Source organism: Symphalangus syndactylus, chromosome 13 (assembly GCF_028878055.3).
Source record: "Symphalangus syndactylus isolate Jambi chromosome 13, NHGRI_mSymSyn1-v2.1_pri, whole genome shotgun sequence".
NCBI lineage: Eukaryota > Metazoa > Chordata > Mammalia > Primates > Hylobatidae > Symphalangus > Symphalangus syndactylus.
This window is the reverse complement of record NC_072435.2, coordinates 105,666,159-105,810,337: the sequence shown is the minus strand read 5'-3', so window position 1 is coordinate 105,810,337 and position 144,179 is coordinate 105,666,159. Positions and strand designations below refer to the sequence as shown.

General features: G+C 41.6%; 1 protein-coding gene across 4 annotated transcripts; it reads right to left on the bottom strand.

The window, feature by feature from the left end:
* Positions 1-37,318: 37,318 nt before the first annotated feature.
* IFT81 (intraflagellar transport 81) lies at positions 37,319-143,131 on the bottom strand. Of its 4 annotated transcripts, XM_055236365.2 has the most exons (19): positions 142,579-143,131; positions 139,580-139,744; positions 138,955-139,058; positions 137,985-138,165; positions 134,096-134,185; positions 131,771-131,836; positions 131,347-131,457; positions 129,597-129,681; positions 123,420-123,583; positions 119,916-120,011; positions 103,789-103,935; positions 83,944-84,093; positions 73,871-73,999; positions 72,215-72,304; positions 54,763-54,849; positions 53,191-53,262; positions 49,613-49,698; positions 46,531-46,576; positions 37,319-38,066 (listed from the first exon to the last, which is right to left on the bottom strand). In XM_055236365.2, exons 2-19 carry the CDS (start codon positions 139,721-139,723, stop codon positions 37,884-37,886), a joined length of 2,031 nt encoding a protein of 676 aa, XP_055092340.1. In that variant the 5' UTR covers positions 139,724-139,744; positions 142,579-143,131; the 3' UTR covers positions 37,319-37,883. The 4 variants fall into 4 exon arrangements, with proteins under 4 accessions (XP_055092340.1, XP_063470522.1, XP_055092343.1 ...); XM_063614452.1 differs by lacking the exon at positions 72,215-72,304 and having other exon boundaries at positions 142,579-143,061; XM_055236368.2 differs by lacking the exons at positions 123,420-123,583; positions 131,771-131,836; positions 134,096-134,185; ... (2 more) ...; positions 139,580-139,744; positions 142,579-143,131.
* Positions 143,132-144,179: the final 1,048 nt, after the last annotated feature.

Genomic DNA, 144,179 nt, shown 5'->3' with positions numbered 1-144,179 from the left:
CCTGTAATCCCAGCACTTTGGGAGGCCGAGGCAGGCAGATCACGAGGTCAGAAGATCTAGACCATCCTGGCTAACACGGTGAAAACCCGTCTCCACTAAAAATACAAAAAATTAGCCGGGCGTGGTGGCAGACGCCTGTAGTCCCAGCTACTCGGGATGCTGAGGCAGGAGAATGGCGTGAACCCGGGAGGCAGAGCTTGCAGTGAGCCGAGATCCCGCCACTGCACTCCAACCTGGGCGACAGAGCAAGACTCTGTCTCAAAAAAAAAAAAAATCCCAGGAGGCTGTATGTGCTGAGCTCTTGCTATGTGTTTGGTACTTTCACATACTAGATCAGCGAATGTATTCTTTCTTTTCTTTTTTTTTTTTTTTTTTTTTTTTTTTTTTTTGAGACGGAGTCTCGCTCTGTCGCCCAGGCTGGAGTACAGTGGCGCAATCTCGGCTCACTGCAAGCTCCGCCTCCCGGGTTCACGCCATTCTCCTGCCTCAGCCTCTCCAAGTAGCTGGGACTACAGGCGCCCGCCACTACGCCCGGCTAATTTTTTTTTTTTTGTATTCTTAGTAGAGACAAGGTTTCACTGTAGTCTCGATCTCCTGACCTCGTGATCCGCCCGCCTCGGCCTCCCAAAGTGCTGGGATTACAAGCGTGAGCCACCGCGCCCGGCCTCTTTTTTTTTTTTTTGAGACAGGGTCTCGCTCTGTTGCTGAGGCTAGAGTGCAGAGGCACAATCTCGGCTCACTGCAACCCTCTGCCTCCTGGGTTCAAGCGATCCTCCTGCCTCAGCCTCCCGAGTAGCTGGAACTACAGGCACTCACCACTATGCCCAGCTAATTTTTGTACTTTTTTAGAGATGGGGTTTCACCATGTTGCCTAGGCTGCTCTCTAACTCCTGGGGTCAAGCGATCCCCCGCCTCAGCTTCTCAAAGTACTGGGACTACAGGTATGAGCCAACGCGCTCGGCCTGAATTTCTTCTTTTTCGTTTGTTTGTTTTGTTTTGTTTTGAGACAGAGTCTCGCTCTGTCACCCAGGCTGGAGTGCTGTGGCACAATCTCGGCTCACTGAAGCTCCCGCCTGCTGGGTTCAAGCAATTCTTCCACCTCAGTCTCCCAAGTAGCTAGGATTACAGACATGTGCCACCACACCTGGCTAATTTTTGTATTTTTAGTAGAGACGGGGTTTCTCCATATTGGCCAGGCTTGTTTCAAACTCCTGACCTCAAGTGATCCAATAGCCTTAGCCTCCCAAAGTGCTGGGATTACAGGTGTGAGCCACCGTGATTGGCTGGCCTGAGTTTATTCTTATGAAGTAATTTTTCTTTACCCATGAAGCTGATGCTGAGAGATTGTTTTGCCCAAAAGAATACAGTTGTTAATGTGTGGGGAAAACAGGATTGCAGTCCAGTTCTGCCTGATTCCACTGCTCTCCCTGGCAAATATTATCCTCCAGAGAAAATAACAGCAGCAAACACTGACTTAGCCCTACTCGCCAGGCACTGCTATGTGCCTTAAAATACAGTATCTCATTAAATCCTCACAGCACCCCTATGAGGTAGATACTATTATTTTTATTTTTTTCAGACGGAGTCTCACTCTGTTGCCCAGACTGGAGTGTAATGGCATGATCTTGGCTCACTGCAACCTCTGCCTCCCGGGTTCAAGTGATTCTCCTGCCTCAGCCTTCAGAGTAGCTGGGATTACAGGTGCGTGCCACCATGCCCAGCTAATTTTTGTATTTTTAGTAGAGACGGGGTTTCACCATGTTGATCAGCCTGGTCTTGAACTCCTGACCTCATGATCCGCCCACCTCGGCCTCCCAAAGTGCTGGGATTACAGGCATAAGCCACCGCCCCCAGGCGAGGTAGATACTATTAATAACCCCATTTTACAGATGAGGAGCCTGAGGCATACAGTAAGCCATTTACATTACAGAGCTGGGAAATGGCAAGAAATAGGGAGTTGGAGAGCCTGTGAGAGTGGAGAAATGTTGGGTACAAGGCATACAAAATGAGCAGGCCCCTCTGTTTTATGTGTGTCTCTTCTGATGGTCTGGTTGCTCCGCAAGGACAGGGACCTTGTCTTGTTTATCCTGTATTGTCAACCCGAGCACAACGCCTGGAACAGAAGGAATGTTTGCTGCAAGAACTAGTGGTACCTGATAAACTTGGCTAAGCAATTGTCTCCACTGGGGGCCAACTTGGTGAGGATTAAGTGAGATTTATTTGTCTAGGGATTTCCAAGTCTAAAATGTCATGCTACTGGGCTTTGGAAAAGGCTCCATTGGCACTGGGGATCCCTGCAGGAGGCTTCAAAGGTGACCAGGACCTTGACAATGGGCAGGCCCAGGGAGATGCAGGGAGACGGCTCCAGTTCCCCTTGTGGGGTTGGATTCAGACCAAGGTGACAATGGGTGGGGGGGGGGGTCTGGCACACACTCCCCACTGTCCCCTTTCACAGGGACATCTCCAAACTCCAGGGGATAAAACAGTATAGGAGATGGAGGGAGTGAGTGGGTGGGTAGGAAGTGTGCCACCCAAGCAGCTCATAGAGACAGGAGAGAGGGAAGGTGGGAGATTGGTGTTTGAATTAACAGGAACCCAAAGACTTTTCTAGAAGTAGATTTGAAAGAATAAAGGGCAGGAATTTGTTTTCTTTTAGAAAAGAGGACTCCTCCAGGAAGGGTCCTCCGGCTTCAGCAAGAGTCTCTCGTTGACTAATAAGCCCCTCATTACCTTGTAGTCTCCTACGCCTCAGGGTGAGGATTCAAGCTTCTCTCCCTTTTATATCCGGTGAGGAAGGCTACCAAGGGGCAGAGAACAGAAACAGCCACCAAGTTCCTGGGCCAAGTCCAGGGCTTCCTGGACTGTATTCAGAGAGCTGCGGCTTTTCTCTACCACTTGCAACAGCTCTTGGTGTCTTTATGTGAGCTGCGTATTAACCAGAGGATATCAGGACACTGGGAGGGCAGAGCTGGTGCTGGTTGCCAGTGAGAGTAATTCAGAAACACAGAGTGGGGCAGAGCTGCTGTGTGCAGCCGATGTGACGGACAGAGGTGCCTGGCGGGGTGGAACCAGGCTCTGGGCACCATGCAGGAGCAGCAGACTGGAGGGGCCTGTGGCCTATGGGGATAGCCAGGAAAGGCAGGGTCCCCTACCAACACTGCAGGCCACCCCCAGGACGAAGGCATGGCGAAGGGCACTGACGGCAACTGGAGGCTACCTGTCGGGATGGGACATGGCACTGGACTGACACTCCCCTCTCACAGTCACACATGGAGGGAGCTGTTTCCACCTTATGGAAACTCCTCTATCATCCTCCTTTTCCAAAGAGACTGCTTTTCCAGAAAAGGCCCTGAGTAAAAGATTCAAATCCCAGACATCCTCTTCCCTCTCTTCCGTAAGCTGCTGATGACAGTCCCCGTCTACAGAGTCAGTGTTGATGGGCTTCACCTGCCAGCTGACCCCTCAGGGTCAAACCAAGGAAGCAGAACACCCATGGGCCCTGAGATGGTTCCTGACACCAGGCCACAGAGCGGCTTCCTGCTGTGTCTAAAGAAACACGGATTAGCCACGCTTCGGCCGGGCTGCAGTGCTACATGTCTTAGGTTTCAAGCTGGTACCAGCTGCACTGAGGGGAAATGGTTGGGGAAGTTCTCCCACTTGGCTTCTTTCCACTTGGAGGACGGCAAAAGGAAGAGGGAGCTTAGAGCTGCTATGCTGGTACTGATGCCTTAAAAATGATGATATAAACACAGCCACAGGAGTCAGCCTGTGAGTCCCTGATGGGGACCAGAGGAGAAATGTCCTGACTTACCCTTCAGCCCACACTCTGCAAACAGAAGTGACCCAGCCCTCATCTATCACCTCAAAAGCTAAACAACTTCCTCAGACGGCCCCATGGAATATAAATCAGGAGGGCCCTAGCTTCTAAGAAACCAGTACACAACTACAGCCCTCAGAAATATTTATCCTCATCTTCTTTCTTCCTCTCCTTTCAGAATAGGGTGCTAGCGAGTCATATCTGCAGATGAGGCCAGGCAAGGTGGCTCATGTTTGTAGTCCCAGCACTTTGGGAGGCTGAGGTGGGTGGATCCCTTGAGGCCAGGAGTTTGAGACCAGCCTGGTCAACATGGTGAAACCCTGTCTCCACTAAAACTACAAAAATTAGCCAGGCGTGGTGGTGCACGCCTGTAATCCCAGCTACTCAGGAGGCTGAGCAAGGAGAATCACTTGAACCAGGGAGGCGGAGTTTGTAGCAAGCCGAGATTGCGCCAGGCTCCAGCCTGGGCAACAGAGTGAGACTCCATCTCAAATGAATAAACAAACAAACAAAATAACTGCAGATGAATTAGGAGGTCACCTTAAGCATGTTACTCAAATTCTCTGAGCATGGGTCCTCATCTGTATCTATCTCATGGGTTTGAGGTGGGAGGTAAATGAGATAATTCATTCAGTTCTTAGTATAGTACTACCTTGATAAATATCATCATTTCAGCAGCTGAAGGCCATTCTCAGGTATAAAGAAGGAAAAACAACACTTCTATACTAATCCCAAACAAGAAGGCTATGGACCACGGCTTCAGTGATTCATGATGTCCAAGCCTTCTTGCTCCTGCTCTCTCTCATGCCAAGTCTATGCCAGACCTGGTTGCACTTGGCAACCTCAGCAGCCTCCAACTTGTTTGAATTCTCACAGAGAATCCCAATGGGTACTCCGACCTGCTGGCGCAGAGACAAATTCAAACACACTGGGGTGGCAGTGAAATGTAGTATAAGAAATAGTCACAAGGACTGTTCAAGCTCTCAGAATGCCTGCAGAGCTGGGGTTTACACAGAGGGCCCCAGTTTTCCAGACAGGCAGGGTAGCGAGCTTACAAATTATTTCCTTTCATGCATACTTTCATGATAGCATCGTAACACACGCAATAAACACGTTTGGCTCCCCACTGAACAGGTACAGACACGACAGCTTTTCTGTTTTAAAGCTCCTGAATGCCAAAGCCTTTTCCGCTGCTCTGATACCCCAAACTTCCCTGCCTGGGAATTGGATCCGGGGTAATGAGTGACCCAGCAGGCAGAGAAGACAGATTCCTGCCTAATGTAGCAACGCCGGGACAACCTGGAGTATCTGGCGTGGCGGGCAGGCACAGGCAGGATGGGAGAGTCAGCTGTGAGTACACCAACCTTTGTCCCTGTTTGCTCTGGGAGAGGGCAGCCCCTGCCAATGCTGCTCTCCTCTCCTGGTGCCTCTGCCTGGGGCTCTTGGCTAGTCAAACTCCCTGGGGACCTGAGACGACCTGACCCTGGTGGGTGGCAAGCCGAGACCTCTTCAGGCAGTCAAAGGGTGCTCTGGCACCTCTGACATGACACAGCAGGTGTGGGGCTTGGAGGCCTGTGTGCTCCTGTCCCCTGAGGAAGCCTCTTTCCTTCTGGCTCCTTCCCAGTGGAAAGCTTATCATTAACTAGCCGCCCAGAAAATGATGACCTACCCCAGGGCACTCCTTGGTTCAATCCACTACAGGGTCCGAGGGAAACACAGAATGACAGTGCAGAGCCTGAGCTGGGCGGTGTTGCGTGCCTTCCTCTTGCCAGCCTTTGTCCTCTGGGGCAGGGGAGCACTCCTTTTTTAGCCTTGCTCACTGCCTATAAGTGGGTGTCTTGAGGAACCTGTGTGTTCTTTCTTCTGGCAAGGCTGCCCAGTTCTCTGGTTCCCCAGGTTAGGTACAAACAGGGTGACAGAGATACACGTCTGGTGGGGAGGTGGGGACACTCTGGCTCTTGCCTGAGAAATCCTCCTGCTTGCTCTCTCTCTTGCTCTCTTTTTTTCCTGGATGACACTGCTGGGGCTTGAAGCAGGTTGATCCTGAAAAGCAACTTTTCTTGAGAAAAGTCTGAGGGTTTTCTCTTTTCCTAGGAAGCTAGGCCCTGGCCCCCTGGCCCCTTCACCTTATGGAGGGTACTCCCTCTGCCAGGTCCCTCCCAGCTGACAAGCGCTTACAAAGGTCAGAGAAAAGCATCCTTCCCTTTCACAAATAAACAAACCCAATCCATGTGCTGGAGGACTTAGAGTATATTAATAGCCAGATATTTTGTTTTCGTATTCTGGTGCTTATCCCCGTCCACTAGGATGAAAGATAAGAGAACACAAAATGTTCTCCATCAGCCACCCTTCTCCCCTCCCCCAGGGAGAGGCAAGCCGGGGGCGTGTGCTCTTCTGTTTAAACCCATTCCTGATGGAGGAACCCTGAGAAAAGAGACTTAAAAGTTTATATTCAGTCTCTCTTGGCTACTGTTGCTGCTTAGCAAAGAAACTCTATATTGTTTAAACCCTCCAGGCAAACGGGTTGCAAGGCAACCTTCAAACAATAGAAAATACCCCAAACTAAAAATAAAGGCATTAAGAGATGGAAAGCATGGTGGCGCTTTGGTGAAGTGATCCCAGAATTGGGGCAAGGGAGAAGGTCGTCGATCAAGCTGCTAGTGTGTGACATCAGCCCGTTTGCCTGCTCTCATCCTTATCAATTGAGTTTCTTATAATCCAGACATATGGGGTCCTGCTTCTTTTTATTTCTGGACTCTCAGTCCTCTCACTGGTCATCAACTGCTTTGCGGGGGAGGGTGTCAAGGGCCTGTAAGGTTGGAAACTTCCTAATCAATGCACTTATCCCACTGGCTCCCAGCTGACAAAGAACAGCACTCCCATTCCTGAGAAATCCTTAGAAACCCAAGGACAGACAGGGCTGGGGCCCAACTTAATCATAAGGTTCTTACAGGAAGAAGGCAGGAGGGTCAGAGTTGGGGAGGACACGTGAGAACAGAAACAGGCTGGAGCAAGGGCTTTGAAGATGAGGAAGAGGCCACAAGCTAAGGAATATGGGCAGCCCCTAGAAGCTGGGAAAGAAAAGGAAATGGCTTCTCCTCTAGAGCCTCCAGAAGGAACACAGCCAAGCCAGCACCTTCATTTTAGCCTTGTGAGACCCACTTTGCACTTCTGGCCTCCAGAAATGGAAGATCATGCATTCATGTTGTTTTAAGCTACTGGATTGGTGGTGATTTGTTACAACAGGATATTAATACAATCATGAAAAGGAGAATCCGAGGAACTTTCATAAGGACAAGGAGTTGACAGTGAGTTCCTGGGCACTGCAGGCAGGTTACTGGGAAGCCTGGTGCTGCCCTGGCCCTGGCCCTCAGTGACTGCTGCTCTCTGGCTGTGTGCTCTTTGCCACAGAGGGAGGCCAGCAGGGGGCACTGAGCCAGCGGGGCTGCCTTTAAACAATCAAACACACATCAATACAAAGGCTGGGGCTTTGCCCATGGAGAGGGCAGGCTGATGGATGTATTATCCAACAGGCAGACCTGAGCAGTGGGGACGTTTTCACTCATGACCCTTGGCCCACCCCAATCAGTGTCACTCAAAGAGAGATCAGACTGGAAAGGGAAACCGGAAGAAAGAAAAATACATCACCTCCACCCCCTACTCCAGGTTGCTGTCCAGAAATTACTGAAGATTCCCTTGGACTTCTCTGGAAGGAGACATATAAGAGACTTCAAGGCAGGTTGTGAGCAAGTTTGCCTTCTCTCTGTCTATTCTCTGATTAAATGTCTTCTAAGGACATTTTCTTCTCTGGTATAACAGAGCCTAGGAAATCCTACCTCAAAAAAAAAAAAAAGTTGAAGACCAATAATTTACTCTGTTCTCATGACATTTCTAGGAGACAAGAACCATCAGTCCCATTATATAATTTGGGACCCTGAATTACAGAGAGGGCAAGCAACATGGACATGGCCACACAGCTAACCAGAGCGATTCACTCAAAGCAAAATGCAGCTTTCCCGGCGCCTGCACTGGTACTGCCCTCTGTGTGCTCATGCTTAGTCTCAGGCTCTGGCTAACCCGGTCAGTAGGGCGTGGCCTCTGGGTAGGTGGTCCTAGTGGAATGCAGAGATAGAAAACCATTAAACCTGTCATCACAGGGCAAGCTACTGACGACTCAGTGGGAAGATTTTCCAGACCAGAGCTCTAAATTGCTCTGGGGTGTGTGTGTCAGTTTGGAAGGTAATCAGGGGAGGAGGGAAGGTCCTAAATAACAGCCAAGTCAAGGTATTTGCACTCTATTTTGCATAAATAAACCCACAAAGAGCTTTCATTTTTTTCTAGCATCAATACAAATCTTCTTCTAGCTTTTTTCTCATTCATCTGCCCTGTTTCTCCCTCCCTTTATCATTCTTCTGAGAGCGCCTGGAATCTACCTTTAGGAGCAAAGCTAAAAGATTCTCCAAACTCACTGCCAGGGGATTGAAGTGGCTTATGCCAAACAGCTGCTGAACCTTCAGGACCAGTTCTATGAGGGCCCACGGCTCGGCATGAATGCCAGCAGTTCCACACAGTGTGGGTGATCTCCACTGCCGTTTCACGCAGAGGGGCTTCTGCAGCGCCACCCTCATTTCTTTCTTTCTCTTTTTTTTTGAGACAGAGTTTCTCTCTGTTGACCAGGCCAGAGTGCAGAGGCATGATCGCGGCTCACTGCAACCTCTGCCTCCTGGGTTCCAGCGATTCTCATGCCTCAGCCTCCCAAGTAGCTGGGACTACAGGCATGTGCCACCATGCCTGGTTGATTTTGTATTTTTAGTAGAGATGGGGTTTCTTTTTTTTTTTTTTTTGAAACAGAGGAGTCTCACTCTGTTGCCCAGGCTGGAGTGCAGTGGTGCAATCTTGACTCACCACAACCTCTGCCTCCCGGTTTCAAGTGATTCTCCTGCCTCAGCCTCCCGAGTAGCTGGGATTACAGGTGTGCACCACCGCACCTGGCTAACTTTTGTATTTTTAGTAGAGACAGAGTTTCGCCACGTTGGCCAGGCTGGCTTCACACTCTTGATCTCAGGTGATCCACCCGCCTCGGCCTCCCAAAGTGCTGAGATTATAGGTGTGAGCCACTGCGCCTGGCCAGATGGGGTTTCACCATGTTGGCCAGGCTGGTCTTTAACTCCTGACCTCAAGTGATCCACCCTCCTCGGCCTCCCAAAGTGCTGGGATTAGAGGTGTGAGCCACCATGTCCAGCCAACCTTCATTTCTTGCCACCCAAATTTTGTGACTCTCAAAGACTATGAAAGGATGCCTCTGTTTTCCTTAAGATATAAAGAGAGGGAAATGGAGTGATTTGGTTTCAAATGATATTGTCAGGTCTTAAGTATTTTAAAAGTGTAACAAGCCTGGGTAACATAGTGGGGCCCTATGTCTACAAAAAATTTAAAAAATGAGCTGGGCATGGTGGCATGTGCCTGTAGTCCCGGCTACTCAGGAGGCTGTGGTGGAAGGATCACTTGAACACAGGAGTTTGAGGCTGCAGAGAGCCATGATAACGCCACTGAACTCCAGCCTGGATGACAGAGCGAGACCCTGTTTCAAAAAAGAAAAGTGTGTAGCTGAGGCAACTGTGAGCTTTCAACCACTGGGGACCTTTTGCCCATCCTACATGATAACTGCTGCTCTTGCATCACCACAGCCAGTGCACCTCCTCCACCGTGGGCAATCTGAGAAAACTGCACAACACTCAACTGTCCTCTAATTAGACTAAAGAATGAGTATCAACAAATGGAGAAATGGTCTGCAAGATACTGACACAAGGAGAAACCCCCCCGCCCAAGAATTTGGCAGTACTTATGTAGCACTACACAGACAAGAACAGAGACACAGTCTCCTGGCCAGTTAGCTGGCCACACAGAACTGTACTTACACAGGTAGAAGTCAAGATACCCTTAGAGTCTGCAGCTGCTTTCCAGGCTCCCATAAGAGCTCCTGACTAGCATCTGGGTCTCCTGGATCCCTTGATAACAGAAAAACAGGTAGTTTGGGGGCCAGAGAAATATTCTAAGTCCTAGGATCCAGTTTCCAGATCTTCAAATATTTTTTATTGTAAAAATATGCATAATAGGCCAGCCGTGGTGTCTCATGCCTGTAATCCCAGCACTTTGGGAGGCCAAGGCAGGCAGATCACATGAGGTCGGGAGTTCGAGACCAGTCTGACCAACATGGAGACACCCCGTCTCTACTAAAAATACAAAACTAGCCAGGAGTGGTGGTGCATGCCTGTAATCCCAGCTACTCGGGAGGCTGAGGCAGGAGAATCGCTTGAACCTAGGAGGTGGAGGTTGCGGTGAGCCAAGATCGCACCACTGCACTCCAGCCTGGGCAACAAGAGCGAAACTCTGTCTCAAAAAAAAAAAAAAAAGCATAATATAAAATTACCATTTAAAATGTAAGTTCAGTGGCATTAAGTACATTCACACTGTTGTGCTACCATAACCACCATCCTAGATAGTACAAAACTTTTTTTTTTTTTTGAGATGGAGTCTCACTGTGTTGCCCAAGTTGGACTGCAGTGGCATGATCTCGGCTCACTGCAACCTCCACCTCCTGGGTTCAAGTGATTCTCCTGCCTCAGCCTCCTGAGCAGTTGGGATTATAGACACCTGCCACCACTCCTGGCTAACTTTTTGTATTTTTAGTAGAGACAGGGTTTCAGCATGTTGGCCAGGCTGGCCTCGAATTCCTGGCCTCAAGTAATCCACCCACCTTGGCCTCCCAAAGTGCTGGGATTACAGGCGAGAGCCAGTGTGCCCGGCCCTAGAGAGTATAAAACTTTTTTAGTGTGTGTGTGAGACATGGCCTCTTTCTGTCACCCAGGCTGGAGTGCAGTGGCACCATCATGGCTCACTGACCTCCCAGGCTCAAGCGATCCTCCCACCATAGCTTCCCAAGTAGCTGGGACTACAGGGGTGTGCCACCATGCTTATTTATTTCTTTAAATTGTTGTTTTCTATAGAGACAAGAACTCACCATATTGCCAGGGCTGGTCTCAAACTCCTGGGCTCAAGTGATCCTCCCGCCTCAGCCTCCCAAAGTGCTGGGATTACAGGAGTGAGCCACCACACCCAGCCAGCGCAAAACTTCTATTAACTAGACTCTGTGAAGACCACAGCAAGGTGATTTCCTTGAAAAGGCTCTGCCTGAACATCTTTCATGGTATCTCAAACTATGATATCCCTAAGAAAGGTACCAAAAAATCCTTTTGGCCTCAAAGAGCGTAGTAACAAACCCACTTGTGTGCTAACTCTCCATTCCATTTTCTTTTCAGGCTCCACCGTCCCCACCACTTAGCAGTGACTTCAGAGCCAATCCAAATCTGAAGAGGAGCTTCATCAGCTCCTCTTAGTATCCAAATCTGCCCCCACCCCTGCTCATTCCTTTTAGTTTATCTGGTTAATTGCATGTTTGCATACATAAATGAAAGGCAACAATTGCAAGGCTGAGGAGTAAAGGTGGTATGGGCAGGTTCCATAACAGAGAGGTTTCCAGAGAATGACAAAATGGGGGAAGACTCCCTGGTCTGGAAGAAATGTGAAGCTGTAAGGAAATAGCTTGAGAGGCCGGGCGCGGTGGCTCACGCTTGTAATCCCAGCACTTTGGGAGGCCAAGGCGGGCGGATCACGAGGTCAGGAGATCGAGACCACGGTGAAACCCCGTCTCTACTAAAAATACAAAAAAATTAGCCGGGCGTGGTGGCGGGCACCTGTAGTCCCAGCTACTCGGAGAGGCTGAGGCAGGAGAATGGCGTGAACCCGGGAGGCGGAGCTTGCAGTGAGCCGAGATTGCGCCACTGCACTCCAGCCTGGGCGACAGAGCGAGACTCCGTCTCAAAAAAAAAAAAAAAAAAAAAAAAGCTTGAGAAAGGACTGTTGGGGGAAACGCAAGAGAGCACAGAGGGAGGGAGGTGTGAGTGGAGAGGGGTGGTGAGACCTATACGTTATTGATTCCAAAATCTTTATCTTTATCTCTAGCCCTGACCTCTCTCTGGAATGCCAGACTCATAAATGTAGCTCCTACCTGACAATTCCTCTTGGATGTCCAATGGGTAATTAACATGGACAAAGCAGAACTCTTCATTTGACCTGCCCTACCTAAGTCTGCTTCTCCCTTAATCTTTTCTTTTTTTTTTTTTTTTTTTTTTTTTTTTTTTGAGACAGAGTCTCGCTCTGTCGCCCGGGCTGGAGTGCAGTGGCGCAATCTCGGCTCACTGCAAGCTTCGGCTCACTGCAAGCTCCGCCTCCCGGGTTCACGCCATTCTCCTGCCTCAGCCTCTCCGAGTAGCTGGGACTACAGGCACCCGCCACCATGCCCGGCTAATTTTTTGTATTTTTAGTAGAGACGGGGTTTCACCGTGGTCTCGATCTCCTGACCTCGTGATCCGCCCGCCTCGGCCTCCCAAAGTGCTGGGATTACAAGCGTGAGCCACTGCGCCCGGCCCCCTTAATCTTTTCTAATTCAATTCATGAAAAAATCTGAAAGTCATTGCTGATAGCCCTTTCTGTGACTCCCCCCAACCCTGCAGAAAGTCTTACTGACTCTGTTTCCACAAAAAACACCATGTAGCTGTCCACTTTTCTCTATTTCTATTTCAATTGTCCTAGTCTAAGCCATCATCATCTAACATCTCTCTACAATGACCTCCTCAACTGACCTGCCTACTTCCATTCTACGACCCCTACACCATCCATTTTCTACTTGAAGTTAGTGATCTTTTAAAATTCAGATCAGCTCATGTCACCTTCCTTGCTTAATAGCTTTCAAGGTCTTCTCAGTACTTTAAGAATAAAATACAGGCCAGGCACGGTGGCTCATGCCTGTAATTCCAGCACTTTGGGAGGCCCAGGCAGGTGGATCATGTGAGGTCAGGAGTTCAAGATCAGCCTGGCCAACATGGTGAAACTCTGTCTCTACTAAAAATACAAAAATTAGCTGGCATGGTGGGGCATGCCTGTAATCCCAGCTATGCGGGAGGCTGAGGCAGGAGAATCACTTGAACCTGGGAGGCGGAGGTTGCAATGAGCTGAGATCATGCCACTGCACTCCAGCCTGGGCGACAGAGTGAGACTTCGTCTCAAAAAAAATAAATAAATAAAAATAAAAATAAAATCCAATTTCCTTATCCTAGCTACAAAGCCCTCCATAAGCTGGACTCTGCACATTTTTCCTGCCTCACTTTTTTTTTTTTTTTTTTGAGACAGAGTTTTGCTCTTGTTCTCTAGGCTGGAGTGCAATGGCACGATCCCAGCTCACTGCAACTTCTACCTCTTGGGTTCAAGCGATTCTCCTGCTCCAGCCTCCCAAGTAGCTGCGATTACAGGTGCCCGCCAGCACGTCCAGCTAGTTTTTTGTGTTTTTAGTAGAGACAGGGTTTTACCATGTTGGCCAGGCTGGTCTCAACTTCTGACATCAGGTGATCCACCTGCCTTGGCCTCCCAAAGTGCTAGGATTACAGGCGTGAGCCACTGAGCCTGGCTTCCTACCTCACTTTATATCATTTTTCCCTGACTCTGCCATGGCCACACTGGCCATCCTGCTGGTTCTCAAACACAAAGAACTTCTTCCTACCTTGTGGACTCTGTATGAGTTAATAGCATGTTATGTCTGGAATGCTTCTCTCACATATCTGTCTATGGATGGCTCCTTCTTATCATACCTCAGCTTAAAGGACACATCTTCAGAGAAACTTGCCCGGTGCATCTCATCTAAAGTGGGCAAGATGTTAATTTACTACTATGTGATATTTTCTGGCTCATTTCATTTTTTATGTCTTACCCCATAGAATATAGACTCCATAAGAGAAGGACTTTGTCTTTTCTATAAGGGATCCCCAGTGCCTAAAATAGTGTTTGGCATAGAACAGGTGTTCCATAAAGAAAGTTGGATGAATAAGTAAAAAAAATACGATCATTCTATGCAATAAATGATCAAAAGGAACAAAACAAAGATCAAAAGTAAGGTAGGAAACCAGACAAAGACATAAGAAAACTACAGACCAATGTATCTTATACATATTGAAGTAAAACACCCTCAAGAAAATATTAGCAAACTGAGGCCTGGTGTGGTGGCTCACACCTGTAGTCTCAGCACTTTGGGAGGCCAAGGTGGATGAATCACTTGAGGTCAGGAGTTAGAGACCAGTCTGGGCAACATGGCAAAACCCCATCTTGTCCTAAAAATACAAAAATTAGCAGGGTGTGGTGGTGTGCGTCTGTAATCCCAGCTACTCAAGAGGCTGAGGAAGGAGATCGCTTCAATCTGGGAGGCGGAGGTTGCAGTAAGCTGAGATTGCGCCACTGTACTCCAGCCTGGGTGACAGAGTGAGACTCTATCTCAAACAAAACAAAACAAAATAAAAATAAAACAAAAAAACAAAAAAAAAACCTAGCAAACTGAACCCAGCACATCTAAAAGCGATAATACACCATAACCAAGTGGGATTTATCCTAGGATGAAAGGTTGACTTAACACTTGAAAGCTAATTAATATATACAACATACTAATAGAAGACAAGACCCATCTATGATCTTCTCAATAGATGCAGAAAAAACGCCAAACAAAACCCAACACCCTTTTATGATAAAGACACTCAACAAACTAGGAATAGAAGGGAACTTCCTCAATCTGATAAAAGGCATCCACTTAAAACCCACAGCTGGCCGGGTGTGGTGGCTCACGCTTGTAATCCTAGCACTTTGGGAGGCCGAGGCGGGCAGATCACGAGGTCAGGAGATCGAGACCATGGTGAAACCCCGTCTCTACTAAAAATACAAAAAAATTAGCCGGGCATAGTGGCGGGCGCCTGTAGTCCCAGCTACGCAGAGAGGCTGAGGCAGGAGAATGGCGTGAACCCGGGAGGCGGAGCTTGCAGTGAGCCGGGATTGAGCCACTGCACTCCAGCCTGGGCGACAGAGCGAGACTCCGTCTCAAAAAAAAAAAAAAAAAAAAAAAACCCACAGCTAAAATAATACTTAATGGTGAAAGACTGAATACTGTCTCCTGAAGATCAGGAACAAGACAAAGATGTCCACTGTCATCACTTCTATTCAACATTGTAGTGGAAGTTCTAGCTAACGCAATTAGGCAAGAAAAAGAAATGGCATCTAGATTGGAAAGGAAAAAGTAAAACTCTATTTGCAGATGGTGTAATCTTGTATATAGAAATAGTATTGTATATAGAAATAGTATTGTATATAGAAATAGTATTTTCTATATTAAAAAACTGTTAGAATGAATAAATGAGTTCAGCAAGATTGCAAGATACAAGATCAATATACAAAATCCATTTTTTGTTCATTAGCAATGGTAATCTGAAAATGAAATTAAGAGAAAAATTATATTTACAGTAGCATCAAAGGGAATAAAATACTTAGAAATAAATATAACAAAATAAATATAAGACTTGAAAACTGAAAACTATAAAAATTGTCAAAAATAAATGAAAGGGCTGGGCGCGGTGGCTCACGCCTGTAATCCCAGCACTTTGGGGGGCCGAGGTTGTCGGATCACAAGGTCAGGAGATTGAGACCATCCTTGCTAACACAGTGAAACCCCGTCTCTACTAAAAATACAAAAAATTAGCCGGGCGTGGTGGTTGGCACCTGTAATCCCAGCTACTTGGGAGGCTGAGGCAGGAGAATGGCATGAACCTGGGAGGCAGAGTTTGCAGTGAGCCAAGATCGTGCCGCTGCACTCCAGCCTGGGCAACAGAGTGAGACTTCGTCTCAAAAAAAAAAAAAAAAAATAAATAAATAAATGAAAGAAGACCTAAAGTTGGGCGTGCTGGCTCACGCCTGTAATCCCAGCACTTTGGGAGGCTGAGGTGGGTGGATCACCTGAGGTCAGGAGTTCGAGACCAGCCTGACCAACATGGAGAAACTCTGTCTCTACTTTAAATACAAAATTAGCCAGGCGTGGTGGTGAATGCCTGTAATCCCAGCTACTTGGGAGGCTGAGGCAGGAGAATTGCTTGAACCTGGGAGGTGGAGGTTGTGGTGAGCCGAGATTGCGCCATTGCACTCTAGCCTGGGCAACAAGAGTAGAACTCCATATCAAAAAAAAAAAAAAAAAAGATCTAAATAAATGGAAAGACATCCTATGTTAATGGATTGGAAGACTTAGTACTGTTAAGATGACAACATTCCCCAAACTGACCTATAGATTCAATTAATCCCTAACATTTTGCAGAAACTGACCAACTGCTCTTAAAATTCATGTGGAAATTCACAGGACCCAGAATAGAAAAAAAAAAAAAATCCTGAGAAAGAAGAACAAAGTTGGAAGACTGAAACTTTCCCAATTTCAAAACTTACTCCAAAGCAAAGGTAATCAAGACAGTGTGGTACTGCCATAAGGATAGAGATATATACATCAATGGAAAAGAATGGGAAGTTCAGAAATAAACTCTCACAATTTTTCCTTTTTTTTGAGACGAAGTCTCCTGCCTCAGCCTCCCAAGTAGCTGGGATTACAGGTGCGTGCCACTGTGCCTGGCTAATTTTTGTATTTTTAGTAGAGACAGGGTTTTGCCATGTTGGCTAGGCTGGTCTCAAACTCCTGACCTCGGGTGATCCGCCTGCCTCAGCCTCCCGAAGTGTTGGGATTACAGGCATGAGCCACTGCACCCGGCCAAAAATTTATTTTTTTAAATAAAATTAAATATATATTTGTAAAAGTAGGCAAAGGAGACCAGGCATGGTGGCTTACACCTGTAATCCTAGCACTTTGGGAGCCTGAGGCGGGTGAATCACCTGAGGCCAGAAGTTCGAGACCAGCCTGGCCAACATGGTGAACTCCATCTCTACTAAAAATATAAAATTAGCCACATGTGGTGGTGCGCACCTGTAGTCCCAGCTGCTTGGGAGGCTGAAGCACGAGAATTGCTTGAACCCAGGGGGCAGAGTTTGCAGTGAGCCGAGACTGTGCCAGTGCACTCCAGCCTGGGTGACAGAGCAAGACTCTGTCTCCAAAAAAAAAAAAAGTATGCAAAGGACTTGAATAGACATTTTGCCAAAGAAGATATTTAAATGACCAATAAACACATGAAAATCAGCCATTAGGGAAATGCAAATCAAAACCACAGTGAAATACTACTTCACATCTATTAGGTTAGCTGTAATAGAAAAAATGGAGGCGGGTGTGATGGCTTATGCCTGTAATCCCAGCACTTTGGGAGGCTGATGCAGAAGGACTGCTTGAGCCCAGGAGTTCAAGACCAGCCTGGGCAACATAGCAAAACTCTGTCTCTACAAAAGATTAAAAAATTAGCTGAGCAGGGTGGCACGTACCTGTGGTCTCAGCTACATGGGATGCTAAGGCAGGAGGACTGCTTGAGCCCAGGAGGTCGAGGCTGCCATAAGCCCTGTTTGTGCCATTACACTCAAGCCTGGGTGACAGAGCGAGACTTTGTCTCAAAAACAAACAGTCCAGGCACGGTGGCTCATGCCTGTAATCCCAGCACTTTGGGAGGCCAAGGCAGGCAGATCACCTGGGGTCAGGAGTTAGAGACCAGCCTGGCCAACATGGTAAAACCCTATCTCTACTAAAAATACAAAAATTAGCCAGGCGTGGTGGCGTGTGCCTGTAGTCCCAGCTACTAAGGAGGCTGAGACAGGAGAATTGCTTGAACCTGGGAGGCAGAGGTTGCAGTGACCCAAGATCATGCTACTGCACTCTAGCCTGAGGAGTAAGAGTGAAACTCCGTCTCAAAAATAAATAAATAAATAAAATAAAATAAAAACAAAAAACAAAACAAACAAAAAAAAAACCCCCCAGCTACTCAGGAGGCTGAGGCAGGAGAATCGCTTAAACCCAGGAGGCTGGCTGGGTGTGGTGGCTCATGCCTTAATCCCAGCACTTTGGGAGGCCGAGGCGGGTGGATCATCTGAGGTCAGGCGTTCAAGACCAGCCTGACCAACATGGAGAAACTCCGTCTCTACTAAAAATACAAAATTAGCCAGGCGTAGTGGTGCATGCCTGTAATCCCAGCTATTCGAGAGGCTGAGGCAGGAGAATTGCTTGAACCCGGGAGGCAGAGGTTGCGGTGAGCCGAGATCATGCCACTGCACTCCATCCTGGGCAACAAGAGTGAAACTCCGTCTCAAAAAAAAAAAAAAAAAAAAAAAAAACCAGAAAGCAAACAAACAAAAACCCAGGAAGCGGAGGTTGCAGTGAGACAAGATGGCACCATTACACTTCAGCCTGGGCGACAGAGTGAGACTATTTCAAAAACAAACAAAAAAAACCAAATAAACAAATAAATAGACAGATAGATGGACAATAACAAGTATTGGTGATGGATGTGGAGAAATTGGAAACTTCATAATTTGCTGTTGGGAATGTAAAATTATATAATCGCTTTGAAAAAGTTTTTACAGTTCCTTAAAAAGTTGCTATATGGAGTTACCATATGACCCATTAAGTCCACTCTGTCATGTGGAATTAATCCAAGAACTGGAAACATGTCCACACAAAAACTTGTACATGAATGCTCACAGCAGCATTATACATAAGAGCCAAAAAGTGGAAACCACCCAAATGACAACAGATGAATGAATAAACAAAATGCAGTATATCTCTACAATGGAATATTATCCAATCATAAAAAGGAATAAAGTAAGAAGGAAATTCTGACACATCCTACACATGGATGACACAGATAGCAATGTTCTTGAGGACATCATGCCAAGTGAAATAAGCCAGTCACAAAAAGACAAATACTGCATAATTCCACTTATAGGAAATACCTAGAGTAGTCAAATTCATAGAGATAGAAAGTAGAATGGCAGATGCCAGAGGGTGGAAGGAAAGAAAAATGGGGAGTTGTTATTTCATGGGTATAGAGTTTCAGTTTTGCAAGATGAAAAGTGTTCTGGAGATCTGTTGTACAGTAATGTGCATAGTTTACTGTATATCACACATAAAAATGGTTAAATGGTAAATTTTATGTTCTGTTTTTTTAACCACAATTTAAAATTTAAAATTTTTTTATAAGCACAGTGTTGAGTAAAAAACCTTAATAAAAATTCATTTTTATCATGCTATTAAAGTATAACTGACATGGAAATAATTTTCAAATTTGATAAAGAAACTTGCTGGCTGTGTTTGCCTTTATTTTTTACTCTTATTAGAGTAATGAAAACAGACCACTTGGTTTGACTTTGATTATTTTTACTTCCTGGTTCCCGCCTGATTATGCAATTCTTTTGGTTACAAATAGAGGGGGAAAGTTTATGTGCCAGTCTATTATATTTATGTCATTACATGAAAGAAGACTGATAAATGTTTCTATTTATATCAAGTTTTAATAAAAACTTAAATCTTCTCTAAGGTCTATGAGCCGATGCTATTTTATATTCTAAATTCATTCTTTTTTTTTTTTCTTTTTTTTTTTTCTTTTTTTTTTTTGAGATGGAGTCTCACTCTGTCACCCAGGCTGGAGTGCAGTGGCCTGATAACAGCTCACAGCAACCTCCGTCTCTCGGGTTCAAGTGATTCTCCTGCCTCAGCCTCCCGAGTAGCTGGGATTACAGGCATGTGCTACCATGTCCAGCTAATTTTTGTATTTTTAGTAGAGACAGGGTTTCACCATGTTGGCCAGGCTGGTCTCGAACGCCTGACCTCAAGTGATCCATCTGCCTCAGCCTCCCAAAGTGCTGGGATTACAGGCGTGAGCCACCGCGCCTGGCCATTCTAAATTCATTCTTATTTTAACTGATTTTATAATACACTTGCTTCCTCTTTCAACAAACTTAAAAGGTTATAGAATCTATCTTGAGTAATACAGAAAATGTTGCATAGCTTTTGAAAATTTCATCACAACTTCAAAATGTAACTACTGCTTGTCTTTGACAATTTGATGGAAGATACGCTAAAAAGGACAGATGTTCATCACAATCACATGCAAAAGGCCAGCTCCCAGAATAGCTACTATTCCATACGTGCATCATGTGATTTCCCAAGTTAGCATCTCCGCCTTTAAACAATAATCACACAGATGCATTTCTAAGTGTCTTAAAGTTACAATAGCATCCGTTTGCTATGAACTTTATCCTAAGCCTTGTGGGTGCTCTATTATTAAATTTATGTACCTAGAACTACTGAGAAAGCAGCTGTGACTAAGATGTCAAAGTCCCCAGGACATACTGTATCAAGTTTTCTCATTATAATCAGGATCCCTTAAATTGTTCTGTAGTAAATTTTGTGACAATATCACTGGCTGCTTCTTTCTGTATAAGAGGATACAAGTGTGTTTCCATGTAGGGTATACTGGAGACACTGGGGATGGTTATTTGTAATTATAAAGTGATATTACATTTACTTTATTCTCTATTTGTTTAGTCAAAACAATTGAATGCTTGGGCAGTTGCTATATACTAGGACCTGCTTGACTGGGGCCTGAATGGGAACAATATTGAGCTCTGTGAAAAGAATGAGGAGACAATCTCCTTGGAGAGGGTTCCCAGTCTCATCTACCATTTTCATACATTACCTGATTTGATCCTTTCAATAATTCTTGGAAGTTGTAGGGAAAGAAATCAAGGTTCAGAGCAATTAAGTGATTTGCTCCAGGCACACTCTTTCCCTTTCATTCATTCTTCATTTAACTAATATTTATTCATCAACCCTGCCTATCTGCCTAAGGAAGAGCAGGGAATACAACTGTCAACAGAAACCAATCCTGCATTCCATGCTCTTACAGTCCAAAAGGAGAAACAGACACGGAAGCATCCAGGGCGTGTGTCTTTGAATGGCTGACCTTATATGCTAATCATTTACTGTCCCCCAGGGTTCACCACACCTTCTTTATGTTCTTGTCCTGGCTCACTGACCTCGTCTCCTGTTTACATATTATGTATGTGTAATTATAATATATATACACACAACCATAAACATATATGTGTTATGTAAACGCACACACACATATATTTAAGGAAATGTGTATGCTCCTTTTTAAAGGTATAGATTTTAAAGGTAAAGATTCCTCTATCTTCCCTGCCATTAAGGGATCATAGAGCTGCATCTCCGCCACTAACAGACCTATTGGCTCCGAGGAAATCTCATTCAGTTTGAGACCTGGTAGTGACAGGACAGTGTCAAGGAAAGAATGTTAATGATTTTTCCACTAGCTGATCCCAAAAGCTTGGCAGAGGGGAGCTCAGTCCACTGAATATTTATATAGCACCTTGATTAAAAGAGCTCAAAGTAGTACTCTAAGTAGCTAAATTATAACTTCATTTGATAAATTGCATATTTTTTAAAAAGCTCCTTTACCAACCTTCATTTTTTATTAAAAATAATCACAAGATGAATTTCATAGAAAGAAGCCTAAAGGAAAATTGTAAATGGTAATAATCTCTGGGTGATCTTAATTATCTCCTGTATCATTCAAAATTTCTACAATAATTATATGGACTTCTTTTTCAATTACAGAAAAATGTTACATAAGAAATTAAAACTGGGCCATAAAAAACTCAACCACACTCATAATTTTAAAAATATAAATCAAAATGATTCTTTATACCTATCATATTGGCAAGACTATTATAAAGCCAGTATACCTAGTATAGGCAAGGGGACAGCAAACTAGGCATGCTCATATCCAGCTGATGGGTGTGCAAATTGGCACCAGATTTTTGGAGGGCAATTTGGCAGTATTTATTAAAATTTTAAATGCACATACTTCTGAACCCAACAATTCTAATATTTTTCTTAGAGATATACTTGTATAAGGGTGCAAAGATATATGTAGAAGGACATTCAATAAGGAACTTATTAATTGTGCTATATCCATATAGAAGAATATTTGCAACTATTAAGACAACTCTATACCTATGATTAGAATTTATGGTTTAATTCAAAAATCCATTTGTAGAACAGGGAATATAACATTTTTTTTTTTTTTGAGACAGTCTCACTTTGTGGCCCAGACTGGAGTGCAGTGGCGCAATCTCGGCTCACTGCAACCTCTGCCTCCTGGGTTCAAGGGAACCCTCAGCCTCCCGAGTAAAATAGCTGGGATTACAGGCACACACCACCACACCCAGGTAATTTTTGTATTTTTAGTAGAGATGGGGTTTCATCATTTTGGCCAGGCTGGTCTTGAACTCTTGACCTCAAGTGCTCTGCCTGCCTCGGCCTCCCAAAGTGCTGGGATTACAAGCATGAGCTACCATGCCCCGGCCCTGGTATAAAATTTTAAAAGGATGTAAATGCATTTATGTGCTTGTGCATATAATTACAGCATCTGGAAGGGTATTTAAAAACCGAATTGTGGAAATCTCTCTGAGGAGTGAGAAGACTGGGGCAGGTGAGGGCTTTTTATTTTTTAATCTAATATTCTTTTTTTTTTTTTTTTTGAGACGGAGTCTCGCTCTGTCGCCCAGGCTGGAGTGTAGTGGCGCAGTCTCGGCTCACTGCAAGCTCCGCCTCCCGGGTTCACGCCATTCTCCTGCCTCAGCCTCTCTGAGTAGCTGGGACTACAGGCGCCCGCCACCACGCCCGGCTAATTTTTTGTATTTTTAGTAGAGACGGGGTTTCACTGTGGTCTCGATCTCCTGACCTCGTGATCCGCCCGCCTTGGCCTCCCAAAGTGCTGGGATTACAAGCGTGAGCCACCACGCCCGGCCTAATCTAATATTCTTTGATATTATTTGAATTTTGTTACATTGAGCATGCATTTTAATTTTTTTTTTTTTTTTTGAGACGGAGTCTCGCTCTGTCGCCCAGGCTGGAGTGCAGTGGCGCGATCTTGGCTCACTGCAAGCTCCGCCTCCCAGGTTCACGCCATTCTCCTGCCTCAGCCTCTCCAAGCAGCTGGGACTACAGGCGCCCGCCACCACGCCCGGCTAATTTTTTTTTTTGTATTTTTTTTAGTAGAGACGGGGTTTCACCGTGGTCTGGATCTCCTGACCTCGTGATCCGCCCGCCTCGGCCTCCCAAAGTGCTGGGATTACAAGCGTGAGCCACCGCGCCCGGCGCATTTTAATTTTTAACAGTTTTATTGGGACATAATTCATACATCATACAATTCACCAATTTAAAGAAGACTTTTGTGTATTTACACATTCAGTGGTTTTTAGTATCTTCAGAGTTATGCAATCATACCTACGGCATATATTTTTTAAAATGAAAATATATTTTTGAAAGATGCTTCAAAAGTGAACCTACTACTGACAAGAAAATTTGTGTGAGAGAGAATCAGAAAAAATTTGAATAGTATAACACTCATAAACAGGGAGGAAAAATATATACGAACAAAAAAAGATGGAGAAGATCAGAGACAGAAAACAAAGAAAGATTTTTTTTTCTTCTTTTAGAGTCAGGGTCTCGCTCTGTTGCCCAGGCTGGAGGGCAGTGGCGCAATCATAGCTCACTGCAGCCTTGAACAACTCCCCGGCTCAAGAGATCCTGCTGCTTTCACCCTCCTGGGTAGCTAGGACAACAGGCATGCGCCACCATGCCTGGCTAAAGAAAGATTTTTAAATGAGTTTTACCTAAAAGCATGTTAGATCTGCATCCTTAAATAAACACATCTGGATTTTGTAACTAAAAGATCAAGGTAAGATATCTGGGCACGATAAGAAAAAGAAACCTTTGATTTGATGGGACTGCGAATACAGTATTTGGATAAATCAGATTCCATATAAATGTGCAGACAGCTGGATATGAATTCCATCTATGGAAGACACATAAAAAGAGTTTAAAAAACCATGTTATTCTGTAATTTCCAGAAATCTCTCCTGTCTTAGGAAGGCTGACAGAGAGGTTCTTACTCTCAAGCAATGAATACTCACTGAACATCAATAATGCTGATTTGGTTAAGTGTATCTGAAAATATAAGGAGAGATGGATAGAGAGAAAAAGACTCCTGAAACATACTGACAAACTTAATAACCACAAACCATGCAGGAATATTCTGACCTTTTGGTTCAAACTTTTGTCTATGTTTTTAGAAGAAGGATGAGAAAACTTACTCTTGAAAACATTCAGCTAAACTCAGATTTAATCTATTACTTAAAATTACCATTTTCTCTGAGACATTTTCCTCATTAAAATTGTCCTTGAGCACTGCAGAGCTTAGGAACATTCTGTAGATCATCTTATCTTGTTTTTTCAAGCCTTTAAAAAGCACAGTTCACAAGTTGTGTAGCTGGAGGCATCTCTGACACCAGGAAAAGCAAACTTTACTTTTCCTGTGTATTCCGTAAAATCAATTAGCTTGAGTAGTACATGATCTTATTTACTTAATTAGGGCAGTGTGGTGACTTTAGCAGTTGCTGTAGTTCAACTTCACTACAATAATGGAAATGTACATAGGATAGCCACTCCCATGCAAAGCCTGTTTTTATAAAGGAGTAAATGTTAGATTAAAACTAAAAGTCAGCCGGGCGCGGTGGCTCAAGCCTGTAATCCCAGCACTTTGGGAGGCTGAGGCGGGCGGATCACGAGGTCAGGAGATCGAGACCATCCTATCCTGGCTAACACGGTGAAACCCCGTCTCTACTAAAAATACAAAAAATTAGCCGGGCGTGTTGGCGGGCGCCTGTAGTCCCAGCTACTCGGGAGGCTGAGGCAGGAGAATGGCGTGAACCCGGGAGGCAGAGCTTGCAGTGAGCCAAGATCGCGCCACTGCACTCCAGCCTGGGGGACAGAGAAAGACTCCGTCTCAAAAAAAAAAAAAAAAAAAACTAAAAGTCACTAGTTTTTGGGTTAGGAGACTGCAAAGTAATGCTGGTGCAGTAATGTATAACAAAAATTTAAGATCAGTCTGTCATCTGATGAGATGCGTCATCTTTAATAGTATCTTAAGTGGTAATAGTTTTTTTTTAAATTTATTTATTTATTTATTTTTTGAGACAGAGTCTTCCTCTGTCACCAGGCTGGAGTGCAGTGGCATGATCTTGGCTTACTGTAAACTCCACCTCCTAGGTTCAAGCCATTTTCCTGGCTCAGCCTTCCGAGTAGCTGGGATTACAGGCACCCACCATCACACCCATCTAATTTTTGTATTTTTAATAGAGATGGGGTTATCACCATGTTGGTCAGGATGGTCTCGATCTCCTGACCTCGTGATCTGCCCATCTCGGCCTCCCAAAGTGCTGGGATTACAGGCGTGAGCCACCACGCCCGGCGGTAATAGTTTATTTTTTATTTTTTATTTACTTTGTGGTAATAGTTTAAAAATCTCTCAACTATCTTTTCAAAATCACTCACCTTGTGGCTAACACGATTAATACTTGATTCCAAATCAAGCAAGAAGGAATCCTTGAGAACAAGCTCTCCTTTAATAAAGTGTTATAATATGGTGTATCTATTTCCACATGTGCGTGTTTGCATGTGCCTATGTGTAATGCAGGATTTTTTTTTTTTTTTTTTTTTTTGAGACGGAGTATCGCTCTGTAGCCCAGGGCAGTGGTGCGATCTCGGCTCACTGCAAGCTCCTCCTCCCAGGTTCATGCCATACTTCTGCCTCAGCCTCCCAAGCAGCTGGGACTACAGGTGCCTGCCACCATGGCTGGCTAATTTTTGTATTTTTATTTTTAGTAGAGATGGGGTTTCACCGTGTTAGCCAGGATGGTCTCGATCTCCTGACCTCATGATCCGCCCGCCTCAGCCTCCTAAAGTGCTGGGATTACAGGCGTGAGCCACCGCACCCGGCCTGTAATGCAGCATTTTATTGGGAATTAATGTATTGCACATGCTGGAGACTGTAGCTAACAACATATTAATCTCTATAAATGCTCTAATTGCCTATAACGTATTAGGAAACCATATGAAAATAGAAAATGTGGCTATCCCTGGTAATACGCCATGTAGGACAATGATCAGACTAAAATTATTTAATTGCTTAAAACTAAAACCACCTTATCAGAAAGGTTACCTACGTCTTATCCTGTGACCATGACAACAAATTAAAAGTGGAACTGCTAAAACCTCCAAAATATGCAAAATGGTAACTGAAAGGATGTCACTTTAATGATAGTTAAAACATCCATCTCCATGGGCTAAATGTAGACACAATTGGAAGCTAACCTTGGCATTCAGGCTTGAAGTTAGACCAGCAGGACTTCTATTGTCATCTGGACAGGTGGCCATAGCCTTAGAAGGGGATGTCAGGGCCTCCAAAGTCTTCTTTTAGATCTTACATCAAGCTACAATGAACCCTGGCTTCAAATGAAAATATGAATGCCAGAAAGCAAAGGCGAAGAGTTAACTGCGGGTTGTTTTTTTATTTCTTAGATGCTAAAATATTTTAAAAAGCAAGGATAGCTCAATTTAGATTACAAAAAGGCACTCTGATGAAAAGCAAATGTGTTCCTAAATGTATGTTGAAGTAGATGGTTAGAAAGCTAATATAGAGTTTGTGGGCTAAATATATCATTTCTTTTAGAAGCAGAACATATTGCTGGGAGAAAAAGTCCTCTATCATAGGACTTATGGCATATAGTAACTAAAATGTTTTTCCATTTGTTGAATTTTCAATGTTGGGGAATATTATTATTCAGTAGACCTAGAGAGAAGTCCTAAATTGGAAAAGCAGCTGAGTCCAAGGTCATCTCTTTGTTTCCAAATATATCTTGAAACAAATGCAAGAAGGGCACTTTGCTGAGTGTTATCTGGACATATATAGTTTCAATCAAATTCTTCAAGAAGTGTCAGAATAAAAGTTGAACATTTGTTTGACACTGCCAAGTCACTAGCAAGTGGGTCTCTTCAAGGGCTGAGGCTCTCCTTGCCGACTTGGCAATTATTCTGTAAAAAGTTCTTTTTCCTCCTCTTAAGAAAAAAAAAATCAAGCACAGTGAAAAACCAGCTTTGAATTTTTCTCACATTTTTTAAAATATGGGAAATCACATAAACTTATAAAAATGTCTCCCAATAAAAATATAACTTCTAAATATTCTGTTTCTCAGCTTAATTCCTTGGAATTACCAAATCTTTTTCACAAATCTGAAAATGTTAAATGTAACAAAGAAGTGATGGCATAGATGATATGGAGTTGTAAGCTGAATCAAATAATAAAATGAGCCCGGGTGTGGTGGCTCATGCCTATAATCCCAGCACTTTGTTGGGAGGCTGAAGTGAAAGGATCACTTGAGGCCAGGAGTTCAAGACCAACCTGGCCAACATAGTGACACCCCATCTCTCTCTCTAAAAAAAAAAAAAAAAAAAAAGAATAAAATGCCGAATCTTTCAATTAGTGTAAAAAATAACCCCCAAAACACAATGAAACAAATTAACTGGCTTACCACCTGTATTGCTCTTCTCTGTCACAAAAAATAAACCAAACTTAGTCCATGATGGCAGTCTTCCGTGGAAGATGATAATTTGTCATTCCCTACAATGCAGTGAATCTCATTTCATCAACAGTCCAAGAGGATATTAAGAAGAACTCCTATTGTTATTACCAACAGACCATGGCTGATAATCCCACCAACTAGAAACCTTCAGCTTCAATCTCTCACTCCCTTTCCAGCTTCATCTTCTCTGTTCCCTCCAGCCGGGTCTGGCTCACACCTCAGGGCATTCCCTTTTGGGGCTTCCTCTTCTCCACGGAGCTCTAGCTCCCTCTCAGAGCCAATTTCTACTCAAGCTTCCATAAGAGGTTTAACTTGAATGTTTTCTCCTCTAGCCTGACCAGATTGCTCCAGCCTGTATTTTCTCCCACTTTGAGTTCTGTGAGGATTATTAACTCTACTATCTATGTGGTTTTTATCCCATTCCAGGAAGCTGAACTAAAATTTTTAGAGACTCTAACTTCCAAAAAATTATAGTTCCCTTCCCCACTACATGCAGTGAGAAGAAACAAAGACTAAACCATAATACGAACATAAGGAAATCTAACAGAGTTCTGCTCTCTTTCTCTCTTTCCCTCTCTTCCTTCCTTCCTTCCTTCCCTCCTTCCTTTTTCTCTCTCTCTCTCTTTCTTTTTTCCTTTTTTTTGAGACAGAGTCTCACTCCATCACCCAAGCTGGAGTGTAGTGGTGCGATCTCGGCTCACTGCAACCTCTGCCTTCTGGGTTCAAGCAATTCTCGTGTCTCAGCCTCCCGGGTAGCTAGAATTACAGGTGCATGTCACTACTCTGGGTAATTTTTGTATTTTTAGTAGAGACAGGGGTTTTGCCAGGTTGGCCGGTTTGGTCTCAAACCCCTGACCTCAAGTGATCTGCCCGGCCTTGGCCTCCCAAAGTGCTGAGATTGCAGGCGTGAGCCACCGTGCCTGGCCGAGTTTTGCTTTTTCTAATGGAAACTTCTTTGATTTTTGAAATATCAAATACTTTCAGAAAATCTGTAGTGCATGTTTGCCTACTGGCTAATCCAGCACTGATTTGTTGGTTACATCGCTTATCTTGATAACTGGACTTTAAGCTGCTTAAAAGTGACAGCCATTCTTTTCTTGCTCAATATACTTGCTATAGAGCTGGATAAGGGAGTGGTGGGTGATGAATACTTGCTGGTTCCACTCCTGCTGTTCTGCCATGCTCTCCCATTCATCTGTCCACATCTTACCCATCCTTCCAGGCCCAGATCAGTTCCTACCTCTTTGATAAAGACTCCTTGACTCTACTCTTCTTTGACCTTCTGGTCTTCCCTGTAGCTCCAATTTGATTGAATTTCCATTGCTGTACAAAATTTAGTACTTGGTTATTACTTCTTGATGTGTTTACTGTTGTTTAAGTATAGTCGTGTTAACAACAGGGACCACATTTATATTTTTACTGCACCTTTTCATTCAGTCTAGCTGTGTGTCTAGCACATTACAGAGCTCAAGAGCTTGATACATAATATGAATTCTTTCCCCATCCCCCATGCACTTGTGTAACTTGCTGAGCCATACTAGACTTCTTGTCCTTTCCTTCACATGCTGTATCCTTAAATGCCTTTATGTCTTCACTTTTCCCATGCCTATCAACATCTTAACTCATCCTTACAAATCAGCTCAAGTCCCATCTCCTCTGTTAATCTTTCTACAATCCCCCATCAGTACTAATTACTGCTTCCTCTGAGCTCCCTGTTCTTTGTACACACAGCACTTATTTTGCTGCATAATATTTGAGTCTTCTAAACTGTGAGGTGTTTGAGAGCAAAAACTAGGTCATGTTCAATTTCTATTTTAGCACTTAGCACAGTGTCAGGCACACAAGATAACAAATATTTGCATCAAAATAAATGAGTGGACATTTAATTTCATTCTCCTATTAATCAAGTATTATGTTGTTAATTTCTTTGGTTAAGAAAGAAATTACCTGTTGGTATTTTCACAGAAAAAGACAAGAAATATCTATAAAACTGTGCAACAGATTCTGGATTTAACCAAATTTGATAAATTTTGTGGTTTTGCTTAATTATCTTATTGTATTTCAATCTTCTTTTTAAATATTTTTTATTTTTATTTTTTGAGACAGAATCTCGCTCTGTCGCCCAGACTGGAGTGCAGTGGCACAATCTTGGTTCACTGTAACCTCTGCCTCCTGGGTTCAAGCGGTTCTCCTGCCTCAGCCTCCCAAGTGGCTGGGACTACAGGCATGCATCACCACACTTGGCTAATTTTTTGTATATTTAGTACAGACAGGGTTTCACCATGTTGGCCAGGCTGGCCTCAAACTCCTGGGCTCAAGCGATCTTCTTGCCGTAGCCTCCCGAAGTGCTAGGATGAGGCGTGAGCAATGCACCCAGCTGTCTGTCTGTCTTTCTTTCTCTCTCTCTCTCTCTCTCTCTTTCTTTCTCTTTCTTTCTTTCTTTCTTTCTTTCTTTCTTTCTTTCTTTCTTTCTTTCTTTCTTTCTTTCTTTCTTTCTTTCTCTCTCTCTTTCTTTTCTCCTTCTTCCTTCCTTCCTTCCTTCCTTCCTTCTTCTTTCTTTTTTTCTCTCATTTTTCTCTAGATAGAGTCTAGTCTGTCGCCCAGGCTGGAGTGCAGTGGTGCGACCTCGACTCACTGCAACCTCCGCCTCCTGGGTTCAAGATTCTCCTGCCTCAGCCTCCCAAGTAGCTGGGATTATAGGCACCTGCCACCACGCCCAGATAATTTTTGTGTTTTTAATAGAGACGGGGTTTCACTGGGTTGGCCAGGCTGGTCTGGAACTTCTGACCTCATGATCTGCCCACCTTGGCCTCCCAAAGTTCTGGGATTACAAGCGTGAGCCACCGTGCCCGGCCACCCAGCTGTATTTCAATCTTTAAGTTTCATTCCAGCATTGTTCATAAAGTGAAAAACTGGAGTTGATCTAAATGTCCAGCAATTGGAGACATGCATGATTTTAACACACTCACAGATAGATTTAAATGATAACCCTATAAAGTTTCAGTTTGCTCTGTATTTAAAACTACTACTCATTTCTTTCATTCATTTACTGGACATTTATTTTCAGTATAATTCCCTCATCTGGTTGGTGAGGTTACTTTTAACCATTTAGTAAAGTTTGTTCTTTAGGTATAGTAAGCAAACACATCTTTTAAAAAAAGGTACTATAAGGCCGGGCGCGGTGGCTCACGCTTGTAATCCCAGCACTCTGGGAGGCCGAGGCGGGCGGATCACGAGGTCAGGAGATCGAGACCACGGTGAAACCCTGTCTCTACTAAAAATACAAAAAAAATTAGCCGGGCGTGGTGGCGGGCGCCTGTAGTCCCAGCTACTTGGAGAGGCTGAGGCAGGAGAATGGCGTGAACCCGGGAGGTGGAGCTTGCAGTGAGCCGAGATCGCGCCACTGCACTCCAGCCTGGGCGACAGAGCGAGACTCCATCTCAAAAAAAAAAATAAAAATAAAAAAATAAAAATAAAAAAATAAAAAAATAAAAAAAATAAAAATAAAAAAAGGTACTATAATTTTATAATAAGTACTAAAAATTATTTCATACCATAACTCATAAATAGACATCAATCTGTTTGCTTATATACAATAGGTATATACATGGGTCACACTGCAATATAAGTACTTAAGAGCACAGGTTTTGGATCCTGGCTCTGCCACAATCATTAGCTGTATAATATTGTGAAAGTCTCTCTGTGCTTCAGTTTCCTTATCTATAAAATGGGGATAATTGCAGCTGCCTCATAAGGTTATTGTGAGAGTTATGTTAGTTCTACACATGTAAAGCACTTAGGACAGTGCCTGGTACAAATGGAGTGCTCAGTACCAGGTTATTTGCTTGAATCACTCATGATCATGGTCGTGATTAGAGCTTCAGAGAATAAAATTTATTAAATCTTGCTTTGCATAACTGATGTTCATAAAAAGTCCTTTGTAAGTCTGCTTCAGTTTCAGAACCAATAACTTAATTAGGCTGTGCTCTAACAATGAAACAGGCTCCCTCATGAGGAGTGAGCCGCATTGCAGGTACACTACTATGGCTGGAAAGTAATTCGCTACATGCGCTACAGAACTGATTTCCACACTGGAGAGAGGTTGGAAGAGATCCCTCAAAGCTCCTGATCTAATAAATGATTATATGAATCATTCTGAGGTTCCTTTCAAGCTCCAAAATTCTATGACTGTTTACCAGGATATCGCGTGCAGCATTAAGAAGCCAAGCCAGGAACCTGCTGTTACACTCTGAACTGAGGTGGAAACACATACTTTCACTGAAAAACAAAAATCTTTAATTTCTTCCTGTGCTTGGAATAGTGAATTTCCATAGCAGTAAACCAAGTTTGGTGACTCAAGCCTCTCAGCAATTCTAGAAAGGAAATTGTGAAAATATCGATGTTTGCCAAGAAAGTACTTCCAGTTTGCCAAAAGAGGGAGCATAGGAGCAGAAAGCATATGTTTGTCCAAGTCTCTTAAAAATACTTATTTGGGATCTGTGTTTAATTTTTTGATCTCTTTTGCAAGGATGGGGTGGGGCTAAACAATATTTACAGTCAACTCTCTCTTTTTAAGATTATCTTGAGACAGTAGGGTCAAAGATAAAAAATACATAGATAACTTTTAATGATCCCTCTCCATCCCCCGAGACAAAATACTCATTCCAGGCCTGGCTGCCATACGCCAAGCAGCTCTAATTTAAACTGCTCTCATTAAAAGGAAGAGGAAGAGGAGCTAAGCCAGTATGAGTGGAGGAATAATTTACATATTTAATAAAGATACAGCTTTATTTCTCTCCTGGCTGCCATGAATTGTCTAAAAAAGAAAGATCTGTTGCATATGTAATCTACTCCTCACCTGTAGGTGAGTAACGTCAGTAACAATGACGTTATTGATAAAACCAAGTTCAAAGAAAGTTAATCATCAGGATGCTATCTTACCCGTTCCCTGGGGCTAAAGACTCCTTCATGCCAGACAAGACGAATGATATAAGCACCTAGAATCCTTTGTAGAAACAAGTCATTTACTCACACTCATTAGTCACTAATATAGGGTAGAATGCCTGCATAAGACAAGGCTTCTATAAGACACACACTTGCATACAAAGTCATTTTTCTTTTTCTTTTCTTTTCTTTTTTTTTTTTTGAGATGGAGTTTCGCTCTTGTTGCCCAGGCTGGAGTGCAATGGAGCAATCTCGGCTCGCTGCAACCTCCACCTCCCAGGTTCAAGCGATTCTCCTGCCTCAGCCTCCCGAGTAGCTGGGATTACAGGCATACACCACCACGCCTGGCTAATTTTGTATTTTTAGTAGAGACGGGATTTCTCCTTGTTGGTCAGGCTGGTCACGAACTCTTGACCTCAGGTGATCTGCCCGCCTTGGCCTCCCAAAGTGCTGGGATTACAAGCGTGAGCCACTGTGCCCGACTACAAAGTCATTTTTCAATGCAAACTTTGACTTTGCCTTTGTAGAGACAGCTTTGACAATTTGCCACTTTTCATATTCAATTCAGAAGAATTCTGCAAATTTGTATATTTTTAGTTTCAGCAATATATTTAGTCTTTTATTTCACTCAGATTACTAAAAAGTGCTCTGTATTGTGTTACCTTAAAAAGTTAAGAAACATACTTGGGGCCAGGCGCGGTGGCTCATGCCTGTAATCTCAGCACTTTGGGAGGCCGAGGTGGGTGAATCACCTGAGGTCTGGAGTTCAAGACCAGCTGACCAATATGGTGAAACCCCATCTCTACTAAAAATACAAAAAGTTAGCTGGCAGTGGTGGCGCATGCCTGTAATCCCAGCTACTTGGGAGGCTGAGGTAGGAGAATTGCTTGAATATGGCAGGCGGAGGTTGCAGTGAGCCAAGATCCTGCCATTGCACTCCAGCCTGGGCAAAAAGAGCAAAACTCCGTCTCAAAAAAAAAAAAAAAGAAACGGACTTGGAAAGTGCATAGACCTTAAAAATTTATAAATGTTAATTAGGCAGAATAACATATTTACATTTATTTGATAGTTTAAATGAAATTCCTTCTTTTATTATTGTCTCCTGAATTAGAGAAAATAAGGGCAAGTATTAATCTAAAGAAAAAGGTAGGTGTTCTGCAATTTCTGGTTTGATTTCCATATGGATTTGGACAGTGTTCTAAGACCCTTCTGGTACATTCTCTAGACCTAGAAAATACATGGCTTTGGAATTCAGTTGTTAATAGATTTATAACAGAAAGCACATTATCCTATTATAAGATTCTTCTTAAAGGACACCATTTAAAGTTGGATTGTTTCCTGAATTAATACAGAAAGCAAGATAAGCAGTGGCCTTTTGAAATTTACAATCATACAGTCAGTCCCATGCAACGGTTGGCAACTAGAAAAAGGAAATCTGTGAACACAGAGGCAGATTTCACAGGCTGCATTCTTCTCCTTTATTTGGGCCATCACATGAAAGACAATTAGTTTCTGAAATGATTAAGTACTCTGATCAATTAGCTAGCCAGAGTATCAATCCTGAAGGAAAAATGTAATAAGCTCTTTAGTAAGTGCCAGCTGTCAAAGACTGTCAAGGTTAAAGTTTTTTAATGTTCCAATCAAATCATGAAATGAGTGGAAAGTCACTGCACTAAACCCATTAAGCTGCATTACTAAATGTCCAGTGTTACATACAATCTATAAATAACTGTACTTTTAGAGTTTTTTTTTTTTCAGTTTGCTTTTCTTGAAGTAATAATGATGTTCTGCTTCAGTGAATAAAGTAATTTTGGAGCTGCCTTTGTGTTTAATCCACATATTCTTTCTGTATGGAGTAAAGATGGCAAGTAATAATCAAATCAGTAGAATTCTAAGGATTCTGTGGAGTATCTGTCATTAACCATTTTAAAAATCAAGAGGAGTACCAAAGACAGTGAAGGGCTAAAAAATAATTAATCACTAGGCTTAATAATTTTGTGAACTGACTTTCCTCTGGAGGAATAAAATGCTGTTTCTATAAAGGGCATCTAGTCTTTTTCAAATACTTGCAAAGGAATTCATATTCTGTCTAAAGGAGCATCACTTACTATTGGCTTAAAAACAACATGCCAGTAGCCAACACCACACAAGTATATCTATGTCACTATCCAAATAATGATGATTGAATTAAGGATGTGTTTCTACACACTAAGACACAGCTTTTCCTCTTTTGGGGGATTGCTGATCTACTAGTTGATCTAAAGGCACAAATGACAATGCTGGCAGCTGATACTTGCCCAAATAAGAGGATAAAACAAGCAGAGGACCAATTCAAATCACTTATTAACACTGAAATGCTTCTGTTTTCCTTATAAAAATTTAAAAGATATTTCTCTCCATACTTTCCTGGTAAGTCCAGTTCTTCCTTATTCTGATGGACCCCATCTCTTCTTGCTACAGCTCCTAGAATTACCAATTATCTCTAGCTAGTGAGGCTCTTTGATTACCAATAAAAAACCTTTCAAACAAAAATTAAGAGTAGGACACACATGGGAACAAAGAGATCCATATTTTTTACAGGGTAGAAACAATTTTCTTCTTTAAAAAATATTTTTGGTGGTGGTACATGCCTGTAATCCCAGCTACTTGGGAGGCTGAGGCAGGAGAATGGCTTGAACCTGGGAGGTGGAGGTTGCAGTGAGCCGAGATTGCGCCATTGCACTCCAGCTTGGGCAACAAGAGCGAAACTCCATCTCAAAAAAAAAAAAAAAAAGTTTTGGGCCAAGTATGGTAGCTTATGCCTAATTCTAGCACTTTGGGAGGCCAAGGTGGGAGGATCACTTGAAGCCACAAGTTCAAGACTAGCCTGGGCAACAAAAGGAGACCCCATCTAATATGGTTTGGATGTTTGTTCCCTCCAAATCTCATGTTGAAATGTAATCTCCAGTGTTGGAGGTGAGGCCTGGTGGGAGGTGTCTAGATCATGGAGGTGGATCCTCGTGAATAACTTAGTGTCATCTCCGTGGTGATTAGTGATTTCTAGCTCTGAGTTCACACAAGATCTGGTTCTTTAAAAGTGAGTGACACCTGCTCCTGACCTCTTGTTCCTGCTCTTTCCATATGATGTGCTGGTTCCCCTTTCACCATGAAGCTTTCACCATGGCTGGAAGCTTCCTGAGGCCCTGGCCAAGAGGAGATGCCATCACCATGCTTCCTGTACAGCCTGCAGAACCATGAACCAATTAAACCTCTTTTCTTTATAAATTAGCCAGCCTCAGGTATTTGTTTACACTGACACAAAAACAGCTTACATGGCATCTCTACCAAAAAAAAAAAAAAAATTAGCCAGGCATGGTGGCATGTGCCTATAGTCCCAGCTACTCAGGAGGCTGACGCAGGAAGATCACTTGACCCCAGAAGTTTGAGGCTGCATTGAGCTATGATCATACTACTGCCTTCCAGCCTGGACAACAGAGCAAGATCCTGTCTCCAAAAAAAAAATTTTTTTTTAAAGACAGCTGAAAAGAACTAACCTAAGATGGACGTGCTAACAATTTGAAATTTGAGTTTTCAAATCTAAAGGCAAGATATTTTGAAAAAGTACTGAAATTGAAATGAAGTAAAGCATGGCACATGAATTTGGTATCTTTCTAAGGGAAACCAAAGAAATCTTCAAGTACCTTGTCCAAATGAAGCAGAGATTGGAAGCACTTTGAACTCTTGAATTTCACTTTGAGTCTTGTGCTACATTTAATATGTGATATCTATATTCTATGACAATTTTTTTATATTTAAAATATCAGGCTGGGCGTGGTGGCTCATGCCTGTAACTGTAATCCCAGCACTTTAGGAGGCTGAGGTGGGTGGATCACTTGACCTTAGGAGTTCGAGACCAGCCTGGCCAACATGGTGAAACCCCGTCTCTACTAAAAATATAAAAACTAGCCAGGTGTGGTGGTGCATGCCTGTAATCCCAGCTACTCGCAAGGCTGAGGCAGGAGAATTGCTTGAATCTGGGAGGCAGAGGTTGCAGTGAGCTGAGATTGCGCCACTGTACTCCAACCTGGGCAACAGAGCAAGGGACTATCTCAAAGAAAAAATAAAATAAAATAAACAGTTCCCACAACTATCAGATTATTATTATTATATTATTATTATTATTTTTTGAGACAGAGTCTTGCTCTGTTGCCCAGGCTAGAGCACAGTGGCGTGATCTTGGCTCACTGCAAACTCCACGTCCCAGGTTCAAGTGATTCTCTAGCCTCAGCCTTCCAAGTAGCTGGGACCACAGGTGTGCCACCACACCTGGCTAATTTTTGTATTTTTTGTAGAGACAGGGTTTTGTCATGTTGCCCAGGCTGGTCTCGAACCCCTGATCTCAAATGATCTGCTTGCCTCAGCCTCCCAAAGTAGTGGAATTACAGGCATGAGCCACTGTGCCCAGCCTCGTTATTATATTATTAAATCTGTAATAGGCCAGGAATGAGTGGCTCATGCTTGTAATCCCAACACTTTGGGAGGCTGAGGTGGGCAGATCACCTGAGGTTGGTTGGGAGTTCAAGACCAGCCTGGTCAACATGGTGAAACCCTGTTTCTACTAAAAATACAAAAATTGGCCAGGTGTGGTGGCGGGCACCTGTAATCTCAGCTATTTGGGAGGTGGAGGCAGGAGGATTGCTTGAATCCCGGAAGTGGAGGTTGCAGTGAGCTGAGATCACACCACTGCACTCCAGCCTGGGCAACAGAGTGAGACTCCATCTCAAAAAAAAGAAAAAAAAATCTGTAATAGATTTTTGGTGAAAATAAGTAATAATGTGGCCAGGCGCAGAGGCTCATGCCTGTAATCCCAGCACTTTGGGAGGCCGAGGTGGGCGGATCATGAGGTCAGGAGATCGAGACCATCCTGGTTAACATGGTGAAACCCTGTCTCTACTAAAAATACAAAAAGTTAGCCAGGCATGGTGGTAGGCACCTGTAGTCCCAGCTACTTGGGAGGCTGAGGCAGGAGTATGGCGTGAACCCGGGAGGTGGAGATTGTAGTGAGCCAAGATCGCGACACTGCACTCCAGCCTGGGCAAAAGAGCGAGACTCTGTCTCAAAAAAAAAAAAAAAAAGAAAAAAAAGAAAAGAAGTAATAATCCTTCAATTTAATATTAGATGTTAATACTTACTTTAAAAAGAATAAATTTTTGACACAAGACAACTATACATTTTTTAAATAGACATGAAATACGTACCAAGTTTATTTGCCTTTAAATTATACAAACAGAATAAACATGTTAGTCAAAATATTAAATTTTCTTGCATTTTACAGAAGAAAAATAAATTGAAATGAAACTGCAGGAACTGCTAAACTTCAGATAAATGTTTCTTCAAAACAAGAGATATTCGTTCCTAAAAGATTCTTCTAAAGTTTTTTTAAAAGAGATTAAGAAAAACAGTAAGCCATTGGGTTATTACATTCTAAAAAAACTACATGTTTCTTAATGGACATACGTTTACATTTACAGATAGTAAACTTAGTTTCCTGTCTCATAAAACTCAGAAGACGCCAGTGATGTCTAAACTATGGAAAATAATAAAAGCCTCTTTTTCATGTGAAAAAACATTAAAACTAAACCTACCTCAACATTATTTTCTATGAAAACTTAATAAAGAATGGCTCATCTGAAAACAAAATGCTATACAAATCAGTTTCAAAAAAGAAATATGTTATGAGATTAGGCTTATAGCTAGTGGTATCAAGTAAAACCCCAAATGATGACACAAGAATTCACAGTATTAGCCGGTCCTCTCCTCCCTCCTGAATTACCTGACCAATGGAAGTTTGGCTTTGTTGTTTCAGAAAGCACTGTTTCTTACATTCCATTAATTGTTCCAAATCACGCCACATTTTTGCTTGTTTCATATTTGGACCATGACTTTCTCGTACAAATTTTTGTTTTTCCCGAAGTTTCTATCATTAAAAAAAAAACAAGAATAATTAAATCTCAGTTACAGGGGTTTATTTCTATTGCTATAGTCAGATGAATATGGTATGTTTTCTACAGTAGATAAATAATAGTTAGCTAAACCACATACTCTATAATGTATCAAAACTAAGATTATAAAAGTTAACTAAGGCCAGACACGGTGGCTCATGTCTGTAATCCTAGCACTTTGGGAGGCTGAGGCGGGCAGATCATGAGGTCAGGAGATCAAGATCTCTACTAACCCCGACACTAAGTCAAACTGTTTGCCTTTCTAGTTCTCCAAAAAAATACAAAAAAAAATTAGCCAGGCATAGGGGCGCACGCCTGTAGTCCCAGCTACTCAGGAGGCTGAGGCAGGAGAATAGCTTGAACCCGGGAGGCGGAGTTTGCAGTGAGCCGAGATCATGCCACTACACTCCAGCTTGGCAACAGAGCAAGACTCTGTCTCAAAGAAAATACAAAAAACAAAAACAAACTAACAAAAAAACCCACACAAAACTATAAAAGGAAGTGAGAGAAAAAGATAGTTAGGAAAGTGGAACAGTATCATGGTGTGAAAAGAAGAATGTAGAGTTTGGAAGTCAGAAGACTGCAGTTTTAATCTGGTTTTGTCTCCTCTAGTGGTAAGCAAGGCACTTAATTTTTTGGGACTTCAGTTTTCTCAATTATCAATTAAGGTTAATAGACCAGGCATGGTGTCTCATGACTGTAATCCCAGCACTTCGGGAGGCTGAGGCGGATAGATCACTTGAGGTTAGGAGTTCGAGACTGGCCTGATCAACATGGTGAAACCCTATCTCTACTAAAAATACAAAAATTAGCAGGGCATGGTGGCGTGTGCCTGTAGTCCCTGCTACTCAGGAGGCTGAGACAGGAGAATGGCTTGAATCTGGGAGGTGGAGGTTGCAGTGAGCTGCAATCGTGCCACTATGAGACTCTAAGTCAAACTGCTTGCCTTTCTAGTTCTCCAACGAAAACCAGCTAGGAGGATATACATGACATATTACTCAAGAATGTGTAGTTATAGCTCAGATAGCTTTAAAATAATTCATTTATTAGCCTAAGCCTGAGAAATGTCCACATTTTGTTTTAGAATTTCCATTTACATAAAAATTTCTCAAGAAACCAACAGGCTCAGTATATTCTATATACTAAAACCTAATACTTACTTATTCAGGATATAATTATGGAGCACCTGTTATATGTCAGGTATGCTTGGAGTTTCAAGTGGAAAACAGGATTCATGCTATATAGGTGGGCAGATCACCTGAAGTCAGGAGTTCGAGACCAGCCTGGCCAACATGGTGAAATCCCATCTCTACTAAAAATACAAAAATACAAAATACAAAAATTAGCCGGACATGGTGGCATGTGCCTGTAATTCCAGCTACTCAGAAGGCTGAGGCAGGAGAATTGCTTGAATCTGGAAGGTGGAGTGAGCCAACATCGTGCCACTGCACTCCAGCCTGGGCAACAGAGTGAGATTCTTTCTCTAGAAAATAAAAAATTAAGGTGAATAATAGGAGGCTGGGGGCTGGGCACGGTGGCTCACGCCTGTAATCCCAGCACTTTGGGAGGCCAAGGCAGGAGGATTGCTTGAGCCGGGGAGTTCAAGGCCTGCCTGGGTAACATGATACTCTGTCTCTACAAAAATAAAAATTAAAAAATTAGCTGGGCATGGTGGTGGCACGTGCCTGTAGTCCTAGCTAGTTGGGAGGCTGAGGTGGAAGGATCACTTGAGCCAGGAATTTGAGGCTGCAGTGAGCTATGCTCTCACCACTGCACTCCAGCCTGGGCAACAGAGCGAGACCCTGTCTCTTAAAAACAAAACAAAACAAAAAACCAAATCAAGGCTAATAATAGGGGAAAATAAAAGTATTTACTTGGTAAGATTATGTTTTCAAGTGACATAATAGATATTGAAATACTTGATAAGTTATCATGTATTATATATGTTCTTGTTATTAAATGTTGTATTCTATTCTATCCTGAAACAGTGTATACTCTATTTATGTCCAAATAAATCAAATTGTATGCACATATACTTCAGGGAGCAGGCCCAGTGATTACAAAAATAGTATACTATTAAATAAGCCAAAATCCTTCTCAGAATTGTTTTTGCTACTAACATCTTAGACGGTCCACCTGCCAAAACTGTTTTACTCATTGACTCTAAAATTTTAAACAGGAATAAAAGAATCTTCCATAAATTACAAAAATATACTTTGGTTCTATATTATGGCAAATTGAGGAAGGGTGACTGAAAGCAAGAGCAGACACAAAGTCAGAGACAATAAGTGACAGGGTAGGAAAAAAGAGAGAGAGAATCCAGCCTGGGCAACAAAGTGAGACCCCCTGTCTCAAAAAAAATTTTTTTTTAAATTAGTTGTGTATGGTGGCACATGCCTGTGGTCCCAGCTACTCAGGAGGCTGAGGCAAGAAGATCACTTGAGCCTGGGAACTCAAGGCTGCAGTGAGCTGTGACTGTGCCATTGCGCTCCAGCCCAGGTGACAGAGTGAGACTCTGTCTCAAAAAAAAAAAAAAAAAAGAAGAAGAAGAAGAAGAGAAGAAAAAGAAAAGAAGGGAATTCATTCATAATCCCATGTGCTAGAGACAACTACAGTTGACATTTTGGTAGAGAAGGTGATAGTGCACATAGAAGGAAACGCAGTGTGTCAGAAATACCTGTACTGACACCGAGGGTGAGAAAATCACCAAGAGGGACAGAAAAGCAAGCAGAGACACAGAGGCAGAGTGCAAAGGAACATCCTCATCCTTTCCTCTTTTAACATATGGTCAATATACTAGTTGATCTGAGACACAAATGAGAATGCTGGTAGTTGGTACTTGCCCAAATAAGAGGATTAACTAAGCTAAGGACCAGATTTAAACCACCCATTAAATACTGCCCACCCAGCTATGGACAATGAAAGCAAAGTTAACAGCAAACAGGAATAGAAAACAACACAAAATTTTAAAAATATAAATATAACCAGTAAATTTTTTGATGCAATATCTGGCATATTAATACATCTATTTAAGTTTATGTAACAAATAATGTATCTTACAACAAATATTTTATCCTTATAAACTAAAAAGTATTTAGAAAGGCCATTAAGGCAGACCAAGAATTTTAAGACTTCTGCACACGATTTTAAATTAAGGCACTACTTAACCTGTAACTTTTCTTATATCACTGGAATAATTTCCTTGTCAAAAAATCTTAACAACCTATAAAAGTTATTTAAAGAACCAAAGACAGGATGTAGGCACTGTCTGTGTCAGAAATATTAAATTTAATTTGCTTCATAACCATGTGTGTTTGAAACCTTTAACTTTATGAATACAACTGATGTTAGTATGTATATATTTTAAATCTTATTATCATTTACATTTGTTTACAGTTGCAATGTACAAAAATTACTAATCACGGATTTCATTGTTCTTTAAAGGAGGAGGTGGTGGTATAGAAGGGGGGAAACTCAGTTGGCCTGAGGAGGTCTATGGATGTCCAGTTTATATTGGCTTAGAGGGCTTAGACTATCATCACTTTGAAAGGCTAGGTTTGTTCTGTTTGCCTTGAAAATTTAGATCTACTCTAGAAGTTTGAGGATTAAGAAGCTTTGCTTCTTAAATGATACAGTCTGACATTTGGGGAATGAGCTAGTCATTGGTTCACTTGATTAAATATACTTGATATATTTTGAGACTCTCAAAAAAAAAACAAAAAAAGTCAATTTTGACAATCATATAAAATCCTACAAATCCAAAAATCTCTAGTTAAAATATTATACAAATGAATGTTTAAAATTTGATTCAAATATGTGCTTTCAAATATGAAAATTATTTCTTTTTTTCCTTTTAAGTATGGTGTGTCATCCCATAAGTGAAGTAAGGTACACAGAATTCACTATTCTCCCAGTAAATGGAGGAATCAGCTTCAAGAAGGCTTCCTTTTATTTTTTATTTATTTTCATTGATATAATGGTCATTCATTCACAAATCACAGGTGAACACTTTTTAGAGAAATGGCTAATTTCAGGTTTGAGACAGAAAATGTACAGTATGAAATTAGAACATTTTGCCACACCAGAAAACAAAGAAGCCATCAAAGTCTACTAGGATTTTTTCAAAAGGATTCAAAAACTGACTTAAAGAGGCTTCCACTGGCCAAATTTGAGTACGAATGGGACTAATAATCACAATAGATTGAAACATATCAAATGTGTTCAATCTAAAAGTCATAAGATTACTTTTGAAGGATGATAAAGAACCAACTCATCATTTTGAAAACCAGTAAATAGTGAATCAAGCAGTTATTCTACCTTTCTTATACGAATATAACTCGGTAAGTAAACAGAAGATAAGGAGAAGTTGCTCTTTACAAAATTATTCCAGCCAATCAATGAAGAACAAGTGACATAATCAGAATGTTACCACTGTGCAACTTCTAATGAATTAAGGATCTAGGAAATGATTATCAATGGCTGTCTACATCATAAGAAGAAAGCCTCCTGATAGAAGCACATACCACCATCTATGAAGTATTCTTGCCAAATATCAAAACATATTTAATCAAGCTTCTAGATCTAACTACCAATTCACAGGATATACTGGGGACAGAAGAAAGTGCTAATTGACACCAAAGGGTTACCAACAGCAAAGTTCAAAATGTTGAAAACCCACTAGGACAAATAACCAGTTTTTTTTTTCTTTTCAACAAATAAATTGTAAGGAAAAAATGATGGGGGAGTAACCTAGAGAAAGAGAGACTTAAGAGATATATAAGCTAATAACAATGTATGGACTCTTATTAGGATCCTGATTCAAACAAATAAATCATGGTGAAGTTTGAACATTGGGTATTGGATGTTATGTAATTATTTTAAATTCTTTTTGGTAGGATAATGGTATTGTGGTTATGTTCAAAAAGAGTGCTTATGATACATACTGAAATGCGATGAGATAAAATAAGAAGTCTGAGATGTGCTTAAAAATAATTTAGAAAAAAAATTTGGGGCAGGTACTGGACGAGATTATAGACAAAACAAGGCTGGCCACGAATTTAATGATTAGAGTTGGATGATGGATATATATGGATTGATTAAAATATAGTTTTGAAAATGTCCATAATAAAGGCTATCATTTTTTTTCTTTGAGATGGAGTTTTGCTCTTGTTTCCCAGGCTGGAGTGCAATGGTGATCTCTGCTCACTGCAACCTCCACCTCCTGGGTTCAAGCAATTCTCCTGCCTCAGCCTCCTGAGTAGCTGGGATTACAGGTGCCTGCCACCATGCCAGTTAGTTTTTTGTATTTTTAGTAGAGACGGGGTTTCACTATGTTGACCAGGCTGGTCTTGAACTCCTGACTTCAGGTGACCCACCCACCTTGGCCTCCCAAAGTGCTAGGATTACAGGCATGAGCCACTGCACCTGGGCTGTTTTTCTGTTTTTGTTTTTGTTTTTAAGATACAGTTTCACTCTGTCGCACAGGCTGGAGTGCAATGGCGTGATCTTGGCTCACTACAACCTCTGGGTTCAAGTGATTCTCATGCCTCAGTCTCCCGAGTAGCTAGGATCACAGGCACATGCCACCACGCCTGGCTAATTTTTGTATTATTACTAGAGATGAGGTTTCGCCATGTTGGCCAGACTGGTCTCAAACTCCTGACCTCAAGTGATCTGCCTGCCTTGGCCTCCCAAAGTGCTGGGTTATAGTCATGAGACACTGCGCCCAGCCAAGTTTTTTTTTTTTTTTTTAAATAAGGAACATATCACCTTTATTTACCAATTACTCCATTGTGTTCTATACCATTTGTTTTCTTAAGTTTACTTATAGGTTTCTAGGAGCTAATTCATCTTTCAAGTACAAGCATAGATAGACACACATATGTTTTTAATAATGATTCAAACCAGGAAAACGTAAATAAGAGTGAATAACTTTGCCATCACCAATTTATTGAGTCATACCAGTAGCTAAACTGTACAAATATATATTAAGATGGAAATGAAGCCATATTTTTTATTTGTATTTTAAGAATGGACAAACTTCAATAAATATATAATCATTTACAGGTTTCAGAATATTTGAACAATGAAATTAGACATCTATATATAGTTAGTATTTTAAAAGAAAAATTGCAGCTAAACAATCCCTACCTATGATGCTACAAACTTAGAAAACCTAGTAAGTAGGCTGGGCGCAGTGGCTTGTGCCTGTAATCCCAGCACTTTGGGAGGCCAAGGTGGATGGACTGCTTGGGCTCAGGAGTTTGAGACCAGCCTGGGCAACATGGCGAAACCCCATCTCTACAAAAAATACAAAAAAATTAGCCAGGCGTGGTAGTGCACTCCTGCAGTCCCAGCTACTGGGGATGCTGAGGCGGGAGAATCGTTTGAGCCTGGGAGGCAGAGGATGCAGTGAGCCGAGATTGCACCACTGCACTCCAGCCTGGGTAACAGCGTGAGACCCTTCCCTAATATATTGCCAAAAAAAAAAAAAAAGAAAACCTAATACGAAGTCCAGGTGTCGTGGCTCGTGCCTGTAATCCCAGCACTTTCGGAGGCCAAGGTGGGAGGATCACTTGAGCCCAGGAGTTTCAAGAGCCTGGGCAATATGATGAAACCCCATCTCTACAAAAAAATACAAAAATTAGCTGGGCATGGTGGCATGCTCCTGTAGTCCCAGCTATTCAGGAGGCTGAGGTGGGAGGATCGCTTGAGTATGGGGAGGCCAAGGCTGCAGTGAGCTGAGATTGTGCCACTGCAATCCAGCCAGCCTAGGTGACAGAGTGAGACTCTGTCTCGAAAAAAAAAGAAAAAGATTTTGAACACTAGGTATCGGATGTTAACATCCAATTGTTATTGTTTAACAATATAATTATTATTAAATTATTTTTGGTATGATATTTTGGTATGATAATGGTAGGAAACATTTTTTTTTCACTCTGTCACCCAGGCTGGCTGGAGTGCAGTGGCATGATCTCGGCTCACTGCAGCATTGCCTCCCCAGGCTGAAGCAATCTTACCACCTTAGCCTCCCGAGTAGCTGCAACTACAGGTGCTGGCCACCTTGCCTGGCTAATTTTTGTATTTTTTGTAGAGATTGGGTCTTGCCATGTTGCCCAGGCTGATCTCAAACTGCTGGGTTCAAACAACCCTCCCACCTCAGCCTCCCAAAATTCTGGGATTACAAACAGGTATGGGCCACTTTGCCTGGCCAGAAAACATTTTCAATAGCGAAACTAAAGAAACAGAAAAAATGTTGTATAGTGAAACACAGTTAGTCTTCATTATGCAATATAGACTTAAAATCAATGAAGATGATCTCATAACTCATCTAAATCAATCTAGGTAATTTAATTTTTAAATTTCTCATCTACGTATTTCAGTTTAAATACGAGGAAATGAACTCTAAAGTGATTAGAGGGCTTGTTTAGAATCACAAGCCTAAGAGTGAAGCCAAGTCACTTGATGACTGGTCATCTTTCCTCTGAATTATTAGTTAGTATACTTTTTTCTTTTTTTCTCCTAAGAATGCAAAGCTGGTGTCTTTGTTAAATTGGTGGCTTTATGAAGTCAGCTAGAATAACTAATCAGTTGATCATTTAAGTCCTGATGGTCAAGGCCATAACTTACTCTCTACCACTTCTAGGAGTGGCTCAGAGAACTAAGAACAATAATTATACAGTCCTATTTCAGTTGCCATCAGATAACTCTGGCAGGAGGGAGCTGAGTATCTCAAGCAAGGTTTTTCAGTTGTTTGTATTAAATAAATCAATGTTTGTAAAGGGCTTAGACTAGGGCCTAGAACTTTGTGTTTATTAAATAAAGTAAATGAATAAATTTACACCTATCTCATAAAGAGATATCTGAGAATAATTTTTTTTTTTTTTTTGAGATGGAGTATCGCTCTGTCACCCAGGCTAGAGTGCAATGGCGCAATCTCGGCTCACTGCAACCTTTGCCTCCCTGGTTCAAGGGATTCCCCTGCCTCAGGCTCCAGAGTAGCTGGGATTATAGGCGCCTGCCATCACACCTGGCTGATTTTTGTATTTTTCATAGAGACGGGGTTTCACCATGTTGGCCAGGCTGGTCTTAAGCTCCTGATCTCAACTGATCCACCGGCCTTGGCCTTCCAAAGTGCTGGGATTACAGGCATGAGCCACCGTGCCCAGCCTGAGGATAATCTGAAAACTATAATGCAGAACATTATCATGAACTGTCTGTGATTTAAAAATAGATAATTTTTTCTTTCAAAAATCCATTGTGTCTTTATTTCTGTAAAACTAATTCTTAAGGAAGTCTTCCATCTTTAAAAAGAATGAACAATTTCCCCTCAAAAACTGTACTATGACCTTTTGAAAAGAATGACAGTCATAAACCATGTACAGTAGTGAAAGCCTGAATCAGTTAGACACATTTAAAAAAATAAATAATAATTCTTACCTTTCCAAGGTTTTCTTGTTCAGCAATATTTTTGGTATACTGTTCCCTAGGGAGTCAACACAATGATTTACTTTCAGTTTACTTCAAATGATTTGATCATACAAGTGAATTATAAATTGATATATCTATCTAAAATACACTAGGCAATATAGTTTAGGGTACTGGAGTCAGAATGAAACACATTATCAAATTCTTTGTCTTTCCCCATCTTTAGTTAGTTCTTCAAGTAAATAGTAATTTAAGGAAAAAAAAGAAAGCAAAACATTCCATAGGAAATTAAGATAATTAAATTTTAAATACTATTTCTGGTTAATCTACCCTCAAAACAATGGCAACCCATTTGCTTAAATTACACATTGTTTTTGAAGAGGTTTGTAGAAAGGAGAAAGGATATACATTTTAAATAAACATTAAGTAGCACATAATCTTGCAATTCTACTTCTAGGAAGTCATCCTACAAAAATATCCCATAACTTAAATAAACATAAAAGCAGACTATTTATTTCATCAATGCTTATAATAGTGAAAATATGCAAACAAACTAAATGTTTATAGATGGGAAAATGTTTAAGCAAATTACGGCATATCTATTCAAACAAATAACAAGGAGTTATACAAAAGAATGAGGTAAATCTATAAATACTGAAGTGGAAAATATTCTAGATCAAGAGAAAAACAGTATATGTAGTTTAATCTTTTTTTTTCCTTTGAGACAAGGTCTCACTCTGTTGCCCAGGTTGGAGTGCAGTGGCATGATCACACCTCATTGTAGCCTCCATCTCCCTGGCCCAAGCGAATCTCCCACTTCAGCCTCCCAGGTACTGGGATTACAGACATGTGTTGCCATATTGGGCTAATTTTTTTGTATTTTTTTGGTAGACATAGGGTTTTGCCATGTTGCCCAGGCTGGTCTTGAACTCTGGGGCTCAAGCAATTGGCTCATCTCAGCCTCCCAAATGCTGGGATTACAGATGTGAGCCACCACACCCAGGTGCAGTTTAATCTTATTTTTATATACATATGTGTGTATACACACATACATATAACATTTCCCATGCATTAACTAACACACATATATACAGATGTATCAGCAAACACATGGGAAAAGAATATGGCTCAATGTACACCAAAGTATTAACAGTAGACATTTCTGAGGCATAGCAATATGGACAACATTCAACTTCCGTGCACACTACTTCATAATGGTTACTGTTGTTTTTACAAGTATTTCTTTTGCAAGCTAAAAAAATAATTTTAATGTAAAAATTAAAAACATAATAACATTGTATTTTATTTGTAAACAAAATTATATTTCAATACTATTTAAGACAAAATGTGAGATTTAAAGCAGGTGACATGTTAAGGATAAAGACTGAAGGCTGGGGCTGGGTGCAGTGGCTCACGCCTGTAATCCCAGCACTCTGGGAGGCTGAGGAGGGCGGTTCACTTGAGGTCAGGAGTTTGAGACCAACCTGGCTAACATGGTGAAACCCCATTTCTACAAAAATACAAATATATAAACTACAAAAATACAAATAACAAAAATTAGCCAAACGTGGTGGCGTGTGCCTGTAATCCCAGCTACTTGGGAGGCTGAGGCAGGAGAATATGCTTGAACCTAGGAGGCGGAGGTTGCAGTGAGCTGAGATCGTGCCACTGCACTCCAGCCTGGGTGACAGAGCAAGACTCCGTCTCAAAAAAAAAAAGAAATCTGGCTAGAAGACAGATCAAAAAATGAATAGTTCAAGAGCAATTATTTCCTTCTTTACTATTTATATCGATAACTTTGGAAGAAATAGAACTTAATTTATAAAAATTTTTATTTTTTAAGAACAAATTTAACTTTTCTCATTTCTTATCATTGGCCATACAGATTTATATGAACGAAGTTTACATACAATGAAAGAATATGAATAAGAACATTTTTAGTTTAATATGTTAGAGTATTAGAAAAAACACTGCTCTATTTATACAGTATTTTCAGTCTGGCTTGCATTCTAGTGCTGCATTACATTGAAAAAAAATTCAGATTCTGAAAGACACTCTATTTCTTAGATTCCTTTTTTTTTTTTTTTTTTTTAAAAGACAGAGTCTCCCTCTGTCGCTCAGGCTGGAATGCAGTGGCGTGATTTCAGCTTACTGCAGCCCCTGCTCCCTGGGGTTCAAGCGATTCCCATGCCTCAGCCTCCTGAGTAGCTGGGACTACGGGCACCCACCACCATGCCCAGCCTCTTTTTATAACATTAATGTACATGCCACTCAAAATCTCAATGCAATCTAGAATAAACGTGAGTCCTATATTTTATCTGAATTTTTACTGAATAGTAATAGCAAAACATTTAACATTTGAATTGTGATGAGGAGCAAATAAGGCTTATGTTGTTCAATGACAGCATTTTATCACAGCTAGCAATTCAACCATAAATGTGTTTTTTTTAGGCAGGATTTGATTTATTACAGTACGCCACAAGCTGGGATTGCAAAAAAAGCACCATATAAGGACTAAGTAGTATTTATATATCCTTCTTGAAGACTGGTACACTGCAATCACACAGTTTCCAGCTAAAATGCAGTCATCACACTGCACAATTAGCAGGCAGATGACTAGAGTCTAGGCCATGTGGGACTTTAAAAAGAGATCAACTTTACTGCTTATGACAAAGCAATTATGAAATTATATATATTCCTAGGTGGGGGGGAATGAAGAGTTATTGCTTAATGGTTACAAGAGTTTTTGTTTGGGATAATGAAAAATTTTGTAAATATACAGTGGTGATGGCTGTACAATATTGTGAATGTAATCAATGCCAATGAACTGTACACTTAAAAATGGGTAAAGTGGCAAATTTTATGTTTTATATATTTTACCACAGTCAAAAAGTAAGCAAGCAAGAAATAAAATCATATGTATTCCTACTTAGCAGGGCTAAAATATCTAGATGTTTAGTAAGATTTAGTATTAAATAATATCTTAGTGTCTACTTACTTAAATATGCTAAATTTGTATAATTCTATCTTATTTATAAAACTTTTATTGGTGAAAATATTAAGTATCTCAATATAAAACAACAAAATTACTTGCCTAATTGCCTTTCTTTTTTCTTGTTGATCAGACGAGATATATGCCTTCATCTCATCAGTAGCACGGCGAAGTTGAACTTCTAGGTTCTAAATAGAAAGACTCAAGTTTTTTTTTTATTTTTTTTTATTTTTTTTTTATTTTTTATTAATTTTTTTTGCATACAAAAACAATAAACATTTTCTAAAAATACATACAAACAAAAAGATGCGTATCAAACATATTAGGAAGGTTGCACATGGGAAGTCGGGGAATAGAAATGGGGGTGGGAGTTAAAATAAATGAGAGAGGGACTTTATATGGATCAGTGATAATAACTCAATCCTCTATTTGACAAAGAAGAGGGAGAAGGAAGAGGAAGAAAAAGAAAGTGGGATAAAGGATCAGAAAGGGAGGAAAATAGAAAAAATTAGAGTATGACTCCAGGGTAGACCTGTTTTGTTGTCATTGAGTTGGTTGGTTGGTTTGTCTGTTGTATTCTTCATGTTTCGCCAAGTTGGCCAGACTGGTCTCGAACTCCTAGCCCGAAGTGATCAACCCGCCTCGCCCCCCAGAGTGCCGGGACCACAGGCGTGAGCCACCACGTCCAGCCCCCACATTGCTTCTGGCCTCCGTGGTAGACCTCCCAGACGGAGCGGCCAGGCAGAGGAGCTCCTCACTTCTACCCAGACACGGGGCGGCCGGGCAGAGGGGCTCCTCACTTCCCAGACGGGGCGGCCAGGCAGAGACGCTCCTCACTTCTTCCCAGACGATAGGTGGCCGGGCAGAGGCGCTCCTCACTTCCCAGACGATGGGTGGTCGGGCAGAGGTGCTCCCCACCTCCCAGACGATGGGTGGCCGGGCAGAGGCGCTCCTCACTTCCCAGACGATGGGCGGCCGGGCAGAGGCGCTCCTCACCTCCCAGACGATGGGTGGCCGGGCAGAGGCACTCCTCACTTCCCAGATGGGGCAGCCGGGCAGAGGCGCTCCTCACTTTCCAGACGATGGGTGGCCGGGCAGAGGCGCTCCTCACCTCCCAGACGATGGGTGGCCGGGCAGAGACGCTCCTCACCTCCCAGACGATGGGTGGCCGGGCAGAGGCGCTCCTCACCTCCCAGACGGGGCGGCCGGGCAGAGGCGCTCCTCACTTCTTCCCGGACAGGGCGGCCGGGCAGAGGCACTCCTCACTTCTTCCCGACGGTGCGGCCGGGCAGAGGCGCTCCTCACTTCCTCCCGGACGGGGCAGCCGGGCAGAGGCGCTCCTCACTTCTTCCCGGACGGGGCGGCCGGGCAGAGGCGCTCCTCACTTCTACCTGGACGGGGCGGCCGGGCAGAGGCGCTCCTCACTTCCCAGACGGTGGGTGGCCGGGCAGAGGCGCTCCTCACTTCCCAGACGATGGGTGGCTGTGCAGAGGCGCTCCTCACTTCTTCCGGGATGGGGCGACTGGGCAGAGGCGCTCCTCATTTCTTCCCGGACGGGGCGGCCGGGCAGAGGCGCTCCTCACTTCCCAGACGGGGCGGCCGGGCAGAGGCGCTCCTCACTTCTTCCCGGACGGGGCGGCCGGGCAGAGGCGCTCCTCACTTCTTCCCGGACGGGGCGGCCGGGCAGAGGCGCTCCTCACTTCTTCCCGGACGGGGCGGCCGGGCAGAGGCGCTCCTCACTTCTTCCCGGACGGGGCGGCCGGGCAGAGGCGCTCCTCACTTCTTCCCGGACGGGGCGGCCGGGCAGAGGCGCTCCTCACTTCTTCCCGGACAGGGCGGCCGGGCACAGGCGCTCCTCACTTCCTCCCGGACGGGGCGGCCGGGCAGAGGCGCTCCTCACCTCCCAGACGATGGGAGGCCGGGCAGAGGCGCTCCTCACTTCCCAGATGATAGGTGGCCGGGCAGAGGCGCTCCTCATTTCCCAGACGGGGCGGCCGGGCAGAGGCGCTCCTCACTTCCCAGACGGGGCGGCCGGGCAGAGGCGCTCCTCACTTCCCAGACGATGGGTGGCCGGGCAGAGGCGCTCCTCACTTCCCAGACGATGGGTAGCCGGGCAGAGGCGCTCCTCACTTCCCAGACGGTGGGTGGCCGGGCAGAGGCGCTCCTCACTTCCCAGACGGTGGGTGGCCGGGCAGAGGCGCTCCTCACTTCCCAGACGGTGGGTGGCCGGGCAGAGGCGCTCCTCACTTCCCAGACGGTGGGTGGCCGGGCAGAGGCGCTCCTCACTTCCCAGACGGTGGGTGGCCGGGCAGAGGCGCTCCTCACTTCCCAGACGGGGCGGCCGGGCAGAGGCGCTCCTCACTTCCCAGACGGTGGGTGGCCGGGCAGAGGCGCTCCTCACTTCCCAGACGGTGGGTGGCCGGGCAGAGGGGCTCCTCACTTCCCAGACGGTGGGTGGCCGGGCAGAGGCGCTCCTCACTTCCCAGACGGTGGGTGGCCGGGCAGAGGCGCTCCTCACTTCCCAGACGGTGGGTGGCCGGGCGGAGGCGCTCCTCACTTCCCAGACGGTGGGTGGCCGGGCGGAGGCGCTCCTCACTTCCCAGACGGTGGGTGGCCGGGCGGAGGCGCTCCTCACTTCCCAGACGGTGGGTGGCCGGGCAGAGGCGCTCCTCACTTCCCAGACGGTGGGTGGCCGGGCAGAGGCGCTCCTCACTTCCCAGACGGTGGGTGGCCGGGCAGAGGCGCTCCTCACTTCCCAGACGGTGGGTGGCCGGGCAGAGGCGCTCCTCACTTCCCAGCCGGTGGGTGGCCGGGCAGAGGCGCTCCTCACTTCCCAGACGGGGCGGCCGGGCAGAGGCGCTCCTCACTTCCCAGACGGTGGGTGGCCGGGCAGAGGCGCTCCTCACTTCCCAGACGGTGAGTGGCCGGGCAGAGGCGTTCCTCACTTCCCAGACGGTGGGTGGCCGGGCAGAGGCGCTCCTCACTTCCCAGACAGGGCGGCCGGGCAGAGGCGCTCCTCACTTCCCAGATGGGGCGGCCAGGCAGAGGTGCTCCTTACCTCCCAGACGGGGCGGCCGGGCAGAGGCGCTCCCCACCTTCCAGATGGGGCGGCGGCCCGGCAGGGGCTGCAATCCCAGCACCCTGGCAGGCCAAGGCAGGCGGTCGGGGGGTAGAGGCTGCCGCGAGGCCAGACCACGCCACCGCCCTCCAGCCCGGGCAACACCGAGCACTGGGTGAGTGAGACTCCGTCTGTAGTCCCAGTACCTCGGAAGGCTGAGGCGGGCAGAGCACTCGGCGTCAGGAGCTGGCGACCAGCGTGGCCAAGATGGCGAACGCGTGCCTGCATCCAAAGGAGAAAAGGCAGGCAGCAGTGGCGCGCGCCGGCAGTCCCAGGCAGTCTGCGGCGCGGGCAGTAGCAAGCCGAGTAGATTGTAGCCGGGGCCAGAGAGGGGAAAGAAAGAAAGAAAGAAAGAAAGAAAGAAAGAAAGAAAGAAAGAAAGAGAGAGAGAGAGAGAGAGAGAGAGAAAGGAAGGAAGGAAGGAAGGAAGGAAGGAAGGAAAGAAGGAAGGAAAGAAGGAAGGAAGGAAGGAAGGAAGGAAGGAAGGCAGAAAGACTCAAGTTTTAGGGAAGACTTTGATATAGAAAAAACTCAGAAATGTTTTTGATCTACTTTTTCTTACCTTAATCATACAATTTGTATAATGGTATCTACTTTCTTCTTGAACACATTCTTCACGGAGTCTTCTAACTTCCTATAATATATAATTTTAGATAGGTGACATTATTGAAAGAATGAGACACATATGGCGACGATGACTTTAGATGTACAACAAAGGACTACCATCAGAGTCATTTCCTCTTCTGCAATTTTAACTTTGTTTATTCTAGCACGATAAGAGATAATCTTTTTCTAGAGAATACTCATATCACTCTATAACCTGCAAGTTCAATTGTATTTTTTGAGACAGAGTCTTGCTCTGTCACTCAGGATGGAGTGCAGTGGTGCAGTCTTGGCTCACTGCAACCTCCTCCTCACAGGTTCAAGCGATTCTCGTGCCTCAGCCTCCTGAGGAGCTGAGACTACAGGCACGTGCCACCATGCCTGGCTAATTTTTGTATTTTTAGTAGAGACGGGGTTTCACCATGTTGGCCAGGCTGATCTCGAACTCCTGGCCTCAAGTGATCCTCCCGCCCTGGACTCCCAAAGTGCTGGGATTACAGGCGTGAGCGACTGCACCTGGCCCAATCATACATTTATTAAGTACCTACTGTGTGTCCAGCACTGTTCTAAGTGCTGAGGACACAGAAGTGAACAGGCAGTTTCCCTGCTTTCACTGAAGTAGAAGAAACCAACATAAACAAGGAGACATAATGAAGGATATTTGAGATGGGGATAAGTACTATGAAGGAAATCCATCAGCAGAATGTGATAGAGGGACTGGGTGGGCCAGGCTGGGAAGGAGAGTGGGTAACATCAGGTGATCAGAGATCTCTGAGAGGCAGTGACACTGAGCCTGAGACCTAGCGATGAAAAGGAGAAGGGAGGGCAAAGAGTTAGGAGCAGAGTATATCATGCAGAAGGGAAGAGTACATGCAAAATCCCAAAGTGAAAACAAGCTTGGCCTGTTTGAAGTTCAGGAAGAAGGTCAGAGTGGCTGAAGCTCCATGGATGAGGAGTAGAGCACATGGACATGAAGTTCGTAAGGCAGGTGGGGCCTTGTAGACCATAGTTGGTGGTTAGATTTTATTTTAAGTGCAACAGGAAGCCAATGAAGGGTGGCAAAAATTTTAAACAGGTTTCTTAGGCTGCCCTATGAAGAATAAACCTTAGGAGAGCAAGAGTAGAAACAAGAGAATAGGTAAAAGTTGACTGTGGGAGGCCAGGCAGCAGATAATGAGCCTTGTACTTTGCTGGGAGTGGTACAGATGGGAAATTGTGTACAAATTAAAGAAATAGAGATCTCTGGAGCTTAGGAGACAGGCTTGGGAGATGATGATAAAGATTTGGGAATCTTTTGACATTGATGTAGTGAAAATGTGCATACACGGGCAGTATTTAAAACATTTTTTTTAGAGAGAGAGTCTTGCTCTGTGGCCCAGGCTAGAATGCAGTGGTGTGATCATAGCTCACTGTAGCCTCAAACTCCTGGGCTCAAGCAATCCTCCTGCTTCAGCCTCCAGAGTAGCTGGGACTACAGGTGTACACACAGGTAGTTTTTGCTAAATTGTTAAAATAAAAACTCTCTTCTTACCTGTTCTAATTTGGACCGATTGCTTTCGAGGCCTGCTGCACAGCTATCATACTGCGATTTCTTTTCATCACACTCCTGGGTCAGTTCCTAGTATAAAAAGGGAAAATGATTGAATAAGTGAAAAACAAAGGTCCCAAACATGGCTCTGAAACAATGCATGCCCTTGTCAGTCTTGTAACTTAACTCTAAGCTTCTTGGCGTACTTAAGAGTTATTTATGCAACAACCAGACATTTGAGAATTATGATAGATGAAGGTGCTGATAATAATAATAGCTACCATGTATTGAGCTGTGTGCCAGGTTCTTTGTTAGGAGCTGGGGAGACAATAGTGAATAAAGCAGCCAAAAATTCTTCCTCTCAAGTAACGTTCAAACAAGTAAACAGGCTGCTGAGAGCTATGATAGGAAAACATAAGGTGTTACAGAAGGCACACAGGACTCCTGGGAACCTAACCCAGGCTTGCGGATCAGTGGGGACAACTTCCTGGAGAAACTGATATCTAAGCTAATCACCAAGGATTAGTAAGAACAGTTAGGTGGAAGACGAACAAGGGGAAGGGAGTATTTAAAAAAAGGAACACTAAGTATAAAGGATTGAAAGCTACAGAGAACAAGAACAATTAAGAAACTTATAAGTAGTTTACTATGCTGGTTTATTTATTTCTTTTTTTGTTGTTGTTGTTGTTTTTTGAGACAGAGTCTCACTCTTTTGCCTAGGCTGAAGTGCAATGGTGCGATCTTGGCTCACTACAACCTCCGCCTCCTGGGTTGAAGCAATTCTCCTGCCTCAGACTCCAAAGTAGCTGGGATTACAGGCATGTGCCACCATGCCTGGCTAATTTTTATATTTTTAGTAGAGATGGGGTTTCATTATGTTGGTCAGGCCGGTCTTGAACTCCTGATCTCAGGTGATCCACCCGCCTCGGCCTCCCAAAGTGCTGGGATTACAAGCGTGAGCCACCGCACCCAGCCTATGCTGGCTTATTTCTGGGAAATGGTGAGGGGAAGCTGAAGACCTAGGCAGGGACTTAATTAGAAGAACTTCGTAAAACATTCTAGGGTGTTTGAAATTTACTACTGACAATAACTAAATCTCAAAACGGGACCTCAAAAGAGATATTGATACCACCATATAATGCTTGGAGAAAGTTCAGGGAGGCCAAGTACCTTGCCAAAGATTATACTGCTAAGAAAATGTGGAGTCTGCCCAGCGTGGTGGCTCATGCCTGTAATCCCAGCACTTCGGGAGGCCCAGGCGGGCGGATCATGAGGTCAAGAGATTGAGACCATCCTGGCCAACATGGTAAAACCCCATCTCTACTAAAAATACAAAAAAAATTAGCTGGGCATGGTGGCATGTGACTGTAGTTCCAGCTACTCAGGAGGCTGAGGCAGGAGAATCACTTGAACCTGGGAGGCGGAGGTTGCAGTGAGCCGAGATCACACCACTGCACTCCAACCTGGCGACAGAGTGAGACTTGGTCTCAAAAAAAAAAAAGGTGGAATCACAATTTGAATTCAGGTTAAGTAGTTTCTTTATTGCGAGGGGGCAGGGAGGAAATTTAAATTTTGTTTTCTTTAAGTCGTTTCAAAGTTTCTTCTAATGTAGTATTTTGAATGGGATAGTTTGAAAATCTCCTGCTACAAACACCTAGAAATGCTAAAAGTACAGCCATGCATGGGATGATGTTTCAGTCACAACGGACCACGTATATGATGGCAGTCCCATATGATTATAATGGAGCTGAAAAATTCCTTTCACCTTAGTGATATCATAGGCATCATAATGCCATAGTGCAACAAATTACTCATGTGTTTGTGGTGATGCTGGTGTAAACCAATCTATGTCAGTTGTATAGAAGTATAGCAATACAATTATGTACTGTATATAATACTTGATGATAATAAACCACTATGTTACTGGTTTATGTATTTACTATGCTTTTTTTATTGTTATTTTAGAGTGTACTGCTTTTACTTATAAAAAGTAAACTGTAAAACAGCCTCAGGCAGTCCTTCAGGAGGCATCCAGAAGAAGGCATTGTTATAGGAGATGACAGCTCCATGTGTGTTATTACTCCTGAAGACCTTTCAGTGGGACAAGATGTTTCAAGGTGGAAGACAGTGATATTGATTATCCTGACGTTGTGTAGGCCTAGGTGTGTGTGTCTTAGTTTTTAACAAAAAAGTTTAAGAAGTGAAAAAAGGCTGGGTGTGGTGGCACATTCTTGTAATTCCAGCACTGTGGGAGGCCAAGGGGGGTGGATTGCTTGAGCCCAAGAGTTTGAGACAAGCACAGGCAACATAGCAAGACCCCACCTCTGCTAAATAAATAAATAAATAAAAATTAGCCAGACTTGGTGGTATGTGCCTGTGGTCCCAGCTACTCCTTAGGCTGAAGTGACAGAGCTGCTTGAGGCCAAGAGGTTGAGGCTGCAGTGAGCCGTGATGGTGCCACTGCACTCAGCCTGGGCGACAAGAGCAAGAGCCTGTCTCAAAAAAAACCAAAAAACAAAAATTTTTTCACCTTTTTTTTTTTTGGAGACAGAGTTTTCTCTTGTCGCCCAGGCTGAAATGCAATGGTACGATCTTGGCTCACTGCAACCTCTGCCTCCCAGGTTCAAGCGATTCTCCTGCCTCAGCTTCCCGAATAGCTGGGACTACAGACATGTGCCACCACGCCCAGATAATTTTATATTTTTAGTAGAGACAAGGTTTCACCATGTTGGCCAGGATGGTCTTGAACTCCTGACTTCAGGTGATCTGCCCGCTTTGGCCTCCCAAAGTGCTGGGATAACAGGCATGAGCCACCGCACCTGGCCAAAAAAATTTTTTAAATAGAAAAAAGCATATAAAAGAAGGATATAAGGAAATAAAATATTTTCATACCACTATACGATGTGCTTGTGTTTTAAGCTGTTATTACAAAAAAGTAAAAAAAAAAATTTTTTTTTAATTAGAAGTTTATAAAGTAAGAAAGGTTTTCTTTAAATTTTTTTCAAGACAGAGTCTTGCTCTGTCGCCCAGGCTGGAGTGCAGTGGCGCGATCTTGGCTCACCGCAACCTCCGCCTCCCAAGTTCAAGCAATTCTCCTGCCTCAACCTCCCAAGTAGCTGGGATTACAGGCATGTGCCACCACACCCAGCTAATTTTTTTGTGTTTTTAGTAGAGATGGGGTTTCACTATGTTGGCCAGGCTGGTCTGGAACTCCTGACCACGTCATCCGCCTGCCTCAGCTTCCCAAAGTGTTGGGATTACAAGCGTGAGCCACTGTGCCCGGCCAAGAAAGCTACAGTAAGCTAAGGTTACTTTATTTTTTTAAAAAAGTATTTTACATAAATTTAGAGTAGTCTAAGTGTACATTGTTTCTGAAGTCTATCATAGTGTACGGTAATGTCCTAGACCTTCACATTCACTTATCACTCACTCATTGACTCAACCAGAGAAACTTCTAGTCCTGCAAGCTCCATTCATGGTAAGTTCCTTATAAAGGTATATCATTTTAAATATTTTATACCATAATTTTACTGTACCTTTTCTATGTTTAGATGGGTGTAGATACACAAATACTTACCATTGTGTAATAATTGACTACAGTATTCAGTATGGTCACATGCTGTACAGGATTGTAGCCTAGGAGCAATAGGCTATCTACCATATAGCCTAGATATGAGTAGGCTATACCATCTAGGTTTGTGTAAGTACACTCTATGGTGTTTGCACAATGATGAAATCACTCAATTATGCATTTCTTAGAATGTATCCTCATAATTAAGTGATGCATGGCTGCATCTACAAATGCTTGGTAAGATAGAGCAACAACCTTTCAAATCCCAAGCTGAACTGAACTCTCAAAGAAATAAAAGAAATTAACAGGACCAAAAAGAAAGGGTAACATTATGGCTACCCTTGGTGAAAGGAATTGGGAATGGCCAGTCTTGGTAACACAGTGATTTTAATGTTCAGGCAGAGCAGATGCAAAGCCTTAGGTCTGTGCAGAGTGGGAAGTTAGAACCGAGGACCCCACTGTAAATCTTAAGCTGTTTTTAACCTGTGAACCTGTGAGTAAAGGGTTAACACCATCCTGAAAATGACCTTGCGTGGTTTCCTGCTGCACGGTTTCCTTAGAAACAGGATAGTTAGCACAGATGAGTAATGTGTATGCTGCCTTTGTTGTGTGGGACTGCCTCTGGGCTGGGGTCACTAGTACAGAATAAAAGATTGCTGGAAGAAAGGGGATGTAGCTTCTATGTATCAAAGTGACCTACAGACACCCAAGGCTCTCAAAGGTGAAAGTCACATCCAAAGTGGGAAAAGGGGCTGCAGAGCCTACGTACTTAGGTAGCTGCTGGTCTCTCAATGAGATGAAGGTGCTATAGTTGATAAAATCCTTTTTTGGTCACAAGTCTTATGGTCAAATGGATCACTATGCAGCTGTGACAGTGATCACAGCTGTCCTCAGGCAGCTTTGGAGTTTGAATTTACCCTATCTACATGGTCTAGGAACTTCCAAGCTGAGAAATTAACTCAATATTAGCTCCAAGTTTGTGATATTTCTAAAACAGAAAAACTGCAAAACCACCGTAGAGGTATACACCCTCCATCCTGGCTGCCAGGATTCAAGAGACAAAGCTCTGTTAATGAAAGCTCACAGTCCCAAAGTATAAAACATGTAAGGGAAAAATCAATTCATTAGGAGTGAGAATCAGAAGATATAAATAACAGGACTATACCTAAAGGAACTTGGATACTAGAAGTAAGCCAACTAAATAAGTATATTTAAAATAATAAAAACTATAAAGGAGGAACTGAAAACAAAAGATTACAAAAAGTGAGGTCAGGTGCGGTGGCTCATGCCTATAATCCCAGCACTTTGGGAGGCGGAGGTGGCCAGATCACTTGAGGTCAGGAGTTTGACACCATCCTGGCCAACATGGTGAAACCCTGTCCCTACAAAAAATACAATAATTAGCCAGGCGTGGTGCACATGCCTGTAGTCCCAGCTACTCAGGAAGCTGAGGCAGAAGAATGGCTTGAACCTGGGACATGGAGGTTGCAGTGAGCTGAGACTGCAACACTGCACTCCAGCCTGGGCGAAGAGCGAGACTCAGTCTCAAAAAAAAAAAAAAAAAAGAAAGAAAAAGTGAGAAAAAATAAAAATGAAAAAGACAGTCATTGAAATTAAAAATTAAGTGGATGAAATAAACATGACACCTCTGAGGAAATAAAAGAATGAACTAAAACACAGAGCTGAAGAAATTATCTAGAATTCAACACAGAGAGACAAAAATATGAAAGTGAGATTAAGTAACAGGGAACAGAATAAATATCTCTAATATGAGTAGTTGGAAAACAGAGCGCAAAAAATGGGAGAGAAAATATCTGAAAGTATTATGTAGACTTTTTTCAGAATTCATGGAAGACACAAAACATAAATTTGGAAAAGTAAATAAAACTAAATATACACTCAAAACATGGTAGTGAAATTTGGACAATACCAAAGAAAAAGATAAAAATATGAAAACCAGTTATAGGGAAAATATTACCTAAAAATAAATGATAAACTGATAGCCGACCCTTCAACAAAATAAAAGAAAGCATGAAAATATTTTTTTTCTGACCAAGCCATTATTTAAAAGAAGAAAAAAAAAGATGGTTTACTTATTGTAATGATTCTTTACTGAGAACACTAAACACACACATATGCACACACACAAAACAAGGAAATTGTATTTCAGGAAAAAGAAAACTGAATCCAGAAATAAGGAGTAAAATACAAGCAGTGATGGTGAAAACTGCTAAATATATAGGTAAATCTAAACAGGAAATGATTATATAAAGTTGTAATTATAATGCTAACAACCACCATAACAACTACTTTTAGAGATGTACAAATAAAGAAATAAGGGCTGGGCATGGTGGCTCATGCCTGTAATCCCAGTACTTTGGGAGGCCGAGGTGGGCAGATCACCTGCGGTCAGGAGTTCGAGACCAGCCTGACCAACATGGAGAAATCCCATCTCTACTAAAAATACAAAATTAGCCGGGTGTGGTGGTGCATGCCTGTAATCCCAGGTACTCAGGGGGCTGAAGCAGGAGAATCGCTTGAACCCGGGAGGCAGAAGTTGCGGTGAGCCAAGGTTGCGCGCCATTGCACTCCAGCCTGGGCAACAAGAGCAAAACTCCATCTCAATAAATAAATAAATAAACAAAACAAACAAATAAATAAATAAAATGCCGGAGGATAACAACACACACGTAAGGTAGAAGAGGGTGTCAAATTATTCTAAGGTTCCTGTATTGTGGGGATGTTAACAACTTTAGACTTTGTTAAGTGAGGAATATATATATATATTTATTTATATTATATATATATTTATAATATATATATTTATTTATATTATATTATATATATATATAATATAATGATAAAAACCTAAGAGTAAATAATATCAGAATAGAAGATAAAAAAACAGAAAAAAGGGAAAAAAGAGAAAACAAAACAGGATTGGTACAATGGATGGTAAAAAAAAAAAAAAGCAAAGAGAAAACACAGTAAATAATAGGATGTACAGAATAGAAAAAAAAATTCAAATGCTTCAAAAATTAGAGTAAACATAAATGAGATTAAACTTACCAGTTAAAAGACAGATTCTCAAACTGGATGTAAGAAACTACACCCACACAAAATACATCAATCTATCTATCTATCAGTCTACCTACCTACCTACCTACCTATCTACCTACTTATCTACCCACCCACCTACCTACCTATCTACCTAGAGTGCAGGTCTTACTCTGTCATCCAGGTTGGATGCAGTGGTGCTATCACGTCTCACTGCAACCTCGAACTCCTGGGCTCAAGCTATCCTTCTGCCTCAGCCTCCCAAGTAGCTAAGACTATAGGTGTGTGCTCCCATGCTCAGCTAATTTTTTTACTTTTTGTAGAGATGGAGTCTTGCTATGTTGCCCAGGCTGGTATTGAAATCCTGGGCTCAAGAGTCTCCTAACTCAGCCTCCCAAAGTGCTAGGATTATAGTCATGAGCAACTGCTGCCTGGCCCTACATGCTATTTATGAGACATATATAAGACAAAAATAAGGACATAGGAAGCTGAAAGCAAACAGAAATAAGAAGCAATACTAATCATAAGAAAGCCGGCATATACGCTTTAATAGTAGACAAAAATAATACTCTGAGGCAAAAACCATTATGTACCATAATAAGGAATAAAGTTTAAAAATAAAGACAGAACATAAAATTCAACAGGAAGTTTTTTTTCCTTCTTTCTTTTTTTTAAAGACAAGGCTTCACTGTGTTGTCCAGGCTGGTATTGAACTCCTAGGCTCAAGTCATCTTCCTGCCTTGGCCCCCTGAGTAGCTAGGACTATAAGCATGTGCCATTACCCTGGGCTGGTTTTTGTTTTTTAACCAGGAAGATTTTGTTTGTTTTCTCTTTTTTTGAGACGGAGTCTCGCTCTGTCACCCAGGATGGAGCACAGTGGCATAATCTTAGCTCACTGCAACCTCTGCCTCCCAGGTTCAAGCGATTCTGCCACCTCAGCCTCCCAAGTAGCTGGGACTACAGGTGTGTGCCACCACAGCTGGCTAATTTTTGTATTTTTTGGTAGAGACGGAGTTTTGCCATGTTGGCCAGGCTGGTCTCGAACTCCTGACCTCAAGTGATCCACCCGCCTTCACCTCCCAAAGTGCTAGGATTACAGGCATGAACCACCACACCTCGTCTGTTTTGTTTTTTTGGTGTAATAAAATACACATAACAAAATTTGCCATTTTAACCATTTTTTAAGTGTACAATTCAGTTGGCATTAAGCACATTCACAGTGTTGGGCAACCATTACCACCATCCATCCATCTACACAACTCTTTTCATCTGAAAAAGTTTCAGTGAAATATTTTACCCATTCACTAGGAAGTTTAGAACACCACTTTTATAAGCCTGATCTGATGAACACATGGAGAACCCTGTACTCAACAACTGGAAAATAGACATTCTTTTCAAGATCGAGTTACCAAAAAAATTAAGTTGGCCTCAGATCTCTCCATAGCTACATTTAACCCTAGAAGATTGTGGAGCTACACTTAAAAAAAAATCCTCAAGGAAAGAAAGCATGATCTAATAGTCAAACGGCTGTTGAAATGTTTAGGCAATAAACTAGAACATGCAAGAACTCATCAGGGAATACTGTTCTTATGAGTCTTTTTGGAGGACTCAACTAGAGAACAAGTTCCAGGCAATCAAAAGAGAAGTGAGACAAAGGGCAGTCAGTGGATTGGTAATGAGCACTGGATCTAATAATTACAGGTCTAGAGCTGAAAACCAAAGTGAGAAGTAGAGTAATAGAGGAGAATGTAAATGTTACATGCAGTGACAAGATAGAAATGATACAACAAAGCCTTCAGAAGGAGAAAGGGAAAAGAAGGTGGAAGGTAGAACAAGTAAGCTGGTTTCCTCATTTTTTTAATTGCTAGGGGTGGGTGGGGGAATGTCAAAGAATATTGTTTAAAGCTAACAAGTCATAGTATAAGCATATTCAAGGTATAACGGCAAACACTAAGACAATACAATGTACTAAAATCAGGTGCTAGAGGAGAGGGAAGGAAGGGAGTAGGAACAAGAAATATACCAATTTCATGACTTCTCACAGTGGGGATTAATAGATGCCATCTAAAGAAATAAGTAATGAATAGTAGAGTTAAAAGGCTAAAACTAAACCATAAGCCAGAACACACACACATGAGGGGGAGCAGTCGGGGGATGAGTGAGGAGGGGAAAAAGGAGGAGAAGGAGATTTTTTATAGGCTTTAAAATTGAAAGCCAAACATAAAGTAATACCACCCAAACCAAATGTATCTGCATATTAATATATACATTTACCTATTAAAATAAACCTTTCAGATGATATGACACAGCAAAACCTAATTCAAGATCTATTCAAGAAACACACCAGAAACAAAATACTTTTTTTAAAAGTGGAAAGTATAAGGTGGGCAAAAAAAGTACAGCAACCAAATGTTAAAAAAAAAAGAAAGCGGATAATTTGATCTTGGTATCAGTCACGGTTGATTTCAGTCCTCCCACCTCCTGAAAAAAGCTTTTGTTTTTAGAAAGTAGAACAAAAGTGTGGAGAACAAATTTAAGATAGTTACTAAATAATTATCTGTTCATTAATTCTCAGAAAATTTCTGGAAAATACATATGGAGCTGTTAAGTCATGTGCTGGGGATGCTGAAAGAAATAATTTTTATTCTTTTCCTTAAATAACTCTGTATAGCTTTAATTATTGCTAAGAACATAATTTTACTTTTATATGAAAAAGTAATCAATAAATAATAGATATTTCATTGAAAATAAAAATTATCAGATTGCATACTCTAAAATATAAACAGGCTGGGTGTGGTGGCTCGCACCTATAATCCCAGCATTTTGGAAGCCTGAGGTGGGAGGACTGCTTGAGCCCAGGAGTTCGAGACTAGCCTGGCAACAGTAGATCCCATCTCTACTTAAAAAAATTAAATGAGAAGATGGCCGAATAGGAACAGCTCCGGTCTCCAGCTCCCAGCCCCAGCGACACAGAAGACGGGTGATTTCTGCATTTCTGCTTGAGGTACCAGTTTCATCTCACTAGGGAGTGCCTAACAGTGGGTTCAGGACAGTCGGTGAAGCGCACTGTGCGCGAGCCGAAGCAGGGCGAGGCATTGCCTCACTCGGGATGCGCAAGGGGTCAGGGAGTTCCCTTTCCTAGTCAAAGAAAGGGAAAACAGACGGCACCTGGAATATCGGGTCAGTCCCGTCCTAATACTGCGCTTTTCCAACGGGCCTGGAAAACGGCACACTAGGAGATTGTGTCCCGCACCTGGCTCGGAGGGTCCTATGCCCACAGAGTCTTGCTGATTGCTAGCACAGCAGTCTGAGATCACGCTGCAAGGCGGCAACGAGGCTGGGGGAGGGGCGCCCGCCATTGCCCAGGCTTGCTTAGATAAACAAAGCAGCCAGGAAGCTCGAACTGGGTGGAGCCCACCACAGCTCAAGGAGGCCCGCCTGCCTCTGTAGGCTCCACCTCTGGGGGCAGGGCACAGACAACCAAAAACTCAGCGAGAACCTCCACAGCCTTAAATGTCCCTGTCTGACTGACAGCTTTGAAGAGAGTAGTGGTTCTCCCAGCACGCAGCTGGAGATCTGAGAACGGACAGACTGCCTCCTAAAGTGGGTCCCTCACCCCTGAGCAGCCTAACTGGGAGGCACCCCCCCAGTGGGACAGACTGACACCTCATTCAACCGGGTACTCCTCTGAGACAAAACGTTCAGAGGAACTATCAGACAGTTGAATTTGTGGTCTCACGAAAATCCGCTGTTCTGCAGCCACCGGTGCTGACACCCAGCCAAACACGGTCTGGAGTGGACCTCTAGTAAACTCCAACAGACCTGCAGCTGAGGGTCTTGTCTGGTAGAAGGAAAATTAACAAACAGAAAGGACATCCACACCAAAAACCCATCTGTACATCACCATCATCGAAGACAAAAATTAGACAAAACCACAAAGATGGGGAAAAAACAGACCAAAAAAACTGGAAACTCTAAAAAACAGAGCACCTCTCCTCCTCCAAAGGAACGCAGTTCCTCACCAGCAACGGAACAAAGCTGGATGGAGGATGACTTTGATGAGTTGAGAGAAGAAGGCTTCAGACGATCAAACTACTCTGAGCTACGAGAGGAAATTCAAAACAATAGCAAAGAAGTTAAAAACTTTGAAAAAAAATTAGAAGAATGGATAACTAGAATAACCAATGGAGAGAAGGGCTTAAAGGAGATGATGGAGCTGAAAGCCAAGTTTCGAGAACTACGCGAAGAATGCAGAAGCCTCAGTAGCAGATGCGATCAACTGGAAGAAAGGGTATCGCTGATAGAAGATGAAATGAATGAAATGAAGAGAGAAGGGAAGTTTAGAGAAAAAAGAATAAAAAGAAATGAACAAAGCCTCCAAGAAATTTGGGACTATGTGAAAAGACCAAACCTACGTCTGATTGGTGTACCTGAAAATGATGGGGAGAATGGAACCAAGTTGGAAAACACTCTGCAAGATATTATCCAGGAGAACTTCCCCAATCTAGCAAGGCAGGCCAGCATTCAGATTCAGGAAATACAGAGAACGCCACAAAGATACTCCTCGAGAAGGGCAACTCCAAGACACATAATTGTCAGATTCACCAAAGTTGAAATGAAGGAAAAAATGTTAAGGGCAGCCAGAGAGAAAGGTCGGGTTACCCACAAAGGGAAGCCCATCAGACTAACAGCTGATCTCTCAGCAGAAACTCTACAAGCCAGAAGAGAGTGGGGGCCGATATTCAACATTCTTAAAGAAAAGAATTTTCAACCCAGAATTTCCTATCCCGCCAAACTAAGCTTCATAAGTGAAGGAGAAATAAAATACTTTACAGACAAGCAAACGCTGAGTGATTTTGTCACCACCAGGCCTGCCCTAAAAGGGCTCCTGAAGGAAGCACTAAACATGGAAAGGAACAACCGGTACCAGCCCCTGCAAAAACATGCCAAATTGTAAAGACCATCGAGGCTAGGAAGAAACTATAGCAACTAACGAGCAAAATAACCAACTAACATCATAATGACAGGATCAGATTCACACATAACAATATTAACATTAAATGTAAATGGGCTAAATGCTCCAATCAAAAGACACAGACTGGCAAACTGGATAAGGAGTCAGGACCCATCAGTGTGCTGTATTCAGGAAACCCATCTCACGTGCAGAGACACACATAGACTCAAAATAAAGGGATGGAGGAAGATCTATCAAGCAACTGGAAAACAAAAAAAGGCAGGGGTTGCAATCCTAGTCTCCGATAAAATAGACTTTAAACCAACAAAGATCAAAAGAGACAAAGAAGGCCATTACATAATGGTAAAGGGATCAATTCAACAAGAAGAGCTAACTATCCTAAATATATATGCACCCAACACAGGAGCACCCAGATTCATAAAGCAAGTCCTCAGTGACCTACAAAGGGACTTAAACTCCCACACAATAATAATGGGAGATTTTAACACCCCACTGTCAGCATTAGACAGATCAACGAGACAGAAAGTTAACAAGGATATCCAGGAATTGAACTCAGCTCTACATAAAGTGGACCTAATAGACATCTACAGAACTCTCCACCCCAAATCAACAGAATATACATTTTTTTCAGCACCACACCACACCTATTCCAAAATTGACCACATAGTTGGAAGTAAAGCTCTTCTCAGCAAATGTAAAAGAACAGAGATTATAACAAACTGTCTCTCAGACCACAGTGCAATCAAACTAGAACTCAGGATTAAGAAACTCAGTCAAAACCGCTCAACTACATGGAAACTGAACAACCTGCTCCTGAATGACTATTGGGTACATAATGAAATGAAGGCAGAAATAAAGATGTTCTTTGAAACCAACGAGAACAAAGACACAACATACCAGAATCTCTGGGACACGTTCAAAGCAGTGTGTAGAGGGAAATTTATAGCACTAAATGCCCACAAGAGAAAGCAGGAAAGATCCAAAATTGACACCCTAACATCACAATTAAAAGAACTAGAAAAGCAAGAGCAAACACATTCAAAAGCTAGCAGAAGGCTAGAAATAACTAAAATCAGAGCAGAACTGAAGGAAATAGAGACACAAAAAACCCTTCAAAAAATTAATGAATCTAGGAGCTGGTTTTTTGAAAAGATCAACAAAATTGATGGACCGCTAGCAAGACTAATAAAGAAGAAAAGAGAGAAGAATCAAATAGATGCAATAAAAAACGAAAAAGGGGATATCACCACCGATCCCACAGAAATACAATCTACCATCAGAGAATACTACAAACACCTCTATGCAAATAAACTAGAAAATCTGGAAGAAATGGATAAATTCCTCGACAAATACACCCTCCCAAGACTAAACCAGGAAGAAGTTGAATCTCTGAATAGACCAATAACAGGTTCTGAAATTGTGGCAATAATCAATAGCTTACCAACCAAAAAGAGTCCAGGACCTGATGGATTCACAGCTGAATTCTACCAGAGGTACAAGGAGGAACTGGTACCATTCCTTCTGAAACTATTCCAATCGATAGAAAAAGAGGGAATCCTCCCTAACACATTTTACGAAGCCAGCATCGTCCTGTTACCAAAACCTGGCAGAGACATAACCAAAAAAGAGAATTTCAGACCAATATCCTTGATGAACATTGATGCAAAAATCCTCAATAAAATACTGGCAAACCGAATCCAGCAGCACATCAAAAAGCTTATCCACCATGATCAAGTGGGCTTCATCCCTGGGATGCAAGGCTGGTTCAACATACGCAAATCAATAAATGTAATCCAGCATATAAACAGAACCAAAGACAAAAACCACATGATTATCTCAATAGATGCAGAAAAGGCCTTTGACAAAATTCAACAACCCTTCATGCTAAAAACTCTCAATAAATTAGGTATTGATGGGACGTATCTCAAAATAATAAGAGCTATCTACAACAAACCCACAGCCAATATCATACTGAATGGGCAAAAACTGGAAGCATTCCCTCTGAAAACTGGCACAAGACAGGGATGCCCTCTCTCACCGCTCCTATTCAACATAGTGCTGGAAGTTCTGGCCAGAGCAATCAGGCAGGAGAAGGAAATAAAGGGTATTCAATTAGGAAAAGAGGAAGTCAAATTGTCCCTGTTTGCAGATGACATGATTGTATATCTAGAAAACCCCATTGTCTCAGCCCAAAATCTCCTTAAGCTGATTAGCAACTTCAGCAAAGTCTCAGGATACAAAATTAATGTACAAAAATCACAAGCATTCTTGTACACCAATAACAGACAAACAGAGAGCCAAATCATGAGTGAACTCCCATTCACAATTGCTTCAAAGAGAATAAAATACCTAGGAATCCAACTTACCAGGGATGTGAAGGACCTCTTCAAGGAGAACTACAAACCACTGCTCAATGAAATAAAAGAGGATACAAACAAATGGAAGAACATTCCATGCTCATGGGTTGGAAGAATCAATATCGTGAAAATGGCCATACTGCCCAAGGTAATTTATAGATTCAATGCCATCCCCATCAAGCTACCAATGACTTTCTTCACAGAATTGGAAAAAACTACTTTAAAGTTCATATGGAACCAAAAAAGAGCCCGCATCGCCAAGTCAATCCTAAGCCAAAAGAACAAAGCTGGAGGCATCACGCTACCTGACTTTAAACTATACTACAAGGCTACAGTAACCAAAACAGCATGGTACTGGTACCACAACAGAGACATAGATCAATGGAACAGAACAGAGCCCTCAGAAATGATGCCGCATAGCTACAACTATCTGATCTTTGACAAACCTGACAAAAACAAGAAATGGGGAAAGGATTCCCTATTTAATAAATGGTGCTGGGAAAACTGGCTAGCCATATGTAGAAAGCTGAAACTGGATCCCTTCCTTACACCTTATACAAAAATTAATTCAAGATGGATTAAAGACTTATATGTTAGACCTAAAACCATTAAAATCCTACAAGAAAACCTAGGCAATACCATTCAGGACATAGGCGTGGGCAAGGACTTCATGTCTAAAACACCAAAAGCAATGGCAACAAAAGCCAAAATCGACAAATGGGATCTCATTAAACTAAAGAGCTTCTGCACAGCAAAAGAAACTATCATCAGAGTGAACAGGCAACCTACACAATGGGAGAAAATTTTTGCAACCTACTCATCTGACAAAGGGCTAATATCCAGAATCTACATTGAACTCAAACAAATTTACAAGAAAAAAACAAACAACCCCATCAAAAAGTGGGCAGAGGACATGAACAGACACTTCTCAAAAGAAGACATTTATGCAGCCAAAAAACACATGAAGAAATGCTCCTCATCACTGGCCATCAGAGAAATGCAAATCAAAACCACAGTGAGATACCATCTCACACCAGTTAGAATGGCCATCATTAAAAAATCAGGAAACAACAGGTGCTGGAGAGGATGTGGAGAAATAGGAACACTTTTACACTGTTGGTGGGACTGTAAACTAGTTCAACCATTGTGGAAGTCAGTGTGGCGATTCCTCAGGGATCTCGAACTAGAAATACCATTTGACCCAGCCATCCCATTACTGGGTATATACCCAAAGGACTATAAATCATGCTGCTATAAAGACACATGCACACGTATGTTTATTGCGGCACTATTCACAATAGCAAAGACTTGGAGCCAACCCAAATGTCCAACAACGATAGACTGGATTAAGAAAATGTGGCACATATACACCATGGAATACTATGCAGCCATAAAAAATGATGAGTTCGTGTCCTTTGTAGGGACATGGATGAAACTGGAAAACATCATTCTCAGTAAACTATCGCAAGGACAAAAAACCAAACACCGCATGTTCTCACTCATAGGTGGGAATTGAACAATGAGAACTCATGGACACAGGAAGGGGAACATCACGCTCCGGGGACTGTTGTGGGGTGTGGGGAGGGGGGAGGGACAGCATTAGGAGATACACCTAATGCTAAATGACGAATTAATGGGTGCAGGAAATCAACATGGCACATGGATACATATGTAACAAACCTGCACATTGTGCACATGTACCCTAAAACCCTAAAGTATAATAAAAAAATAAAATAAAAAAAAAAAAAAAAAATTAAATGAATAAAAAAAATGAATATTTCAGTTTTTTCCTACATATTAGGAATTATATATAATTATTCCATTTAATTACATATAATTTGTAGAACTGCTCCTAAGAAAATAAACATAAAACTTTTCAAAATGCTATTCTAATTCTAGATGACTATAATAGATCTAGATAAATATAAGTTAGACATCTTTCATTGTTGATATGGTTTGGATCTCTGTCCCTGCCCAAATCTCATGTCAAACTGTTACCTCCAATGTTGGAGGTGGGGCCTGGTGGGAGGTGATTGGATTGTGGGGGTGAAATTCTCATGAATGGTTTAGCACCATTCTCTTGGTGCTGTTTTCATGATAGTGAGTGAGTTCTCATAAGATCTCGTTGTTTAAAAGTGTGAGGCCCCTCCCCCCACCCCCTTGCTGCTCTAGCCATGTGATATGCCTGCTCTTTCTTTGCCTTCTGCCATGATTGTAAGCTTCCTGAGGCCTCCCTAGAGGGTGAGTAGATGCCTGCATCATGCTTCCTGTATAGCCTGTAGAACCATGAGCCAATTAAGCCTTTTATCTTTAGAAATTACTTAGTCTCAGGTATTTATTTACAGCAATGAGAGAACAGACTAATCCAGTTGTGATGCTCTAATATTCAAACAGCTGTTAACATTCAAATTTAGAAAAAAAATGCAAGTATCACACAAAGGAAATATATTAACACTTCCCTATAAAATTTCCGAATAGTTGAGGGTTGTCCATTAAAGTAAGTTACATATTTTTAAGTATTCCTGCTCTTCAAAAGTGTCATAATGTATTTTTGTAGTTTCAAGTATTAAATATAGTTAAACAAGTTAAAAAATAGTATTAAAAACAGAGAACAGTGAATGTCAAATGGTGGAGGCAGTCTGATCTGGATTTGTAGAGGGCATTTACCTTCTGACAATTTATCTTTAAAGCAGTGGTTAGAACTAGTTTCCAAGTAATGGTATTTTATCACTTCTCATAATCTATCATAGTTTGCTGTGCACCGTGCCTCCTAGCAGTGCAAGTTCATTAATCTAAAGTTAACCTGTCACCACTTGTGGGCAGACTCTGAGCTTTTACCTGGACACAGAAGAATGTGACTTCATATTTATAGCTTTAACGCCCATATGATTTAAAGAAAAATATCTCCTCTGGCTGAATTTGTGGATTTTAGCTTAAACTACTTTTTCTCTGTCTCCTCTGCCTCCAATAATTTATGGCTAAATAAGCAGCATAAATTAAACAAAAACCTTTGGAGGTCATTTTTTGGGGCAGGGGTGGGAGACAGGGTCTCACTCTGTCACCCCAGCTGGAGTACAGTGGTATGATCATGGCTCACTGCAATCCTGACCTTCTGGGTTCAAGCAATCCTCCCACCTCAGCCTTCTGAGAATCTGAGGCTACAGGTGCATGCCACCAAGCTCAGCTAATTTTTTTATTTTTTGTAGAGACAAGGTCTTGTTGTTAGCCAGGCTGGTCTCGAATTCCTGGGCTCAAGTGATCATCCTCCTGTCTCAGCCTCCCAAAGTGCTGGGATTACAGGCATAAGCCACCACACCTGGCCTGTATGTCATGTTTTAATTCTCTTCTGAAGAATCATATCAATAAGATAATAATGATAATTTGTTTTCTATATTACCCAAGTAAAATATTCGGGGTTCTAACTAGCACATGTGAATAAGATAGAACACTAAAAGTACCATAAAATCAAATTACTCGATAATATCAAAAACTTACTTCACATTTTTGACGCAACCATCGCAGCTCTTTTATAACTGAGGCAAGAGCTGACTTCTTTTCAGATACCAATGAATTCAGCTTTTTCACCTGTTATTTAAACAAAAAATATAACACCTAAAAAAGAATTCAAAAGAAGAAAAATACTACATGCATAAAGATATTAATTTCAGTGTTAAATATAAGAGCAAAAAACTGCAAATTACTTCAGTCCCAAACAACAGAGAAGTGCTTTAGAAAATCCTGATTCCTCAGCAAGGTGGAAAACTATACTATTTAATCATTCAAAATGTCAGTTCTCAAGACCGTAAACCATTATGGGAAAATCTTTATGATTTAACATTGAATAAATGTATTACAAAATTGCCTTATACAACTATAATCATGATGTATTATTTATGTAGGCATATAAAATATACATAAATATTGATGGAGTGATATTCAAAATACTACAGTATAGTCCAAATAGCATAAGTAATGATCCATCAGAATGGACACGAGTCAGAGAGATGAATGGGGTCTTTTTTTTTTTTTGAGACAGAATCTTGCTTGGTTGCCCAGGCTGAAGTGCAATGGCGTGATCGCAGCTCACTGCAACCTCTGCTTCCCAGGTTAAAGTGATTCTCATGCCTCAGCCTCCTGAGAAGCTGGAACTACAGGCGTGCGACACCATGCCCGGCTAATTTTTGTATTTTTAGTAGAGATGGGGTTTCACCATGTTGGCCAGGCTGGTCTCGAACTCCTGACCTCAAGTGATCCACCCGGCTCGGCCTCCCAAAGTGCTGGGATTACAGGTGTGAGCCACCACGCCCGGCCTGAACAGGGTCTTATATGCTAACCGTTTTAGGAGTTAGATTGTGATGAGATCCAGAGGGTTCTGGGGGAATGGCCAATGTGGACAAGGCTTCTGGAGGGGGGTACTCTGAGGGTTTGGGGCAGCTATTTACCAACAAGTAATATAAGATTTCAACATTTTAATGCCTGGTGAAAGTGTACTAGTGCAATCTGATTGAATACCAGTCCTGAAAATGGAAAGATTCTAAGAACATATACAACAATGAAATAATTCTATTAGGGTGGTATGATCTGGGAAAACTTATTTTTCTTCTTAAATATTTCTTTAATGTTATGTAACTTTTGCACATTAAAAAAACAGAAAATGCATAAACTATTAGAATTTGAACAAACTTACTAGAATGAAAAAAATTCAAGAGATTGATAAAGACAGATGAGACTGGGTGCAGTGGCTCACGCCTGTAATCCCAGCGCTTTGGGAGGCCAAGGCAGGTGGATCACCTGAGGTTGGGAGGTGGAGACCAGCCTGCCCAACATGGTGAAACCCTGTCTCTACTAAAAATACAAAAATTAGCCGGGCATGGTGGCACACACCTGTAGTCCCAGCTACTTGGGAGGCTGAGGCATGAGAATCACTTGAACCCCAGAGGTGGATGTTACAGTGAGCCAAATTCACGCCACTACACTCTAGCCTGGGCAATAGAGTGAGACTCTGCCTCAAAAAAAAAAAAAAAAAAAAAAGATGAAAGAATATAATGTGCAGAAATTAACAGGTGAATGTTTCACTGAAAATAAAACTAACACAAAACACCTGCCTTCTAGCTACACAATAAAAGAAAATTTAAATAAAAGTATCATCACCATTTCAGACATATCATCCAATGTTCGTCCTTTCATTTCATCAACTTCACTCTTCAGTGCAGATATTCTTTCTAGCTCTTCTTGGGTGTAACTATATCCAGATATACTCTTTTTCTCCTCCATAGTTTGCTATAAGTAAAAAATAAAAAGGCCACGAAACGTGTCAAAATCTTGCTGGCTCCCATAAGAAATGTACAAATTTCATACATTAACAAAAAATTGTAAATAGAATTAATTAGTTTAGAATCCTAAAGGACAATCTTCATTGACTTCAATTATTATTTCATTCAATTACATGCCTTTATATATTATAAACCTATGGTATCTTCAGGTACATAGGAAGTATTTCTAATCGTAGACTTTATAATAATGTTATGTACTTAGCACAGAACCTAAAACATACGATACATTCAATAAACATTTGATGAAAGAATGAATTCTCAAATGATATGTTCACTCATCCAATATTTATTATATATGTAAATGTGCCAATCACAGTTCTAGGCACCAGGTATACGGCAGTGAATAGAACAGGAAAAAAAAATCCCTTCCCTCACAGAGCTTACTACTAGTGGGAATAAATAAGCAATATGTAAATAAGTAAATAAATAAATATAGTATAACCAGAAGGTGGTTAGAGAAGATGATCCTGAGAAGATGACATCTGATCAAAGCCCTGTAGGAAGTGAGGGAATCAGCAAGTGCAAAAGCTGGGAGCAAACTTGACCAGTTCAAGAAACAGTAAGGAGGTGCAGTGAGAATAAGGTGGGGGTGAAGGAGGGGTTACATGGGGCTCAGCTGGTTTGCTGGGTCTCAGTGTACATCTATTGTCCCTTGCACTCTCAAAAAGTATCCTACTTTAGATAATAAGTTATATTGTTATCTTATTTTTAAGCTGATGAAAGAGCTTTGTTTTATTTAAAATGAGATGGGCAGCTGTTGAAAGGTTCAGAGTTAGGGCAATTTTAAAATGATCACTTTAACACCTGTGTTGAGATCGGGCTAGGTAGGAGCAGGGAGGCCAATTAGAAGACTGTCTCAATAGTTAAAGAAAATGGTAGCATGAATCAGGGTGGTGGTGACAGAAGTAATGAGAAATGGTTCTGTGTATATTTTGAAGGCAGATCCAACAAGATAATGTGACAAATTTGATGTAGGGATGTGAACGCAAGTAAGGGATAAAGAATGAGTTCAAGGTTTCTGACTTGAGAGACTAACAGGATGAAGTTTCCATTTGTTGAGATGAAGAAGAACGGGGAAGACTAGTTTGAGTAGGTGGTGCAGATCAGAAGTTTATTTTTGGACATGTTAAAAATTTGAAATATATATTAGATATCCAAATGGAGAGGTCAAGATGTTATATGTGTAAGACTGGAATTAGGCCAGGCGCGGTGGCTCACGCCTGTAATCCCACCACTTTGGGAGGCTGAGGCAGGTGGATCCCCTAAGGTCAGGAGTTTGAGACCAGACTGGCCAACATGGCGAAACCTTGTCTCTACTAAAAATACAAAAATTAGCTGGATGTGGTGGTGGGCACCTGTAATCCCAGCTACTTGGGAGGCTGAGGCAGGAGAATCACTTGAACCCGGGAGATGGAGGTTGCAGTGAGCTGAGATTGCACCACTGTACTCCAGCCTGGGCAACAGAGTGAGACTCTGTCTCAAAAATAAATAAATAAATAAATAAAAAGGACTAGAATTAGAGGAGAAATCTAGGCTGGAGATATAAATTGGTGAGTTGTCACAATATAAGAGGGGGCCTTTGCAACCATGAGACAGGATAAGATCACCAAGGAAGTAAAGATAGAAAGGAGATCCAAGGTCTAAGCCTAGGGAACCCCAATATTTAAACTTTAAAGAAATGATAAGAAATCAGCAATAGAATAGGAATAGGAGTGTTAGTTTGGAAGAAAAACCAGGAAAGTGTAGTGTCTTAGAAGACAGAAGAAGAAGTTTTACAGGAATATGGAGTGATCAACTATGCTAAATGCTGCTACTAGGTCAAGTAAGAAAAGGACTAATAATTAATCATTGGATTTGGTAATGTGAAGGTATTGGTGACCTGACAAAAGACTTTTTTTTTTTTTGAGACGGAGTCTTGCTCTGTCACCCAGGGTGGAGTGTAGTGGTGCAATCTTGGCTCACTGCAACCTCTGACTCCCGGGTTCAAGTGATTCTCCTGCCTCAGCCTCCCAAGTAGCTGGGATTACAGGTGCGTGCCACCATGCCCAATTTTTTTTTTTTGTATTTTTAGTAGAGACAGGGTTTCACTATGTCAGCCAAGATGGTCTTGATCTCCTGACCTCATGATCCACCCACCTTGGCTTCTCAAAGTGCTGGGATTACAGGCGTGAGCCAGCGTGCCCAGCCTGACAAAAGACATTTTAGTGGAATGGTAAGTGCAAAAACTGTATTGAAGAGAGTTCAAAAAAGAATGAAAGAACCAAAAGGAAAGAAAGACAAGGAAAGACAGAATGGAAGAAGAGTTAAGATTCTGGCCTGTCAATAGGACTGGGACCTAAAGGGGTAGAGGGAACTACAGAGAATTAGCCCCAAATTCTGTATGCAGTTTCCTCTTTAGGCATTACCAAATCTTAGGATATGCACAAGCAGAGTAAGACTCTCAAAAACCAAGTGGAAATAGCAGATGGGTTATTAAAGAGCTGAGCAAAGATTGTAGCAGTCTCACAGTACTAGGGAGATAAAGGTAGGAATTCAAGACTTTCCAGGGTGCACAGGCTTTGGTAAATGACTCACATTATCAGCTGAAAACCTAGAAGGTCTACTCCTTAGAAGGTCTATAACCTAGGAGTAAGACCTACATCCTTGGAGTAAGGACCACTTCCTAAAGTCTCTACCACAGGTATAAGAACTGTATCTTTGGATTAAGAGAAAACTGGAGAAATACCAGTTTAAGAAAAACAAAAAACAAAACAAAACAAAAAAACCTACCCTCAACTTGATCAAGGTAACTTTCCAGAAAAAAATTAAATCCTCCTTATAGAAAAACAAATATAGTCAGAGCTTCTAAAATTTAATGACACTTTACACCCAACATTCAATAAAAAATTACTAAGTAAGCAAAGTAATAGACCCAAATGAATGAAAATCAAAAGAAAAAAATACATGGCCAGGAACAGTGACTTATGCATGTAATCCCATCACTTTGGGAGGCCGAGAAGGGCAGATCACTTGAAGTCAGGAGTTCAAGACCAGCCTGGCCAACATGGTGAAATTCCGTCTTTACTAAAAATACAAAAAATTAGCCGGGTGTGGTGGTGGGTGCCTGTAGTCCCAGCTACTCAGGAGCCTGAGGTGGGAGAATCACTTGAACCCAGGAGGTGGAGGTTGCAGTGAGCCACGATCACACCACTGCACTCTAGCCTGGGTGATAGAGTGAGACTCTGTCTCAAAAAACAAACAAACAAAAACAGACAACAGGAATAGTTGCTCAAATAAATTTCAGACATGAACTTTAAAATAGCTGAGATTAATATATTCAAGAAAATAAACAAAAAGTTGAAGAATGTTACAAATAACTGCAATCTATAAAATTGAATCATATGGAAATTCTAAAACTGAGAAATATAATAATTGATATTAAGAATTCAACAAATGAATTAAATAACAGACTAGACACACAAAAAAGAAGACGATTAATCAACTGGAAAAATAGCACCATAGAAAAAAATACAGATTGAATCACAGAGAGGAAAAAAATAATAGAAAATGAAAAAAAGAAAAAGAAAAACATAAAGCCCATAAGAAATACATGGAAAATGGTGAAAATGTCCAACATGCATGTAGTTGGAGTTAAAGTAAAAGAGGACAGAATGAGATTGTAGTAATAATTGAAGAAATACTGGGCTGGGCATGGTGGTTCATGCCTGTAACCCCAGCCTTGGGAGGCAAGGCAGGTGGATCGTTTGGACCCAGGAGTTCAAGACCAGCCTTGGCATCATGGCAAAACCCTGTCTCTAAAAAAACTACCAACAATACACACACACACACAAAAAGGCTGAGCATGGTGGCTCGGGCCTGTGGTCCCAGCTGCTTAGGAGGCTGAGGTGGGAGAATCGCCTGAGCCCAGGAAGTAGAGGCTGCAATGAAACGAGATCACAGCACTGCACTCCAGCCTGGGCAACAGAGTGAGACCCTGTCTCAAAAAAAACAAAACAAAAACAGAAAAGAAAAGAAAGAAAGAGAGAAAGAAAGAAAGAAAGAAAGAAAGAAAGAAAGAAAGAAAGGAAAGACATAAATAAATAAATAAACATTGGCTGAGAACTTTTCAAAAATGAACAAAGACATCAAGCCACATATTCAGGAAGCTTTACAGACCTTAAGCCAGGTGAATAAAAAAGAAAATCACACCTAGAAAAGTTATAGTAAAACCACTGAACAACCAAACACAGAGAGAAGATCTTAAAAACAACCAGAGAATAACAGAGTACCTTAAAACAAACAAATAAGATGTATAGTTGATGTTATGAAATAAATAATGCAAGTCAGAAGACAATGGAATTAAATCTTTAAAGTGCTGAAAGAAAATAGCTGCCAACCAAAAATTCTACATTCAGTAAAAATGTGCTTCAAAACGAAGGTAGAATACAGGTGTCTTAAGAAAAACAAAAACTGAGAAGATTTCAGCAGACCTGAACTAAATAAAATACTTAAGGTGAGCTCATTAGACAGATACCAATAGAAGAACAATGATGAAGGAAGAAAAGAAGAACCATGAAAAGAGTAAACAGGTAGATAATCCAGAATAATACTGAACATAATATCATGTATGATTTAAATTCTATCTAGGCCCAGGCACAGTGGCTAACACCTGTAATCCTAGCACCTTGGGAGGCTGAGGTAGGAGGATTGCCTGAGCCCATAAGTTTGAGGCCAGCCTGGACAACATAGTGAGACCCCATTTCTGGAAAAAAAAATACACATAAAAATTAGCTGGGTGTGGTAGTGCACGCCTGTAGTCCCAGGTACTTGGGAGGATCACTTGAGCCCACGAGGTTGAGGCTGCAGTGAGCTCTGACTGTACCACTACATTCCAGCCTGGTCAACAGAACAAGACCCCTTCTCAAGAAAATTATATTTAGAATTAAAAAAAATTATCAACAATAGCACTAAATATGGGAAGGAGGTAAACAAAGTTAAAGTGTTTTAGGTTCTTGCATTGCCTAGGACACGGCAAAAGTAAAAATTTAGTGAAGACTGGCTGGGTGCAGTGGCTCACACCTGTAATCCCAGCACTTTGGGAGGCCGAGGTGGGCGGATCATGAGGTCAGGAGATTGAGACCATCCTGGCTAACACGGCGAAACCCCGTCTCTACTAAAAAAAAATACAAAAAAATAGTTGTGCGTGGTGGCACACTCCTGTAGTCCCAGCTACTTGGGAGGCTGAGGCAGGAGAATCACTTGAACCTGGGGGGCGGAGGTTGCAGTGAGCCGAGATCGTGCCACTGCACTTCAGCTTGGGCAACAGAGAGAGACTCTGTCTCAAAAAAAAGAGCAAAAAATTTAGTGAAGACTGTAATCAGTCAAGGGTGTATATCATGATCTCTGGCATAAGCACTAGAGTGCAATCACTCACTGGCTAAATGGAACTAAGGACTCCATCACTGTGGCAGGTAGACTACTGACAGTCCCAGGCATGTTGCAGCAGTGCAATTAATAAGATTTTCACTTGTGGTGAATTGGGGAAGAAGAATACAGATGGATGGGGATTGTGGTGGCCAACAAAATTTATGGCTCAGATTGCTTTCAAGAGAGTTGGCTGAGAGGAACAGAGCTGACTGACATCCATAGCTGCTGCCCCTCTGGGTCCATCATCATGTTTGCACCAACGCTATGCTTCCCTGGAGCTGCTCTTAGCCAATGACTGAGCACGGCAGTAGTACTAGTGTTGGCCCAGTCCTGCCTGACAAAGGACTCCTCTCATAGGTGACTGGCTCAGGAACTCTCCATCAACCTGACCAAAACTTTCTCAGAGTTGTGTTGAAGTTTGAGGCTATTTCTACCCAATCTTCCTTTGCCCTCTCCTTTCACAGGTGTCAGACCTGTATCAGAGCCTGAAGGCTTTCCCTGCCTCCTCCTGCTCCCTTCCCTTTATCCTTCATAAGTGTGTCCTTCAATAAATACAAAGATGCACTAGATGGTGTAATATTTCTGGTACTTGAAGAAAAATAGTAACTATAAGGACTATGGAATTGGGGTGGCTATCACTAAACTCCACTGATGGTTGAAGAGATAAAATAACAGGCTCAAATCCATTAATTTATAATTTATTTATTTATGTTTTTGAGATGGAGTCTCGCTCTGTCACCCAGGCTGGAGTCCAGTGGCGTGATCTCGGCTCACTGCAAGCTCTGCCTCCCGGGTTCACGCCATTCTCCTGCCTCAGCCTCCCGAGTAGCTGGGACTACAGGTGCCTGACAGCTCACCTGGCTAATTTTTTTGCATTTTTAGTAAAGACGGGGTTTCACCATGTAAGCCAGGATGGTCTCGATCTCCTGACCTTGTGATCCGCCCACCTCGGCCTCCCAAAGTGATGGGATTACAGGCATGAGCCACCATGCCCGGCCTAATTTGTAATTTAAAGCAAAGTGATCAAGTTAGAGAACCTCCTTAAGGGCTTTAAAGAAACCCTCATTTCCCATGGCTAAAGGGCAGAGGGAGCTGAAAACCAGGCACAGGACTTAATTTTAAGACTGGCAAAACTCCAGAGAAAGTTGAATTCTTAGTCTAGGCAAATATTCTATGCCAAAGTCAGGGCCCTGACAGAGAAGAAAAAGGGTGCTGAGTCTGCGATGGGGGTATCTGGATAGACCCACTGGAGAACCTTGAATCCCCAGATTATCCTGTATCCTCTGGGCAGTGGCAAATGGCTCAGCTTGTCGGTCAAGGCCCTGGAAGATACAAGACAGCAAGGACAAGGAGGTCTAGGAAAGAGGCATGTGTTTGAACCTACGGGAGTAGGAACTAAGTATAATGATCTTTTCATTACATGGAAACCGGAACATGTCCACTGCAGAAGAGGCACTGAACAACCAGGTGGAAAGGATGATTTGGCCAGCAGATGTCAGCCAGCCTCTGACATTGGCCCACACAGTGCTTAACCAATGGACTCACAAACAGAATGGCTTTGTTGGTAGAGATGGAAGTTATGTATGAGCCAAATAGCATGGGCTCTCTCATCAATGCTCATCTAGCTACTGCCAATATCAAACGTCTGACTTGCCAGCAACAGAGACCATTCCTGAGCTCTGGGTATAGAATCATCCCTTGAGGAAACCAACCTCCTATTTTGTGGCAATTTAATAACATCAGACCCTTTCTGCCCTGAAAAAGGTGACATTTCATCCTTAATGGGACTGATCCATATTCTGGGTGTAGGTTTGCCTTTCTTGCCCATTGTACTTCAGCCAGCACTACTATCCAAGGGCTAAGAGCATTCAGTCTACTGATGTGGAATCTCACATAATATCACCTCAAACCAAGGGACACATTTTACAGCAAAGGAAGTATGATAGCATTCATATGACCATATAATTCAGTAATTTTACCACACGCTACACTATCTGGAAAGCTGATGGCCTGACAGAATAGTGGAACAGTGTCTTAAACGTTAAGGCCCCAGTTGGAACTGGATGGCCTATGAAAATGAGTTCTACCTTTAGAATCGGGTGTACACCTTAAACCAATGCCCATGATATGGTGCTATGTTCCCAATAGAAAGCATAGGTCTCAGAACCATGAAATGAAAGTATAGGTGTCACCACTAACCATGATCCCCAATGATCCACTTTAGGGAATTATGCTTCCCTTCCAGACAACTGTAGGCTCTGTGGGTATAGATGTTCTGGTTGCCAGAGTGGGCATGCTTTCATCAGAAGGCACATTAAGAGGCCCTTGACACTTAATGTTCTGACTACCATCTCGTCACTTGGGCTTCTCATGTCAATAGATCAGCAGGCAAAGAAAGCAGGCCATCATAAGGCTATATAGATGCTGCTATATAACAGCGACAGAAATAAATATATTTAGGACTCAGATGATCCATTAGGGCTTATCTTGGTACTCCCATGCCCAGTTTTAACTGTAAATGGGGAAGTATAGCAACCATGGCCTGGTAAGGGCATGATTACTAGAGTCTCACACTTCTCAAGGGTGAGGAACTGGGTCATCTCACCAAGTAAGTCATCTAAACCAGAGGAGGTACTAGCTGAGGTGAGGGAACTCTAGAATGGATAGTAAAGGAAGGAGATGTTGAATATCAGTTATGTCTTTGGAACCAAATGTAGCAATGAGAGTTTCCATTTGTCCCACTAATCTTTCTCCTGTAAGTTTTCTTAGAAATTGTGACCAAATAGAATCCTATAGAAGCTATAGCTGGGTGGAGTAAATTTAATGTGACAAACAAGTAGATCCTACTAGTGCAAGGGGTGAACTGTAGTAGATGTTGCTGGTGCCCCACTCAGACCTCATTTGCAAACTGTTATGAGTGTTGACTGCTAAATAGCTCATAGTTACCCCCTTCTCCAGAGAGTGCCCTCAGCCAAATGGGAGGTGTCTCACCTAAGAGGTTACACTTGACCACAGCCAAATGACTGACTGCCATAGGGTACAAAAGGCCAGCCCCCTTGCATCAAGGTGGAATCAACTCCGGTGCAATTTGTTCCAAAGTTGATCACGGGATCAGAATGAAGCCAACACCAGTTGAGACCATGTCCTTTTCTTGCTTGGCTTTTTTCTGCTGCCTCATCTGCTTCCCTCACTCCCCTCCTTCTGAAGGTACTACCTCAATAAATCACTAGCACAAAGAATTCCCTTCTCGAGCTCTGCTTCTAGGGACCCAACTTAAGAAAAAAATATGAAGCAAAAACTGATGGAACTAAAAAAAGCAACAAAGCAATAATTATAGAGATTTTTAACACACTTCTCTCAGTAACTGATGGAACAAGTAGACAAAAAATTAACAGGGATATGGAAGATGTGAATATCATGGCTAACATACTGACTGAATTGACATACTTTGAATACTATTCCCAACAACTGCAGAATATACATTCTTTTCATTGCACATGAAACAATTACCAAAACAGACCATATGCTGGGCCATAATGCAAGACTACAAATTTCACAGGACTGAAATCAGAGTGTGCTCTCTGGTCACAATGGAAATAACATAGAAATTCATAATAGAAAGGTAACCAGAAAATCCCCCAAATATTTGATTTTAAGCCATAACCAAAAGGTCAAAGAAATCACAATAGAAATTAGAAGATATTTTGAAGTAAACAATAATGCAGTTACTACGATCAGTTTTAAAGTTAGTGCTGTTAGAATCCATGTTGATTCACAGTAAATTTTCAGTCTTAAGTTCCCTAAAAGCAAATAATATTCATCAGCATGAGACAGTTCATACTGCCAGTTAAAAGGAAACACAACTGGTTGAAATTCCACTTACTTCTACCAGATTATTGCTAGCTGGTAAACCAGCACCCAGATGAAACAGTTTCCCCGTTGGTGAAAGAAAAAAAAAAGCCAAATGAAGAAAACCCTGAGGAACTGGCATCCACAATGAGAACAACTTTGCTGTTGGACTACTTTTGGGTTTAACTCTTTTCAGACAACCAAGGCACAAACACATAAGGAATAAGCCTGGAGGCAGACTTCCACACAGCACTTCCCTGGATATTTCTTTCCAAAGCTTCTTGGAAGTGGCTGCTTAGAAATTTCTGCCCAGCAGGCCATGATAAAAAAATATTTTACAGTCACTCTTTTGGTATGATAATTTTACCCATATTAACCAACTAACTAAAAGAAAAAACCTACTTGGAATTCAAGTTATTCTATTAATAACCCCAAAGTCAGCATACACACAAAAGCCAGTGCTTACTGCTACATTAAAAATAAATGAATCAACTTATATGACATGTCTGTAATTAATCAGAGAAAAGTAATACTTTTATGATTTTTCCAGTAAAAACAATGACCTCAGTATGAAGCTGTAACCCATAAACCTCCTGGCATTTGTATTTATAGTAGCCCAAGATAATACCGTATTACCAGTTGTTGTTGAATATTTTCATGATGTTGCTTAAGAAGTTCTTCAGTCCTCTGCAAAAGACCGAATTCAGCTTTAAGTTCAGCTATTATGTGATGCTTCTTTTTGAAAACTGTACTCTTGCTTCGAAGTTTATTGACATATCGTTTGAACTGTAAAAAAGACACAATATGTAATCTAATGAGTAGAAAAGTAGTAGCTAAATATCATACAGATGTAGAAACTCAATATATTAACATTTTTTTCTCCTCTACTTGCCAACGTGTCACATGTATATAATAATTTCGTTTTATTAGAAAACTTTATATAATAATTATATATTATATAACTTAATAATTTAGTTTTATTAGAAAACTTCCCAACCCCCGCCTTCCTGTCTTCATCCTTACCCAGGTTAAACTCCTGTTACTTATTTGCAGGGCCTATTCTGTTATGTGTAATGTTTGCCATCATTTTAAACTTCAGTTCAGTATTTGTTTTCCCCACTATTCCTTAAGCTTGATGAGGGCAGGACCTGCAAGTATCTTGCTCTAAGCAACTCTACGTTGTATCCTCTGTGTCTGGCACAGTGCCTAATACATAACAGATAATAAATAGTACTTACCAAATGAATTCCTTTATTTATTTATTTTTTTGAGACCAAATCTCACTCTGTCACCCACAATGTTTAAATATTTTGTTTTTAATTTTTTGACCCATTATATGTACATATATTATATATGTATGTATTATGTGTATATGTATAATATATGTATACATATAAAATATGTATGTGTGTATATATATATATTTTGAGATAGGGTTTGCTCTGTTGCCCAGGCTGGAGTGCAGTGGTGTGATAACAGTTTATCGCAGCCTTAACCTCCTGGGCTCAAGCAATTCTCCTGCCTCAGCCTCCAGAGTAAGAGGACCACAGGTGCAGAGCACTATGCCTGGCTAATTGTTGCATTTTTTGTAAAGATGGGGTTTCCCTATGTTGCCCAGGCTGGTTTTGAACTCCTCGGCTCAAGTGATTCACCCGCCTTGGCCTCCCAAAGTGCTGGGATTGCAGGCATGAGTCACCGTGCCTGGCCTTAAATATTCTAAATCCTTATATAAAAGCTATTCATTTTAAACTTTACAAATAAGGATTAGGAAAACAGAAACACAACCTTATAAAAATAAAAAGGTCTAAAAAAGAAGAAAAAGTAGGAGATGATGACCACAATTCTGGTTGTGGTTTTATCATGGTATATCTCATGTACTGTACTATTTTGGTAGCAGTCCATTGGACTACTGGGACTATTATAGCCAACCAGAACCATCAACACTTGTAGCTACTATTTATCACTTAAGAAATGTACTGTGACTATATATTGCTATCAAGCATCTGAGACACTGGGATGGTACCCATCCCAAATGTTAAAAAGCTAAGAATATCCCAAGTTAGTGAAAACTCATAGTTATCTAATTTATCTATTTACTTACCCATCATATCAAAGTTATAACTAATAATGGAAAAAAGTTACAACTGTAATGGAAAGACCCCATTATTAAGTAATGCCAACTAGAGTTTGGAAGAGCAAACAAAGTAGCATAATATTTAAAGGAATTCAAGGCTGGATGTGGTGGCTCACGCCTGTAATCCTAACACTTTGGGAGGCCAAGACGGTTGGATCACTTGAGGTCAGGAGTTAGAAACCAGCCTGGCCAACATGGTGAAACCCCATCTCTACCAAAAATACAAAAATTAGCCGGGCGTGGTTCTCCTGCCTCATCCTCCTGAGTAGCTGGGATTATAGGCGAGCGCAACCATGCCAGGCTAATTTTTGTATTTTTAGTAGAGACGGGGTTTTACCATGTTGGCCAGGATACAACGTAGAGTTGCTTAGAGCAAGATACTTGCAGGTCCTGCCCTCATCAAGCTTAAGGAACAGTGGGGAAAACAAATATTGAACTGAAGTCTAAGATGATGGCAAACATTACACAGAACTGAATAGGCCCTGCAAATAAGTAACAGTTTAACCTGGGTAGGGATGAAGATAGGAAGGCGAGGGTTGGGAAGTAGGGGAGGTGGGATATGGCAAGCTTCCTGGAAGAAGGTATATATAAGCCAAGACTGAAGAAGTAGGAATGTGTTAGAGGAAGGAAGAAGAGGCAAGGAGCAACATTCCAGGAGATAGCAGCACGTGTAAAGATCCTGAAGTATTGACTCAATGAAAGTATAGTCAAATGCTGTATAACAACGCTTCAGTCAATGATGGACTGCATATAGGATGGCAGTCTCATAAGATTACAATATCATATATATATTTTTTGAGATGGAGTCTCACTCTGTTGCCCAGGCTGGAGTGCAATGACATCATCTTGGCTCACTGCAACCTCCGCCTCCCAGGTTCAAGTGATTCTCCTGCCTCAGCTTCCTGAGTAGCTGGCATTATGGGCACCTGCCACCATGCCTGGCTAATTTTTGTATTTTTAGTAGAGATGGGGTTTCACTATGTTGGCCAGGCTGGTCTTGAACTCCTGGCCTCGAGTGATCTACCCACCTCAGCCTCCCAAAGTGCTGGGATTACAGGAGTGAGCCACTGTACCTGGCCTACAATACCATACTTTTACTGTACCTTTTCTAAGTTTAGATATGTTTAGATACACAAATACCTACCACTCTGTTACAGTTGCCTACAGTATTTAGTATAGTAACATGCTGTACAAGTTTGTAGCCTAGGAGCAATAGGCTATGGCATACAGCCTAGTTGTGTAGTAGGCTATATCATCAAGGTTTGTGTAAGGTCTATGATGTTCACACAACAACAAAACTGCCTAACAGTGCATTTCTCAAAATGTATCCTTGTCATTAAGCAATGTATGACTGTACAGTATTGCTCAATGTAAGAAGCAAATGCCAGAAGAAAATGCCAGAAATTTCTGATATTTCTGAAACAACATAATACTTAAAAAATCACTTCCTCTTATGTATTAAGAGTACTAATAATTTCCAGATTTTTGTACTATATAAAATAATTTTGGCTGGGCAAGTTGGCTCACGCCTATAATCCCAGCACTTTGGGAGGCCAAGGCAGGGGACTGCTTGAGTCCAGGAATTCAAGACCAGCCTGGGCAACATGGCGAGACTCCATCTCTACAAAAAAATTTAAAAATTAGTAGGGTGTGGTGGCACGTGCCTGTGGTCCCAGCTACTTGAGGGGCTGAGGTGGGAGGAGCACTCAAACACAGGAGGTCAAGGCTGCAGTAGGCTATGACCATGCCAATGTACTCCAGCCTGGGTGACAAAGCAAGACCTTGTCTCAAAAAATAAAATTATTTTCTCTGCTCTAATAATCTTTTTATTAAATACATTATAAAGAAAATGTCTATAGTAAGAACTTGGCCTACCATATTTAAACATATCACTCTAAAACAAAGGGAAGCTTCCATATTACCTAATGTGAGATAATTCTTTAAGAATCTCAGCCTTTTTAGCCCGGGCACAGTGGCTCACACCTGTAATCCCAGCACTTTGGGAGGCCCAGGCAGGCAGATCACAAGGTCAGGAGATTGAGACCATCCTGGCTAACATGGTGAAACCCCATCTCTACTAAAAATACAAAAAATTAGCCGGGCGTAGTGGCATGTGCCTGTAGTCCCAGCTACTCAGGAGGCTGAGGCAGGAGAATTGCTTGAACCCGGGAGGTGGAGGTTGCAGTGAGCCGAGATTGCGCCACTGCACTCCAGCCTGGGTGACAGAGTGAGACTCCGTCTCAAAAAAAAAAAAAAAAAAGAATCTTAGCCTTTTTAATGTCCAGTGCTTCTTAAAGCTAATTTTGGGGTATAGTTAATAAATAATTTTATATATAATAAAAGTAATGAACATATTGTTGAAATTTTGGAAAACAGAAAAAAGGAAAAGTTCACTCAAAGCCACTATCTCAACACAAGCTCTATTACCATATTGGTATTTTTCTTTTTTTTTTTTTTTGAGATGGAGTCTTGCTCTTGTCTCAAAGGCTGGAGTGCAGCCGCACAATCTCCCCTCACTGCAGCCTCCACCTCCCAGGTTCAAGCAAATCTCCTGCCTCAGCCTCCCAAGTAGCTGGGATTACAGGTGCCTGCTACTATGCCAGGCTAATTTTTGTATTTTTAGTAGAGACGGGGTTTCACCATGTTGGCCAGGCTGGTCTCGAACTCCTGACGTCAGGTGATCTGCCCACCTTGGCCTCACCAAGTGCTGGGATTACAGGCATGAGCAACTGTGCCCAGCCCATATTGATATTTTTCCTTCCATTTTTTTTTTTCTTTGAGACAGAGTCTCGCTCTGTCACCCAGGCTGGAGTACAGTGGCGCGATCTTGGCTCACTGCAGCCTCTGCCTCCAGGGTTCCAGCGATTTTCCTGTCTCGGACTCCCGGGTAGCTGGGATTACAGGCACGCACCACCATGCCTGGCTAATTTTTGTATTTTTAGTAGAGATGGGGTTTCACCATGTTGGCCAGGCTGGTCTCGAACTCCTGACCTCAGGTGATCCACCCACCTTGGCCTCCCAAAGTGCTAGGATTACAGGCATGAGCCACTGTGCCCGGCTTTTCCTTCCAATTTTTAAAGCAAATTCTAAGGTTAATGATTCTAAATTATAATGTAGTGAAATAGAAAGTATAGCATCTCTAAAATTTAATTTTTTTCTAAAATACTTGATTCCAGAGTATACAAAAATTCCTTTAAAATGCTAAGATTAAGAATTCTTCACATTAAATAAACTTTCAATTCCTAGTTTAGACATCTTTTAAAATTTGACTTAAACTTTGAAAGAGCTGGTCAGGTGTGGTGGCTCATACTTGTAATCCTAGCACTTTGGGAGGCTGGGGTGGGGGGACTGCGTGAGCTCAGGAGTTTGAGACCAGCCTGGGCAACATGGCAAAACCTCGTCTCAACTAAAAATACAAAAAATTAGCCGGGCGTGGTGGTGTGTGCCTGTAATCCCAGCTACTAGGGAGGCTGAGGCATGAGAATCGCTTGAACCTGGGAAGCAGAGGTTGCAGTGAGCCGAGATTGTGCCACCGCACTCCAGCCTGGGCGACAGAGCGAGATTCTGTCTCAAACAAAACAAAACAAAACAAAAAAACAAACTTTGAAAGAACTGAGGAACACACTGTGTTTTAGAAGAAGAAAGTTTAAAATATTTTTCTATCCATGATTAGGCTAGTTTTAATACTAAGGAATCCAGCCCTCACACCATAAATTTCAATGACTGCATTATAGAAACTTCATTAAAAATTAAAAATTTAAGTCATACTAATGTACCTGAAGTCTAATAACTTGCAAATTTTCCTTTTAAAGAAAAAATGTGTAAGCCTGACATAACCACAGATTCAGAATCCCTAGAGTAACTATATATGCTATTAAAAGTGTCCTGGGCAAAGTGCCCAAAATGAAATCAACCCTGTTCATCTGCTATCCTCTGTAATATAGAGGCCAATTTTCCCATTCTCTATCTTGCTGTGCTCCAGAACTATTTTTAAAAGCTGAAAGCTATAAATGTTTTTGATGAAAGAACAAACCTACAAATTACTGAGTGTGCTCTATGCTGATTGGTTATTATTTGATATTCATTATATATAATACCTAATGGAAGAGTAGTCTGGGTCAGATCAATCACAGTTACATATGATTAAGCAATAGGTGGCCATCAAAGCATTCTAAGGGCTCTACTATTACAGAATTAATTAGAAAAAAGAAAACACATTATCAATGTTTTTTCTTCCATTAGTGGTTTCTTTTAATTATCATTTGGATTTTAGGTTATTTTTGAATCTTCAATATCATACAAAAACCAAAACTGATGAACACATTGAAGCTAAATCTTCAGACTTATAAAACACAAGTACTCATTTCATTAGCTGCCAGAGCAATAGCCTGATCATTTGTGAAGCCTCTGGTAAACTCTGCTGTACACTCAGATGAGAATAAGAGTAAAAATTGCCCTCCTTTTCCCTTCCATTCCTAGTTTACCAGGGTCAAAATGGTGGCTGGAGAGGTGGGCAGTAGATAGAGAGCTGCATGGAGGTGCCAGTAAGGTTGGGGAGCTGCATAGAGGCATGGCGGGGTACAGGGTTTGGAGGTCGAGGATACTGGGAAATGAGGGGGCTTGGGAAGTTGTATTAGAAGTGTGGACTAGGAGGCTGGTGACTGGGGACACAGGGTAGTAGGGGGAGTTAATGGAGGTACAGATCAACAGGCTGAATGGCCAAGGATATGCAATGATGGGATTAGGGGCTGAGGAAACACACAGAGACACAGGCTAGCAGGCCTGGCAGCTGAGGACACAGAGGGGTGAGTGAGGAGTCATGGAAACAGACACAGAGGGTGAAAATGTGGTTGGTAGGATGGGGACACAGGACTGGTGTGTAAAGAAGGAGGCTGGAGTAGCTGATAGATTGTTTAAATTGAGCAAACAAGCAAGTTTATTGATTGAGCAAATAAATAAATGCAATATAAAAAAAGGGAGCCAAATTTCTCAATGCCAGAGAAGATACTGGGCAACAGAGACGACTCTGTCTAAAAACAAACAAACAAACAAATAAATAAATAAAACAATGAGATACCATTTTCACACCTACCCAATTGGCAAAAATAAAAAATCTTTCAATACCAAGTGTTGGTGATGATGTGGAGGAAGTAGAGAGGGAGATATATAATTTAGAGCAACGGTCTGGAAAACAACTTGGCTTGTCTACTGAAGTAGATGAGAGATATATAATTTAGAGCAATGGTCTGGAAAACAACTTGGCTTGTCTACTGAAGTAGATACTGTACATATTCTATGGCTCACCAACTCCACTTTTACGAGTAGCAGGACTTTTCAAACTATCTGTTAAAGGACCTGTTTTTTAAAAAATTTCTAAACATTTGTGCATCGGATACTTTTGTAAAATAATGAAAATACCGAGATCAAATGACTATAAGGGTTTCTAAATGTTTCCTTTCAATTTATATGGCTGCAGATTAGAAGAAACTAACAGTCTGTGGACTGAAACTAGTCTTCAGACCATACTTTGAGTAGCACTGCTCCAGAGCAGACCTTCCTAAATGGTGTATGCTCTGGTACACGCACGTGCCACAAATATTGTGAGTGTGCCAAGATATTAATCCACTCAGCCTTTGCAGTAGCTGGGCAAGATATTATAAAGAACTCTCAGCCAGTCACCTTTAGCTATAAAGGAAAAAAATTATTTTTAAAGGCATAGGAGGTAAGCAACAAATCCTTAGAACATTAAGGAAAAAGCTTCCATAGTGTATCATAACAGGTAAACCGAACGAATTTGTCAGTAAAGTGAACTACAAAGCTTGCCACTTGGCAGGAAAGCCCATTATAGCAGCTATTAATAATCATTTGTACCCATATACATTTGTTTTTTTTTTTTTTTTTTTTTTTTTTTTTTTTTTTTTGAGACGGAGTCTCGCTCTGTCGCACAGGCTGGAGTGCAGTGGCGCCATCTCAGCTCACTGCAAGCTCCGCCTCCTGGGTTCATGCCATTCTCCTGCCTCAGCCTCCCGAGTAGCTGGGACTGCAGGTGCCCGCCACCACGCCTGGCTAATTTTTGTGTATTTTTTTAGTAGAGACGGGATTTCACTGTGTTAGCCAGGATGGTCTCGATCTCCTGACCTCGTGATCCACCAGCCTCGGCCTCCCGAAGTGGTGGGATTACAGGCGTGAGCCACCGTGCCCAGCCAGAAAGGTTGTTTTAATAATTGCTGTTAATAATCCAGAACATAATGCCAAATCTTGAAAATCTGAAAGCCCACAATCTGACATTTAAAAGGCAGGTAGCCAATAATCTATAAACCCTTATTAGTCAAGTTCTGTTCCCCTACTTCTTAGAATATAGGGGCTCAAAATGCAAGGAATTGGATCACATTGGTATTGCTCATTATTTATTTAGTCACATGGTATTTATTTTCCTGGAAGCCACCTGCTTGGTGAAGTGAATACTGCATGTCTCTTCTGCAATGTTTCCCAGCATATTTATTTATTATATACATTTTAAGGCTTAGGTTTTGTGACTTGTCATATAAATCACACCCGGCTGACCAGAAATAATTTGGTTTAACAAAGAAAGAAGAAAACAACTAGCTAGTATTCATCTTTTAATCTAATTTGTGTTTTGACCTATGACATTTTCTTTTCGCTGTGTTTGTAACTTTGTAACTGGCCATGGCTGGCAAATCATGTAGCAAGCATGGTAACGCTTGCTGCAGTGGCGTGTGGTGGGTGGACTTAACGGAGGTCCTCTTGATGGGAAGTCAGGGTGCCAAAATGAAGGTTAGATATGGGGGGGTTTTCAGTATATAGTGCACCCTGATTTTCTGAGCCTACCATGAATGTGCCGGAGTAAAACAATGTGGGAGCTGGTAGAATACAGGGAGGGCGGGCATTGACCCGGGGGATGAACCATATGGCATTACTCCAAGCTTGAGACGTAGTCCGGTCATGAAAAAATCAAGGACTAGTGAGTACAGCTCACTCCCCAAGTACTACAGGTTAGGAAAGAACAACTGTGAGCGGCACGTGAGGGTTTGTGGAGCACAAAGGGCCACCCGCACAATTAGGCTCACAGTTAATGGTTTTAGCCACACAGCATCCACACCTTTCTTCCCTCTGATTTCCTTGTAATTTAGCCCAATGGGAAACTTTCAGCAGACATTTCATAGAGCAGTTAACTCTGTGGCGACCATCAGTTTTAATTGGAATCATGTAGCTAAAACCCTAGGTAGTACTTGACAGCAAGACGGTGTCTTTTAATTCAGGTATTTCTGGTTCTGCTCTGGGCTTCTCTGGAACAATGTTCCCTGATGCATGGCTAACTCCGGAAGGCATGGATCCAGGCAGTCTTACAAAGGTGCAGTGTTTAATCGTCATCAAAAGAGGAGCCCTCCGTCCCTTTCTGATGGCTTACGTTTATGGGTGGATGTGCCGGGGGGAGGTGTGGTATGAACCTAGCAACCACCGCTTTGGGTACAGAACAACGGTGGTGTTTGCGGCCAGCCCCAGTAGGTAGTTGGTCTTTAGCCACTGAAGCATTCTGTCCCTGCAGCTCAGCAAAGCAATTACCAAGCCATCATTGGCCTGATTTATAAAGAAATTGCCTTCTTTGGGAGAAGACAGTAAGGTGCATAGTAATTCGAACAGCAAGACTGTGCTAATCTTTAAAAAAAAAATTAAGGAAACTTATTTCTTTGGGAATTATTCTGACTTGGCTGTGATGAGAGACCAGCTTTCAAAACACATATGTACCCATATACATTTGTAATCTAAATTAGTCTTCTATGAAAGAGCAGCTATCATTTTAGATGCTGCGATCAAATAAGATTAATACTTTACGGTTTATGCTAGCAGGTGCTGAGAGAGTACTCAGTTGTGTGAAACTCTAATCTTTATCTCTGCGTGCATTTGGGTTTTGTAATGGACTAATGCTTTATAGTGCTAGCTTCTGGCTTCAGGACCAATTTTAAAGACTTGGCTCTCTTGTGATCAAAATGGAAATTGACAGATGTTCTTTTTCCTTTTGTGTATTTAATATGTTTTACAACCTTTAAGAGTAATGATCAGAATCTGGGCTAGCTTTTGTAATGGATAGGCAGTTATTTCTCTAAGAATGTAACCATTTATAAATGCTTTTCGCTTATCAGGAACTCAAAAGAATTATTGGATTCCAGGCATCATTCTAGATATTTATGTGAAACAAGAATTACTGCTCCTGCTGCAAATTTTCTCCCTCAATATCTGGCATGAAAATGATTTTCAAAGTAATTAGCTGTGAAGACTTGACAAGACTATCATATAATAAGCACTTTATATTGTTTAAGAACCACAAAGCCATTTTTTTTTTTTTTTCTGAGACGGAGTCTTGCTCTTGTCTCCCAGGCTGGAATGCAATGGCGCAATCTCGGGTCACTGCAACCTCCGCCTCCCAGGTTCAAGCGATTCTCTGGCCTCAGCCTCCCAAGTAGCTGGGATTACAGGTACGCCACCACACTCAGCTAATTTTATTTTTTTTTGAGACACAGTCTTGCTCTGTCGCCCAGGCTGTAGTGCAGTGGCGCGATCTTAGCTCACTGCAAGCCCTGCCTCCCGGGTTCACGCCATTCTCCTGCCTCAGCCTCCCAAGTAGCTGGGACTATAGGCATCCACCACCATGCCCGGCTAATTTTTTTATATTTTTAGTAGAGAGGGGGTTTCACCATGTTAGCCAGGATGGTCTCGATCTCCTGACCTCGTGATCTCCCCGCCTCGGCCTCCCAAAGTGCTGGGATTACAGGAGTGAGCCACCGTGCCCTGCCTAATTTTTGTATTTTTAGTGGAGACATCGTTTCACCACGTTGGCCAGGCTGGTCTAGAACACCTGACCTCAGGTGATCCTCCTGCCTCAGCCTCCCAAAGTGCTGGGATTACAGGCATGAGCCACCACATCCGGCCAGAACCATTTTTTAAAATAAAAAAGCACTAGGAAACCTATAGAGAAATTACTACTACTTACCAAAGTTCAGTAAGTTAGAAAAAATAACTAGAATGAATACTTTTGTCTTCAAATCCTACTAGTCCAACATCCATGCTATTTTCCATTTCACAATTAAATCACATCTTTGTCAGTTATTTCATCAAACGATGTATAAGCATAGACAACTACAGGAATTGGCCCAAGGGAGTTAGGCATGAGATGAGATAGAACCAACTGTTTAGGAGTGGCATGAATATACACAAAGCCCACAGTCTTTCTGCTCATTTGTCAGTGTCTTGTGCTCTAGACAGAACTTCAGACTTGAAGAAAACCTGAAAAGGCCATCATGTCATGCTCCAATAAATTATTTGGATTCCCTGATGTCTGGTCTCAGAGTTGCTCTTTGTTTTAAGGCAAGAGAAAATGTTCAAAGCAGCCTTTGTTATCTGCTAAAATGACAGTCTTTTTAAATCATGCATCCTAACTAGTATTGTATAAATACACATACAAATACTATTCTAACCTGTTAGTGGCACATTTTCAACTGTAAATTAGAAAATCTCACCAAGTCAAGCATAAGCAATGTAATTATCTACATACGGTAGTGGCTAGTTAACTGCTCAATCTTTTAAGAGAGTCTGTAATAATCAATATGTTATATGCGGGTAGAAATCTGTATTAAATGAAATTTGTGACACAGGAACATCCATCTGTGGAACACAGTTAATCACACCATCCAAGGTCTCTGTGCTTCTGTTATAAATCAAATCACCACCACACAGCTGTTACTATCTCTAACGGGTGCTTCCACTGCTGTCCAAGCAGTTAATTCTCCAGAAAAAAAAAATCCATGAAAACTTTTAAAATTTGGGGTAAAAGTGTGGCATTATCTAGACTGCATGCATAATACACTACACTTCTATTACAGTGAACAGAGCCAAATTTATTTGATTCTATTTTGTTCTTTTTCTTGGGAAATTTTAGGGGCCTCAGGTCCTGCTATGAACTCTAAAGAGTACAATGTGATTTGAAAGGTTCTAAAAATATCACAGGTTTGCCTGGGCTCACTTAGAAGGGTGGATGATTCAATTACAAGTGTCAAAATTTGATTCCTAATTTTTCAGGACCTGACAGCTGCAGCACATCTTGCCAGGATTCCCTTATCTTCATTGTGCTTCTATTTGAAGTATTTAAAGAAGATTTCATAATCTTTCCAATTTAGCTCTAGGATTTCTGTCAGTAGCTATAGAATGAATTGGCTGGCCCTTTCTAAAGCTGCTTATAAATATTATTTGACTAAGCATATTTTAACAGTAGCTATAACTGCAAAACAGCTGAGCTTCTTGTAATGGTCAGGGGAGAAAACACAATGGACTATAATACACCCATACACCATAAACCAAGGATGACCTTTCATTGCACGAATTCCAGTGGAACCTTAACCGGAGGTTCATTTGTTGCTATAAAAAAAATTCAGATCCCAAAGGCATGCATTCATCTGAATGACCACTCTGGGAAGGGTACTAGTACTGCATATTATTGGGACTGATTTTTTGTTTGCTCTTTCAAATTATGAAAGCAGAGAATCAGAGAGATCAAGGTGACTAAGATGGTAAAATCACTAGCTATTGGCACTACTACAAGAGGCACATGTTCTATTCTTTGTCCTTCCAGTAAATGAGAGAAAGTCTTCAAGCTGAGATTGCTGCCTATGAAACAGCAAAAATCATGCCAAAAGAGGTAGCTGAAGGCTACCAGATTAAATGGCAAATTTAAGTTTCTCACCAGGTATTTAAAAAATAATACAGGCATGAACCACCATGCCTGGCATAATCAGATTTTTTAAGATTAAAAAACCTGGCCAGGCACTGTGGCTCACGCCTATAATCCCAGCACTTTGGGAGGCTGAGGCGGGTGGATCATGAGGTCAGGAGATCAAGACCATCCTGGCTAACATGGTGAAACCCCGTCTCTACTAAAAATACAAAAAAATTAGCCGGGCATGGTGGCGGGCGCCTGTAGTCCCAGCTACTCGGGAGGCTGAGGCAGGAGAATGGCGTGAACCCGGGAGGCAGAGCTTGCAGTGAGCTAAGATCGCGCCACTGCACTCCAGCCTGGGCAACAGAGCAAGACTCCATCTCAAAAAAATAAATAAATAAAATACATAAAGATTAAAAAACCCAACTCAAAATACTGATCCAATGTTCTTCTACTTAGTGCACACATTACTTCAAAAATGTCCCTTATCTGGGCTGGGTGAGGTGGCTCAAGTCTGTGATCCAATCCCAGCACTTTGGGAAGCCGAGGCGGGTGGATCACTTGAGGTCAGGAGTTCAAGATCAGCCTGGCTAACATGGTGAAACTCCGTCTCTACTAAAAATACAAAAATTAGCCAGGCATGGTGGTGGGCACCTGTAATCCCAGTCACTTGGGAGGCTGAGGCATGAGAATCGCTTGAACCCGGGAGGTGGAGGTTGCAGTGAGCTGAGATCATGTCAGTGCACTCCAGCCTGAGTGACAGAGTGAGACTGTCAGGCTGCTCCATTACTGAAGAAAGCTCAAGTAGTAGACATTTTTCTCTAAAGTCAATCAAATATTTCATTCTAATCACCATTCATTGGTCCTAATTTGGCTTTCTCATAAACAAAAAAATAACACTAATCCATCTGTGTCGGGCGTCCCCAAGACCATCTCTAGATTCAGTGATTCACTGGGAGGACTCAAAGTATACAGTCATACTCTTGGCTATGATTTATTACACTGAATACCAAGCAAAATCAGCAGAGGGAAAAGGCACATGGGGTGAAATTTGGAGGAAACCAGGTGCAAACTTCTAAAAGTTGTCTCCCACTGCAGTCACAGAGGGCATAATTAATTCCTCCAGCGATGAGTTGTAACAACACGCATGAAATGATCAGGGAGGCTCATTAGAGACTTAGTTCCCAAGGTTTTTACTAGGAGCTGATCATCTAGGCACATTCTGCCTAGCCTGTACCAAAATTCCAGAAAGAAGAAAGAAAGAAAGAGAGAGAGAGAGAAAGAGAGAAAGAAAGAAAGAGAAAGAAAGAAAGAAAGAAAGAAAGAAAGAAAGAAAGAAAGAAAGAAAGAAAGAAAGAGAAAGAAAGAGAGAAAGAAAGACAGAGAAAGAAACAGGCAAGCAAGCAGGAGCTCAACATAAAGCACACTCTTCATATACTTTAGGTAAGGTGAGCCATTCTTATCAGTGAATGGCAGGAATCCATCCAAGAACCAAGTTCCCCCAGATGCCAGCCAAGGGCCACCTTTGCAAGCAGACCTTTCTAGGGATAGCAGTCTCAAGCCTGCATATTAATTTTTTTCTGAACACCATCTTTTCCATAATCCTTTAACTATTTATTATGTCTTTCTTCAGTCTTTTATTCCTTAGTTAATACATAATCAATTCCCACTGTGTCTTTCTCTAGTCTTCTCTTTCAGTTAATACATAATCAATTATTGATATGAAAGTTTCCAGACTTTTGGTCCATTTTAGTCACCCTCATGTGGGACTCTGGCATGACTGTCTCTTAAAACATGAAGTCAAAAATATAAAATAATACTCCAGGCATAATTAGACCATAAATAGGATACTTTTTTAAAAAATTAATGTAGTATAATCGTTTATGCATTTTTTAAAGTTGCGTTAGTAACAGATGATGTGTTGAATTGGCAAACAAAACTTGAATTCTACCACATTATATTTATTATAATCCCATTAATGGCATTTTGTTTAAGCACAGTGCCTCTATCTACCAAGATGATTCTGAATTATAATTCCATCATGTGTTTCAGGTTGACTATTTCTTGTAGCTTTTTGTCATGTGCAAACTATTGATGACTCTACAGCCAGACTGCTAAATCCAACTCCTGGTTCTACTACTTACTAGCAATGGGGTGTCAGGCAAGTCAGCCCTCTGCGTGTCTCAGATCCTTTATCTGTAAAAACTGGGAATAGTAATTACAGCCAGGCACAGGCTCACGCCTGTAATCCTAACACTTCAGGAGGCCGAAGTGGGAGGACTGCTTGAGGCCAGGAGTTTAAGACCAGCCTGGGAAACATAGTGAGACCACATCTCTACAAAACAAAACAAAAAAAGAAAATTAGCTGGGCATGGTGGCTCGTGCCTATAGTCCGAGCTTCTTAGGAGGCTGAGGGGGGAGGATCACTTAAGCCTAGGAGTTTCAGGCTGCAGTGAGCCATGATCATACCACTGCACTCTAGCCTGGGTGACAGAGTGAGATCCTGTCTCTGAAAAAAAAAAAAGAAAAAGAAACCTAAATTAAAAAAAAATTGTACTTACATAGTTGTACAATGACAAAAATGAGAATAATGTATATAAGAAGCCTAGTATGATATCTGGCACATTGTAATTGCCTAATTAAAAAATTATTATTTATCTAAAATATTGATAATAATAAACAAATCAGGATAAAAGGCAAATCTCCATGGCATTTTTTGTGTGTACATTTCCTCGGAGATGACAGCAATCAAAATATTTTGAGACTATCAATTCAACCAGATTTATATTAAGATATACTTAAAATTCAATATAAAAACCTTTGAGACATAAAAACAGTAAAATATTCATTACTACTTATTTTCAGTTATGTTAGCAGGGTGTAATCTCTAAACTAAATGTAGTCATTTAATAGAGTGTAGTTTCTATCATCTTTCAAATACTGGTATGAAGAGAAAGAAATCAAGATTGACTGGATGGGTAGGAAAATGTATCTTTTATCACTGAGAAGATTAGTTCAACTGTTCAAGCAATTCCTACTTATGTCAGAACTCTGGCAGAATAAGAGATAAATACATGCCTGTGCTTATTCTTGTGTACTGCCTTACTTTATAAAATAAAATGTTGTGCCGGGCGCGGTGGCTCAAGCCTGTAATCCCAGCACTTTGGGAGGCCGAGGCGGGCGGATCACAAGGTCAGGAGATCGAGACCATCCTGGCTAACACGGTGAAACCCCGTCTCTACTAAAAATACAAAAAAAAAAAGTAGCCGGGTGAGTTGGCGGGCGCCTGCAGTCCCAGCTACTCGGGAGGCTGAGGCAGGAGAATGGTGTGAACCCGGGAGGTGGAGGTTGCAGTGAGCCGAGATCGCGCCACTGCACTCCAGCCTGGGGGACAGAGCAAGGCTCCCGTCTCAAAAAAAAAAATAAAATAAAATAAAATAAAAAATAAAATGTTGAAATGGTAAAGTACAATGGGGGGAAAGTACTTCTAGAAACTTCATCTTTTACTAATAAGGAAAACCAATGAAATACCAATAAAAAGGCCTAGTAAAGAAAAAATGTCTGTAGCATCTGCAATCAGAAGAGCTAAAACTCTTAGACAGTATGCAACATCTGGAATATTAACTTTAATGGCAGGCATCAAAATGTATACTTCACCACCAAACTAAAAACTGCTAATGGACCTCTAAAAAGAAAATGACAAAAGAATATAAATCACTGTATATGTCTAGAACTTGTTACATTTATGCTTATTAACACATTATGTTCCTAAATTTTTCCAAGATAAGATCAATCAAACAACTACATATGGACAATCAAGAAATAAAGTTTTACATCCAAACAAATGGCTGTCATATAATTTCTGGCAAATATACACTTCCAATTAATGATTGTTCACAGGGTAGTCCTCTTTAGAGTCAAATATGAATCCTAAAATTTACCCATTCAAATGGTGCCATCTCCAAGGCGCTATTGGAATGGGTAAATTTTAGATTCATATTTGATGGCAATAAAATATTGCCATTAGGATGGCAATAGTCTCTTACATGCTAACTGTGTGACTTTGGGCAAATTATTTCAATTTCTCTGTTTCTTAAGTTACAAAATGGAGGTAATATTTACTTCAGAGGCTTTCTGAGAGGATGAATTAGGGTATATTGTGAGATAACATAAAATTTACCACTTTAACCATTTTTAAGTATACAGTTCTGTGGCTTTAAGTACATTCACGTTTCTGTTGTATAACCATCACTAAAGCTGTATTTTTTAAGTGCTCAAGACTGAGCATGCAGTAACTACTCAGAGAATGGCAGCTAAAATTATTCTAATTAGTGCTATCTTATTCCATTTTAAATTTGTGTAAATTATTTATTCCTAAACAGAAACTATTTCATATTTATTTCCACTAAATTGCTCCCAGTCTGGGAAATACTAGTTTCAACTTTTAAGCTGTAAACTATATTTCTAGCTTTCAAATTCTTCATCCAAGTGAATGACAAAAATATACAAATACTAAGAACTAACACACAGCATTTACTATGTGCCTAGTGCTGTTCTAAGCATGTTCAATTAATCCTCAAAATAATTCTAGGAGTTATATACTACAAACATTCACATTTTACAGCTGAGTATAAAGAGGGTAAGGAACTCGTCCAAGGTCATCCAGCTGGTAAGCGGCAAAACCAGGATTTGCACTCAAACAACCAAGTTCTAGAGCCACTCTTAACCACTCCACCAGGCTGCCTCTGACACACATAGTTAACATACCACCCATGGGAATGATTACTTTCAGATGCCAGGTGTTATGTGTTGACTGAGCCTTTGAGTTTCTCAGAAGCTTTAGCATCTATTATTTCATGTGTCTTTCCTAGAGATAATAAAGAGCAATCAGCCCCATTTTACAGATAGAGAAGCCTCAGGGAGGTCAACTAATTTCTTCTAGGTCAACAGACCTTGGAGAGATCCTGGGTCTTAGCTTGGCCACTTACTAGCTGTGTGAAACTGCAAGCTCCTTGAGCATCACTCAACTGTGAAAGGGAAATGATAACAACACCTTTTACAAGAAGTAAAAAAGTATCTGTTTGCAAAGTACCTGGAACACAGCTTGTATGAAAAGTGCTCAATAAATGTGAGTCCCCCTTTCCTCATTTTGCATGTGATTCCTGGCATAGTGTTCTTTCCAAACACCATGCCACTAATTATCAATACCTTCTCATGAACTGTTTAACAGATGGGGGGCAAAGGACATGATTTTTTGGAGATTACTATGTGATATCAAACCAGAAACCTCAGTGAACCATGTGATACTAAATCAGGCACCTCAGTGAATTATACCTCCAGCTGTATTATATAATTTTAAATATAAGAAACTTCTCTTTTGTCCATATGGCCTATCACTTTATCACAGTAGAAAATAAAATTGGTATACCAAGATTTGTTCTCTATAAAATTATGCTTAATGTTCCCCAATACCTTCTGTTCTTTTAGGTAACTGCCAAATACCTTACTTGATTTGTTCTTTTCCGACCAGACATTGTTCAAAAATTAAGTTATCATTTCCAAATGATATCTTTTTCCCCTTAAAAAGACCGCTTTTTTTTCCCCTGTCATTAGATCCTTCTCCTATTCACCATGATTTCTCAAAAATCAAGGCTAATAACTTGGCACTAGGTTTTTTCCCTCACATTTGCATAGAGGGAACATCTAACACTGAATAGTAAGTACTATTTATGCCAAATACAGCCATAACAATTATTATTTCCTGTCATTTAGGCAGCATTTTCTTAAGAAAAGATAAAAATGCTAGGAGGTGGCATAGTCTCTTGTAAAGCGAAACTGCTGCATAATTAATCTTTTTTTTTTCTCCAGACAGCAAGGATGTCATGAAGCATACACTGTTGACTTCCAGATATCATTTAAAACACTCCCATGTCTTAAAGTAATTTGGAAGTGGATGTTAAAAGCCAAGAGAATTTTTCAATCACATGTTGACTTCCTGAATCTACTACTTCCCCAACAAGCTAAAAGGCACATTGGGGGGGTACAAGCAGAAGTACCACAGAGAAAAGTGGTACTATGGGAGCAATTCATTTGTTTGGCACAGTGAAGGTTCACTGCCAATTTGTAACAGTATGGATTCAATAACTTTTCAAAGCCAAAAATGAGGTTTGGACAAGAGTAGCTTTCCACGATAGCTTTTGCTGAGCTCTAGTAGCTAATACAAAATTTAAAAACCTGTAAAAATTGGTTAAGTCCAAGCAATGTTTAGGAATTAAAATATGACCTATTGCTTTATTTTGCTAAAAAAGCACTAAACTAAGATATTTGACTTCATTTATTCATCATTCCTGGGCTAATTTTATGAAAAGAGGATGGAAAAGTATATTTTTGATGCTTGAGTTTAGCCATCTATAAAAAATATTATTTGTCCCACTAATCTTATGAGTCTGACAGAAGGATAAATGAAACAAAAGCTGTTAAAGCATTGTTCAAAATTTAAAGTATATAGCAATGTGAGACACAATTATATTTTTTTAGAGTTGTAAGCTTCTATCATAAGGTCATTTTAATCATGTCAGTCCCACCAAACAAGTATACATTACTGACAAAATAACTTAATGATATTTTCTTAGCCCTTTATGGAAATGCATTTACCAACAAATATAGATTTTTGTATTATCTGTTTGCTACTGTTTTTCATTTTTATAATTTAATATTTATAAATAATTAAATCCAATATAAATTCACTTAATTAAGAAGTGAAAACTTGGGGCTGGGCGCGGTGGCTCACACCTGTAATCCCAGCACTCTGGGAGGCTGAGGTGGGCAGATCATGAGGTCAGGAGTTTGAGACCAGTCTGCCCAACATGGTGAAACCCCGTCTCTACTAAAAATACAAAAATTAGCCAGGCGTGGTGGCGTCCACCTGTAATTCCAGCTACTCAGGAGGCTGAGGTAGGAGAATCACTTGAACCCAGAAGGCTGAGGTTGCAGGGAGCCAAGATCGCGCCACTGTACTCTAGCCTGGGTGACGGAGCAAGACTCCATCTCAGAAAAAAAAAGTGAAAATTTGGAACATAATATCTTGTAAAATCATTAACATATCTGCCATTTTACATCAAAAAATTCTCAGTATGGCCGGGCGTGGTGGCTCACACCCGTAATCCCAGCACTTTGGGAGGCCAAGGCAGGCAGATCACCCAAGGTTGGGAGTTCAAGACCAGCCTGGCCAACATGGTAAAACGCTGTCTCTACTAAAAATACAAAAATTAGCTGGGCATGGTGGCAGGCACCTGTAATCCCAGCTACGTGGGAGGCTGAGACAGAAGAATCACTTGAACCTGGTAGGCAGAGGTTGCAGTGAGCAGAGATCCCGCCATTGCACTCCAGCCTGGGTGACAAGAATGAAACTCCATCTCAAAAAGAAAAAAAAAAAGAAAAAGAAAAAGAAAAAAAAAATCTCAGTATTATTGCAAAAAGACTATTCAGTTTTAAATATGTTTTATAAAATAAGATTAACTTCCCAATATTAACATTCACACTAAGAAAGTCAAACACACTAATAGTTTCACATAAAAACAATACTCATACCCTTGTCCCATGAGAAGGCTCAGCTTACCTCATCTCCCTTTAAAACTTCAGTACCATCGAATTCACGGGTCTGATTTCTCTTTACTGATGCTTCTCTCTCTAGGCTGGCTAACTTCTCCTTGGCCTCCTGAAGTTCCTCAGCTTTGGCTTCTTTTTTACGGGAAATGATAGATGCCTGATTGAGCATTAAATATGAATGTATAATAAGATATACAATCAACTTTCTATTATCTTGTGAAATTATCTATTTTTTAGATTTTACTGATATATATATATATATATATATATATATATATATATATTTTCAATATCAGCTTGGCCTCTCCTAACCAATACTCCTTGCCCTACTACTCATCATCACCAATTATATTGAATATGAACATACAATGTATATTAAATACCAACCTACAAACACTTTGGAAGACAAAGCTCTGAAAATGTAAGACATATCAGCAGAGAAACAAGTATGTGCTAATAAGAAAAATATTAGGCCAGGCACAGTGGCTCAAACCTGTAATCTCAGCACTTTGGGAGGCCGAGGCAGGCGGATCACGAGGTCAGGAGTTCAAGACCAGCCTGACCAACATGGGGAAACGCCATCTCTACTAGAAATACAAAAATTAGCTGGGTGTGGTGGTGTGTGCCTGTAATCCCAGCTACTTATGAGGCTAAGGCAGGAGAATCGCTTGAACCCAGGAGGTGGAAGTTGCAGTGAGCCGAGATCATGCCACTGCGTTCCAGCCTGGGTGACAGAGAAAGACTCTGTCTCGAAAAAAAAAAAAAAAAATTAAAGTCTTCTCAAATAACACTCAAATGCTAATGAAAATACATCCTAGTTCAAGTCAATAGAAGGTAACACCAAGTCTACTGTATTTTTACATGGTGGGTTTCTCTTTATTGGAAGAAAAAAATGCTTTTTTCTCAAAACTACAACACGGGTCATCTTACTAAATTCAATATCCATACTTTTAAAATGAAATGTTAAAACATCTATTATATTTGGGCCATTCTAATAAAAAAATGCAGGTTCAAAATCAAACATCTGACTCACCAGAATTAGGCAAATGTTTACAAAATGCAAATGGCTACTCTTAGCAGCATTTTATATTAGCTAGTAACTCTTGGGAGATTTCCTTAAATGAACGATAGCTGTACTAGTTTAAGAAAAACATTAGCCAAACTGTCTTAAGAGAAATGATACAAATAATTTTTCAAGCAAATTTGACAGGAGAGCGAAATCTCTAGCACAAATCCTTAAAAAAATTATATTGTCCTTTTTTTAAAAAAATGAAAAGACAGGTGATCATGAAGGAATGTTTTACTCCATAGAACTATTCTAGCTCAAAAAATGAAGGAGGCTGGGTGCAGTGGCTCACGTCTGTAATCCCAGCACTTTGGGAGGCCAAGGTGGGAGGATCACTTGAGCCCAGGAGTTCAAGACCAGCCTAGGCAACATAGTGAGACCCTGACTCTACAAAAAAATAAATAATAAAAAAAAAATACCTGGGTGTTGTGATGCACACCTGTGGTCCCAGCTACTTGGCAGGCTGAGATAGGAGGATCACTTGAGCTTAAGAGGTTGAGACTGCAGTGAGCTATGATCATGCCACTACACTCCAGCCTGGGTGACAGACAGCCTGTCTCAAAGAAAAAAAAAAGTGGGTCAGGCGTGGTGGCTCATGCCTGTAATCCCAGCACTTTGGGAGGCTGAGGTGGGTGGATTACCTGAGGTCAGGAGTTCAAGACCAGCATGGCCAACACGGTGAAACCCTGTTTCTACTAAAAATACAAAAAAATACACCAAGCCAGGCATGGTGGCGTGTACCTCCCAGATACTTGAGAGGCTGAGGCAGGAGAATTCCTTGGACCTGGGAGGCGGAGGCTGCAGTGAGCCGAGATTGTACCACTGCACTCCAGCCTGGGTGACAGAGTGAGACTCCATCTCAAAAGGAAAAAAAAAGAAAAAAGTGGTGAAGAAGGAATGATAGAATACCAGACTCTATAAGAATTGATAGTATACTTCAATAATAAAATAAGTAACATGATAAAATAAATATAAACTTCATCCCCAAACCAGGATCTTATTTAACAGAGAAATATGAGGGTATTTCCCACTAAACTCAGGAACAAGAAAAAAATGCCCACTACCTTTACTATAGTATAATTACTGTATTGAAAGTATTAGCTAATAGACATGAGAAAGCAATTAGAAGCATAAAAATTTGAAAGGAAAAATTGGAATTTGCATGTTTATATAATTATGCTTCCAGAAGATCAAAAGAATAGAAAAACTACAGAAACCAAATCAACAGCTTTCATAGACAAAATCAGTCGGAAGACATAAGGAAAGAAAAGCCCTCATTTATAAAAGCAAAAATGAAAGTAAATATATGTGATGGTTACTATTAGGTGTCAACTTGACTGGATTGAGGGATGCCTAGGTGGCTGGTAAAGCATTTTTTCTGGGTGTGTCTGTGAGGGTATTGCCAGAGGAGACTGACATTTGAGTCAGTGGACTGGAAGACAAAGACCCACTCTTAATGTGGTGGGCACCGTCCAATCAGCTTCCAGTGCTGCTAGAACAAGGCAGGGGGAAGAAGGTGGGATAGCTTTGCTCGCTAAGTCTACTGGCTCTCTTTCTTCCTCCCATGTTGGATGCTTCCTCTCCTCCTGTCCTTGGACATCAGACTCCAGGTTTTTCAGCTTTTGGGACTTACACCAACAGCTTCCTGGGGCTCTAGGCCTTTCGGCTGCAGGCTGAAGGCTGCACTGTCGTCTTCCCTGGTTTTGAGGCTTTTGGCCTTGGACTGAGCCACTACTGGATTTTCTCTTTCTCCAGCTTGCAGATGGCCTATCATGAGACTTTGCCTTGTAATTGTGTGAGCCAATTCTCCGTAATAAATTCCCTTTTATATATACCTATATCCTATTAGTTCTGACTAACCAATAGGATATATGGTTGATTAGGATAACCCTGACTAATACAATAGGTAGGCATAAATTTTACAGAAAGAGTTTCGAAACCGTTTGAGGAGGCGAGATTCTGAGAAGGTGGAGTAGGAAGCACCCGAAATCTGTCTCCTCACCTAGTGAACAATTTCTCTGGTGTTCCAAAATAATTACATCACACGGATTCTACCAGTGTAATTGTTGGAATACTGAGTGCTTGCAACATCCAGTGGAAAGCTTGGACAGTAAAGTGAGGCTAATTTCAATCAATTTCAGCCCTTAGCACAATAGCAGGTCCCATTCCCCACCCCCAGCCCCAAACACATGTTCCTGGTGCACCATGCACACAGCTTGCTGGAGCAAGGGTGAACAGAAAAGACCTAGTCCTCCAATACTGGGGATCTGTGCCCTGAGTGCTGCTTCTGATCACAGAGGTGCACACAAAGAGAGGGAGGCCATTGTTGCATCTTCCACCATTATTGCAAGTCCCTCCCCCTCTGACTGAAGTGACTTCTAGAGGAATTACGGTTGGGATCCTTTTTTCTGTCCCTTTAATTTTTCTCATTCTCCCCTTTTGGAAGCCAGACATTTAAGACTAAGACACTAAAAAGCAACTGCATATATGGGAAAATTTAGAAAGTGATCACACATGTCCAGGGAAATGCACTGGCTCAGAAAAGACCTGAGATTTTTTTGAGACAGGGTCTGGCTCCGTCACTCAGGCTGGAGTGCAGTGGCCCAATCTTGGCTGACTGCAACCTCCACCTACCAGCCTCAAGCAATCTGCCCACCTCAGCCTCCTGAGTAGCTGAGACCTCAGGTACACACCACCACGCCCAGGTATATTTCTGTATTTTTAGTAGAGACAGTCTTACCATGTTGCCCAGGTTAGTCTCAAACTCCTGAGCTCGACCACTCATCTTGGCCTCCTAAAGTGCTGAGATTATAGGCATAAGCCACTGTGCCCAGCCTATCTTAACTTTACACTTTAGCCTATTCTTTGGCACAGTCTACGCCAATCAAAAAACCAAAAACAATAACAAAAAACAGTAAACTCCTGGGAAAGAGAGAGAACCTAATTTCCAGAGTTACTACATTATGAGATTCCAATGCCCACTTTTCAATAAAAAAAATCACAGCCAGGCACGGTGGCTCACACCTGTAATCCCAGCACTTTGGGAGGCCGGGGCAGGCAGATCACGAGGTCAGGAGATCGAGACCATCCTGGCTAACACAGTGAAACCCCATCTCTACTAAAAATACAAAAAATTGGCTGGGCGCAGTGGCTCACACCTGTAATCCCAGCACTTTGGGAGGCTGAGGCAGGCGGATCACGAGATCAGGAGATCAAGACCATCCTGGCTAACAGGTGAAACCCTGCCTCTGATTAGAATACAAAAAATTAGCCAGGCGTGGTGGCGGGTGCCTGTAGTCCCAGCTACTCGGGAGGCTGAGGCAGGAGAATGGCGTGAACCTGGGAGGCAGAGCTTGCAGTGAGCCAAGATAGTGCCACTGCAGTCTGGCCTGGGCAAAACAGCAAGACTCCATCTCAAAAAGAAAAAAAAATCACAAAGCATACAAAGAAACAATAAAATATGACACATCTAAAGCAAAAATATGAGGCCAGGCACAGTGGCTTACATCTATAATCCCAACACTTTGGGAAGCTAAGGCAGAAGGATCCCTTAAGGCCAGGAGTTTGAAACCAGTTTAAGCAGCATAATGAGATCCTGTTTCTATTTTTTAGAATAAAATTGTTTAAAAAATTTGAAAACAGGCCAGGCACGGTGGCTCATGCCTGTAATCCTACCACTTTGGGAGGCCAAAGCAGGTGGATCACTTGAGGTCAGGAGTTCCAAGACCAGTCTGGCCAACATAGTGAAACCTGTCTCTACTAAAATACAAAAATTAGCCAGGTGTGATGGCTAATTTTTGTATTAGCCTGTAATCCCAGCTACTCAGAAGGCTGAGGCAGGAGAATTGCATGAACCCAGGAGGCGGAGGTTGCAGTGAGTTGAGATTGTGCCACTGCACTCCACCTGGACAATGGAGTGAGACTGTCTCAAAAATAAAATAAAATAAAAATAAAAACAAAAGAAAAAAATGTATGAATAGAAATTCTCTGAAAGAGACCTGATGGCAGATCAACTAGATAAAGACTTTAAAACTACTGTCTTAAAGATGCTCAAAGAACTCACGAAGATGTGGAGAACATCAAGAAAACAATGTATTAACAAAATGGAAATGACAATACAGAGAAAACCTAAAAAGAAAGCAAAAAGAAATCCTGGAGCTAAAAAGTGCAATATTGAAATTAAAAATTCACTAGAGGGATTCAAAGGCAGATTTGGGAAGGCAGACAAAAGAATCCATGAACTTGAAGATAAGACAATGGAAATTACCAAGTCCGAGAAACAGAAAGAGAAAAATATTGAAGAAAAGTGAACAGAGCCTAAGGGACATGTAGGATACCATTAAGTAGGCCAGTATATGCACTGTGGGAGTTCCAGAAGGAAAAGACAAAGAGAAAGGGACAGATAGAATATATGAAGAAATAATGTATGAAAACTTCATCAATTTGATTAAATACAAATATAAACATCTAAGAAGCAGAATAAACTCCAAGAAAGATGAACTGAAAGAGACATACACTGAGACACATTAAAATCAAACTGTTAGCCGGGCGCGGTGGCTCACGCCTGTAATCCCAGCACTTTGGGAGGCCGAGGCGGGCGGATCACGAGGTCAGGAGATCGAGACCATCCTGGCTAACATGGTGAAACCCTGTCTCTACTAAAAATACAAAAAATTAGCCGGGCGAGGTGGCAGGCGCCTGTAGTCCCAGCTACTCGGGAGGCTGAGGCAGGAGAATGGCGTGAACCCCGGGGGGCAGAGCCTGCAGTGAGCCGAGATCCTGCCACTGCACTCCAGCCTGGGCGACAACGAGACTCTGTCTCAAAAAAAAAAAAAAAAAAAAAAAAAATCAAACTGTTGGCACTTGATCTTCTCTCTTTAAACTTCATGTGCCTGCTTGGGTTTCTTCCAAGTGCACTTCCTTTCTTTTCTAAGGCCTTTTATTATTATGATTATTTGTTTAGTTTTTTTTTTTTTTGAGACAGGGTCTCATTCTGTTGCCCAGGCTGAAGTGCAATGGCATGATCTTGGCTCATGGCAACCTCCGCCTCCCAGGTTCAAGCAATTCTCCTGCCTCAGCCTCCCGAGTAGGTAGAACTACAGGCACATGCCACCACTCCTGGCTAATTTTTGTATTTTTTGGTAGAGATGGGGTTTCACCATATTGGCCAGGCTGGTCTCAAACTCCTGATCACATGATCTGCCTGCTTCGGCCTCCCAAAGTGCTGGGATTACAGGCGTGAGCCACCGCGCCTGGCCTCTAAGGCCTTTTAAAATAAACTTCTACTCCTGCTCTGAAAAAAAAAAAAAAAAATTAAACTGTTAAACGCCAAAGGCAAAGAGAACATTCTGAAGGCATCAAGAGACTGACTAGTCACATACAAGAGATCCTCAATGAGATCATCAGCAAATTTCTAATCAGAAACTTTGGAGGCCAGAAAGCAGTGGGATAATATATCAAGATGCTAAGAGAAAGAACTGTCAACCAAGAAGCGTATATCTGGCAAAATTGTCCTTCAAAAGTAAGGGAGAGGCTGGGTGTGGTGGCTCACACCTATAATCTCAGTACTTTGGGAGGCTGGGGCAGGCAGATCACTTGAAGTCAGGAGTTCTAGACCAGCCTGGCCAACATGGCAAAACCCCATCTCTACTAAAAATACAAAAATTAGCTGGGCATGGTGGTGCACACCTGTAGTCCCAGCTACTTGGTAGGCTGAGGCAGGAGAACTGCTTGAACCCAGGAGGTAGAGATTGCAGTGAGTGGAGATTATGCCACTGCATTCCATCCTGGGCGATGAAGTGAGACTCCATCTCCAAAAAAAAAAAAAAAAGTAAAGAATAAATTAAGACATTCCCAGATAAACAAAAGCTACATTCCCAGATAAGCAAAAGCTAAGGGAGTTTGTTACAACTAGACCTGCCTTGGAAGAAATCCTCAAATAAGTCCTGCAAGGTGAAATGAAAAGATACTGGGAAGTAACTCAAAGCTGTATAAGAAAGAAAAATCTCAATAAAAGCAAATACATGAGCAATTATGAAAGCTAGTATTAGTGTAACAATGGTCTGTAAATTCACTTTTTGTTCTCTACATAATTTAAGAGACTATACATTTAAAACAACGCAATTATTATTAATAGCTGAATGGCTAGTATTACTGTAATTTTGGTTTATATCTCCACATTTTGTTTTGTATATAACTTAAGAGATTAACACATTTAAAAGAGTTATTAGTTTATGTTTTGGGCATACAATGTGTAAAAGATATAATTTAAGAGAATAATGCATCTAAAAGAATTGGTAGTTTATGTTTTGGGGCACACAATGTGTAAAGATGTCATTTTGTGACACGAACAACTGAAAGGGGTGGGGATGGAGCTGTAATGGAGCAGAGTTTTTATATGTTATTAAAGTTAAACTTATATAAATTCAAATTACAGTGATATAACTTTAGGATGTAATCCCCATGGTAACCACAAAGAAAATAGCTATAGAATATACACAAAGGAAATGAGAAAGGAATTTAAACATTTCACCATAAAAAAATCAACTAAACACAAAAGACAGTAAAGCAGGAAATGAGGAGCAAAAAAGCTATAATGCATATAGAAAGCAAATAGCAAAATGACAGAAGTTGCTGTTTATCAGTAATTACTTTAAATATAAATAGATTGACTATCTAATTAAAAGACAGTGATTGGCAGAATGGATAAAAAACATGTGATCCAGGCTGGGCGTGGTGGCTCACGCCTGTAATCCCAGAACTTTGGGAGGCCGAAGTGGGCAGATCACCTGAGGTCAGAAGTTCAAGACCAGCCTGGTCAATATGGTGAAACCCTGTCTCTACTGAAAATACAAAAAATTAGCAGGGCGTGGTGGCAAGTGCCTGTAATCCCAGCTACTCGGGAGGCTGAGGCAGGAGAATCGCTTGAACTAGGGAGGTGGAGGTTGCAGTGAACTGAGATCGCGCCATTGTACTCCAGCCTGGGCAACAGGAGCGAAACTCTGTCTCAAAAAAACCCTCCAAGAAACCACATGATCCAAGTAACACTGTCTACAGGAGACTCGTTTTAGATCCAAAGACATAACTAAACTGAAAGTGAAAGGATGGAAAAAGATGTACCATTCAAATAGTAAACAAAAGACAACAGGGTGACTATATTAATAACAGATGAAATAACTTTAAATTTTCAAAGAGTACAAGAGACAAAGAAGGACATTATTAATAAAAGGTTCAATACAGCAAGATTATAAGCAATTACAAACATTTTCACATCTAATGACAGACCATCAAAATATATGAAGCAAAAACTGACAGAATTGAACACAGAAAAAGACAGTTGTATAATAATAGTTTGAGACTTCAACATTCAGTCTCAATAATAGATAGAACAAACACAATATAAGTTAGAAAATACAGGACTTATACAACAAAATAAACCAACTAGATTTAGCAGACATATAGAAAACTGAGACATATAGAGGCTGAGATCTTGCCACTGCACTCCAGCCTGGGTGACGGAGTGAGACTGTGTCCAAAAAAAAAAAAGTTTCAATAGATTTTAAACGATAGATATCATACAGAGTATCTTACTTGACTACAACAGGATGAAGTTAGAAATCATTAAGAGAAATAAAACTGGTAAATTCACAAATTAGTGGAAAATAAAAATACATTTTTTTTCTTTCTTTCTTTTTCTTTTTTTTTTTTGTGTGAGACAGAGTCTTGCTCTGTCACCCAGGCTGTAATGCAGAGGCACGATCTTGGCTCACTGCAACCTCTACCTCCCAGGTTCGATTTTTCCATCTCAGCCTCCCGAGTAGCTGGGATTACAGACATGCACCACCATGCCCGGCTAATTTTTGTGCTTTTAACAGAGACAGGGTTTCACCATGTTGGCCAAGCTGGTCTTGAACTCCTGGCCTCATGTGATCTGCCTGCCTCAGCCTCCCAAAGTGTTGGGATTACAGGCATGAGTCATCACACCCAGCCAAAAATATATATATATATTTTTTTCTGAGATAGTGTCTCACACTGTTGCCTGGGCTGGAGTGCAATGGCATGATCTCGGCTCATTGCAAGCTCTGTAATCCTAGCACTTTGGGAGGCCAAGGCAGCTGTATCATGTGGTCAGGAGTTCAAGACCAGACTGGCCAAGATGGTGAAACACCATCTCTACTAAAAATACAGAAAAATTAGCTAAGGGTGGTGGCAGGCACCTGTAATCTCAGCTACTTGGGAGGCTGAGGCAGAGAACTGCTTGATCCCAGGAGGCGGAGGTTGCAGTGAGCTGAGATCACGCCACTGCACTCCAGCCTAGGTGACAGAGTGAGACTTTGTCTAAAAAAAAAAAAAAATCTCCCAACAAAGAAAAGCCCTGGATCTGATGGCCTTACTGGTGAATTCCACCCAACACTTAAATTAACGAATACCAGGCTGGGCGTGGTGGCTCATGCCTGTAATCCCAGCACTTGGGAGGCCGAGGCAGGTGGATCACCTGAGGTCGGGAGTTCAAGACCACCCTGACCTTTAGTAGAGACATGGAGAAACAATGTGTCTACTAAAAATAAAAAATTAGCTGGCATGGTGGTGCATGCCTGTAATCCCAGCTACTCGGGAGGCTGAGGCAGGAGAATCACTTGAACTCGGGAGGCGGAGGTTGCGGTGAGCCAAGATCACGCCATTGCACTCCAGCCTGGGCAACAAGAGCGAAACTTCGTCTCAAAAATAAAAAAGTAAAAAATAACAAACACCAAATCCTTCTCAAACTTTTACAATAAGTTGAAGAGTAGCATAACTTCCTAACTCATTCTCTGAGGCCAGTATTACTGTTAGGGAACAGCATAAGACTGTTAGAAGGAAACACAGGGCAAATGTTTCACAACACTGGATTTAGCGATGATTTATTGGATATGACACCAAAAGCACAGGTAACAAAAGAAAAAATTAGACAAATTGGACTTCATGAGAATTTAAAATTTAAAACAATGTGTAGACACATTGTTTCTCCATGTCTCTACTAAAGGTCAGGGTGGTCTTGAACTCCCGACCTCAGGTGATCCACCTGCCTCGGCCTCCCAAGTGCTGGGATTACAGGCATCAAAAGACACTGTCAACAGAGTAAAAAGGCAACACACAGAATGGGAGAAAGTATTTGCAAATCATGTATCTGATAAGGGATTAACATCCCGAATAAGCCAGGCATGGTGGATGATGCTTGTAATCCCAGTACTTTGGGAAGTCCAGGTGGGAGGATCTCTTGAAGGGATTGCAGACCAGACTGGGCACTGTAGGAAGATCCCATCTCTACAAAAAATTAGCCAGGTGCAGTGGCAGGTGCCTGTAGTCTCAGCTACTTGGGAGGCTGAGGAGGGAGAATCACTTAGGCCCAGGAGTTCAAGGTTGCAGTGAGCTATGATGACACACTCCAGCCTGGGCAACAGAGTGAGACCCTATCTCTAAGAAAAAAAAATCCAGAATATACAGAGAACTCCTAAAACCCAACAACAAAAATCCAAACAACCTAATTCAAAAATGGGGTTAATATCCAAAATATATAAGGAACTCAACTCAATATCAAAAAAACCAGATAACCTGATTAAACAATGGGCAAAGAACCTAAAGAGACATTTGTTAAAGACATAGAAATGGCCAATGGGTATGTGAAAAAATGCTCAGCATCCCTAATCATCAAGGAAATGTAAATTTAAAAATGAGCTATCACCTCACAACTGTTAGAATGGCTATTATCAAAATGACACAAGATAACAAGTGGTGGTGAAGATGTGAAGAAAAGGGAACTCTGGTACCTTGTGGATGGGAATGTAAATTAGTATAGCCATTATAGAAAACAGTATGGAGGTTCCTCAAAAATTAAAAATAGAACTAGCATATAATCCAGCAATCCCACTAGTGTGTATGTGTCCAAGGGAAATAAAAATCAGTATATTGAAGAGATATCTGCATTTATGTGGTCATTGCAGCATTAATTTCAACAGTCAACATACGGAATCAACCCACGTATCCACCAGTGAATGAATAGATAAAGAAAATGTGTATATGCATAATGGAATACTATTCAGCCTTAAAAAAGAAGGAAATCCTGTCATTTACAACAACATGGATGAGCCCGAAGGACACTATGTTAAATGAAATAAGCCAGGCACAGAAAGACAAATAGTGCACGATCTCACTCGTATGTGGAATCTTAAAAATCTGAACTCATGGAAGCAGAAGAGTAGAATGGTGGTTATCAGGGGATTAGGGAGGTATACAGATTGAAAAGATACTGGCCAAAGGATATAAAATTTCAGTTGGGGGAATAAATTCAAGAGATCTTTGTATAATATCATAATTACAGTTAATCTCTCTTAACACTTGAAAATTGTTAAGAGGATAGATGTTAAGTGTTCTTACCACAAAAAAATAAGTATGTGAGGTAATGCATATGTTTATTAGTTTGATTTAGCCATTCCATGATGTATACATATTTCAAAACATCATGTTGTATACCATAAATATAAACAATTTGTATTTGCCAATTTAGAAAATAATTTTAAAATCCCACATATCCACACAAAAACTTGTATAAGAATGTTCATAGTAGCATTACTCATAATAGCCAAAAAGTGAAAACAACCTAAATGTCCATCAACCAATGAATGGATAAACAAAACATGATGTAGCTATACAATGGAGTATTAGTCAGCAATTAAAAAGGAATGATGTACTGATATATATACTACAACATGGATGGACTTTAAAAATGTTACGCTAAGTGAAAGAAGCCAATGACAAGGAATAACATATTAAAATATTCCATTTATATGAAATGTGCATGACAGGCAAATCTATAGAGACTGATTTTGTCTCAAATCAGTTGAAATTGGGGGTTTAGGGGAGAAACGGAAAGTGGGTGCTAATGGGTTTGGGATTCTTTTAGGGGTGATAAAATTGTTCTAAAATTGATTGTGGTGATGGTTGCACAAACTCTATAAATACACTAAAATACCACTGAAGTGTACACTTTAAATGGGTGAATTATATGGTATGTGAATTATATCTCAATCAAGGTATTTTTAAAAAGGAACAAAATTTTTTCTACTATGGAATGATCGCCAGCATATATTGTCAAGAAGAAAAAATGCAAGAAGAAGAGTGTGTTTAATATGTTCTTCTTTCCCTAAGAAGTGAGATATGAGTATATACGTCTCTATAATATTTCTAATGGAATAATAAAGTGTGAAATTTAAAAAATACCTATGTGGGAAGGAAAGAATAGGGTGGAAGAACAGGGATAGATGCTAGAAACTTATTTGACTATATGCCCCAAAGACAAAATGAACTAAAAACCAATTTTCAGTAGTAATCATATTCTTGATAGTATTACTGGTACTTTTATTCTGAGACTGTTCTGTGTAAAATGTGGATTATTATACAAAAGATAAATTTATGTTGGTTCCGCTGGACAAAAGCAAATTATGAATTAAATTATGTTGATGCTACTAAGAACCAAGATTTTCAACGTGGGATAAGGAAAAAGATGTGAGATTGATGAGACTAAGTAAAACCAAGTAGTCCTGAATCTGAACTGGAAGGATTAGTATGCACTGATGGTGCACTTTATGAAAAAGAAAGAGAAAGAAATACCTCCTAGCCTGGTCCACTGAAAAGACCTAAAAACAATGGCTACCTAAAAACATGGCCGGGTGCAGTGGCTCACACCTGTAATTCCAGCACTTTGGGAGGCCGAGGCAGGTGTATCACTTGAGGTCAGGAGTTCAAGACCAGCCTGACCAACATGGTGAAACCCTGTCTCTAAAATGAGCCGGACGTGGTGGCATGTGCCTGTAATCCCAGCTACTTGGGAAGCTGAGGCAGGAGAATCGCTTGAACCCAGGAGGCAGAGGTTGTAGTGAGCCAAGATCGCACCATTGCACTCCAGGCTGGGTGACAAAGCAAGACTCTGTCTCAAAGTAAAAAGAAAAGTGAAGAAAACAAACAAACAAAAAATCAACGAGAACTCCTAACACCCAGACTGTGGTTTTGATACAGAAGTGGGGCAGGGAAGTGCTGGGGTAGAGGAGGGCATGGTCCCCGGTGAGGGCTCCACCCCCAGGTCTGTCCCCATGGACCTAGGTGAGGACAGGCACTCCTGCCTTCATGCCCAAATGTTGCATTTCCCGAGACCACCCTGGTCTGCCATGCCCCCATCCTGTGCCTATAAAAACCCCGGAGACCCTAGGAGGCAGACACACAAGTGGCTGGACATCAAGAGGAGCAGATCGGCTGAAGAAGACACAAGTGGCTTGACACCTAGAGACACCGACAGGCACCAGCAGGCCACTGACTGACCTAGGCCATTGACTGGCAGAACGACGTGGAGTCAGGATGGGGCAGTGGGAGAAGAGTCAGGGTGGTCGAAGAAGAGTCAGGCCACTCAGCGGCCTGACTCCAAGGGAAAACCATCTCCCTTCAGGCTCCCCTATCTGCTGAAAGCTACTTCCACTCGATAAAACCTTACACACCCATTCTCCAAGCCCACATGTGATCTGATTCTTCCGGTACACCAAGACAAGAACCCCGGGATACAGAAAGCCCTCTGTCCTTGTGATAAGGTAGGGGTCTAATTGAGCTGACTAACACAAGCCACCTATGGATGGCTAAACTAAAAGAGCACACTGTAACACATGCCCACTGGGGCTTCAGCTGTAAACATTCACCCCTAGACACTGCTGTGGGGACAGAGCCCCACAACCTGCCTGTCTATACGCTCCTCTAGAGGTTTGAGCAGTGGGGCACTGAAGAAGCGAGCCACTCCCCCGTCGCATGCCCTGCGATGGGGACAAGCGAACTTTCCCCGTTTCAGTTTCTAAATACCATTTCCTGCTAAAACAAATCAGGTTCATAGAAGAAAGTCTAATTCCAGGTCTAGAGTAGGAAATGTAAATGATGAGCCTAGAAATGTCTTAAATAATGCAGAAAGCAAGGAAATTATCAAAGACCACTAGAATCTGAAAAGAAGTCAAAAGTTAACTTGAAAAGCCTCCCATTAGCCAAAACTGGGACAATTTGAGCATCATTAAGGATACTGTTTAAAACTTATATGATAATATCTAGGATTCATAATGAGATTAAATAAAAAACAACAAAAAATAGCCCTGATTGATCACTTCACTGTTGGAGGATGCAAATGAGTTAGAGGAAACAAATTCATTATGAAAACTGGTAAATAATGATAAAAACCAAGCATATACTCTGCCTATCCTATATGAACTATAACTCAGGATAACCAAATAGTTGATGAGAGGTTTTCTCTTTATAAAAGTAGTCCAGGGCCGGGCACGGTGGCTCACACCTGTAATCCCAGCACTTTGGGAGGCCAAGGCGGGTGGATCATGAGGTCAGGAGTTCAAGACCAGCCTGGCCAAGATGGTGAAACCCTGTCTCTACTAAATATACAAAAATTAGCCAGTCATGGTGGCGGGCACCTGTAATCCCAGGTACTCAGGAGGATGAGGCAGGGAATTGCTTGAACCTGGGAGGCGGAGGTTGCAGTGAGCCGAGATCGCACCACTGCACTCCAGCCTGGGTGACAGCGAGACTCCATCTCAAAAAAAAAAAAGTAGTCCAGCTAATAAACGAAGAAGGAATCAAAATATGAACATTTTATAATTTATAATAAAATTAATGGATAAGCAATGAGCAATGATAGTAAGTGGCTGCTCATGTCACAATAAGAGACAGCCAAGCATTATCACTTCCAAATAAAAGTATGTAATACCACCTAGAAAGTTTTCTTGCCAAAAAAAATCAAACCAGAATCTGTTCAAGCTCCTAGTTCTAATTTATAGGAAATACAGGAAACAAATGAACATGGTAAAACAACACCATAGGGTTGCAATCAGTAAAATACAAACTGTTGGAAATATCATGGGAAAAATGAACCAGTTTTGTCAACACATATATTGCCAAAAATCACTAAATAGATAAATCGATGAGAACATATGGATTAAAAGAGACAAACTTTCTGGGACAGATAGGTGACAGCAAAAAAAAAAAAAAAACCAGAAAAAAAACTTATCAGCCAAATGCTGATATGAATCCCATATGGATCTTAATTGAAAAAAAGAGAGACGAGGAAATGTCACTGATTTCCTGGCTGACTGAATATTTTCTGATATTAAGGAATTATTAAAATTTTCAGATGTAGTACGTTGTTAAAGTTAAAACGTAAGTTAAAAAGCCTTTATCTTTTAGATATATGTTCTGAAACATTTATAGATGAAATGATATGATGACGTCTAAGATATGCTTCAAAATAATACAGTTGGGGTTGGTAGTATAAAGGAAACAAGAATGGCCATGAGCCCTGTAGCTCAGGGACACATGAGGGTTTATTGAACAATTTGCCTCTACCTTTGTAATTGATTGAAATTTTCCGTTATAAAGGTTTTAAAAAATTCTAATGTCCTTAAATAATGCTTTGTTATGTAGCTTCGTATTTTCTGAGGTTTTAGAATGCTCTTCACACTAAAATTCTCCTGCCTGGGTTATTTTCAGATAAGCCATGGCCTTCATTTGAATCTTTTATAGAAATATAAACAAGATAAGTACCCTCAAAAACTAAGTGACAATTTAGTTGTGGATAAAATAATAAATGCTTTAGCACTAAAATTTAATTTATTCTACACTTGCAAACTAACTTTAAACTTGAAAAAGCATACTGTTATTAACTCACTAAAAATTATAAATATTTTTATTTATACCACCTAAGGTAAGTTTTCATTTTAAAAATAAATTCCACAGTCACAGATACAAACACAAATAGCTCTATTACCACAGTTTGTACATGCTAAGGAAACTAAGCATTATTAGGGGTATCATAATTTCAAACTTGAATAAGCATCTTTTGTGGCTTTTCCACTAATTCTTTGATATACTCTGGAGATTAGCAGTGACAGAACAACATTTATTCTCTACTTCCTTCTCACTTTAAGACTATCGATAACACAGCCAGTGGTTTACAAATATGCTTACAGATCTAAATATGTGAGCCAAAAGAATGTTCTTACCTGTTGCCTATACAGTAAGAGTTTGCCTTCAATGGGCTCATTTCTCATCATTTTCTTTTCAACCAACTGGTTAATTTCTGTGTTTATTTCATTTATCTAAAATAGCATGAAAGCAAAAAAAAAAAGTTAAAACTTTTCCTATAAGTACACAAACTAAGTGACGTCTGGCCAAACCAGCTTTGAATTTATGGTTTTTTTTTTTTTTTTTTTTTAGAGACAAGGTCTCAGTTTCACCTAATTTTTTTTTTAAGAGATGGGGTCTTGCTATGTTGCCCAGACTGATTTTGAATTCCTGGGCTCAAGTGATCCTCCCACCTCGGCCTCCCAAAGTGCTGGGATTACAGAGGTGAGCCACGGCACCCATCCGGAACTTACAGTTCTTAACATTAAGTCTCTGATGGGCAAAACAGTTCCATTAATGTTATGGGGAGCTTGTTATGATTACTTTTAGAAACAATTTACATTTCATGATATATAGTTACACAGTTTGATTACTTACATAGATTTAATCATCTATGTCTAAATTATCCTAAAGTATTTTACATGAAATATTTATACATTACCACCAAGATGCTTTCTAAAAATCTGAAGTTATCCCCTCACCTAGGTTGTGACTTCAAGTCACTGCAAGTGATAAAGCAAATGTGAACAAACATGCACCAGGGATTTATTACAAGGATTCATGAACCCAGCTGAGAGTTGACAGAGATAACACCCTTCCTGTGCTAGTAATCTGTGATTCTTTGATAGCTGTCATTCATCCTAATCATTAATCTAAATCTTTCCAAAATGTAATAAAACTGAATAAATCTGACAGAAGCATATAGTTCCTCAACAAATCAAAACAAAAACCGTGGTTTTCAGTGTATCCATCCTTTGAAAGATTAGAGTTCTCTCTAACCCTAACCCTAATTCTGTGACATTAAATTTTAGTCGGATTAGGCCGGGCACGGTGGCTCATGCCTGTAATTGAAGCACTTTGGGAGGCTGAGGCGGGTGGATCATCTGAGGTCAGGAGGTCAAGACCAGCCTGGCCAACATGGTGAAACCCCGTCTCTACTAAAAATACAAAAAATTAGCTGGGCTTGGTGGCATGCACCTGTAGTCCTGGCTACTCCGGGGGCTGAGGCAGGAGAATCACTTGAACCCAGCAGGTGGAGGTTGCAGTGACCCGAGATCGCACCACTGGACTCCAGCCTGGGTGACAGAGTGAGACTCCATCTCAAAACCAAAACAAAACAAAACAAAACAAACTTTTAGCCAGATCTGACTTGGACATTTAATTTTTCTAAGTAAATTAAAAGAATAAAACAGTCAGGCCTGGGCGCAGTGGCTCACGCCTGTAATCCCAGCACTTTGGGAGGCTGAGGTGGGTGGATCACAAGGTCAGGAGTTAGAGACTAGCCTGGCCAACACAGTGAAACCCCGTCTCTACTAAAAATACAAAAATTAGCTGGGCGTGGTGGTGGGTGCCTGTAATTCCAGCTACTCGGGAGGCTGAGGCAGAATTCACTCGAATCCAGGAGGTGGAGGTTGCAGTGAGCCTGGATCGCACCACTGTACTCCAGCCTGGGCAACAGAGCTACATTCCATCTCAAAAAAAAAACAAAAAAACAAAAAAAACAGTCAGAATTATGTATTTAATTGTAGTGGCTATTAACCACATAGTAAGCACACTAAAGAATTAGCAAGTCAAAACATTTCAATTAGGCTGAGTGCAATGGCCCACACCTGTAATCCCTGCACTTTGGGAGACTCAGACGGACGGAGGCAGGCAGATCTCTTGAATCTGGGAGGTCAAGACCATGCTGGGCAACATGGCCAGACCCTGTCTGTACAAAAAATTCAAAAATTGGCCAGAACTGGTGGCATGCACCTTGTAGTCCCAGCTACTTGGGGAGCTGAGGTGGGAGGATCACTTGAGCCTGGGAGATGGAGGCTGCAGTGAGCTGTGATCATGTCACTGAACTCCAGCCTAGGCGACAGTGTGAGACTCCATGTCAAAAAAAAAAAAAAATAAATTAGACAGGCATAGTGGTGTGTGCCTGGAATCCCAGCTAGTCAAGAGACTGAGGCAGAAGAATCGCTTGAACCCAGGAGGTGAAGGTTGCAGTGAGCCGAGATTGTGCCACTGCACTCCAGCCTGGGTAACAGAGCAAGTTCCGTCAAAAAAAAAAAAAAAAAAAAAAAAAAAGGCACTGCACCTGACCTAGCGTTTTAATTCTAGGGAACAAAAATGGTATAATCAGGCCAAGCACAGTGGCTCACACCTGTAATCCCAGCACTTTGGGAGGCTGAGGCGGGCAGATCACCTGAGGTCAGGAGTTCGAGACCAGCCTGGACAAATGGCAAAACCCCATCTCTACTAAAAATAAAAAAATTGGCCAGGCATGGTGGCACATATCTGTAGTCCCAGCTACTTGGGAGGCTACTTGGGAGGCTGAGGCAGGAGAATGGCTTGAACCTGGGAGGCAGAGGTTGCAGGGAACTGAGATCTCACCACTGCACTCCAGCCTAGGCAACAGAGCAAGACTCCATCTCAAAAAACAAAACAAGGCCTGGTGTGGTGGCTCACGCCTGTAATCCCAGCACTTCGGGAGGCAGAGATGGGTGGATCACAAGGTCAGGAGTTCGAGACCAGCATGACCAACATGGTGAAACCCTGTCTCTACTACAAATACAAAAACTAGCCAGGCGTGGTGGCGCGTGCCTGTAATCCCAGCTACTCAGGAGGCTGAGGCAGGAGAATCGCTTGAACTCGGGAAACGGAGGTTGCAGTGAGCCAAGATCACGCCACTGCACTCCAGCCTGGGCAACAGAACAAGACTCCGTCTCAAAAAAAAACAAAAAACAAAAAACAAAAAAACAAAAAACAAAAAATTAGCCAGGCATGGTGGCTTGTGCCTGTAATCCCAGCTAGTTGGGAGGCTGAGGCTGGAGAATCACTTGAACCCAGGAGGCAGAGGTTGCAGTTAGCTGAGATTGTGCCACTGTACTCTAGCCTGGGCAACAGAGCAAGTACTATCTCAAAAAAAAAACCTGGTATAACCTGATACCAGCTTTCAATAAGCATTACAACATTTAGTAATTCCAAGGCAGGTGTACAAGGTTAATAAAAATATTAGCTTTAAATATAAAATTTGCTATAATATTTTGCTTGGAAATAAAAATTAATGACAATTAAAATATTTTTAAATTTCCCATCTAAATGCTTATATTAAGAAGACATAAAGCCACTGGTTAATTCATATGCATTAATTTACATATTTAAGTTACTTCATTTGCCAATCAATTGGCTATGTTTTCATAACATCATGTGCATTAAGTAATAGCATAACATTCTATAATTCCTCATAAAGGACAATTCCTCATAAGAGTTGTCAACTCTTAGCACAGGTTAATTTAAGAGTCAATAGTGGGATACTACAGAAAGCAGTTCACATAATTTTATAGGACTGGGGATCAGATAAAATTGAGAGCTATAAAAAGATGATTCTCACTTACTTTAGATTCAAGTTCAAGAAGATCAGAATGGCCCATAGCTGGCTCTGAAACTACTTTTTGTAAAAAATGTAATTCCTTTTTCTTATTTTCTAATTCTTTAGGAAATTTTTCAGTTACCATATATAAATTAAATTTTATCTCCTCCTCTAGCCTCTTCATTAAACCTTTAAAAATAAAATAAATAAATATTCAGCCCAAAAGAGTAGGTAACAGTGATATTCTGTATACTATTTTAAATATGACCTGGATAGAGCATATCTGTTGAAAACAATCTGTATAATATCTAGCATAGTACAATAAAAGATTGGCCATTGAAATATTTTATTGTTAATTACAATGAAAATGAAGAAACATAATTTACATGGAAGAATATTTAAATAATTATAGAAAAAGTGTTATTATGACCTTTTCAAATTATAACCTAATTCTTTTATATCCCACAATATGCAAAAATAACATGTGCAGAACCAGATATATTGTTGGGTCATATTTTACCTTCTAAGTATTTAAGAGACCGATGAACCAAATGATAACACAAATAAAATCTAATACCCAGGTGCTCTTTTATACAGATGATCATGTATTTTTTTTCTTTTGGAATACTTTTGATGCCATATATATATATATATATATATATATACATATGTATATGTATTTTTATTTTTTTGAGACAGGGTCTTGCTCTGTCACCCAGGCTAGAGTGCAGTGGCACTATCTCAGCTCACTGCAACCTAAACCTTCACAGCTCAAGTGATCCTCCCACCTTAGCCTCCTGAGTAGCTGGAAGTAGCTGGCACCACAGGTGTACATCACCACGCCTAGGTAATTTTTGTATTTTTTTTGTAGAGACGAGGTTTTGCCATGTTGCCCAGGCTGGTCTCTAACTCCTGGGCTTGAGCAGTCACCCGCCTCAGCCTCTCAAAGTGCTGGGATTACAGGTGTGAGCCACTGTACCCAGAACAATTTATATTTCTATTATAACAGTTCATAAATGGTAATTCATTATCATTTGCCAGCTTCAAGCCAATGAAGACATTACTAAAAGCACGACAAGTTAAAATCTAAAAAAGAGTAACAGGCCAGGTGCAGTGGCTCACGCCTGTAATTCCAGCACTTTGGGAGGCCGAGGTGGGTGGATTACCTAGGTCAAGAGTTCGAGAGCAGCCTGGGCAACATGGCAAAACCCTGTCTCTACTAAAAATATAAAAATTAGCCGGGCATGGTGGCGCATGCCTGTAGTCCCAGCTACTTGGGAGGCTGAGGAACAAGGATCGCTTGAACCTGGGAGGAAGAGGATGCAGTGAGCCAAGATCGTGTCACCGTCACTGCACTCCAGCCTGGGGGACAGAGGGAGACTCTGTCTCAAAAAAAGAAAAGAAAAAAGAAACAAAGTATCTACCTACACATAAATGTTTTAAGTTTTCCATGTTTTGGTATTTTTTATTTTGTAGAGTATTATTAGTTTACAGTTAAGTGGCAATTTATATTTTTAATATTTTAGTTTTCTTATTTTTGCAGATGGACAACTATACACACAGATTTTCAGTGAATAACGGTCTTGTTTTATTTTTATTTATTTATTTATTTATTTATTTATTTTTTTTGAGACGGAGTCTCGCTCTGTCACCCAGGCTGGAGTGCAGTGGCGCAATCTCGGCTCACTGCAAGCTCCGCCTCCCGGGTTCACGCCATTCTCCTGCCTCAGCCTCTCCGAGTAGCTGGGACTACAGGCGCCCACCACCACGCCCGGCTAATTTTTTGTATTTTTAGTAGAGACGGGGTTTCACCGTGGTCTCGATCTCCTGACCTCGTGATCCACCCGCCTCGGCCCCCCAAAGTGCTGGGATTACAAGCGTGAGCCACCGCGCCCGGCTACGGTCTTGTTTTAAATTCCCAGCCTAGAGAGATTTACAAGGTTTATTTCAGATCGTTCCATTCACACATTTACAAATTCTGACTTGAATGTTTTTTGTTTTTTGTTTTAGATGAAATCTTGCTCTGTCACTCAGGCTGGAGTGCAGTGGTACATTCTGGGTTCACTGCATCCTCTGTCTGCCCCCTGGGTTCAAGCGATTCTCCTGCCTCAGCCTCCTGAGTAGCTGGAATTAGTTGTACACTACCAGCTCGGCTAATTTTTTGTATTTTTGGTAGAGACAGGGTTTCATCATGTATTTTTGGTAGAGACAGGGTTTCATCATGTTAAGGCCAGGCTGGTCTGCAACTCCTGACCTCAAGTTATCCGCCTGCCTGGGCCTCCCAAAGTGCTGGGATTACATGTGTGAGCCACTGCGTCTGGAGTGGCTTGAGTTTTTAACACATGGCGTTTCTGGTTTAAGTAATCTGTGTACATAGATTGCATAATACATCTGGCCCAAAGCCTTAAAACTATTTTTAGTTCCATTGTGCTAACCATATATTAACATGTAAAATTTTATTAACTGCAAATTCTAAGTTTTCCATTCATTACTTCACTATTCCTTCTTTTTTCAGGATTAGAAAAAGGAAGAGAAGAGAAAGTGTTTAATAAATCACACTGTAAGCTGGGCGTGGTACCTCACACCTGTAATCCCAGCACTTTGAGAGGCCAAGGCAGGCGAATCACTTGAGGTTGGGAGTTTGAGACCAGCCTGACCAACATGGAGAAACCCCATCTCTACCAAATATACAAAAAGTTAGCCGGGCATGGTGACTTATGCCTGTAATCCCAGCTACCCCGGAGGCTGTAGAGACGCTTGAGGCAGGAGAATCGCTTGAACCCGGGAGGTAGAGGTTGCGGTGAGCTGAGATCATGCCATTGCACTCCAGCCTGGGCAACAAGAGTGAAACTTCATCTCAAAAAATAAAAAATAGGCCAGGCATGGTGGCTCACGCCTGTAATCCCAGCACTTTGGGAGGCTGAGGCGGGCGGATCACCTGAGGTCGGGAGTTTGAGACCAGCTTGACCAACATGGAGAAACCCCATCTCTACTAAAAAAAAAATACAAAATTAGCCGGGTGTGGTGGCATATGCCTGTAATCCCAGCTACTTGGGAGGCTGAGGCAGGAGAATTGCTTGAACCTGGGAGGTGGAGGTTGCAGTGTGCCAAGATCATGCCATTGCACATCAGCCTGGGCAACAGGAGCGAAACTCCATCTCAAAAAATAAATAAATAAGTAAATAAATAATAAAAATAAATAAATCACACTGTAATTAGTCAGTCATTCCTATGTGGTTTTCAATTAAATCTACATCCTGGCTTCTTTGTCTGTTAGATGACCAGCTTTTCCATCCTCAGGTTCTTAAGCGTACCCCATGTAATTAGAGATGCATGGAATCAAAGACTAAAATGTTTTTAAAGATTTAAAATTCTCAAATAATATTTTCTCTATTTAAAAAAAAGTTTCTAATTCTAGTAAATACAAACTGATTTATAGTGACAGAAAGCAAATCCATGGTTGCCTGGGGACGGACAGAAAGGCAGAAGGAGGCAAGAGTGAGACATTAAAAAGAGTCAATGGAAATGTTTGGGGGTGATGGATAGGTTTGTGATCTTGATTAAAAGCTGATGGTTTCACCAGTGTATGCGTATGTCAAAAGTAATCAAGAATACACTTTAGGGCATGGGAGGAAAGGGGAAGAAGAGCATTCAGACAAATACTTAAAGCGTGCAGAGCTTAAAACCTAGATGACAGGTTGATAGGTGCAGCAAACCACCATGGCACATGTATACTTATGTAGCAAACCTGCACATTCAGCACATGTAACCCAAAACTTAAAGTAAAATTAAAAAAAAAAAATTTTAAATACATTTTAAATATATGCTATTTATTTATTGAGACAAAGTCTTACTCTGTCACCTAGGCTGGAGTGCAGTGGCACAATCATAGCTCACTTTAACCTCAAACTCTTGGGCTCAAGTGATCCTCCTGCCTCGGGCTCCTGGATAGCTAGGACTATAGGCATGTACTACCATGCCCAGCTAATTTTTTATTTTTTATTTTATTTTATTTATTTATTTATTTATTTATTTATTTTTTTGAGACAGAGTCTCGCTGTTTCACCCAGGCTGGAGTGCAGTGGCGCGATCTCAGCTCACTGCAGGCTCCGCCCCCCGGGGTTCACGCCATTCTCCTGCCTCAGCCTCCCAAGTAGCTGGGACTACAGGCGCCTGCCACCTCGCCCGGCTAATTTTTTGTATTTTTAGTAGAGATGGGGTTTCACCGTGTTAGCCAGGATGGTCTCGATCTCCTGACCTCGTGATCCGCCCTCCTCGGCCTCCCAAAGTGCTGGGATTACAGGCGTGAGCCACCGCGCCCGGCCTATTTTATTTTATTTTATTTTATTTTATTTTATGTATGTATGTATGTATGTATGTATGTATTTATTTATTTTGAGATGGAGTATGTATGTATGTATGTATGTATGTATTTATTTTGAGATGGAGTCTCGCTCTGTCGCCCAGGCTGGAGTGCAGTGGCGCAATCGCAGCTCACTGCAAGCTCTGCCTCCCGAGTTCATGCCATTCTCCTGAGTGGAACTCCATCTCAAAAAAAAAAAAAAAAAAGATTAACCTCAGTGAATGTTTTATAATATAGCTGTTACTCTGCAAAAAGACAAATTACACTGTCATACTAAAAGTACTTTTTTGTTATTCAAGTAAACATTAGCTTTTGTAAGCCTTTTTTGTTACTGAAAAGTTAGAGCTTATTAAACTAAATACCTGGATCAATTAAATATGTTTAACCTACCCTTTTCCTAGGCTGTGAACAGATCACTTTCCACTTCCCAGAAAGATGTCAACAAAGTAGGAACTCCTTAACCTTCTGCTCCCTGCTCTTGTAGAATTTCATAGTTTACTACAGAAAGATGAATTAACCCTCTATCAGCTATTTACATTGGGATAGTTCTCCAGTACAAATGAGAGCTTTCTGCTGCCCTTTCGGTTTGCGTGGTCTTTCTTCTGAGAAGCAAAAATGCTTTGTAAAATGCCTAGGATGGATCTGGTGGTGTAATCTGGGCTGTTAGGACAGTTTATCCTCTGTGTTAAGCTAATGTAAGAACAGAGCCAGAGATACCTACGTCATTAGCACTGTTATTCTACAAACCAAAATGTGAAAAACAGTCGGTTTTAAGGATCCAGCATTCTATTATTTTTCTTTATAGCCCTGGCTTTAAAACAATGATTCATAATTTTTCCAACCATCATTTTCACAACATCCATGCTAAGTCCTTTCATTCCTTCTTTCTTTCTTTCTTTCTTTCTTTCTTTCTTCCTTTCTTTCTTTCTTTCTTCCTTTCTTTCTTTCTTTCTTTATTTTTCTTGAGACAGAGTCTCGGTCTGTTGCCCAGGCTGGAGTGCAATGGCGCGATATTGGCTCACTGCAACCTCTGCCTTCCAGGTTCAAGCAGTTCTCCTGCCGCAGCATCCCGAGTAGCTGAGGTTACAGGCACATGCCATCATGCCCAGCTAATTTTTTTGTACTTTTAGTAGAAACAGGGTTTCACAATGTTGGCCAGGTTGGTCTCGAACTCCTGACCTCAAGTGATCCACCTGCCTCAGCCTCCTAAAGTGCTGGGATTATAAGTGTGAGCTACCATGCCCAGCCATGCTAAGTCCTTTATACAAGCACAAACCAGACAGCCTCCCTCCACAATTGTTTTCATTATCTTCACTCTCTGACGTGAAAAACTGGTTAGGAATGTTTTGTCGTTGTTGTTAAGATGGAGTCTCGCTCTGTCGCCCAGGCTGGGCTGCAGTGGGGCGGTCTCAGCTCACTGCAACCTCTACCTCCCGAATTCAAGCGATTCTCCTGCCTCAGCCTCCCAAGTAGCTGGGATTACAGGCACCCACCACCATGCTCTGCTAATTTTTGTATGTTTAGTAGAGATGGTGTTTTGCGATGTTGGCTAGGCTGTTCTCGAACTCCTGACCTCTCGCCACCTTGGGCTCCCAAAGTGCTGGGATTATAGGCATGAGCCACTGCACCTGGCCATCTGGTTAGGAATTTTTAAAAACATCTGGTGAAAACCCAGGGATGTCTTCATCAGGGCTCTCCTTCTCCAGCTAGGAAATGATGTTCCAAAATGCTGAGACATCACTTGATGATAACTAATTCTCACAAATTGATTTTTTAGGAAGATCTTGATTTAAATTAATATTTTCTAATCACCTATACCATATAATAATTTCCACTTACTTTCAGGCTTTGCATCTGCTGCAGCTTGGCACATGCTTTTCAGCTGGTGTTGTACTCTTTGCAGTCTTTGCACTGCATGAAATAGCTTTAAAATACAATTAAATAGATTACTTGCTTAGTCTACTGAAGCTTATCTCTCACTTAGGCAAGCAATGGAAAATACAAGTTCCATATAATTCTTATGATATAAAAGGAACAAATAATAAGAACTCAGAAAATTCCCACATTAAACCCAAAATGTAACTGGTTCTCTCAATTCCTTTTCACATACATTTTTTAAGGAAGTTTTCAGAAATTTTTTAGTTATTTACTGGATTTGCAGTTTAAGGAAAAATACTTACCAAAGAAACACACACACCAGATTTTTCTTGTTATACATGGTTTTCTTAAGGCTAAGTGATGTTAACACTGACATAGTGATGTTTCAGAATCACAAACCAACGCCAAGTAACCATTCAGGGCTTAGGCGATGCAGCTTACTGCTGCAGTGAAACTGCTTCAATGCCAAGTCAAGTGCCAGCAGAATCAAACATTTAAACTGCTGATTTAGTGGTAAATGAAGCTTATGTGAAGTATATTTTAATGTATAAGTCTACTCAGATTTTAAAATAGATTTTTAATAAGTAAAAGTAATAATTTCTGAGCAAGTTATTTTTTCTTTAAGGCAAAGTTTAAAAACATGCAGTGTAGGTGATTTTGAGCCTTTTCATGACTTATTTGCCATTGTAGTAAACTGCAGAGGGTACTGTGATCAGTGGAATAAAAAGAATGGTCTCATAGTCCTGGAATCTAAAGGCATCCTTTAGAGATTCTAGAAGTTTTATTAGCAGTTAATCTTACTGTTAACATTACAATGACTCTTCTGTAATGTTGGAACAACATGAGGTAAGCATAGGCCAAAAGACAGTGTATAGATACAATTCAGAGTATAAAACCCAAAAAGTGGTATTGTTGTTGCCACAAAATATTTATCTTTTTTTTTTTTTTTTTTTTCAGACAAAGTCTCACTCTGTTGCCTAAGCTGGAGTGCAGTGGTGTGATCTTGGCTCACCTCAACCTCCGCCTCCTGGGTTCAAGTGATTCTCCTGCCTCAGCCTCCCGAGTAGGTGGGACTATAGGCATGTGCCACCATGCCCAGCTAATTTTTGTATTTTTAGTATAGACAGGGTTTCACTGTGCTGGCCAAGCTGGTCTTGAACCCCTGACCTCATGATCCACCCACCTCAGCCTCCCAAAGTGCTGGGATTACAGGTGTTAGCCACTGCACCTGGCCTGAAATATTTATATTAATTAAAAGAGAGTATTCTATTATGTTAGCAAAAGGAACGTGAGCGTCTACAATTTTATTTTATTTTATTTTATTTTTTATTTTTTTGAGACGGAGTGTAGCTCTGTCGCCCAGGCTGGAGTGCAGTGGCGCGATCTCCGCTTACTGCAAGCTCCACCCCCCGGGTTCATGCCATTCTCCTGCCTCAGCCTCCCGAGTAGCTGGGACTACAGGCGCCCGTCACCACGCCCGGCTAATTTTTTTGTATTTTTAGTAGAGACGGGGTTTCACCGTGTTCGCCAGGATGGTCTCGATCTCCTGACCTCGTGATCCACCCAACTTGGCCTCCCAAAGTGCTGGGATTACAGGCGTGAGCCACCGTGCCCGGCCGCGTCTACAATTTTAAAACTCTTTTCTTTACATTTGGATTATGAGAAGGAACTATTTCCTTCATACTGAGAATATAAACTTTTATGTGGATACCTGATTCTTTTGTTCCTGTTTCTGTTGTGCAAGATATTCTTCTGTCTCTTTTTCAACTCGAAGTTGCCTTGCTATTTTAAGCATCCATTGATGATTCTGAGCTGTCTCCACCTACAGTAAGGGAATAAGTAGTACATGTTACTGTCAGGTTTGAAGAAAAAAATTAGCATGTCATGTGACTCAGACATCCACTTATCATTTCCTTTGGGTAAACAGTACTCCCTAGAGATGACAGTAAAGCTCTAGGCTCCAGGTCCTTGAAAGTGCTGGGCTACTGCCTAGAGAGATTCCCTTTTCATCAATGTTATTTGAGTCCATCCTCAGATATACACTCATGCTTGGCTGAATCTTTATTTGCATTCCTAAATCTTTGCAAGTCCTTGGGACTTGGGGCCAAAGTCTTACAGTACTAATTCTGCCTTACCCTTTTCTTCAAATGTTCAACTCTCTTAATGAGCTGATCGTTTTCTTCTTCCATTGCACTGATATCCTAAAAAGTGGCAAAGAAGACCTTATAAGAAAAAGTATTCTCAGTCTGTAGGATACAGATAAGGTTTTATTTTGATTATGCATCTAACATTTTCATCATTTATAACCAGAGCATTAACAACCAAGATCTTCTTTTGGATGAAAGTCATTTCTATTTTTCCCCCAGGGCTTTTTATGCAGGGTAATTTTTTTGGCAGCTTGGTGTTCATCCAGAAATGCAACAAAAGCCGGTTATAATGCAGCAAGGTAAAGCTGCCAACCAGCACATTTGTGTTCTGATTCCAAATATGGGCACATGATTTTTGAAAAATTTTCTATAATGGAAAGTGTGCAGGTCTAAATACATGAACAACAGCTGCTGACATCCCATCTGTTCTGTTAAATACCAAACCATATATTTTGCCAATTTTCTATCAAAATTATTTTTAAGGCTATGGTATTTTCATGACATAAGTTTGTGCCTGGTTTTTCCAATGAACCAATTCCCTCTCTGAAAATAAAGACTTCAAAAATAAACTTCCTTCCTGTTAACCAGCTTCATAGTATTTTGTTATAAAAACAAACAAATAAAAAAACTCCTTCCTAAATCTAAAAAACTGATAGCTTAACTATCACAGTAACAGTAAAGCTAAAATATACATGGTAGTCAGTATTGATAGAATTTGGAAAAATGGGCACTCTTACTCATTACTGATAGCACTGTACTGAAGAACAATATCAAAAGTCTTAAAATACAGCCTGGCCAACATGTTGAAATTTTGTCTCTACCAAAAATACAAAACTAGCCAGGCGTGGTGGCAAGTGTAATCCCAGCTACTTGGGAGGCTGAGGCAGGAGAATCGCTTGAACCCAGGAGGTGGAGATTGCAGTGAGCCAAGATTGCGCCATTGCACTCCACCCTGGGTGACAGAGTGAGACTCCCTCTCAAAAAAAAAGTCTTAAAATAAATGTTCATCCCTTCTAGCCCAGTAATTTTATATCTGATGATTTATCCGAATAAAACATTCATGAAAAGACATCCTCTATAAAGATTCTCATTAATGCAAGTTACATCTACAATTTGGAAATGACCAAAATGTATGAGGATTGTTAAATAAATCACCACATAATACAATGAAAGTCATTAAAAATTATGCAGAAGAATGTTTAATGACATGAGAAAAAGTCATGATATGGCATTACTTGAAAGAGGCAGATTACAAGAAAAAGATTTAAATATATTTATCAAAATGTCAACCATAGTTGTCTCTAGAGAACGAGATTATGAATGAATTATTTTTCTTTTTTTTTTTTTGAGACAAGTTCTCACTATGTCACCCAGCTAGAGTGCAGTGGTATGATCACAGCTCACTGCAGACTTGAACTCCCAGGCTCAAGTGATCCTCCTGCCTCAGCTTCCTGAGTAGCTGGGACTACAGGCGTGCACCATCATGCCTGGCTAATTTGTTTTTTTTTTTTCTGGTGACAGAATCTTGCCATCTTGCCCAGGCTGGTCTCAAACTCTTGGGCTCAAATGATCCTCCAGTCTCAGCCACCAAAGTGTTTGGATTACAGGCGTGACCTACTATGCCTGGCTTACTAAAGTATTCTTGAACATAAGCTTTGTAGAAAATTTAGAAAATATGATTAAACAAGAAATAGAGGCTAGGTGCAGCAGTGGCTCATGCCTATAATCCTAGCACTTTGAGAGCCCAGGAGGTCAAGACCAACCCAGGCAACATAGCAAAATCCCGTCTCTACAAAAAAATACAAAAATTAGCTGGGCATGGTGGTGCATGCCTGTAGTCTCAGCTACTCAGGAGGCTCAGGCATGTGGATCATTTGAACCTGGGATGTCGAGGCTGCAGTGAGCTGTGATCACACCACTGTACTCCAGTCTGGATGACAGAGTGAGACCCTGTCTGAAAAAAAAAAAAAAAAAAGAGAGAAAGTTTTAGTAATAATGAATGAAACTAAAATATAGACACTAGGTTCTTGTCATTATTCTGGTTTACTTACAGGACATAATGGAGGAATAGTAGATGGACATATATCACTCTTCTTCTGTACTATAAGTAACTACTCATTGTGAATTTACCCCAGTCTCATCAATTTCATCAGTAAGGAACTACCAAAGGTCCCACAAAGTAAAATGTGCCATTTGCTATCACTAGTCTCCATATAGTCTTAAGACTCATACTGAATTAATTAAAAACAAAAATGCTAAATCCAATATTATTTGAATCCCAAAAAAATTGTTACTATGTTTTCTTTCCTTTACCTTTCTTATTTCTGCTGTAGAAAATCCAGATGTCTTCAGCTGCTCATATTCTTTATGCAAAGTTTTAAAGGCTTCCATTAACTCTTCATACTAGAAGAATAAGTTAATAAATTAAAACTTAATAACTAGATCCAGTAGAGTTTTCTTTTTTTTCTTTTTCTTTCTTTTTTTTCTTTTTTTTTTTGAGACAGACTCTTGCTCTGTTGCCCAGCCTGGAGTGCAGTGGCATGATCTTGGCTCACTACAACTTCCGCCTCCCGGGTTCAAGCGATTCTCCTGCCTCAGCCTCCTGAGTACCTGGGATTACATGCGTGCGCCACCATGCCCGGCTAATTTTTGTATTTTTAGTAGAGGCTGGTCTCGAACTCCTGACCTCATGATCCATCCGCTTTGGCCTCCCAAAGTGCTGGGATTACAGGTGTGAGCCACCGTGCCTAGCCATAGAGTTTTCTTAATCAGGGTATCTATTAACTTACAGCGATTACTTAAGTCATTGCAAGAACAGCATTAAAAACACAAAAACACATCCTTATACATTTATATAGGGTACAAAAAAGTACATCTCTACCATCTTAACACTAAATACTTCTCTATCTTCATTTCTGGTTACTTTCCTACTTCACACTCTACACTCTAGCTATGTTGATGTCTGAGTTCCTGAACATTCCATGCTCTTGCATCCAGCTTATACATCTATGACTCCCTCACCCATAACTTAAGCAACTCCTATTCATCCTTCAAGTCTTCACATAGATTCTACTATTCTCAGAGAAGTCTTCTCTGGCCCTTTATCTATCCTATCAGAGTAGATATCATGTACAATTATAACTGACTATTATAATTTCCTGTCTGTATCCCTCCATCATATAGTGAGAGCCAAGAGGAAAATAATCATATTCATTGTGTACACCCTTGTATCCTTAGGGCCTAGCACAGTGCATAACCCATGGAGGTGTTTAATATAAAGTAGTTGAATGGGCCAGGTACGGTGGCTCACACCTGTAATCCTAGCACTTTGGGATGCTGAGGCAGATGGATCACTTGAGTTTTGAGACCAGCCTGGCCAACATGGTGAAACCCCATCTCTACTAAAAATACAAAAAATTAGCTAGGCATAGTGACGCACACCTGTAATCCCAGCTACTCAGGAGGCTGAGGCAGGAGAATTGCTTGAACCTGGGAAGTGGAGGTTGCAGTGAGCCGAGATCGCACCACTGCACTCCAGCCTGGGTGACAAAGCAAGACTCTGTCTCAAACAAAAAAAAAGTAATTGAATGAATGAAAAAAATCCTGCTACCTAAAAATTTTTTAAAATAGTTTTTTGTTGTTGTTTTTGAGACAGGGTCTCACTCTGTCACCCTGGCTGGAGTGCAGTGGTGCGATCACAACTCATTGCAGCCTCGACCTCCCTGGGCTTAGGTGATCCTCCTACCTCAGCTTCCCAAGAAATTGGGACTACAAGCTTACGTCACCATGTTGGGCTAATTTTTTTATTTTTTGTAGAGATGGGTTTCACCATGTTGCCCAGGCTGGTCTCGAACTCCTGAGCTCAAGCAATCTGCCCGTCTTGGCCTCCCAAAGTGCTAGGATTAAAGGCATGAGACACTGTGCCTGGCCAAAAAGTTATTTTGATGGGGAATGACAGAATAATATTTTTCTTCATTGATCATATCTTAAATCTATAAATTATTAATTATAAGACTCTTCATTCCGAAAGATAACATGTATTTTTATTAGGATTCCTGAAATGACTGGCTAAATGTGTAAATCATTATATATTGTAAATCATTGTGTGTGTGTGTATATCTCTTTCTCATTTTATATATATATGTATATGTATATATATATATATACAGAGATATGTGTGTATATATATATACAGAGATATGTACATATATGTGTGTGTGTGTATATATATATATATATACACACACAGAGAGAGAGAGAGAGAGAGGGATACCTGTCAGATATGCTTCAAGAACAAGTATGTCTTTATTACCATTAATTCTTTCATTAACTAGCTGAGCATATTTAGCAAAGACTTAATCAGGTCGGGCACTGTGGCTCACGCCTGTAATCCCAGTACTTTGGGACCCGAGGTGGGCAGATCACGAGGTCAGGAGTTTGAGACCAGCCTGGCCAACATCATGAAACCCCATCTCTGCTAAAAATATAAAAATTAGCTGGGTGTGGTGGCGGGCACCTGTAATCCCAGCTACTCGGGAGGCTGAGGCAGGAGAATCACTTGAACCCAGGAAGCGGAGGTTGCAGTGAGCCGAGATTGCACCACTGCACTCCATCCAGCCTGGGCAACAGAGCAAGACTCTGTCTCAGAAAAAAAAAAAAGACTTAATCAACTTCCTCTAGATAAATTAATTTTTATCAGATTTATTGATGGTGGGAGCCTAGGAAGGAGAAAGTACACATTTACACTTCTCTATTTCCCACATTGTGTAAAATATTCAAAGGTAAGGACAGGTGGTCTCATTCTGCTGTGCTTCTCCCATGGCATCTACTGTGACATCTGACATAACTATTTGCATAAATATACTGTCTTAAGAGATCAGGCCAGGTGCAGTGGCTCACGCCTGTAATCCCAGCACTTTGGGAGGCCGAGGCGGGCGGATCACAAGGTCAGGAGATCGAGACCATCCTGGCTAACACGGTGAAACCCCGTCTCTACTAAAAAAATACAAAAAAATTAGCCGGGAGAGGTGGCAGTCGCCTGTAGTCCCAGCTACATGGGAGGCTGAGGCAGGAGAATGGCGTGAACCCCAGGGGGTGGAGCCTGCAGTGAGCAGAGATCGCGCCACTGCACTCCGGCCTGGGTGAAAGAGCGAGACTCCTTCTCAAAAAAAAAAAAAAAAAAGAGATCAATATTGACTCTATTTTGAGTTACTGCCACGTCTACCCCAAATAGCAAAATATATGGATAAAAATAAAAATATTCAGTTGGTTACTGAGATTCAATCCAAATATTGAGCTAACATTAGAAGTGACTATACAAAATCTGGAAGAAAAAAAAGATGGATAAGACATGACACCTGTCTCTATGGGCCTCAGAATTTATTGGAAAAGACAGATTGACAAACTATTCACAACAATTTGGCACAAATCAGTCTATGTAAGTGCTATGGAATAAAAGTGTGAAACACTAAACAGAAGCACTTTAAAAAAAAAAAATCAAAGTCCTTTTAAATCTGAGCCTAGTTTCTTTCTCTCCACAGTCTTTGGCCAGCAATGTGCTTAGGGATCTCAGGATCAGAGGCCAGACCAGCCAGAATCCTTAGTACTCAAGAGCTTTAAGACCTTATGCCAGAGCCCAATGTTACTCCAAAACCCTGGCGAGAAAGGTGCACTGAGATTTCAAACTCCGGAATCTATCTCTACCCTTTGTCTGATTGGGAAGTCCTTTGAGACTGCAAGCCTAGGTTCTTTGCCTGCTTCTTTCCAGGACCTCACATGTCCCAATTTGCCTGGGATAGTGTCAATTTAAACCATTTGTCTTGGTGTTTAAATGTTATGATAGTCAATTTCTCTCAAATTTGGATAAAAAACTATGTAGTCACCTTACTGATGAACAAAGTGCTGTGCAGACTTAACCCAGGATTCTATTTACCCACAATTGCTAAGTAATAAATTATTCTAAAATCTTAGTATCAGGTTCTTTTTTTTTTCTGTTCACATACTCCTATCACTAAAACAGTATTTGTGTGCAAAAGCCATTATCTTGAGATGTGGCCATAGTTGAACATTAGCTGATACAGTTTTATCTTCTTGTGCCACTTGGAACTACAAAGACAGCAAATAAAAAAAGAGTAACATGTATTTGAATATATACACCTTGAAATCCATTACAGTTTCAATGTACCATTTATGTATTGTTTACCTGTTTATTGGTGTCAGCCACAGTTTCATCCTGAAGAAACTCACTTGGTACCTCAAGTTTTATTAAAAAACGAGCTAAATATGCCCTTTTCTTCAGTTCATTAGTCCTCTGAAGAAGCCAGTGGAGCACTGGGTAAATTACAGGTTTACTTCCAATCACCAAACCCTGACGAAAAGTACTCCTAAGAGACAAACACACACACAAACACACACACGCTTAATGGTAAACTTTGAAGAGAGACAGCATTTTCTCAAAACCTGATTTACAATGTCCAAATTGCTTTCTATAACTTTTTTAAAAAGATAAACCCAAGGAATCTTTTTTTTTTTTTTTGAGACAGGGTCTCACTTTATTGCCCAGGCTTGAGCACAACACAGCTCACTAAAGCCTTAACCTCCTGGCTCAGATGATCCTCCCACCTTAGCCTCCCAGGTAGCTGGGACTAGAGGCACCGACCACCATGCCCAGCTGATTTTTTGTTGTTGTATTTTTTGTAGAGACAGCGTTTCGCCATGTTGCCCTGGCTGGTCTCGAACTCCTGAGCTCAAGCAATCCTCTCACCTTGGCCTCTCAAAGTGCTAGGATTACAGGCATGAGCTACCATGCCTGGCCTCAAGGCTATTCTAAAGTCAGTCTGTACATCAGTTAGAAAATTAGAAAAATTAGGCCCTCAATATATCTTTGGCATATCCAAGGAAGTTGTGTTTAAGCTGTTTTTATGTAGGATGTCAGATAAAGGATAAAATGGTATAGTGGATTTACCAGACTGTTTGATTAAGGCAAAGAACTGACCCACTTAAGACTTCTGAGTTTGTTTATAGAAGGTTTAAGATTATTTTGAAACTCAGTGATGTTCTCAGGCCATCAAATGAGGGAAACCAGGTATTACCTAAAAAGATTGATTGCAGTATATAAAGGTTTGGATATTAAAGCATAATTTTAAAAACTCAATACGTGATCAGATTCTTACATATCTGTGGCATTTCCTGAAGGTTTGTACTTAAGAATACCAAGAAGGCTCAACATTCGTTTGGCTGTCTGCTCTGGCATCTCCTCTCTGATATCCACAAGTTGCTAACAAAGAAATTGAAAAAAACATGTTATTGTTGTATATGTAACAAAGGACAATATTTAAACTCACTGACAAAATTGTTCTGCTAGAGCTTAACAGCACAATGGTCTCTTCATAAAATAGATTAAGGATGGAGGCCCCCAGATTCCAAGTGAGGGTACACCCAAGTCAGATCAAGATTCATATTAAAAATGTTAAGCTTCAAAAAAAGGCATCCAGTGGAATGGACCAGTGTATGAGAGACATGAACTAACTTGCAATACAATAAAACCTTTGTAAAAGAATTTTCATTCCCTAACCAAACCTATTTATGTCTGGAAGTGGAGAAATAATTTCTAAATAAGGTACTAATAGATTATTTATTTTTGAGCTAGCAGAGAAATGTTATGCATCATTTACTATTACTTCACAGACATGGAAAATAAGGCTCAGAGAGGTTAAATAATTTGCCCAAGACTCACAGCTATTTAGTGGCAGAAACTGGCTTTCTGCTACCCATCAAAAAGAAAGAGAAAACTCTTACCTTTGGGTCAATCTCAGCCAGAACATCACTGAGAACTTGTAATAGTTGCACTGGCTCCAAGGAATCAAACGTGATTAAATTATAGTTCTTCCTAAAGGGCTCCTTATTGAGACTGTCCACAATGAATTTAATTTGATCACTCATAATTAGGTCTTATAATTTTAACTAAAGAGTAAAAATAGAAAAAAAAATCCTCAATACTGGTAACAAAAGTCCTGGGTAAAAACCAGAATTAAGTTCATACAACGTAGGCATGAAAAGTATAATTCTACATGGCATACAAAATGCTGTGAAAAGGGTTATTTTGTTGAAAGAAATCCAAGTATAATGGCTTTATTATGAAAACTGTAGTATATACTGTTAATTTTAACATCAAATGCTTTGTATATGCATCTGGTGTAACAGTAATCATCTGAGTTAATGTGGACAAATGAATAATAAATCCTCCCTACATTAACATCTCTCCCATGCTGGTGCATAATTTCTACCCAGGAATTAAATATGCTCCTAATTTTTAGGAGCCTGTTTGCAAGCCTAACAGATGTTTCTCCCAAAAAACATTGAGAGATTTTTACTTTAAAATCTATATTTCCAGTTTCTCTTGAAAATCAGATCTGGCAACCGCAGGCCCACATTTGTGCATGCCCACAACCAACTGCAGCTGAGTAGAGGCTGCACACTTCAAGTACCCTTCTTCCATTTCTGTTATTGGTGTGGCCGGTAGGCATCCACTCTGCCGCCCTACAGTAATTCAGGCCTTCATTTCCTTTGGCCTTCAATGAGGCCACAGCCTCCTGTTCTCTGGTCTCCACCTCTCCCCATTCCAAATCATCCGTAGGCTCCTTATTGCGCACAAAATACAGCTCAAACTTCTTGGATTTCCAGACTCTTTAAGATCTGGCGCAACTTATCCCTTTCCAACTTTATTTCCAAATTGTCACCTTTCTACCCCTTCAAACTTCAGCCTATTGAAACAGTCACTGCTCCTTAGTTTTTCTATCACTCTGCCTTTAGTTAATGTTGCTTTCTCTGCCTAAAATAACTGCTCACCCCTCCTTCATCTCAAGAAGTGCAAACCCCCCAACCATCTCTCAAGCCATGCCCACCAAATGCCAGTTCCCCCAGGAAACCTTTCTCAAGCTATCCTCCAGGTTCGGCAGCAGTGCCAACACCTGTCCTTCATAGCTGACCACACTTTATCTGTGCTTCTCTCCTAGCACTACTTTTGATCTTGTGCTTTATTTTTTTTATTATTTTTTTTTTGAGATGGAGTCTTGCTCTGTCGCCCAGGCTGGAGTGCAGTGGCGCCATCTTGGCTCACTGCAAGCTCCGCCTCCCGGTTTCACGCCATTCTCCTGCCTCAGCTTCCCAAGTAGCTGGGACTACAGGCGCCCGCCACCACGCCCGGCTAATTTTTTGTATTTTTAGTAGAGACGGGGTTTCACCGTGTTAGCCAGGATGGTCTCGATCTCCTGACCTCGTGATCCACCTGCCTTGGCCTCCCAAAGTACTAGGATTACAGGCGTGAGCCACCGCACCTGGCCGATCTTGTGCTAGTTCTTTAGGTACGCATCTTCTCTTCCCTGCTAAACTGTAAATTCCGTATCTGTGTCCAATTCCATTTCTGAACATCCATTGTGTCTAAAACAGTGATTTCTTCCACTAGATTGAATGAACTTGTTCACAGGCCCAAGTACAACATAAGCCTAAATCTAAAGGAAATCAGGCTGGCAGTGAGAAAGATCATAACTTTTTAAAAAATTGAATATCTGATTTCTTAACTGCTGAAACAGCTTTACCTAGGTAAATGCTTTAACGATTAAAAATGAATTAAAAAATGAATTGCTGGGGCCGGGCGCGGTGGCTCAAGCCTGTAATCCCAGCACTTTGGGAGGCCGAGGCGGGCGGATCACGAGGTCAGGAGATCGAGACCATCCTGGCTAACACGGTGAAACCCCGTCTCTACTAAAAATACAAAAAATTAGCCGGGCGTGTTGGCGGGCGCCTGTAGTCCCAGCTACTCGGGAGGCTGAGGCAGGAGAATGGCGTGAACCCGGGAGCCGGAGCTTGCAGTGAGCCGAGATCGCGCCACTGCACTCCAGCCTGGGCAACAGAGCGAGACTCCGTCTCAAAAAAAAAAAAAAAAAAAAAAAAAAATGAATTGCTGCCGGGAGCTGTCGTTCATTCCTGTAATCCCAGTACTTTGGGAGGCCGAGGCAGGCAGATCACTTGAGGTCAGGAGTTCGAGGCCAGCCTGGCCAACATGGTGAAACCCAGTCTCTACCAAAAATACAAAAATTAGCCGGGTGTGGTGGCGGGAGCCGGTAGTCCCAGCTACTCGGGAGGCTGAGGCAGGAGAATTGCTTGAACCCGGGAGGCGGAGGTTGCAGTGAGCCGAGATTGCGCCACTGCACTCCAGCCTGGGGGACAGAGAGAGACTCCGTCTCAACAGAAAAAAAAAAAAAAAAAAAAGATCATTTCTCCACAATGATGAAAAAGTATGCACAAATAATTATTATTGCTAAGAAATAAGTCAAAAGAGGATAGGAAGGATAACCTCCATGGCTTATAATAAATCTGAGGTTTCCTTTAAGCTATAAAAGGAAAACCTTTACATAAGTTTTTTTTTAATCCATATTGGAAGTGCAAGTTTTCCATTGTTTAAAGTATTTTAAGTAAAAGTCCACGTCATAACCTTTGCATGCAGAAATATATATTTCATTTTAAATGATTTAGAAATTATCTATCGGTCTATTCTTTTTTCCCTTAAAAAAAAAATCTGGATAAACTAGTACAACGTTTCCAGGAAGGCAAAATAAACTAGTTGGGTTCCCCCCAAGTCGCCCACCAGCCTGCAAAAATGGTCACTCGATAAGGACAAAGATGTACTGAACAGGCAGGCTGTCTGTGCCCAGCGGGCTCTGCACTCTAAAATTAGCAAAAGCAATTACTGTCCCTCTTCTAGCGCGAAGTCGCCGCGCTAATTCCCAAGCACTCACCCACAAACGAGTCGCAGGGGGCGGGGTACAATGAAAACCAGGTCGTGCGTGTTCTCTGGCACAATTTGGGACAGAAACCGTGCTGCCTGGGTCCCAGGGTGGCACGAGCGTCGACCCGCAGCCTCCTGGGAGTACCAGAAATAGTGTCCCCCTCCCCGGGCTCGGGACGGGGGACAGGGGACCCCGCACCCGACCAGGCCTCTAGAGGGGGCTGCCCTGGGCCCCTAGACAGTTCATCCCGCCAGGGAGCGGCCTGGAACCGCGCGAATCCCAGCAGGGGCCCGATCCCCTATCCGGGGGCTTAACCGCGACGGCCCCTTCCACTTGCGAGGTGCTGCATCAGGACAGAGAGGACGGGAGCTCTCTCCTATTTCGGGGTTCAGAGGCGCTTCCGACGGCGAGTTGGCGAGGTTACTCAAATTCTCCTCACGAAACCGTTTCCCCACCCCCCAGGAGGCGCCCGGGCTCTAGACCGCTCCTAGAGTCGAGCTCCTTGGCAACGGTTGCTAGGCCGTGGAGTCACGTCACTTCCGGGGAGTTGGGGGCGGGGCCTGGCGGCGGGCGGGGCCTGGGGGCGGGCGGGGCCTGGGGGCGGGCGGGGCCTGGGCGGCGGGGCGGGGCCTGGGGGCGGGGCCTGGGGCGGGGCCTGGGGGCGGACGGGAGGGGCGGGGCGGGCGGGACGGGGCGGGGCGGACGGGACGGGGCGGGGCGGACGGGACGGGGCGGGGCGGACGGGCACCAGGCTCACTTGCAAAGCGGGCCCACGTGCTGAGCCACTGCAGAGAGCCGAGGGCGTTTGGGACTGTTACTCCGACCTAGACGCGCTATAATAACCTTCCCGAAACTCCTGCACTTCGCAGTTTATAAAATACTGTCTGAATGATTAACCTATGTTAAATGCGTGTGGTTTCATTCATTCATTCATTCATTCATGCATGCATTCATGCGCCAAACGTGGGTGATGATTTTTGTTTTTGAGGCAGGGCTGGGTGGTAGGGGGGTTGGGATGAGCAAGCATTTGGCCTGTGCTTCAAATTTAGGTTTTTGACATAAGTATCTCCAAATTAGGTTATGCATAGGAACAATTGTAGTGAGGCTCTGGTAGGATTAAAAGAAGACACATTCATCATTGAGATTTCAGCTTCTGTGTCATATTACTGGGCCACATTGCCTGTACTGGGAATTAAATTTTTTTAAACCCAATACGTTTTGAGTATGCTTAGAGCCTGAAAGGGAGTGTGGGAGAACTAAGTGTCCTAACGTTCCTTTGGCTTCTGAGTGGGCTCTCTTTAGGTGCCTGCAGAAATAAATTAAATCCTCCTTGTGGTCTTCATGGAGTTCACATCCCATGCAGGAAGCAGGGAGATCTTTGTGCCCAGTCACTGATGAGGTTTAAAAGTCTACTGGAATTTGCACTAGCTGGTTTGTGGGAGACCTTAGTTGGCCAATGGTATTTTGAAACAACACTTGTTAGACTAGAGACCACGATACTTAGTGATATCAGCTGGCAATGAAAGAAACAGAAGGAAAAAAATCAAATTATTGATACCTTGAAAACTTAGTTGCCTGCTCAAACAGCATAGGAGAAACCAACTATAGCT

What these genes read in the sequence shown, in the direction of transcription:
- IFT81 (XM_055236365.2), bottom strand. Translation starts at nt 139,723, where the DNA reads ATGAGTGATCAAATTAAATTCATTGTGGACAGTCTCAATAAGGAGCCC. An exon ending in AAGTTTTAAAGGGAGATGAG is followed by an intron (nt 84,094 to 103,788) that starts GTAAGCTGAGCC and finishes TCTTTTTTACAG; the next exon opens with TTCAAACGATATGTCAATAA. An exon ending in GGTTGCGTCAAAAATGTGAA is followed by an intron (nt 54,850 to 72,214) that starts GTAAGTTTTTGA and finishes TTTTTATACTAG; the next exon opens with GAACTGACCCAGGAGTGTGA.